Source organism: Pistacia vera, unplaced genomic scaffold, assembly GCF_008641045.1.
Source record: "Pistacia vera cultivar Batoury unplaced genomic scaffold, PisVer_v2 Contig475, whole genome shotgun sequence".
NCBI classification, from domain to species: domain Eukaryota; kingdom Viridiplantae; phylum Streptophyta; class Magnoliopsida; order Sapindales; family Anacardiaceae; genus Pistacia; species Pistacia vera.
This window is the reverse complement of record NW_022196307.1, coordinates 28957-168152: the sequence shown is the minus strand read 5'-3', so window position 1 is coordinate 168152 and position 139196 is coordinate 28957. Positions and strand designations below refer to the sequence as shown.

Sequence of the window (139196 nt, the reverse complement as noted above, 5' to 3'; positions counted from 1 at the left end):
AGCCGTTTAACGGAAGAGCAGAGGTTTAACAAAGGTTTTAGACGACCTCTTTTTTCCCTCTTTTGTGCGACAATACATTGTCAAATTAGGCCACTTCGACATGGACTACAGGTGGGCCAGTTGAAACTGGTAAGCCTGTTATTTACTGATGTATGGCAACCGCCTTAGAAATGTCATGATCATGTAATTAAATTTACAGCATTAATTAAGAGCATAACCGTAAAATATTTCACAGTTACAGTAATACAGCAAGTTTAACTTATTGTAAAAAATTATTTTACAAGATCTTAGCAGCTTTATATCCTCACTTCATCTTCCATAAATTCTGTCATACAATGAAGAATCTGCAAACTGAATCAGGAAAAAGCTTCACTTACATACTCCAGGAATTTAATCACAACAAAGTAAAATCTTTATTATACTGAATTTGAACCTACACGCAGGTATAATCTCTAAGGTTTTCACAAATAACAGAACTCATCCAAGTTCCAACCTTTTACAGAGCACAACTACATGAATTCCTATATAAGAATTTCTTTCCTCCCTATTAAGTATGTACAATCAAAGCGTAACAAAATTTTATATACAAAGTTTTCCTACAGAGAACATGAGCATGACTGTGTGGCCTCAACTCAACTCTCTCATGAGTAAATAAGTTCATCAAAGAGTTCATCGCATATCAAATCTTCTAGCTCAAGAACCACACATTCTGTTTCAAATTGTTGAGTCAACCAACCATCACCCTTTGCCAAATCTTGAGCCACAATGTCATCCAAGGACTGGTCCAGGTTTGTCCTAAAGCTGAGGTACCGGCAAATTCTTGACCAGACCTCATCAAGAACACGGTTCCCCTTTGGCATTGGACGAATGTGGCTATTGAAGGAGAAGGCTCGTGGGAAGTAGGTGAATGATCTCTCATATAGCTCAAGTAGTACCTCGTTAATTAAATGAAACAGAAGCTGGTGCTCACAGTTTCCTCCAATCTCCTCAGGAGAGTATTGTAATTCATGGTGCAAGTATTCTTCCAATTCCTTGAACACTGAAGGATTCAATGGCTGGTCTAGTGAGTACCAAGTTCCTAGGCATTCGTTTCCGATGAATCCTGACAGATGAAGAACTTCTCTCACATAATTGAAGGAAGCGTCGTTGTTACCCAATTCGAAATGCAGAAAGTGATTGTCCTCATCAGTGTTCACTCTGTCGCACAAGCCTAATAAAGAATCTGCATTGGACCTATTTTCAAGGTTGAAAGAAGAATCTGCCTCATGGATATGAATGTGCACGGGATTCAACTCTGAACCTGTTAGAATTTAACCAAATTAATAGATTGCCTCGCTCAACTAAATGGAAAACAAAGATATTCAGGCCTCAAACATTTTTTAACTAAAGCTTTTGATGCTATTCCATCTCATCAAGTCATAAGAAATATTTACCGCTAATCTATTTATTAAAGGACATTGCATTTCAGCAAGAAAAAATGAAAAAACAAAGAAAAGAAAAAGAAATGCAGTTTTCATAATTTAGTTGTGGTACCTTCTGAAATTGGAACTTCTGCAGGGTCTAGTATATTGTCTGGAAAACAAGTTTCAGTCACCGGATCTGGACTTGGTTGATCAAGGCATACACTAGGATTCATTGTGGAATCAATCTCCTGATCTTGCGGAGGGATGCTACCAACATTTAAAGCATCGATGGTATTCTCACCAAATTCACCTGTCATAGAAATTTCTTCACCAATTTTATCCACCATTAAGCCACCTGAATGTTCAATACCCACATTGCTGTCACTTCCTTGTTCAGTACTCTTTTGAAATTGAGTCTCTACAATAGCATCTAATGGTTCCAGCTTATCTGTAGCAACAGGAAGGCCACTTGACTTCGTTTCATCACGATTATCACTTTCAGTGTTTGTATTGCAATCCACTTCAGTGCTAACTGGCATCTCTGATTCATTAGCCAACTCATTCAATAAGGATGAAAATGACTCAAGATCAGACAGGGAGGAAATCCTTTTGAAAAATTTTGGAGTGTGCTCGCTCGAAGAAGTCTTATCTTCATTTCTCAACTTTAAGCTGTTAGAGTGAGGTAACTTCGCTCCTCTGCTGGAACTAGACTCGAACAACCGAGCATATTTTTCCAGGGACTCATTTAGAGAGGTTGTTCTTCTCATGTGTCTTCTTCTGCTTTTACTAAGATCATGATCAGAACCATCCCTCTCATGATACATTCTGGAGCTGTCTGTACCATCATCGCCCACACTTATGTTTTCCGAACCTGTAGGCATCTGTTTTCCATCAGTCTTTGAGTGGTCATTCTCCTTTTGTTTCTCTTTAATAGCATGCCTTAGTCTCCGCTTTATACCTCTGAAGTGACCTTTAACCAACTTATTCCAAGGCTGATGAATAGATACCTGGGATGAACCCTGAGAACAATTATTAGCTTTTTGTTTAATGGCACTTCCCACATTATCATCCCCTAATGAGGGCACTGTCTTTGAATTATAACCTTCTTGAGACCTCGCTGAATCAGGATTAGGTACTTCAGTACTGCGTACCGGCATTTCTCCTTTTGGGAAGGCCCAAGTTTCATTCTGCTTGTGTTCAAGTGTACTGGGTCTAAGATATCTAATACGAGATGAATCAGCTACCGGAAATGATCCTGATTTGGTTAATTTTACGTTTCTATTGGAAATCTGCTGGCCAGGGAAATTCTCTGAGACACCAATATCAGGTTCCTTCAGGAGTTTGAGGAATTCCTCCTTGTTTACCTTGAATATCTCAAGAACATCCACATATTCCTTAATCTGGTGATGCAGAATTTCTCGACTGAGCTGCTTAGTACCTATCTGCTTCTGAATTTTTGAGTTTTCCATTACTTTGTCCTGCTTTCCAGAAAGCTGGTATTGTCCCAAGCTGTCCTCAACATTCACACTATCACCCACATCACGCTTTTTATTTCTTGCAATTATTTTCCTCGTTCTCTTTTTCAGAGATGAAACCCGAGATCTAGTGGACGAAGTCTTTTCATCTTTATGAAGGACGATAATTGGATTTGTCCAGTCATCGCTTATTTTACCAGGGCGAAAGTCTGAAGGATCTAAATGATGGATTGAATATGTTCGCTGCAACTTTGATTGTGCAGGGAAGCCCAAAATCAACTGCTTCTGGTTCTCCTCCTTGGACATCTCTTCACTGATTAATGCTTTAATGCTGGCTATGCCTGAATGTTTTTCAATTGAATTTGTGGTAGTATCCTGTTCGACCTGATAATGTCAAATTTACTTTCAGATGATGTATTGTTGTATGCAGAAGAAACAACTCAAATCCCATGATAAAATTAAAGGTGAATTAAATGCGTAATATAAACTCACTATAAAGTTATCAGCATCCAGAAAATTTTGCGCTTCACCACTTTCACGTTCCAGGGATATTGTCTTTGGATTTCCGAAGCCTACAATGAGTAATAAGAAATTAAGCATAACATACAAATATTGAGATCAACTGCCAAGCAGAAATTCTATCCTCCTCCTGCATAAGGTTCCCTCTGCCTTGCCTAGATGTAGAACAATTCCTTTTATCTAGGGGAAATGAATGGCATCTGGCAGTCAACTTGGTCTTACATAATCTCCAGAAAACCAGGAGATCTGAAAGAGTCTCTGCAAAAGCAATAATTTACTTTGTGCTGCAGTTGCAGTTATTATGCAAGCAAAACAATCTCCAAAGCAGACCATAAATTGACCTTGATGGAAAGGTCACTGTGCAGAAACAGATTTCAATCATTGATGGAAAGGTCACTGTGCAGAAACAGATTTCAATCATTGATGGAAAGGTCATATTAATTGGACTATATAATATGACGTCCAACACAAACATAAAAACATTTTCCTTTCCAATAATACTATTACAAAAATTCACTGTGCAGAAACAGATTTCAATAATTAGACAACAGTCATTAACAAGAGACCTGGAGACCTTCGACTATAGTATTCAGAAATTTCATCTAAACGTTGAGTATATCCTGTTAGTTCTAGGTAAATGTAAATTTAGATGCGAAGAGAACATTATTATAATCCAGATATCATTATTTAAGGAACAAATGGAAACAGGCTGAAGCAAATAGAGTTGCTTACATATGGCTTTTCTTCCTCTAAGGTGCTTCTTATTTGGAATTATCCTTTTGACATTTCTCCATTGATGATTATCAAGAATATGCAGTATGCTCCATAGGCAGCCTGGATGGTAGCTCTCAAATTGAAGGCCAGAGTGCTCACGATGCAACTGCCTTCCCATATTTGACAGACAAAAATTTACCCAACAACAATTGATTTCAACCTCTAGGGCCAATATCTTCTCAATCCTGAACAGAACAAAAGTAAAACAGGGTAAACAACACGGGAAGCTAGGTGAAATATCAAATATCTCAATCGCCAAACAGATTATGAATTCAGTTACTGTTTTCCAAATTACACGAAAAAGGGAGAGCTGACTTTGAAATCTCTATCTTTATTTAGAACAAGCATCAAACACCATGCATAGAAGATGGAAAAAGCAAGGTGAGCATGTCAAGTTATGGAAATTCCAGCATCCCAAGAAACAAAAACTACCATATACTTGGAGATGATTTTTTACCATGATAGGAGACAAGAGGCTAAACAGTTTCTATCAACAAGGTAAAATAAACATCTGCATGTAGTTTCCTTTTATTAAGATTGAAATTCCTCTCAACTTCATTAATTTACCAACAGAGGTCAGGTTCTTTAACAAAAGAGTCCTACTTAAAAACATGTACAAACAGCAATCAAAGAACCAGTATTCATATAGGTGAATCAGGCAAAGATGACATGAAGAAGATCAATATCAGAAATTCAATACATCCAATCTCGTCAGCAAACAATTAAATATATTTATCGTTTTAAAACATCAACAATTCATTTCACGTTTCACCCTTTTCAACTTACCATGTTATATAGCATAAAACTAAAAGCAGCTTCTTTTGCGTTTCTTTTAGCAATGAAATTAATAAACAACAAAGCAGCAGAAAACGTTCTCAAGCCTTATGTTCAGAAACTAGACAAAGGTTACAAAACAAACCTGGTGAGAAAGAAAAAGCTTACCTCTATATGCATGAGAGAGCATCAGAGTGGGGAAAAATCATTTCATATTTCATATGTATGAACACAGAAACTTGTAATAACCATGTAACGTACAAGAAGAAAGTTGAAGTCAGTTTTGTTATATAGCAAGATGACCAGGGAAAAGAAGAGGGCTAACGACCAAAGTATTTCGGCGGCCTTGCTTTACCTGCCACACCTGGTCCACTCTCTCTCTGTTTGCTAGCTTTTCTCTAGGACTGGTCCAATTTAAGCTACAAGACAAGTCTAAGTCTATGAAGTAAACTATATGGCAAGTTTAGATGACCAAACCATTCTAGCAGTTAAAACTCACACTTGGTGCAGCTCACCAACCCCATTTCTAGCTCCACACACAACACAACAAGCTTATTATACCAAGATAAAAGGAGTTATCAATATGAAGTCTTCACCAAAATAAATATTTTTTATAGCCAACAAAGATTAGACAAAGAGAAGGAGATTGAAGGTGGTTAGGTCGTGTTGTGAGATGATGTGATGTGGGGACATGGACCGGCTAAACTTGAGGGACCAAAGGAGGCAGTTAAAGGGTTGTGTATACTGTATACTATGTAGTTGCGTATTAATAATTTAACTTGAGCAAGTCGAACTAAAAATACATATGTTTATTGTATGGTTGAATAATACTATATTCAAAGAAAGCGATATTTCAACATTATATTTGTCTTGTACTTTTGTTGTTATGGTGGCGTTATCTATATTTATATATCATCCGGTAAATACGTATTATTTAGATTACATCGTTGAATAATTCCTTTTCATTTTAATCCTAAATCTTAAGCAATATATAATAATATTCTTATGATACATCGTGACTGGTCCACTTAGGGATGCCAATGTTATGCGAATTTGACCACGAAAATGACTCAGATTTTCAACTCTCTCTATGCCTTACCAATTGAATGTGAAATTGACTGTAATATTGTATTTGTTCATTCAATTGGCCCACAATCAGAATCAACCAATCAGCTTACTGATTCTCAGATACCTTGAAAAGTTGACAAAATCTCCATAGTCTTAAGTTTCTAGATTAATGGAACTTATCAAGGTATTAACGTGTTTCATCAATGAATTTGTACGTTGAAAGTTCAAACAAATAAAACATCATAAAATCTGCATACTTCACGTCCAACGGTTGGGCCAATGTCAAACCACAAGTACCAGGTTCCGAATTGAGCCTGAAAGCCCACCTATGGGTTCATGGACCTTCCAACACTGCATCCTCTTTTAACATTTCTAGAAAGCTGAGAGGCCCATAAGATGGTGGCGGAGGGTGAGGGTGAGGGTGACTCCAACAAAGAGTTTGGCATTATATGTCTCTCAACAGAACCACACAGCAGTAATGCATGTTGTTAAAAAATGCTTCTGTTGTTTGGGTTTGAGGAATATTATTATGAAAAATAATATAGTTACAAAATCATAGGCATCGAATTTATGCATCGAATGATGTGACGCCATCCTGATCGTTGATTAATTATGAATTTCTTTTTTTAAGAAAATATGATGACGTCACGTTATTCGGTGTGCATTCTTCGGTAACTATAGCATTGCTATTATTATTATTATACAGGAAGCACTTTTTTTTTAATTATCCTGAAAAGTGTTCAGACAAATTTATATACACCTCAACTAATTTCTTGAGACTCTAAAACTGTTGATCGGATAAGAGTTTCAGTGACCATCCTATTAGTGTGGTAGAGACTCAAATTTTGAAGCTTATGGAACCTCTTTTTGCTATGGATGGTTCAAGAATCACTTTTACTTAAACATAGTATGAAAAGCATTTTTAGTTTGACTAATAATACAATAAAATTACTTTCAAGACTTTTCAAACACAATTTTATACTGTTGATTGATAGATATAAAAGTTTTTTTGAAAATTGTAAAAGTATTTTAGAATGCTTTTAAAAATATAAATTAAAGTGTATGCTAAGAGTTTTCTTTTAAGAAAGAAGGAATAGTTTACTTATAAAACTAACTATATTCTAAATATATCTTTACTAAATCTATATTAATTCTTATATAAATTAAGATGAGATTTTTTCTCCAACTTCATCATACTGAATTAATCTAACCACTTATTTTATTTGGATTCTATTAAAGTTGTTAATTTAATTTAATTTCGATTTAAAAAAATTTCTCAGAACCATAAAAAAAAGCCCAATTATTGGTACCTGTGTGTCGCGTAAGTGCTCTTCTTTATGGTGACACTGCAAAGGTTAGAAAATAAAGATTAGAAAAATGACAGCCCATGCAGATGCGTGACACGTAGGCAGATAAAAACAGATTAACAGTGCGTCATCACTGATCACGAAGCTTTACGACCGTACATAAGCTTCATCTTTCTTATTATTTTAAAGTAGGAAGGCAAGGCAATAAAGGCGCTCCGCTGTTAGACGGTGGATTTTGTCAGTACTCAGTAGTCACCGGCCCGCTACTTAAAAACACGGATGTAAAAATATCGTACCACGTATAATATTACGGTAATACCCCTCTCCTATTTTCATCTTCATTAATTGAAGGAGCCAACTTCCCTCATTAACGCTTATTGCCTAAGTAGTAAGTACCCACTAGATTTTTAATGCCTCGAATCAGATTTTATTTTTTGTATTTATGATTAATGGTTTTTAATAAGAGAATTATTTTAATCATATGTCATTAATTAGTAATTAAACAGCAACCCTAATCAAAGAGGTCTTGTCTTATCTATGTCGTTTAAATTGATGATATTTTGTCGAAAATTTTCAACGCTTCGAAATTTCTGATACCAAACTCTAGCTATATCAGACTGATCTTTATACCGTTGATAATTACCATTGTCCAATAATCTAACGAAGTTAAACAAGCAACACGAAATACCATTTATATTATCGATAAATAAAATATGGTTGAACACGAAGTATTTAACACAATATCAAATAGTGATGAGAATATTAAGTTTGTTTCATTATTTTTACCATAATTTATCCCTATTTTACTAAAATACATATTTGTTTTCCTATTACAATTCTATTTTATTTAATTATTTTAAACTATCTAGATTTATTAATTTAACTAAACACCCTCAAAAGAAAAAAGTTTAGAAATTAACAAACACCCCCATCCACCTACATTTATCAGATTCCAACTATCATTATCGGAAAGTGACTGAAATATGACGTAATAGCATACTATCGGCTGGATCTTACCAGTAGTGCGTTAATATAGCCGAAAAATGCTAGATCTACGGTCAGATCTTTGGCTGTAACTAGTCGTCAACAACGGCCATATCTTTGGCCAACGTTGACGATTAAACGTGCTCAAATCTAGTCGTCAACAGTCAAATCTGACTGTAGATTTGACCTTTTCTGATTAGATCCCAAATGGATCTAGCCGAAAAATGTCATATCAATGCACGACTGGCCAGATCTAGCAGGTCGTGTACTATTACGATGATTACCGATCATCTTCCGACAGTGGTGATCGGCTGTCAGTATTTAATGGGTGTGTAGGGATGTTTTTATTAATTTTTAATGTTTTATTGTAAGAGTGTTTAGTAAATTAATAAATTTATGAAAATATTTTTATTAATTTTCAAATTCTACCTCGTAATAACGCAACAAACTTTTTAAAAAATCACATCCCAAATAATAAAACAAACACACACGAACATCATTCTCTTCCCCATGCGAGGTGTATGCTGTAAATTAATACAACACATGTTCATAATTTGATTCCATTTTTAGAAAAATTTCTTAAATTTAATAATCTATTTATATCTACTATCTAACACACTTATACAACAGAGTTACAGAACACGAGACTCTGGCTTTTTGCTAAGACAAAAATATATGTAGTAGTTAGTGGATGCACGCAAAGTAACAGCGAGTGAAGTCACTCGCCCTCCAACGCAAGTGGACAAAGAATTTTAATAATAATAGTAATAAACAAATTTAATGCATCAACATCACCATCACCATAATCATTTTGACCCTCCATCATCACGCTCTCTTACTCAATCCCTTCACACACTCTGCTACAAACACCACTCACTCACTCTCTGCAATTAGAGAGAGAGACACACACACTCCACAGCATCCATGGCTTTCAATCTTTACATTTCCCATTTTACCCCTACTATTATAACCTATTTACTCCTCTTCACAACTCCCTCTATTTCAGCTCTAAACATTACAGAACTACTCTCTCCTTATCCAAATCTATCCGCATTTTCCGCACTTCTCTCCAACTCCGCCGTAGCCTCTGACCTTTCCCACCGCTCCTCCCTCACTCTCCTCACCGTACCTAACTCCTACTTAACTTCCCCGTCCTCGGTGGACCTCACGCGCCGCCTCTCCCTTTCCGCACTCGCCGACCTCCTCCGTTACCACATACTCCTCCAATTCTTCTCCTGGTCCGACCTCCAGCAGATCTCTCCGTCCGGAATTCTCGTCACTACGCTTTTTCAAACGACGGGTCGGGCATCCTCCAATTTCGGGTCAGTAAACATAAGCCGTAACCCCACAACCAAGACAATAACACTTCACTCACCGGCCCCTTACTCGCCCTCGAACGCCACCGTTTTATTCCTCGTCAAAACCCTACCTTATAACATCACAATCTTATCCGTCAACTCTCTCATCATCCCCTACGGATTCGATCTCATGGCGTCCGAGACTCTTCCTCCGCTAGGATTAAACATCACCAAGGCCTTAATTGACGGCCACAATTTTAATGTCGCGGCGTCGATGCTGTCGGCGTCCGGGGTAGTCGAAGAATTCGAGGCCGACGAAGGCGGTGCTGGAATAACTCTATTTGTTCCAACTGATATCGCATTTGCAGATCTACCTAATAATGAGAAGCTTCAATCTCTTCCAGCTGATAAAAAAGCTGTAGTCTTGAAATTTCACGTCTTGCATTCGTATTATCCGTTAGGTTCACTGGAGTCGATTGTGAACCCAGTTCAGCCGACATTAGCCACGGAGGACATGGGAGCAGGTAGATTTACTTTAAATATTTCGAGAGTGAACGGTTCGGTTGCTATTGACACTGGGCTTGTTCAAGCGTCCGTGACGCAAACAGTTATTGATCAGAAGCCACTGGCGATTTTTGGAGTATCAAAAGTGTTATTGCCAAGGGAGTTTTTTGGTAAAGAATCTGCGGTTCCAGGGAAGCCTGGTAATGAAGTGATAGGGAGTGCTCAGTCGCCGGATGTTTCACCATCGCCTGATAATTCGCCGGGATTCGGTGGCCCCTCTTCTCATTTGTCTTCGCCACCTGGCTTTCGCGAGGATGATAGATCAGGAGTTGATGTGTTGGGACAAAGGAGTAGCTGCATTGTTGCTGCTCTGTGTTGTATAGGATTGTTGTATGTATTGGTATGAAATTTTAATTATTTTGTTTTTGCTGAATTTTTTTTTTTTTATTAGGACCACGTATAATATTACGGTAATACCCCTCTCCTATTTTCATCCTCATTAATTGAAGGAACCAACTTCCCTCATTAACACTTGTTGCCTAAAGTACCCACTAGATTTTTAATGCATCGAATCAGATTTTAGTTTTTTGTATTTATGATTAATGGTTTTTAATAAGAGAATTATTTTAATCATATGTCATTAATTAGTAATTAAACAGCAACCCTAATAAAAGAGATCTTGTCTTATCTATGTCGTTTAAAAGATTCAACTATACTGTATTATTAATATTACATTAAATTGATGATGTTTTGTCGAAAATTTTCAACGCTTTGAAATAATAAATAATTAAATTTCTGATACTAAACTCTGGCTATATCAGACTAATCTTTCCACCGTTGATAATTACCATTATCCAATAATCTAACGAAGTTAAACAAGCAACACGAAGTACCATTTATATTATCGATAAATAAAATATGGTTGAACACGATATCAAATAGTGACGAGAATATTCAGTTTTATTCATTATTTCTATCTTATCTTATAAATATTCTATCAAAATATATATTTGTTTTCTTATTCTAAAAATTCAATTCTATTTTATTTAATTATTTTAAACTCTTTAGTTTTGTTAATTAAACTAAACACCCTCAAAAGAAAAAAGTTTAAAAATTAACAAACACCCTCATCCACCTATATTTTCCATATTTCAATCATCACCATTGGAAGGTGGTTGAAATCTGACATAATGGTATACTATCGACTGGATTTAGCCAATAATGTATCGATATAACATTTTTTTGTCAGATCCATCGTGGATCTAGTCGAAAAAGGCTAAATCTTCTATTAGATCTTTGATCGTCGCTAGTCGTTAACAACGGTCATATCTTTGGCCACCGTTGACAATCAAACGTGACTAGATCTAATCGTCAACAGTTAGATCTGACTGTAGATCTAACCTTTTATGATCAGATCCACGATGGATCAAGCCAAAAAATATCATATCAATGCACGATCAACTAGATCCAGTAGGTTATGCGCTATTATGACGATGATCGACCACCATCCGACAGTGGTGATGACTGTCGATATTTAATGGATATGTAGGATTGCTTTTGTTCATTTTTAATGTTTTACTGTATGGGTGTTTAGTAAATTAACATACCTATCAGAATGTTTTTATTAATTTTCAAATTCTACCTCATAAGAAACACCAACTTTCTGAAAAATCTTATCCCAACTAATAAAACAAACACACACTTAACATTCTTCTCTTCCCCATGCGAGGTGTATGCTGTAAATTAATACAACACACGTTCATAATTTGATTCCATTTTTAGAAAATTTTCTTAAATTTAATAATCTATTTATATCTAGTATCTAACACACTTATACAACAAGACACGAGACTGTGTCTTTGCTAAGACAAAAATATATATAGTAGTTAGTAGATGCACGCAAAGTAACAGCGAGTGAAGTCACTCGCCCTCCAACGCAAGTGGACAAAGAATTTTAATAATAATAATAATAAACAAATTTAATGCATCAACATCACCATCACTAGAATCATTTTGACCCTCCATCATCACGCTCTCTTACTCAATCCCTTCACACACTCTGCTACAAACACCACTCACTTACTCACTCTCTGCAATTAGAGAGAGAGACACACACTCCACAGCATCCATGGCTTTCAATCTTTACATTTCCCATTTTACCCCTACTATTATAACCTATTTACTCCTCTTCACCACTCCCTCTATTTCAGCTCTAAACATTACAGAACTACTCTCTCCTTATCCAAATCTATCCGCATTTTCCGCACTTCTCTCCAACTCCGCCGTAGCCTCTGACCTTTCCCACCGCTCCTCCCTCACTCTCCTCACCGTACCTAACTCCTACTTAACTTCCCCGTCCTCGGTGGACCTCACGCGCCGCCTCTCCCTTTCCGCACTCGCCGACCTCCTCCGTTACCACATACTCCTCCAATTCTTCTCCTGGTCCGACCTCCAGCAGATCTCTCCGTCCGGAATTCTCGTCACTACGCTTTTTCAAACGACGGGTCGGGCATCCTCCAATTTCGGGTCAGTAAACATAAGCCGTAACCCCACAACCAAGACAATAACACTTCACTCACCGGCCCCTTACTCGCCCTCGAACGCCACCGTTTTATTCCTCGTCAAAACCCTACCTTATAACATCACAATCTTATCCGTCAACTCTCTCATCATCCCCTACGGATTCGATCTCATGGCGTCCGAGACTCTTCCTCCGCTAGGATTAAACATCACCAAGGCCTTAATTGACGGCCACAATTTTAATGTCGCGGCGTCGATGCTGTCGGCGTCCGGGGTAGTCGAAGAATTCGAGGCCGACGAAGGCGGTGCTGGAATAACTCTATTTGTTCCAACTGATATCGCATTTGCAGATCTACCTAATAATGAGAAGCTTCAATCTCTTCCAGCTGATAAAAAAGCTGTAGTCTTGAAATTTCACGTCTTGCATTCGTATTATCCGTTAGGTTCACTGGAGTCGATTGTGAACCCAGTTCAGCCGACATTAGCCACGGAGGACATGGGAGCAGGTAGATTTACTTTAAATATTTCGAGAGTGAACGGTTCGGTTGCTATTGACACTGGGCTTGTTCAAGCGTCCGTGACGCAAACAGTTATTGATCAGAAGCCACTGGCGATTTTTGGAGTATCAAAAGTGTTATTGCCAAGGGAGTTTTTTGGTAAAGAATCTGCGGTTCCAGGGAAGCCTGGTAATGAAGTGATAGGGAGTGCTCAGTCGCCGGATGTTTCACCATCGCCTGATAATTCGCCGGGATTCGGTGGCCCCTCTTCTCATTTGTCTTCGCCACCTGGCTTTCGCGAGGATGATAGATCAGGAGTTGATGTGTTGGGACAAAGGAGTAGCTGCATTGTTGCTGCTCTGTGTTGTATAGGATTGTTGTATGTATTGGTATGAAATTTTAATTATTTTGTTTTTGCTGAATTTTTTTTTTTTTTTTTTTTCTGAAGTTTTTTTTTTTTTTTTTTTTTGTTTGTTTTTTTTTTTTTATAACACCGTGATTGAATTTGGCTACAAAAGCAGCCGAAATTATTATTTTTAGGTACTGGGAATTTAGAGGATGGTATGTGTCGATGATTCAATAATTTTATATTGAAAAGCACCATTTTTGCTTTGATGGATCTGTATTTTGTTGTGTTGTAAAGAAGGTTTGAATATTTGAAATGCAGTCTTATTATGTTGTACGAATTTTAGTAAACCGAATTGTATTTATTCACTCTCAAATTTGATCCAATTGTGAATTGTTTTCTCTATGCATTTTCTTCTTCTCTTTTGGTGTATTCTCTTTCTGTAACAGACAACTTTTCTGCAGTAACTGATAAAAGTTTATAAAGAAGAATCAAAGCCCCATTTCACGGGTTTGAATCTAAACGAAGCAGAAAATCTGCAGATTTCTTGGAATTGGAATTGAAGAAGACCAGAAATAAATAATTATATGGGATTCTATTTTATTTATCTATAGCTAATTCAAGAATCAAGAAAATAAAGCTATCATTCTTTTCCCTTAAAACAACCTGTTTTCTGAGCTTTCCAGAACCACAAATTCTTCTGGCACTTGGCTTTTCGTTTAAATAAATGAACGGTGTTTGTGTAGAGGATAGGAAAATAACATAATTTTAAATTATTATTAATATGAACATTATTATATTGCAACAAGGAAGAAGTATTCTGGAAAATCTTGAGGTACAAACGTACACTGATGATGCACACGTTCACACCTCAAAGTCATATTTGCATAAGACTCTGGGCATTTGAGTAAAAGAAGAAACGAAAATGGTGAGAGGACAGAGGAATTGGGGTTAATCAGACTCACAGAGAATCTATCCTGTTTGTGAAATGGCATTTTGCTAGATTTTAAATGATATTGGGCCAACGCCAAGTCATTCAAAGAAAGTGGATGCCAGAAGGCAAAAGCAAAGCTCTGTGTTTGACCCCACAAACTGTTTTTTGACGGTCCCTGATCTTAGACTTTGAGATGCAATTCAACGGCTGATGTGTATCACGGTTTTCTATGCCGTCTGATGGTGATTAGACTGGTGCTTGGCTCAGTGTACGGCCAGATCTTGTGTATGGGCATTCAGACAGAAAATTGTTCGTGTGAGTATTGCCATGTGGTATCTTATACGTGGAAACTGTCTGATGATTACTGCTGACAAGACTCCTGCTTTGTTCAGATAATAACGGATTATTATGGGTCCCGTTTCAAGAATTACAGTACTGTTTTTGGTACCAAAAGTTTTAAAAAGTTGTAATAAGTAAAGCCTGATTATGCGATCATCTAACCCTTGTCACATTTACTACTTTAGAACGCTATTCCGTAGCCCACCAAATATAATTTTGACAGCCAGTAATAGGGTTACTACCACGTTTATAATTTAATCTCGTAAACTTTTTTCATAATTTTATAATTCGAAATTAATTCATTTATAAATATGCCTCATCTATCCAATTACAAATTATTATATTAAAATTATGAGGTAATTTTTATTGATTAATATTACTTATACAAATTATTTTTTTACAAATTGATGTAATAATCCTCTTTATATATAATACATCACCTATTCTAACTTATTTATATTATCTCTAATTTAAAATCACCAAATATCATTAAAATACATTAGTTTATATGAATAAATTTGTGCCAGGAGTTTGTACATATAATATTATTATTTTTAAAGCATATTAGTGCCAGATTATTTGAATCACTTTTATTAAAGTATAGCTTTTATAAAAAATTGTTAGCCGTTTTCATAAGAATTTACTAAAAAATGTTTTAATATATAAAAATAATATTAAATTCGAATTTATAAAATAGAATAAGGATATTTTTGAAATTTCAACAATTTAAATAAATTTATAAAGAGCTTATATAAAAAGCTCCTAAAAGCCATAAAATAGCCAACTGAAAATCTAATAAGCACTTTTCAAATGTAACCATACAATCTAAAATAAAATTTAAAAGTGTTTATGCCTTTAAATAAGATCTTTCCACAAATAGATAAGTACAATAAAACCTCTTTACAGTGATACTCTATATAAACATAACTTTTATGTAGTCATAAAAAATTATGATTGTAACTTGGGCTAGTTATAAATAAAAATAAATTTCACATTGTAATAAATTTATAATTTTTCTAAGTACCGTCTTAACTCTTAAAGAATTTATCTTCACATAGTAATAATTATTTGTATTAGATTATGACCTCTGGCTCGAGGCGGAGCTGATTCATCATGGGTCCACTAATTGGCCCAAATCATTTGAAAAGGATGCCCATTACTTCAGCCCATGAGCTCAAAACATAGTCCAATTAGATTTGAAAAATGTTGAATTGTCACAATCTAATAAAGTTATTCAAACCAATGATTTTTATTTGAATTTGAAAAAATTGTTTCATGTAGATACTTGATTTTGACACTAACTATTTACATATGAGAAATGCTAAGCAGACTTAAAAGTCACACACGATATGAGAATATTTAGTTAAATAAAGGGTGAGAGACAATGTTTAAAGTGGTTCGGATGCTCAAAAGCGAATCCTATGTCTACTGATATTGTATTAATGAGAGTAAGGTCATGTCGCGTTTAGCGAACTGAGTTATAACTTAGAGAATACAAGAGAGAGAGAGAGTAAGCTATTCTATAGTGAAATTAGCCAATCCTGCAAATGAGAGAAAAGTCATCTATTTATAGTGGGATGAATCAAGGTAATGATTACTAAATCTGTAACTGGGTGGGTACCGTGCAAATCTTTCTCTTCGTCTCATTGCTCACATGTCAAAGTAATTTCCTTGACTTGTGCAAAGATTAGACACATGGACGATTTCCAACCATCCGCTAACCTGATGTTCACCCACTGTACTGACAAGGGCATGTCACTTACGTCATTATGTAACGTGGCTGCCTCTGAACGATCACAGAACCTTCCTAAATTCTGACTATCCTATACTAACAAGACTTCATCGTCAATCCTACTTTTTCAGACATAACAGTTCATAATAATATAAAAAAACAAAAAAAATGAGAAAATTCATTTGCATAAACAAAGGTCAAAAAAGGGCAAAAGTAAAATATTGACTAGCCTCTGCCTTATGTTTTTTCTTCCTGGGCCTGTGGAAATTGCATCAAAAGTACTATTGTCACAGCACTTTGAATATCGTGATCAGAAATTTATATGGGAATGGATTAAATTGGATTATTCTTTTTACAAAAGCATGGTCAAACTCGAGACAATTAGTAAAACAATTCTGTGATGCTTTGATTTTAAAACTATATATCAGTCAAAGTCAAAGATACTGTTTCGAAATTTGATTACTAATTACATAAAAGTCTGTTGAATTTGAAGATGGGGTGCCGTGATTGAATTGTTATTGAATCATGCTAGTAAACAGTAGTTTTTGCCGAACATTTTTGAAGAAACTTTGTTCTATTGTTTGGGAAATTGAACAACATATGTACCATATTGACTATCCAATTTGTACACGATTACGATAATATTGACAAGTTCAAAGTTGACATTGGTATTTTATAAGTCTCGATCAACTCTAATTGAGTTAGAATGGAATTTATCCCGACCGTCAACTACGATTGAACGAGGAAACGAGTGTGAGTTTGAGGAGAGAGTTTTAGTACTTGTAAAACGGGCAAACAAGCATTAACAAGGGAGGCCAATAAAGTGTTTTCTGGCATGTACTCTCTAACGCTCAAGTTAGCAGTATATCTCACTAAAGTATTTGGATTTTAGAGAGTAAATGCACTTGACAGACTTACTAAAATTAGGGTTATCTTTGATTGTATGTATTATTTCTATTTATATCGAAAGAGCGTATTATTTGTCGTGTGACTTATTATGTACCACAGTTTTATCCTTTCCAACCCACATAAAGAAGGGAAGGGAAGATAGATAAAGAAGAGTGAAAGGTGTAATTTAGGATTGGGTTAGTGGGAATTGGTGGTGGTGGTGGAGGGTGCTGATGCCTTGTGACAAGGACAATGCTGCCTATAATTTCAAATGAGCTGGATTGTGTTCGCACAATGGCTGGCATTCTCTCTATTCTTTAAAATATCTTTCCACATTATGATTCCATTTATATTCTTGCAGATTAAGTTTCCTAATTCCTACCCTTGACTTATGAAACATCAACATTCTTTTTGTACTCTGAATAAACTTGTTTAAATAATCTGGGAATTTGCTTCTGTTTCTACAAATATGTCAAATCAGATTTGGTTTTTAAAGTAAAAAAAGACATTTTTTTTTTATCCCTTTTATAATTCATATTTTCTCCATCATTAATTGTAGACAGTAAGCCAAATTTCAGCCCTCAAATTGACATTCAGTTTTGTGATATCCCAAAAGCCAGAAACACAAAGGATGGAGATGGTTTAGATGAGGCACCAAAGGGTTGGTTTAGCTGAAGTGGAAAGCATTATCAATGAACAAAACACTGCATGGTGACAGCAAAACCAAAAGTCCAACTGCTAATAAAAACAATACCCACTAAACTGTACAATACCCTCCCAATTGTGAATACCCACAATGGATGGAGAGAAGAAATGTTAAATTATCATTTCAAAGTCAAGATTTAAGGATTAAATTAATGAGTCAATGCATTAAGCCATCATCTCATCTTTTTCTTCTGTAGGTGTTTAATTTATTTAATTAAAAAAAAAAAAAAGCTATGGCAATTGAGCTTCAAGAGATCAAGTAAAGTCATTATTCAAATACACACCACAATTTCTTCTTTGATTTGCTTCATTAAATAATGATTACAAAAGCACTAACAAAGTAATAAAGTATAAACCGGTACTAAATGGTCCGATAGTAAAAGAGTTCTATAAATTCTTGAGTTCGAATGCCCCCAGACATTAATAGGAATGGTCATTGAAACTCTTATCCGATTGACTGTTCTAAAACCCCGATGGATTAGTAAACCCAGAAAAAGTGAAAGTGAAAAAAATTAATAATGGGTTGGCTGAATTTTACCATGAGTTTTAAAATAGTAAATAATATATTTAATTATAAAAGTTAAATATGAAGATAGAGATTGGGTGGGTGAAGCAAATTGTGGAGATGGTGGACAAGAAGGTTTCTCCACTCGTAATATTGAATGATGATGGGTTTGAATTCTTGAGTGGGATTATTATTAACAAAGTGGAAACTAAGTGTATTAAATTAATATAATAACCCTCTCAATATATTTAATATTTGTGCACATCAAATGGGTTAGTCCCCATCCATCCTTTGTTTTACTTTGGTGTTGTTGGAAGCAATCATGTACCTAAAACCCAATTACATTTGTCTCATAATAATGTGCCACATTGATTTCCATAATTGCTATGTGTCATTTCCCTATTTTGCCATGTATCATTCTTCTAAATATTAATGCTTTATGCCCATTTTTATTTTAAACTTTTTTTTATCTTTTTTATGGCCGGAGTATCTAAGCTAGCTTACGCACACTTTAACTATTTTCTTAGGATCCTGAAAATATCTATAGGATAAGAGCTTCAGTTAGTAATCCTATTAGCATCCAAATAAATTTTTTGAATAATATATCTAAGAGTCTTTATCAAATTACTTGACCATCCAGAGATATGAGGTGTTTGTATAAGCTTATGAAAATTAGCTTATAAGCATTTGAAATTTTAAGCAATTACGTGTTTGGTTAAAGTACTTATAAGTGATTGATAAATAATTGACGTGTTTGGTAAAGTGTGGCTTATAAGAGTATTTTATTATAAAATGACTAAATATGATACTATTAAACAAGGATATACTATGAAATTTTAAAATTAAATAAGGATAATGTGGTAATATACTTGATCAAACTAACTTATAAACAGAGCGCTTAAAAAAAAAAAAATACGTTCTCCCAACTTATTATTATTATTATTTTTTTTTATAAACTCAACTTATAAACTTAAAAAAATTATAAACAATCAGACCAGTTTAATTTTAAAACTAGTTTTCAGACTTGTTAACTAAGCTTTGCCTTTACTTAGTCTTACTATTAAACAGCCGTAAAAATTGTCAACAACAATTGTCAACCATTACAAAATACGGTGTCGTTTACGTTTTAATTGGTGTAAAACTGGTTTAGTTAGTGATGAGTATTCTCTGTTAAAGGTCAACGAAATCCAGTCAACAAAATAAACCAGACATGACAAATGAAAGAAGTTGCGTTGCCTGAAAATCTTCATTAAAAAAAATGAAGCATAATCAGTAAATATCCAACCACCCCCACCTCACTATATTAAATAAAAATTCCAATTAAAAACAATAAAACAAGTGAGAGATTTGCATTAAAAGAAATACTCACAAAAGTCAAGGTTGTGAAGAGATGAGATGAGTAAGCGGGAATCCTCAAGTTGACAAACGAATGAACCCACACAATAATACTCGCCAGGTGTCAGTCAACACTNTAAACCAGACATGACAAATGAAAGAAGTTGCGTTGCCTGAAAATCTTCATTAAAAAAAATGAAGCATAATCAGTAAATATCCAACCACCCCCACCTCACTATATTAAATAAAAAATAAAATAAAAATTCCAATTAAAAACAATAAAACAAGAGAGAGATTTGCATTAAAAGAAATACTCACAAAAGTCAAGGTTGTGAAGAGATGAGATGAGTAAGCGGGAATCCTCAAGTTGACAAACGAATGAACCCACACAATAATACTCGCCAGGTGTCAGTCAACCCTTGATTTTGTCGATCCTATTACGCCCGATCCAACGGTGATATAGGCACGCTTTTCCATGCTTATTTAAGGGACAGCGAGGATGGTTTCGCTATTTTGACTTTTTTATCCATTCCATAAAATTTATCACCTCCTCACGCTCTCTATTGTTGCGTGTACTACCAACTAATCTTAAATGTCAACAAATCCATTATCTCATTCTGCATGATTTTGATTCCCGAATATTAACTCAAATATACTTCATGATATTCTAAAAGAACATAACCAATTAGGCACTTGTAAATTATTTTTAAATTTATTTATTTTTTAAATTATAAGAAAAAAATTATCTGATTTAATTACATTTACTAAATAATTATTTTTATTACTATCACGATTAATGAAGAGGAGAGAGCGTGCATCCACTCTCCTTAACCAAGGACAAGAACTCTAATCCAAAACCACTCAAACCCACGAGTTTATTGAAACCCGCCACCTTTGTCAACGCCTCACTGTATCTTTTCCCTCTCATAAAAAAAAAAAATAAAAAAAAAATATTTTCCCTTTTTAAATAAAATTCAAACAAAAGAAAAAGCATTTCTCCTCTACTGCCAAAGTCAACGCTTCTCTCTCTATCTGTAATTAACCTCTTCTTCTTCTTCTTCTTCTTCCTCTCACTTTCTTCTCTCTTTCACTCTTCACACGTCCGCCATGACGACGCGTCGTTTAATACTTTAAACTTCTATCAACACAAGCTCTTCTTTCGGTTCCCTTTCTCTTTGTTTTTTCCTTTTTAATTTGTTTTGGTATTCCATCTAAATTCTGTGTCTGTTGAAGTATGGGAAACGGTTTTGGTAAACTCACCGTGTGCTTCACGGGAGGCGAACATGCTCGCCGACGAAACGATGTATCAGTTTTAATATCTGACCCGCTTGATGAAGGTCTGGGACACTCTTTCTGCTATGTTCGACCCGACCCGACTCGGTTATCATCCTCCAAGGTTCACTCTGAAGAAACGACGACCTTTCGCACTATTTCCGGTGCTTCCGTCAGCGCGAATACGTCCACGCCGCTCTCCACGGCCTTCCTTGATCCGTACACTTACAGTAGTTTTGACCGTGCGGCGGCTTTTGATTGCTCTAATAACTTCTCTTCGATTCCTCTGCAGCCGATCCCGAAAAATCTGATCAACTCGGGTCCGATATTCCCGGGTAACTATAATTCGGGTCCTTTGGAGCGAGGTTTCTTGTCGGGTCCGATTGAGAGAGGGTTCTTGTCTGGACCACTCGATCGCACCGGGTTGTTTTCGGGTCCGATTGAGAAGGGTAGCTCCGACGAACAATTTCAACGGAGTTTTTCCCATTCGGGTTATAATTTCCGACCCAGATCACGAAAACGGTCATTGATTCGGGTCCTTCAGAGAGCGATATCGAAAAGGATTTCTCGCGGCCAGAACTTGAATTCAATTGTAACTCCGATTAAAGGAATGGCTTCGGTTAAAGAACCCGAGTGGATTATCGGGTCGGATAAGAACCAAAACGATAATAATTTAACGGTGAGTAGCGACGGTAGTTTATTAGAAGACGATGATTCTCAAGAGTCTCAAAATCTTCAATGGGCTCAAGGCAAGGCTGGGGAAGATCGTGTTCACGTGGTGGTTTCGGAGGAACATGGTTGGGTTTTTGTTGGGATTTATGATGGATTCAACGGCCCTGATGCTCCTGATTATCTTTCATCTAATTTGTATTCATTCGTTCACAAAGAACTTAAAGGTTTATTGTGGGACGACAAGTTTGAACCGATTCCAAGCACAGCAGCTACACAAGATGATTCTGGAAAGAGTTACGTGACTGAAGCTGATTCTTTGAAGAATTGTAGTGGAGATTCTTGTTCACAGTGTGTAGATTTTGATTTTGATTGGAATTCGAAGCGAGGTAGACACAAGAAGTTCAGGAGTAGTTACAGAGGGGCGGCCAAGAAATGGGAAGAGAATCAAAGGAGGTGGAAATGTGAGTGGGACAGAGAAAGACTAGAACTTGATCGGAAATTAAAAGAACAGTTGAATAAAAACAATAAAGATAAAGCACACGATATAATTCACGCGGATGTGTTGAAAGCTTTATCGCAAGCATTGAAGAAAGCAGAGGAGGCTTATTTGGATATAGCAGATAAGATGGTGATGGAAAATCCGGAATTGGCGTTGATGGGTTCTTGTGTGCTTGTAATGTTGATGAAAGGAGAGGATGTTTATGTGATGAATGTGGGTGATAGTAGAGCGGTTCTGGCTCAAAAAGCTGAACCTGATTATTGGCTTGGTAAGATTAGGCAAGATTTAGAGAGGATTAATGAAGAAACTTTGCATGATCTTGAAGGGTTTGATTTAGATCAACCGAGTACAGTTTCTAATCTAACTGCTTTTCAGCTTAGTGTGGATCACAGCACGAGTGTGGAAGAGGTAAAATCATTGTTGTTGTTTCCCTTTTTACTCTGTACGGATTTTTATTTTTTTTAAAATTGATTGAATTGCATATTGTTGCGTTACAGGAAGTTCAAAGAATTAAAAATGAACACCCTGAAGATGCCTGTGCTTTGATGAATGACCGTGTTAAAGGTTCATTGAAGGTCACCCGGGCTTTTGGTGCTGGCTTTCTCAAACAGGTGTGTTTTCATTATAGACCTTTTACTTTCTTTTAGATGATAAACAGATATGCAATTCTTTTTAGCCGTTTTGGATATGCTATTGTGCCTCTTTGCAGCATAAAGAACATAGATGTTACATTGAGAACTCTGTTCATGATTACCTGAAAACTCCCGTCATGATTTTTTCAAGCTTGTTTCCTCTCCTTAAGATTATGCTATTATATAAACAAAAGATCACATTATTATGAACACTAGCAGTAGATTGTTGACACCTAGATTACCTTTTCTTGTTGATTAGCATAATGGAGTAAAGGTTATAGTTGCTCAGGCATCACAGCTCAGTGTTTCATATTTTCTTTAAGGTTGCCAAGTGAGAGTTTCTGATGCAATGTTATCCATAGAAACAGATAGATTCTTTACTTTCCATTATTTTGAATAAATTGATGGAGATTGGTATTATTCCGCACATGGATAGACATTCAATTCTTCAATTGCATCAGGAAATTTATATTTATCTTATATACTTTCCATTGTAAAAGTCTACCTTTTTCTTTCTAAGCACATAGCTGTTCCTCTCCCTTTGCTTAGATCTGATCTAAGAGGTGATACGTGTATTTGGACGTCCAGGGCATATAACGAAAGAGTTCTAGTTGTCGGTCATATATATATATTTTTTTGAAAAAAAAAAAAAAGGGAACAGTTTGATTCCAATGGCGCCAAAGCAAAAAGAGAAGAAATAGGATTTCAGAGCATTTTGCTGATAGCAATATCAGATTGGTTCTGAAAGTGTCCAAAATTTTCCTATAGGTGCACTTGGGAAAGTATTGCTTTTGAGTTATGATAGATAGGGTAGATTCGTTGGAAGTGCTGGTCGTGTATTTGTTTTACGTTTGGAAAATCTTTGTGATTAGATTTAAATGTTATGAATATGATTAAGAGTGTCATTGCAACTGATTTTGTTTCTTAAATCTGCAGCCAAAGTGGAATAATGCACTTTTGGAGATGTTCAGAATTGACTACAAGGGCACAGCTCCTTACATCACTTGTTTACCCTCTCTATACCACCACAAATTAGGGCCAAAAGACAGGTTTTTGATATTATCCTCGGATGGGCTCTATCAATACTTCACAAACGAAGAAGCTGTTTATGAGGTTGAACTTTTCATCAAACTGCAACCAGAAGGAGATCCAGCACAGCATCTGGTTGAGGAAGTACTGTTCCGGGCTGCAAAGAAAGCTGGTACAAATCAAATATAACTCTGGTGGAGATCATTTTCCAAAATTAATCTTTTTCAATTACAAGAAGCTAATCATAGCGAATTTGTTTAATTGCAGGCATGGACTTTCACGAGTTACTTGAAATACCACAGGGGGATCGAAGGCGATACCATGATGATGTTTCCATCATAGTAATATCCTTAGAGGGAAGAATATGGAGATCTTTTGTGTAAGTAGAGAAATTCCGAAGACAACAGATAAAAGATATAGAGACATCCACTAAAAAAGTCGGGCATATCCCTTTTTGGCAGTTCTTTTCCTGGTCGCCTTTGTAACATAACAATTAAGCTTCATGAAAGTGTTTTGAGGAACTTAGTTGTGCAAGTTCTGGGTGATAAAGGAGTGTAAAGGTGTAAAAGTTGGTTCTTGTTGATTATAAATGTCATATAAAATTGTAATTTTCCACTAATAAATGACATTCCTTTTAAAAAGGATTTTGTTTCTCCAAGGTCTCCGCCATCACTTTCTGTAGTTCCTTTTTTCCCAGACCACATGGGGTTGGCAACACTATCTCAGCATCTGCGTCTTTGTGAACAATTCGAACTATCGCTGAATGAGAATATTTGATCAGTTTTTTCTCCTTTAAGATTTTATAAAGGATGACTGGTCACTTAAAAGATTAACTTAATTTTAGCCGTATACTGTCAATTGCAGTTATTCCTATTCGTACAGATATAGAATCGAACCAGGATTCTGATTTCAAAAATGCCACTTTCATTCACCTCATCTGCAAAACCTAAATGAAGATGTAAACTACAAATGATTGACGATGACACAAAGGGTGGCAGGCTAAACACTTATAAAGTTTTTTCATAAATATCATCATCGTAATCTAAACAGAACAATCAATCAATCCTGAGCTTTAAAACCAGCATACAATGAAGGTGTTTTTGAAGAAGTCTATTCTGTAAAATCCCTTCTGTCATCCCATTTAATTTTGTTGTTTCTGATCTTTCTGTATCTCTCAAGTGGGGTTTTGGTGAATTGGTGAAGTCATAAATAAAGCCATTAAAGGAGAAACCCTTATGAGCTGCGTTTGCTACATGTAATTCAGTCATGGCGACGTGGCAAAACAAGAGCCCTGAGATGAAGTATAGCATACCCACTTCTTAGCTGACAAGATCATAATTCTTCGTAACGACTAACCACTTTAGAATCCATAGTTAATGCACTGTAGTCGGGGAGAGAGGTGGGTATCAGACTCATCAGTAATTAAAACCTTTCATTTATTCCATATCAAAGTCTGAGTCTTGCTCCTCAGAGTTTAGCCTATCCCAACCATTTGCTTCTTTCCCAAGAATGTAACTGCAAAATTGGGCCCTCCATTTTGTATTATCGTTCAGAGTAAACAGCGAAATGAGAAGTTCACACGTCTGGTTTCATAAATTTTAAATTCCCATCCTTAAATTTACATTGTATCCTTAATTTTATCTTTTTACTCTAAAGAGGCTCATGTTAGCATGCTAACGTGCACCGATACTCATTTGGTTCATGTTAGAAAAAAGCGGTTCACGTTAGCATCGCCCAAGCCGCAGGTTTTTGGCTTTTTTCGATCGATCTTGAACTCCAAAATAATTTTTGAGACCACCGTTTGACTCCCCACGACGTCCTCTACAAGACACTATACCCTCACTTGCCGTCACTCATATTTCCGGCCACTCCCACACTTGCCACCTTGCTATTTTGGGTATCTTCTCAGTCGTTTTCTATTCGATCGTAGAGCAACTAACGTCATCAGACTACACCAACAGACTCCCCTTGTGTTATATTTTGTGTGGGTATGTTTTTTGGCCGTTTCTGACTTCCCGTTCGCCAGAAATTGAAGCCCGAAGTCGCGCCTGCCACCTGCTCGATAAAAGGCCCACGTCGGTTTTCCAGATTCTCACCCTTAGTTGAACAGTCATTGACTGTGTTTAGTTAAGGGTGCGAATCTGAAATAAATGAAACGAGGGGTAGGAACAGGTCGTTTACTCTATCGTTTAAAACATGGGACGAGTTCTGATTCTGGTGAAATCAAAGCAAAAGCTCGTGGGCGGGTAAACGGCAACTTGGATTAATCCACAGAAATTGGGCTCTTTGTAGAGCTTAAACTTGGGCTTTAATCATATTGATGCTGGGCTGATCCATGATATTTTGCGTTCGGCTTTGGGTATTGGATTGACCATCGGCCCACCCAAATTGCATGCCCAACATTACGAGTCAATCGAATATCAGGCAACCTCAGTAGTCAGTTCCCTCGCTGCAATCTTTCACAAATTTTCACATTAACAAGACAAATTCAACCATTAAGTGCGTTAACCCAATGCTATAAACTGACTCTTTGAAAGAAAGATGATCCGATTTCTTCTGCTTAAATGGAAAAAGCAAAGACAAAATTAGAGTAATGAAACTGTTCATAATCTTATGAATAATTATATTGTCCCTTAAAGATGTCTAGAAATGATAATTTACTTAAGGCAATATTACGCTTACAATCAAATCTCATAAATTTTTATTTACAATCTCGACGTAATAGTTCACAAATAAGTCTGATCTGCTGAATTACGAGTTGTTACGCCAGGATTATGAGAGAAAGTTTATAAGATTGATTGTGAGCCAATCTTTATTATCCTAATTAAAGGTTTAAATAATAAAATTTGCTTTCAAAATATTAACCCCCTTAAAAAATAAAAACCAGTCAAGTTTAAATGCATATCTCGAATCTGAAAAACTTTAAGCCCAAAATCTTCTTAATGTGTAGGACACCGAAAGATGCATTGGTCTGTTATGATACCAGGATTAGGAACTAGCCATGGAAAAACTACTCTCTAGGCATAGCAATATTTCTCGAAATTCCGGGGACCCGTCCCACCCCTCCCCATATGGGGTGGGGGAGCTCTAGTTTTTTCGGGGATAGGGGTGGGTGTGGGGGTGTTTTAATCCCCGTCCCTAAGGATGGGGCGAGGGTGGGTGATGCCTTTCCCCCTCCCCGACCCGCCCTGTATATAATATATAAAATTAAAAATTATATATATATATACTTTTCATTAATACCCCTATATTTCACCTAATTACACAATTATCTTGCCTATATAAACTCATATTTTTCCAGTTTCCCTCACCCTAAATAATTGAACAAGAACAATCTCTAACCCATATTTATGTAAAATTAACTATGTTTAAATGATTAATTTAAATGTTTGTCATGTGGATGAGAATTAACTATTGTGTTTGGTAATGCTCAAATTAATTTAAGTTTATGTAAAATTAACGGCGTAGGGATGGGCCTCTAACATTTCCCTATGGGGCGAGAAAGGAGAATTTTTTTCATCCCCGTGACAGGGATGAGACGAGGGTGGAGAGTGATTTTGAAGACGGAGATGAATACAGTGAATGAAATCCCTACCCTACCCCATTGCCATGCCTACTACTCTCTTTATAAGTTCAAGACCACTCTTATACGCTTTCCACGTGGGATTCTTAAGCATCAAGTTTCTTAGCATGGTTTTTGTCATAAATGATATTAAATTACTAATACATCACCCATTTCTAAAAGTTGAAAATAGAATTAATATTTTTTTCTGAAAGATTCGATAGCTAACCTCATCGGTGCCGGCAAGCCAAATAAAAAGAACTGGCTTGGTCCAAGTGTCACCACCACGATGATGGAAGTGAAGATTTCAATGTTGTGTGTCGACATTTTCAATTTTCAACTTCAGTCATGTTTAGAATATTAGCTCCCATGTCCCTATCTATCGGACATTTTGTGTGATAAACGAATTACAGGTTTAAGTAAAGCTATCTCCATAAATATAAGTTTTGGATCAACGATACTTTCCTTCAAATCAGATCGCGAAGTTTACGTTTGATCTCTGAATTGTATAAATTCATGAATGAATGATTTGAATGAGTCGGTGCTGCCCACAAGATTTTTCTGGCTTGGAACCAGTGAATTATATTTATACACATGGACAAAGACGTAATCAAGATTCTGAGTAAGAAGGTTCAAAACATCAAAATTGATAAATTTATAGTACGAAATTATTAATTATATAATTGTCTTTAACGTTTATTTATTTATTTTAAAAACGTTGTATAATCTCTGAATCTTTACAATTTAGAGTTTCATTAATTATTTAAACTATTCAAAGTTAACTTAATAATTAACCAAAATTTATCAAACCCAATTTAAAACAACAACTAATTAAATCATATCTCAACATAAATAAGATTAAATCAAAACCCACATCAAAATTTCAGTAATTTAATCTTCCAATTTCAAATCATTTATTAAACTCAACAAAAACTTATAACTCATGATCTTTCGTCAATTAAGAAAGTTAAAAGAAAATAATTTCAAGTAAAAAAGATAAAAATAAAATGAGCATCATCTTACCTTGTAAGCTAAAGGAGTGGAGTATCTAACCAAATGAGAAAATGAGAGGAAATAAAGAAGAGAGAAAAGTTACAAAAAAACAAAAAAAAAATGTTAATTAGTAATTCATGAGTTCAATATGTATATGAAATTAAGTGGGGTTAAAATTATAAAATATTAATATTTTTTTGTAATTTTTAAAAAGTTGAGTGGGTTCAATTGAATCCACAACTCTTTATGTAGCTATGTGCCTGCCCATGGAGACGATTACGTCTTTATCAAATGTAGTATAAATATTTCATCATTTTTCTTTTCATTTAATAAAAAAATAGATGTCATTGGTTTGAATTTATGTATAAGATTTATTTACGTATAAATGAGTAAACAATTTTTTCCCACCTAAGGTTTGCCTTAATGACACTTTCTCACTCAAAAAGTTTCCAAATACCACTTTTTCATCCAAAATTTATATTCCTTTACTACCCAAAGCCGATTCTAGTGGCGAAAATTCTCTCCGTCACCATCATTTAGGCTTTGTTTGGCTCACATTTGGAAATACTATTATTAGTATTTCCAATAAAGTTAAATAGTAAAATTGCAAAAAATCACAATGTTATTCAACTTTTTTTAAATCCCCTAAATTTGTTAATTTAATTAAAAACCCCTAAATATTTTTTTAAAAATTGCAAAAAAAACCCCAGCAACCTATATTTACCAGATTCCGGCCACCACCGGTAGAAAATGGTCGGAATCTGGTATAATGGCGCACTACTGGCTGAATCTGGCCAGTAGTACACCGATCTAGCCTTTTTCGGCCAGATCCACGATGGATCTGACCGGAAAAGGCCAGATCTAAGGCCAAAGATCTGGCCGTCGTCCATGACGGCAAACACATGGTCGTCATTGACAATTAACGATGGCTGTATCTTTGGCCGTCGTTGACGAGCAAATACGGCCACATCTGACCGTCAATGGCCAGATCTAGCCTTTTCCGGCCAGATCCACAGTGGATCTGGCCGGAAAAGGACATATTGGCGCATGATCGGCAATATCGAGTCGATCATACGCCGATACTGCAGCTTCGGCCACTCTCCGGCGGTGGTGGCTGGTTGTCTTTATTTATGAGTGGATTGGTGGTGTTTTGTTAATTTTGAATATTATATTTTGGGGCTGTTTAGTAAATAAATAAATATAAGGGGTATTTATGTTAATTTTTAAAATTCTACATCGTAATTCCCACCCAATTTAACTTTTTTCAAAAGATTATTCTAAAAACTACCTAATAATGAACCAAATGGAGCCTTAAACCTCTGCTCTCCTTTATACAAAACTCATCTTACTCCAACATCTAATTTCTCGTCGATTGTCGGATAACGCAAAGCTAAGATTTCTTGTTCTTAGCTGATTTTCGACTAATTTCAGCAACGAATATTCAATCGGATATCACCATTTAATCCATTGGCCTCCACTCTACAAGACCCTTCTCACCCTGACTCTTGGTAACTCGCTGAACGCCAACTAAGAAAGTGAAGTGTATTTTGGGTATTAAATGAATACATACTTTGAGTGAAAAAGTGGTATTTTGAAATTGTTTGGGTGGGAAAGTGTCATTAAGGCAAAGCCTGGGTGGAAAAAAGTCGTTTACTCACATATAATAACTATTCAATATGTTTTATCATATTTTTCTGTTCATTTGATAAAAAATATAGATGTCATACTCATACGTCTGAATCTATGTATAAGATTTTTAGTTGAATTTTAAGGATAGCATGCGAATACTTATGAAACAATTTTATTGTCAAATAAAAGCTTACCCCACTAATAATTGACTATTAAAACATAACCATGTCAATCCATTTCTTCTGATTGTATGTTTTTGTGTAAGAACTCACCTAACCAGACACTAGAGTCTGAACAATCAGAACATAAATCTAAAATGGTTTATCAAAAACCAGGGGTGTGATTGATAAATCTGTCTACAAATTTTTTCTCTGGCAAAGTGAAATGGTAAATGGATTTACTCCTTCCTCGTTCCAGGCGGCTACCTTATAGAAGGAGTCAGTCACATTTGATAGGGACCCAACTTCTGTTCTTGGAAGCATCACAATTTCAAATTCAAACCAAAGGTCCCTACTACTGTAGAGATGTTGACTTTAGCATCGCATTTTATAAACAATTATTTCCACAACGTCTCATGAAATGTTTATATAATTTTCTTTTATTTCAATTGTTTTCATCACCTTTGAAAACTACTCCTCTGTTAATTCTCACCAGCGAACCTGTATTTTAATGCGGTTTAATTAAATAACATATGTAAAGCATGAGTTTTGATAGATATTAGGTGGTGATTGTTTTTCTTGGCTTAAGCGGATTAGTTGAGTCTTATGCTTACACCAGTTAAAATTTTCTGGTTCTTTCTTTATTTTCTGATTTTCTCCCATCTAGACCATGTCTATCTTAAACAAAAACATTAACAGCAACATGGGTTCTTCTTCTTTTCATGAATTCAAGAAGCAAGCTTCTTTCTTTTTCAAGGAAAAGATCAAAACTGCTCGGTTAGCTTTGACTGACGTTACACCTGCAGAACTGTAAGTTTGTTGTTTCTATATCACATGTCTTATTGGTATTGGAAAAGCTTTTGTATTGATTTTTGTTTTGAGTATTTTTATCCTTTTAAAGGTTGGCTGAAGAAGCTACAAATGAGAATCCATGGTCGCCTGATGCACGAACCCTGGGATCAATATCAAGGGCTGCTTTTGAGGTTGATGATTATTGGAGAATCGTGGGGATACTGCACAAGAGGTTTGTTGATTATATACTTCTGCAATTGTGCTACTTGTCTGTTGGTTCATTTTTAATATTGGGTGTGTGTTGTTGTACCCAGATTTTCAAAATTTGAAAGAAAGAACTGGAGGGTCTCCTACAATTCTTTGGTTGTTCTTGAACGCTTGTTGACTCATGGACCTGAGAGTGTGGCAGAAGAGTTTCAGAGTGATAAAGAGGTTATTGAAGAGATGGGAAGCTTTCAGCACATTGATGAGAGAGGGTCTGTATGAATATCATATATATATATATAATTTTTTTTCTTGCGCTATCTCTTGATTCATGATCTAAATAAAAATATTTATGAGTTGCAGATTCAATTGGGGTTTAGCTGTTAGGAAGAAAGCAGAGAGAATATTGAAGTTGCTTGGAAAAGGAACTCTTCTTAAGGAGGAGAGAGATCGTACTCGAAAGTTGACTAGAGGGATTCAAGGGTTTGGAAGCTTTTGCCAGAGATCTTCAGCAAATGGCATACTGAAGCAATCATCAAGTGGAAAAATTGAAAGATGCAACTCCCAGTTCAACAACTATGAAAATGAAGAAAATCAGATACCGCCTGCAAATGGAGGAGATTCGATCCAAAAAGTTGAAAAAATACAGCAGAAAAATGAGAATTCAATCCCTGAGACCAGCAAGAATTCAAAGAACTCAAGTTCTCGGCGCAGTTTCAGTGATGGGAAGATGCTTAAGAATCCAGAAACTCAAACAAGTTTCAAAGAAAATATGGCTCCTAATGATGAAGAGTTATATAGATGGAATTTGTCCGGGGAGTCCAATCCACTTATAGATAGCAGGAATGAAGAAGCCAGAGTTGGAATTTTAGTTGACGATGATCACCCCTTTAATGGAATGGAGAATCAAGCTACTGCTTCATTGCTTTCTGCAAGAGATGGCATCTTGCAAGGATGTTGAATAAATTCCATACATTTTCAGCATTGAAGCACAAAATAAGTCTACAAGGCTGTTAGATTTAGCAACCAGTTAACGAGCTCAGCTTTTGTTTGTTCCCCAAATACGTGTATTATGTAGTTCAACAGTTGTGCTTGGTAAGACTTAAAAGAGTACGCAAAAAGTATTGTCTGAAGCACTTCTCGAGGCTGTTACACTGATAGATAAATAAAAAAACCTTGGTTTCCCTACGCTTTGCCACAAAAGCCATATTATCGTGATATAATTTTTCCATTTTCGGTTTTCCATCAATAACTATAGTAAAGGCATGCTACAGACTAACTTATTGATTGATATAAATCAGAAAAAAACCAATCCCAACTTTTACATAATTTACAGTGCCACAGCAAAGATTCATATACTAACAATACACACAAATAACACAGAGACCATATACATACATGAATGAAAGGGAATTCAAGATCTGCAAAGCCAGTCTTGAATCGCAAGCCGCAAAGCATGGTTGGGAGTAAGCTGCAAATGACTCAATTTCAAATTGGTCATGGGTGAAGTTTCACGGCCATTCTCCAACCAGTCACGCAAGGCCTTTCCTTCATATGTGAATCCATCTGCTGCTACCTGAGGATCATGCATTATTTCCTGAAATGAAATCATTTCAAACATAAGCCAGATTGGTAAGAAATTAAACGCAAGATCACTGCAGATTAACTATACTTAATTCTAAATTTGAGCAGAGCTCGAATAGTACCCCCATGCTTCTGCAGTCCTTTTTGAGCTTGTTTAATGTACCTCTCATGAAGTTTAAACTCTCACATGCACAAATATGACTAATCAACAAATACTTGGAAGTCCAAATTCCTAATTTGTGAAAGAATCTAAGATTTTTCCTCACATAATTTTTGGGTGGCTTAATACTACAGTGACAAACTGTGTACAAACTTTATATACAAAGTCATGAGGCAGACAAAGAATGATAATGTGAAAGTAAAAATGTTAATGCAATTACTGAGGATAATTGGTGCTGCAATAAGAGACTGATATAACTTCCGTTTGTAAACATAGTTTGTATGTCTAGCATTAGTTTTTCTGCTGTCACAATAGTTATGTCCATCAGACTTGTCATCAGTACTTATACTTCAATTCATCAAGCTGAGCTCCCAGTGTTGCAAGAGCTCAGCAATTCAAACCGTGGAAATATAGTTTCATGCAACTTTCTTAGTCTAGTTCAACAATAAATTACTAAAAGCAAGCTCCTCATTTCTTGCTATTTGCTTAGTGGTTCATCAGCTACATCACGTGAAAAGATCATCAACGATAATGAAAGAAGTGCTATTTTTACCCTAGTTATAAAGAAGAGGGCACACACCTGAAGTATGGGGCAAAGAAAGAATGATGGTACTGGCCGTTCCTCAGTGACATGCAGCTGCTCCAATTCCCTCACAAGTGTTGGTGTGAGGTCAGGTCTATCCCTACCATACAATTCACAACATTGCAACCCCAGGTCCAATAAACGCCTTGCAACAAATGTAGGCCAATCTCCAGCAGATGAATCCAAAATTGATGTCCAATTTCCACAGGACACAGCTTTTCGCACTTCAGCCACTAACCCAAGTGGTAGCCTTCCAGTGAGTAGCTGAAGAATTATCACTCCAAAGGAGTAAATGTCAGTCTTAGGAGTTAGGACTCCATTCCTGTGGAACTCTGGATCTGCATATGGGAAAGCACCCTTTGGCACAGAACCCCTATTAAAACTTGGGTAACAAAGGCTCTCTTCGGTAAGCAGCCTGCATATGCCAAAATCGCATATCTTGCAGCTAAGTTCAGAATCAAGAAGAATGTTTTGAAGTTTCAAATCACCATGGACAATCTTTTCGGGTTTGGATGAGTGCAAGAAGCAAAGGGCACTAGCAATTTCAGCTGCTATCCGTGCTCGGTCCTTCCATGTCAAAGGAGAAATGTTACTTTTTCGAAAAACACAATCTTGAAGACTTCCCTTGGGCAGATACTCGTATACAAGGGCCCAGGCTTCTGGGCATGCTCCAAGCAAAGTCACTAGATGAGGATGTTGCAGTTTGCTAAGAACACGAACCTGCAGCCACAAATATGAAAAACATATTGGAGTTAAATAAGTTCTAAGCAACCCTATGACAAAGGAAAGATAAATGAGAACATCTTCTATGACTCACAACTCTTACTACATGGTTTTTTTTTTTTTTTTTCCTGGTCGGAATCACACATCAAACTCGGAATTTTGTTATGCGTGATTCATAAAACCAGCAAATAGAGCACAACATATCAATCAGTGACACAATCCCTCTGCTTCTCTTAGTCACCCCAATCAGGGTAGTAACGATCCCAGGTCTAAAGTACAATTGCACAGAGACTTTAGCGACAGGCTAGTTCACACATCCAATCCAATACAACTATACAGTTAGGCATACACTAAAAGATTACTCCCGATGTTTCAGAATTGACTGAAGCGCACCATACATTTAGCAGCCTAAATGTCATTGGAAAAAGATAGTGTTAATAGTTATGGAAACTTCAACCAAAGGGGTCGCACAAGTCACTTCAATCTTCTAGGGACACCTAAGCATGATAGCCAATTAATTAAAAAGGTGTTTAAGTTCTAAATATTATGAACAAGCAAAAACAAAATTGTACAAACTAGTGGGCTCTGAGTTATTTTCTATTGGGAGATACAAAAGTTCATGCCAGCATCATGAAGCCAAGTGATTGGCCTTTAGAAAAACAGAGAATTTATTCTTCTACTGTTTTTAACTGTGTAAGTATTTTCGTTCACAGGATGGAGTGGAGTGGGGTGGGCTGGAAATGAGAGGGAAAAAGATCAGCTGACCTCTTGTTGAAACTCAGATTGCCCTTGCATGTTATGAGGATGAAGCGTCTTTATGGCTACAGTTCTACCCAACATTTCCCCCTTGTAGACACAGCCAAATCCTCCCTCCCCAAGTTTGAAGCTCTCAGAAAAATCACATGTTGCAGTTTGTAAATCTGCCAATGAAAATTCTGCTGACTCAGGCAAATCTTCCACAAACCCAATGAACCCATTACAGTTTGTAGCTCCAGCTTGCCCACGACTTCTCCACCGCTCTAGCCAACGCACAGCTTCCATTTTCTGTTGTCGTAGTCTTTGCTTTTCTTGCTGCAAAGTTGCAATGGATGTCTGAATGAATTTTAACTCTCCAGCTGCTTGATCACGCCTACGGTTTGCTTCTTGTGCACGACTATCTAAAAGAGCAACATTCCTCATTGTCTTATGGAGCTCTCCAGTAACTTTTTCTTTCTCCTCCAAGAGCACTTCTTGTTCCTGTATCATAGTTCCAAGTGCATCCTCAGCTTCCTTCCTAAGTTTCACTTCACGAGCATGGGCAGACTCAAAAACTTTCACCTGAAAAAATAGAAATCAGTTTGTCTAACATTAGAAGAATACTGAAAAGATCCACAAATTAATCATGGTCTATAATGAGCTTTTGCATTATCATTACATACGTTGATGGAACTCTCAAATAATTCAAACCGAAACCTCCTCAGTGTATTTCCTATAAGTCTCTAAGCAAGAAATTGTGGGTTAAGAAAACTCTAGATGACACCAATATTTGATTTGCCTGCAAAACCAATGTTGTGAATTGTATAAAATTACTAGAACTAATTTGATAATTTTTTAAACGTAGAAAACAAACAAGCAAAAAAGCACACATGAAGTTAGGATATAAATTAGATGTACCAACGTTTCTAGTTTCTTTCTTGACTTCTCACTTTGATTTTTGGTTTCCTTTTCCTTTAAAGTAGTTATTAGCAAAGGAAAAAATGTCAAGCAACTGCAGCAAAGAAACATCGCAAAAATTCAGGTGAAACTCAATCTTTCTAAGATCGTTCACTGCATATGATGGCACAGACTCAAGGAATATTTGCAATATTTAAAACTAACAAAACAGAATTCAGGTGAACCAAAAACAAAGCAAGACCTTAAGTGTGTATATAAAGATTCAGTAAAAAGTTGATGTGAAAGTGCAAATACTCTGTATTTGTGTATATCAAGATCATGGTTACCTTGCTAATAGCTTCCATAGCTTCCAATTCCAAGTTTTTGCACTTCAATAGCTCTACATATGCTTGGTTCCTTAATTCCTCGGCTTCTAAACTTGCTTCTCTAAGTCGACCCCAAAGGCTATCTTCCTCAAACTTTGAATCAGAATCTGTAGATATCCTTTCAGCAGAAGTATATCCTGAACTGGTGCTACTTCTTGTCCTTAATAAACTCTGATCATAATGGGGAAAACATCCACTTACTGAACCAGACAAAGTTGGTGACATAGGCGATATATAAATTGGTTCAGTCTGAATCCAGTCAGTAATTGGAGCACTTTTTATACTTGTAGTAGACCTGGAACGAAAATTTTCAGAGGGAAATGATGAAGCTGTATTATGATATTGCAAGGATCTAGACCTTAAAGTTTCTGCAGTCAAAGTCTCTGCTTGATTACATGATGGCAATGAACTTGGGCCTTCAGAAGCTTCTCTCATCCACACAAGTTTCCCTTTATTCACAAACCATAATTCGCAGGACAAGGGAGCATTTTTGGAAGCATAATATGCTTTGCTAGAGCTCTTTTTGACCTTCATGCAACTATAATGAACCAAATGTTACAGCCAGGAGAAGAAAGTATGAAAAGAACTGAAAAAGAGAGAGAGAAAGAACACAAGCAAGGGAACATGGTATAGGATTTGAGATATCAACCACAATAAGAGATGAACAAAGGTTACACAGAGAAGACAGAACCCACTTACACAATTATAATAACTGTACCTCATACCAACAATTTTAACAGGTGAAACAAGGCTGCACAGAGAAAACAGAAGTCCACTAATATGATTCTAATAACATTTTGAGGTGACTGTCAAAAGCTTTTCAATATTAGTTTCGATACAAAGATAAAAAGCCAAGTTCAGTGTCCATGTCATGAGAACAAGTATGATACATATTTAAATTATAAATCATTTTTGTGTTTGCTTGCAACAAAAAATTTAGTAACAGTTTTATATTTGCACTTCATTACTGTGTGGTGTATAGAACCAAAAAGGTAGAAAAGATTAGGTGTTACGCCACAGCAGGAGATAACCAAAGCAGTCTGACAGAGGCACCAAACAAGCCATGCCAAACTATTACTTTTGAATACTTTAGCATATGAGATCAGCTGTTCAGTTAGGAAAGGAGGAAGTGGTGAAAACATCAATGGATTACTTACTTCTCTGGTACAGCCCCAATAACAAGTTTCCTGATACCATGTATGTTTGCTAGTTCTATAATTGCTTTCTGCACTTGGTCAGCCTCAGTTGTTATGATGCTTGCATTCACCTGCAACATAACTATTTTCCTAAGATGACTAAACAAAATGAAGCAGGTCTTTGCATAAAAGTAAATGAATAATCATGGATTCACATTTAACCAAAACAAGTTCACATCTTAATCTTTGAATCATAGAGCCATGCATGACGCAGTCAAACCCAAATGAACGCATGTTGAACTGAATCGTACAAGTGTTTTCTCAGGGTTATCACTCATTTTTGTACTCACCGTTTCATTTTTCAGATGTACTTCAAAATATATAACAGCGGACATGAGATAATAATGCAAAATTATTAGAGAAACTAAAGCTGATATTCATTTCTTTTACAATAGCAAAGAAGTTTCACAGGCTAAGCATTTGCCGACTATCTAAAAGATTAACTTGTTAGATAATGTTGTCAATCCACCTTTTTAATACCAATTGCTAACCAATTTCTGTCCGATGTAAGATTGCAAATTCTCCCTCACCTGATCCTGTAATACCATCATCACATCCAACACTATCCATTGTTAGTCCTGCCCTACCTAGACCCTTTTTAAGGCACTTGACATGTAAAAGAGGAACTCACATAGTGGATAAGAACTTTGCTCATTCTGACCATTTATCTCGCATTAGAGACTTATCAACTACCTAAAAGATTAGCCCTATTAGGTGATGTTGCTTAACTAGCCTTATAACCCAAGACTTAACCCATTGTTATTTGATTTGTATTGCAACAGAAGGTACGCAACTATTAAGCACCACCACACGTATAAAGCGACAATCAATAACACCAACATTCAATTATTAACAACACATCGATACTCCTGATGTTTGTCTCATGAAGCATAAAGTATATAAATTGAATGAAAAACGTGAGTGAATAATCAAGATCATCAGAGAAGCTAATAGATAGAGAAACCAAACCTGCAATAATTTCATAATAAGTATCTCAAACAAGGTGGGCGATTATTAAGTAAGACCACCATTACAAAGAAGCAATCATTTACACTTAACATATAACTATTAAGGATACAATAATAATCTTGATTTTTGCCTCATGAAACAAAAAAGCTTATATTTATAATATAATAAAAAGAAACACTCGCTATAGACATAGAGATGAGAAGCTGAATTGAAGATCACCTTAACTTCAGAGCAAACGCTCAAGTAATAGTCCAAAAGATGCTTCATTTCATCTCTCTCTTTCATTCTAAATGCAGAAACCACTTCAGGACTAGCCTGACTCGCAGGTAATTTCCCCACTGCAAAATCAATATAATTCAGAAGATCATTTCCAAAACATATCTCAAACTTACCACTCTGTGACAAAAAAAAAAATGAAAGAGAATTCTTTATACTAAAAAGAGAAAGAGAATTACATAGAGTTGGAATGAGAGGAGAGGGCTGGTGAACATGAAGAATACAAAATTCTCTACCACTTCCAAATCGCTTAAAACTCCAATGAAGCAAACTCACACCTCNCACCTTAACTTCAGAGCAAACGCTCAAGTAATAGTCCAAAAGATGCTTCATTTCATCTCTCTCTTTCATTCTAAATGCAGAAACCACTTCAGGACTAGCCTGACTCGCAGGTAATTTCCCCACTGCAAAATCAATATAATTCAGAAGATCATTTCCAAAACATGTCTCAAACTTACCACTCTGTGACAAAAAAAATTAAAGAGAATTCTTTATACTAAAAAGAGAAAGAGAATTACATAGAGTTGGAATGAGAGGAGAGGGCTGGTGAACATGAAGAATACAAAATTCTCTACCACTTCCAAATCGCTTAAAACTCCAATGAAGCAAACTCACACTTTTCTCCACACCCTTTCCAACAGCAACATACACTTTCTCATTACTATCTTCTTCGACAATCTCCGGCAACTGGCAACTACTCACCTTCCTAGAAAACAAAATTCCAGACAGCTGGTGGTGGGGCCTCTGTGCCTCTCTTAAGACCTCCATTTCTCCGTTCTTCTCTGTGAAACTAAACAACCTCACCGAACTACGGTAATAGGTTGGTTTTCATGAGGTCATGTTAACTGATGATGATTTAAGCTGTGAACCATATTGTAGGAGGATGTAAGATTTTGTAGTATTTTCTTTTTCCTTTTTCTTTCTTTGGTAGTACTCTCTCGTCTCGTGCTCTATTTCCACGAAATGGAGCTTGAGTGATTGACTTTTGTGCTGACTTGTTGCATGAATTTTCTAAATGAGAAATTACCTATTTATTATTTCTAAATTAATATACATTGCTTTGTACCATACTATTTCTTAATCTAGAGAACTCATTCGATGATAATTTAAATTTCTAAATTAATTGTTATACCCTTTTCTGTTCCAGTTTTGACAAATCTGCTAATAGGATATCAAAAAATAAAAACTGGTAGATAGCAAAATCAAGGGGCCCATAGTGATTATATTAATTTTGTCGCAAGGTATTTAGTATTTAGGAATAACAATTACGTAACACTACAGTGATTGATTGATTAAATAAGATCAGAGCTGGAGCGTGAATGGCGGCAGTAAATACTAAATAGTAAATACAAAATTATTATCTACAAAATTATTATCTAAAATTAATTTGAGTATTATAAAAATACTCAAATCCTAAACCCTAAACCTTAAATCCAAAACCCACTATTATTTTTTATTGCCCATCAAGTACCATCTAAATCAAGTAATAATATAATGTACCTCTCTTTTAAAAATTTATTAAGCCAACTGGCAATTGGCGACTAATATTTGGTCTAACTAACTAGTAGGCATGCATTATTAATTGTATAGATATAGAACACCGACATCATCTTTCTAATGGTCCAAATCCCAAACTGGCAATAATGTAGTCAATCCAAAGTCTAACCAACTAGTCTTAATCAAGTCGAGTTAAGTATCTGATAAATCGAACTCGACTTGATCTCTAAAATATCGAGTTTGAACACTATTTCGAGCTCAAAATTTGCAAATTTTATAACTTTTAAATTACATATAACTCCTATTACTTTAAAAACTATCAACTTAACCATCGAGCTTGAAAAATACTCATGAACATATCGAGTCAAGACTGTGATCGAAGTTGACTCGATTAACAATTCAAACTACTCGAACTCAAACTCAACTCGACTAATTTCGAGTCGAGTTCAAGCCAACATCGATTTTCACCCTAGTCTTCACTCTTTTAAGTCAAGCGGCCTTTGCTTACACCGACTGAGCCTTAAATACATTTTAACTTTCCTACAGTAAACTGCCTCTATCCAGAACTACTGTAGTTGACAAATCATGCCTTCAAGAGAAAACTAAATGGATTACAAGTAAAGCAAATCACGTTTTCCATGTGTAGAACCAAAAAAAAAACCCATATTGTGCCTCGTCTCAGGGAAACCTCTTAGCTAGAGGCCCAACAGAAAACCAACTAATTAAACAAATCTTATTAACTAATAATAAATCAGATTTAGGAATAAGAATTGACTAATTGAGGTAATCTAAGATGACCGTGAATGAGTGAAACGTTTAATAGTTTATCTAAGAAGTATAAAAAAGAATATGAAAAAGGAAAACCTCGTTTTTCCATCTATGTAGAAGCAATTGAAGTCCAGATTAATAATAAATGCAGACAAATTCGGAATTAGCATTGAACAAGAACGGTTCAACAACTGCTAATTAAAAATAATAATAAAAGAATTTAAAACTCTGCAATAGGCCCTACTTCTCTCTTAGTCATATCCTTTCAACAATATAAAACATGAAATTCAAGAGAAACAAAGGTACAGTAATAACATGCAAGAAAACGGAACATCTCTCTTCCATCTCATTGATCCCACAGAATTAGAAGCATTTCCTGTGCACAATAGATGGACCAGATTCATCGTACTCTGCCTTTGCAATCCACATCTGCATTTCAAACATAGACAATTACTTCCCTATTTGAACTGCAAAAAAATTACTACAACAAAATCCTAATGTAGTAGAGCATGTTATATTTTCTCAGGAGAATGAAAACTTAAGCATAACATATCCGATAATGTTACATGCAGGTATGTACACAACTAAACCATGACCTGCAAAGTAGCTTCTTTAAAACAAATGAAGCTATTTTCTAAGGTTTTCATTTTTAACAAGGAAATACCATAAATAAGATTAAAATGATAATATTCCTTGAATATACAACTGATTGCACCTGTGCATACTAAACACTAATAAAACATGAATTATCATCACCATCATAATTATACATACCTGCTGGAAAGTGCTGAGAGATGCTAAGATGGAGCCTCCAATCCAGACACTGTACTTTCTCTCAGGCGGAGCCACCACCTTAATTTTCATGCTGCTTGGGGCCAAAGCAGTGATTTCTTTGCTCATCCTATCAGCAATGCCAGGGAACATGGTTGAACCACCACTGAGAACAATGTTTCCATACAAATCCTTCCTAATATCGACATCACACTTCATAATGGAGTTGTACGTGGTTTCATGAATGCCTGCAGATTCCATTCCAATCATGGATGGCTGGAAAAGGACTTCAGGACACCGGAAACGCTCAGCACCAATGGTGATCACTTGCCCATCAGGCAATTCATAGCTCTTCTCAACTGCAGAGCTGGTCTTGGCAGTCTCCAGCTCTTGTTCATAGTCAAGGGCAATGTATGCCAGCTTCTCCTTCATATCCCTAACAATTTCACGCTCAGCTGTGGTGGTAAAGGAATAACCACGCTCAGTCAAGATTTTCATGAGGGCGTCAGTAAGGTCACGACCTGCCAGGTCAAGACGGAGGATGGCATGAGGAAGGGCATAGCCCTCATAAATGGGGACAGTGTGGCTGACACCATCTCCAGAATCCAGAACAATACCTGCATAATTATTTGGGACAAAAGTAATAATTAGTGAATGAAAGCATCCAAGTACATGCTAGACCAACTAGGTTAGAAGAATACTAAGATCAAAACCCCCATTGTGCCATCAACAGTAAGTTAAAATTAATGTATCATATAGTCATGACATCTTTCCTTAAGCTTCTTCTAACTTAAAGTTCCAAGTAACAAAGATTGAGAATTATTGATATGAATGCTTCCAAAGGCCTATTCTGGAAATGGTAGCTTTTAATAAGACTATAACAGGTGACTTATATTTGTAACTCATTCAAGATAGTGCTACTAATATATAACAATTCACTTCTTCCTTACCCATTGCAAAATGCAGGTGGCACCTGCCACATCCACAGACCGATTATTATCATTCTCTAAACAATTTGCAAGCCAAATTCCTCCATACATTAAAAAAAATCTTCAAACAGATGGATAAACAACTTTTGAAATCAGTTAAAGTCTATTTAAACGAGTGCAAACAAGGTTATATGCATAAGATGGTGAAATAGTCAAACTGCTTACCAGTTGTACGACCACTGGCATAGAGGGAGAGAACAGCCTGGATGGCCACATACATAGCCGGAGTATTGAAGGTCTCAAACATGATTTGGGTCATCTTCTCACGATTAGCCTTTGGATTGAGAGGTGCTTCTGTGAGGAGAACTGGGTGTTCTTCCGGGGCCACACGGAGTTCATTGTAGAAGGTGTGATGCCAGATCTTCTCCATATCATCCCAGTTGTTTACAATACCATGCTCAATCGGGTATTTCAGAGTTAAAATACCACGCTTGGACTGAGCCTCATCCCCAACATAGGCATCTTTTTGGCCCATGCCAACCATTACCCCAGTGTGACGTGGGCGACCCACAATGCTTGGAAACACTGCCCTTGGAGCATCATCACCAGCAAATCCAGCCTGAAAAAAATAGACAATGCATCAGGAGAACCATGAATAAACTATCAGAAATTCCAGAGATATCATAAAAAGAAACCCTGAATTTATACCTTAACCATTCCTGTCCCATTATCACAGACGAGTGGCTGAATATCCTCAGCATCTGCCATCTTCTATAACTAGCTGAACAAGTCATCAGCACAAAATTAAAAGAGGTGTTAATAAAATCAAACCAAGCAGAATATAAAAAGCAATAACTTAGATGTCCACAAACAAGATTTTGCATGTGGCCTAACAGACGAAATTATGGGAGAAGTTCCAATGTAACAACATAATATCAAATCCAAACAATTTATTAGTAATGTGATTGATCTAGAAACCCACACTTCCCAGCATTGCCCATGCCCGGTTAAAGCTAACATAATTTCATAAAAGAACAGATCTTTTTGTTCTTCAAATTTAACATTTTAAAATCATAAAGCAACCAGAACATTACAACATAAAAGAACCAAATATTCAAAAAAATCTAAACAAAACGATTCTCTCTTCAATTCTTCAGACATTGTAAAGAAATGATTAAACGCAACCAAAATCAATTCCATCCCAATACACAAACTACACAACAAATAACAAATACAAAACATCAAAAAGCCTGAGCATGAATCTTCCAGATGAAATCCTAGCACATAAATATTACAAATATACGTAAACAAGATTAAATCAATGAAGCTAAACCTAAATCAGATAAATTCAATAAATTTGTTCACCATTTAACAATGTAATCGACATCGGATTAATAAAAACACAAAATCCAGATCAAACAAAAGAATATCACACCAATAATCAAACAAAGATAAACAAATCAAGATCCGTACAAACAAATGAACAAATTTCCTGAGTCTTTAATTTTCTTTTGATTTCTCACGTTTTCTTTAGAGCCGAACACATAATAAGCATAAACGAGAACAATGTGGAAGATCGTTATACCTTAAAAACGAAGATTACAGAAAGAGGAGGGTCCGATCTCAGCAGCGCGCCCTTAGGTTCAAAAATGATGTAATGAAATTGAAACCACGCTCAAATGAAACTCTAACGCAACTGAAATGAAATTCGCTTTATAACAACTCGGATTTCCATAATATAATCGTGGCCGTTGGAAGTTTTTTATGTTCTAGATTCAAGTATATGACGACGCGTGTACTTGTGATCTGGTGTTCCCGTGAATACAGCTGGTTTTGAAGCTTTTGTCAAATGAAAACTGAAAGTACGAGTTTGCCCCTTTACTTTGTCCTTACATTTTTTGTTATATATAATATCGTTAAAAACTTAAAATAGTTATACATTCTTTGTTTATATCAAGAGACAGCTATATAAAATAAAGCTAGTTCAATTAATCAAATCCAATTGAAAATGAGATTAAGTTGGATTTCAATCTTATAAATTAAATTTGATTGGATTCTAACTCAAGATTATGTAAAATAGTATGGAATAGGAAGCTTCTTAAATCTCGCATATACTTTATAAATTAATGTTCAAGTTGAGTTTACACCATTATAAAAACACAAACTTTTTTTTTTTTTTTTTTCCATATAATCGGAGTGTTCAGCCTAATTTACGTGTATTTCAACTAATCCTCGAGATCTATTGAATATGCTACAAGCTCAATGTGTCAAGTAAATCACAAAATGTGATAGATAACCTACTTTATAGGACTCGAATACAAAACTTTTGGATAACCTAAAATCTTACCACCCGACCACAACTTAAGTGGTTCAAAGCAGGGATGGGCATAAAACCTCAACTCGCGGGACCTGCCCTGACCCGGACCGAACAGAACAGGCTGGGGTTTCCCTGAATCATTCTGAATTTGGGCTAAGATCGGGCCCAAAATTAGTCCCGAATTTTGGGGACCGGTCGGGGTAGGTCTTGCCCGGCCCACATATATATATTAAAAAGTCAATCATATATATTATATATACCTATATGAATTTTAATATTTGAAAATCAATCATATATTATACAATGATAAATTATAATTGTGTAAGTATTTTCTGAAACTATATACAAATAGGTAATAAATAAAATTAGATTAAATATAATAAATCATTAACATATTATATATATATATAAAATATGTTAATGCTATGAAACAAAAGTTATACATTATACATTATATATGATATATAAGTATAATGTATATAACATATATATGTTATACATTATACATAATATGTTATTATCTATAATCATATGTTAATACATAATATATGTGTGTAATATGTATATATTATAATATATTATCAATTTAGTATGATGATCTTTATGTTTAATATGTACATTATAGATTTAATTTCTTTTTGGATGGTATATTATAATTTGGAGAAAATGGTAATAAGGACACAAAAGTAGAAAACCTTTAAATGGCCTTTATTCGGGGATTCTCTGAACGGGCTATGGGCTGGGATCGGGGAATCCCCTTGGGCCTTCAAGCCAGGGCCAGAGATATGGGTCCCCGACCCTGCCCCAGCCCGTGCCTATCCCTAGTTCAAGCCACAAACTTGCCTAAAAATTTAAGATGGAAGAAAGAAAAGCCCAGAATTACTGGAGCCTATCAAATATAAATGAATTTGCAATGGGCTTTGACAATTTCTAATTGAAGTTTGGTGAATGAAGTGAGGCAGCAAGTAGCCATACTTGCTTAATTAAGAAAATTGATTTTACACAATTCAAGTGGCCCATTTGGCCCAGATCACTCTTTCCCAGGTGGCCCATCTGGCCCAGAAGTTGTGGTGATTGAACTTCAAACAATCGAGATTTGGAAGATGACGATAGTTTAAGTAATAGACTTTTTCTCATAAATGCGACGTGACAGCTCACAATAGGTTTTGTTTGTCCAACAATAAGTCCCGTTTAACCAATTACAAGTGGGTACATCGTATTAGTGAGAAGAGTTTATCAACCCATCTTTATTGTTAAATAATTAGATATTACCAAAATTATGAATACTAATGTGAACATTAGAAGGTGATGGGGTAAATAATAACGCATATAATGATACAAGATCTCTTACAATCGCATGGTATGAAAAATTAGAGATCTGACAGTACTATAAAGATATTAATTACTATTATTAAATAGTGAAATTAGAGGGGCATGTTATTTGCTTCTTCAATAAGTGCTTTTTGAAATAAAACAAGTACTTGTAGTAAGTATTATTCATGACTGGGTGTACCTCTCAAAGGAAAGTAGTTATGCTTTTCTGCAGAAAGAATCACCAAAATGAATGCCTTTAGTTACGCTTTTTGCAGAAACAGTTAATAATAAATGCTTCTCCTACCAAAAAACACTTTTAAACACATGTTATCAATAGTTTGATGCTATAGAATAATACTTACTGTACACTCAAAGCTTAACTCCTTCTGCTCTTTCCCAAATGCAGTGTGTATATGTATGTATGAAGAAAAAGGAGGTGAGATTCATTAGCAGAAAATGACAAAGTAAAGTGGCGGGAAAGGTGTATGTTATGTAAAGTAGAAGGGAGGACTGAGGGAGGGAGTTGGAATTGAGGGAGAGGAGATGATTGTAAGAGATGGATTGGGGACATGATGATATTAAATGGGAAGCAAAATCATTAAGCATGCATGAGCATTAGCATTAGAATGAGATAGCAATTATGTGGCATGAGAGTGTGTGTGTGTTCTGTTCACTTTTTCATTTATTTATTTATTTATTTATTCTCCCACCTTATCATCACCCCTTATTAATCACTCTTTATTTCATAATTAAACCACTATATATTTCGCTATTCGTACAACATTCTTTTTTTTTTATAATCGGGTCAGTTTACGTGTGTCTCAACAAATCTCCAGGGACTTAGAGTTAACGACTAGATAAACTCTGAAATGACCATCTTTATTAGAACCTGTGGAGACTCGAACTCAGGAGCTCATAAAACCTCATTTTGCTTTTTTACCACCAAGCCACCCAATAGTAGTTAAACCATTATATATTTCACTATTCGTACAACATCCTTTTTTTTTTATGATCGGGTCTCAGTTAATCTCCGGGGTCTTGAAGTGACTACCCCTATTAGGACTTATGAGGACTCGAACTCATGAAACCTGTTTTCACTCTTTTACCACTAGGTCATCCAATGGTGGTTATATTTTTACTATTCATACTACATATCCTTTCAATTGATTTAATTATTGACATAAATTATATAAATACTAAACAATTATACATATAAATTAAAGTGTCTTTATGGGGGTTTTTTTTCTGAATAAAGAATAAAGAAGTGGCATGTAAAAGAGATAAAAAAATTTGGGGCAGGGTGAAATTTGTATAGATATATTGAGTGAAGAAAAAAAAAAAGGAGCATAGTGGGATCCTTTCTTAATTTGCACACCCTTATCATGTCGAAAATATAATGTGATGAAATCCAAGCAATCCAATTGGGTCCCCCACTTTCCGCTACAGAAGACATGCATTAATTCATATCCTCACACTTTACATTATCATAACATTAACACATTCCATTTCACCATAAATAATGCCCACTAATTTTTTTTTTTTGGTAATTAATTTACCTTTTTCAACTAAAATAAAATACCTAAATTAATTCTTTGATTCTGATAAAAATAAAATAAGTTATAAATCAAAGGGGAGGGAATCCTAAGGCAGAAATTGAAATTGGCCTGCAACTGGGACTGGGACACCCCACCCACAACATGAAAATGGCCGGCCGAAGCTGCCACACATGTGAAAAAATATGGTTAAATGCAGCCAAAAGTATGCAAAATGTACATTCTTATTATAATATAATGGAATCTTCATTATTAGGATAATGCCTAACTTAATCATAGTACTAAAATATTTGTTTTATTTCTAATCAACTTGACAATCTTCAATTCTTCATGGTAGTTTTTTTTTCCTGAAGATATGCAATTGATACGTCCAAAGTTCATATTCTGATTTCACCCATAAAATAACCTAATTTTATTTTCATTAAAATCAAGTAAAAATGGGAATGATTCTGCTGAAAAACTTTGGTTGGGTGGTTAATTAATTATCATTAACATAATTAATGATCCTCTTGACTTCAGTAAGCACCAAAACATGGAGGTAATTAACAATGGCCCACGTAAGGCATGCACCAGACAGTGTGGTTTCTTGCGGCCAGCTTAAGCCAAGACATTTTCTGATAAAAGCCACGTAGAAATGATATTTCACCAGTAAACATCTTCAATGGTGTTTCTTTTATACAAATAAAGATAATCTTCATATATATATATATATAAAGAATAAAATTTTTATTCAAATCTATTAGATTTTTTAAATTTGATAAAGATATTTTTTATTTTCAAGAAAAATATTTAATAAGAGAGAGAATTAATAAATAAAATAAAAATTTATAATTTATTAATTAAATTTAAGATAGAAAGACAAACACACTATTTAATTTATATTTAAAAGATTAAAAATTTATTAAACTCTTATTTTTTTAATAAATTTTTTATAATAAAGAATTTGAATCATATAAAAAGTGATCTGGATTGACTATAAGGAAAGAAAAAACCTACCTAGAAAATATATATTTTTTTTTTCTTGCATAACAAACAAAATTATAGGAAAGAGAAACCAAACCATGCGAATACCAATGGCGATGCCATTGTCAAAATATCGCGACAACTACACTATACGCTAGCTAGCTGTATGGTTAGTATTAGTATTATATAGAACATGCATGTTAAGATCAGATGGTTTCCCTGTAGTAAACCACGTGCATAGATGCATCAAAGCTCGTAGAAATCAGGGAAAAAAAAAAAAAGAAAAAAAAAGGCGATTGCTTAAGGGAGATTTAGCGAATGAGACCTCACTTTCTCTCTTACTCTGATAAAGTGAGAAAGAAAAGAAAGAGAGAGAGACGGTGTGTGTGTATGTGTATATATGTTGCATTGGATCCTTCGCCCAAGTGGGTTTCAAAAGCCTCTCTCTTCTCCAACCTTCTCTCACTCTCATTCATCTCAATTCGAGTAGTGGCTTGAGAGCTATAGTCCAAAGAAGTTTTGAGTTTGAGAGAGAGATGAAATGACATAGACCAGTACTTACTTACACTAAACAAACAAAAAAGAAGATGATGTGGTGATTCTATACATCTTAGGAAGCCATTTTCTTTTCTATTTTCTCTTAGACTTTCTCAGTCTATATATATTATTCTTGTTGTCGTTTTGTTTTGGTTGCATCTTTGGTCCAATTCTTGTCTTTTTAATCGTTTTTTTCTCTTCATGTACTCAAAATTCAAATCTTTTTCAATTATGGGTGTGTCCAATTCCGAGATGTTTCTCTCTGCTGAGAAAGATCTAAATTCCTTGGAATTAAATTTCTTGGCAAAACCAAGACCAAGAGTGCCAACGTTAGAATTTCATCAAGATCACGACTGTCATAACAATATTGCAACTTCCCAAGATTCGGAGCTTTGTGAAGAGAAACGAGTGGTTGATTTACATGGAAAAGATGAAGCAAAAGAAGAGAAAGATCAAGAAAATAAATGCAAGGGTTCTGCTTCTTCTTTGAAGATACAACTGCCTTCTTTAGGAGAATTCAAGGTTGAAGAAGAACAAGAAGAAGACGGCGATGGGTTCAAGACTCCAAAATCTTTGGATCAGAAAATCCCGGTGATGCTTCAATGTCCACCTGCACCAAGAAAACCAAAAACACGTCCATTGCCAAAGAGAAAATTGCCTCAACAACGAAGAATTCTTCATGATCTGTCAAATGAGATTGAAGCTTTGTTTCCTCCAGCTCTTCGAGCAGATCTCGGTAACAAGATTAAGAAAGTTAGACAAGAAACTCATGCTAACTGATGTTCATCATCGAACGATCGTTCATGTATGTTCATCTGTGAAGAAAGTTATTTCTTTTCCTTAATTACTTATCTTTCTGTCTAATTTCCACGTAGAACGGCAGTTGGAAGTGGTATATCAATGCTAAATGTTCGAACATTTCCATATTTAATTTGGTTCAGAGTTTTTCCTTTTTCGTTTACTGTTTAAGAATTTTGTAGTATTAGGGCAATGTCTGGGCTATGGATCACATCAGATCTGAATCTGTAACTTCAGTGCAAAAGATCAAAACTGAAGTACACACGACATAATACAAGTAAACATAGGATCCTAGCTAATTATACTGCTACTTATCTAAGAGCTCTTTTGTTTCTTAGAGATTCTCTTTGGTGTCTTATCAACATTGATTAACAATGGAGGTCTCTTTCTTTCTTTCTTTCTGGACTCATGATCAAGTTAAAAACTTGATTGCACACATTGACTTTAAACTGTTAAAAAAAAAAAAAAAAAAAAAAAAAAGGAAATGGGGTTGCATTGACTTTACCAAGAGAAGCAAACATCCTCTCTCTCTCTCTCTTCCCTGGTTTTAGCCGTGTCTTGAGGGATATTCCTTACCGTTACTAATTCATATGACAGAAATTATCACAACAGTAATTAAATTAATTGATGATGTCTCTAACTTCAAGATAGCTTTTCCCTACAGCTGGTACTGGGTATAGTTAAGATTAAAAGTACTGTTGATGTTTGCAGTCTACACTTACAAAAAAGCCAAGTTGCTTTTCTCTTTTATCGCAAAAGATGACATCTAAATTATTGGAGCTCGCAAAAAAGGATGTTGTCCCAACTATCACTTCTATCGAACTAACTTTTTCTGCTATATATCAATCAAAACCTTCATCTTGAAGGGTAGGTAGGCTAGGCTAGCTGATGGGTATGCATATTTCAATATCTTTAAATCTTTTGTTCAGTAAAATCGTTTAAGAGAAGAGCAGCTTGTATCATCTGGAGGATCTGGTTCAAACTCAAGAAAATGAGGTGGTAGATTCTTTTGCTGTTAAGAATTTTGATAAGCTGATATGGAATAAGAAGAAAATTTAGGATTGGAAAGGGACAAGTAGTGATAGCCATTCAGGAAAATTTAACTTGTAAGCAAATATTAGCTTTGTTGGTTTCTGGATTACAGTAATTCGTGTTTAGACTCTCTAATAAGTAAAGAACAATGAAGAGGGTTTTTTTGTTTTTGGTAACCGGGGTGTTCGAACCAGTTTATCCGTATCTCTATTAATTTTGAAATCCATTAAATACCTTACAAGCTCAAAGGATTATGTAAATCACAATGTGATAGATGATCCTACGGATCGAGCTTAGAAACTCAATAAAGAGAACAAACCTCCTTAATCGTCAGACTTCCAGGTCTCCTAGGTGAAAGCCATACCTCCTGACCGACCGAATTCCCTACTTCCCAATCTTAGAGATCAAAACATAGAGATAAATTACAAGTAAATTAAATTAATATGAAATTTAAAAATTTTGTTGGTCAAGGCCACTCCTAACCACAATGCGATTGCAGTAATTTCTTGGTTGAAATCAAGAGTCTTAAACCACTCAACTCAAATCACGGGTTGCTTGATTGAATATTCAATGACATTAATATCGGGGATGTTTAGTGTCAAATTCACCAATGATTGAGTTATAGCCATTGATCTTGGAACCAAACAGTACTTCCACCAAGGGCAAACAGGTTTCGGTTCTAATTCAGGATCCAAGCACCTCAGTATGAGAAGTAATTTTCATTGGACTAGAGTTGGTCCTGAAACGTTGGACCAAAATTGATCCAAATCTAGTCCCTCTTGCGGGCTATGCTTTGACAAAGAGGAGAAAAGTGATCAATCCAGCCAGTTTCATGGGCGGGAACAAAGTGGATCGAGAAGTTGCGGTCCAGGAATGAAAAATAATGGATTTGTAACCAGGAAACGACAGCCTGGATTTAGAATCCTTCGGGCTATCAAGTTGGTAGCTGGATCCGAGCGTATTTGCTGTCAGCCCTTAGCCCAAGTTTGTCTAGGCCTGGTTCGTTCATTGGCTCCCTTATCAAAACGTTTCTGTTTTGTTGACAATTAAAGCAAAACTTTTGTCAAATATGCTGGAAAAAGTAAGGATTCATATACTGTTCATCATAATTTTCTTCCGTTTGAACCATTAGATTGATATAATGTGGTAAGAAGACCGGCTCCTTTGACCGATCATTATGATTAGATCTCAATTTTCTTTTGTGAAGACCCACAGAACACAAATAATCATTAAACAAATAGAAAAAAAAAATGATAAATCTCAGATATCACTCAATTAAGACTGATAATATTGCTTGAATCAGTCAACTCTACTCTTTTATGACTTTGGGCTTCTTTTATTTGTCTACTTCAAAAGCTATGAAACTGGATGTATATCAAGGTATAATCCACACCTCAATTTTTTTTTCCCTGCTGCACATTTTTAGTAAAATTAAACAATTTTTGTTGTTTTCCAGTGTAAATTGAATCTAGATATCTAAGTATTATAGAATCACACCACACGTTTGGATTAATCCAAAATGGTTCGTCTTCAGAGAAAATAAATAACACTTTTTGAAGATTGATGATTGATAATTGATGTTGTTGGTGGTGGGTAGTTATCTTTCTAGCTGGAACATGTAATTTAATAGTGAAAGGAGGAGTTCAATGGGGTTTCTCTTCTCAGGCCCGTTAACTGCGTAACACATGGGTCCTGGAAGCAAAAGCTTGTTCTCAGTCAGCACAAGCTGGAGTAGCTTGTGGACTCAAGAAAAAGTTCACACTTGATTAGGGTTAAGACTTACTTTCACATAGCTTGGAATTGCAAGCCTCTAAAGCAGAGAAGTGTTTTTCTATTTTATTTCATTACTTGCTTTCTTGGATCCTCTTTTTCCACTTCATTATGAAAAGCCATTAAATTTTTTCTAAGTTAATCCCTACATGATCGTTTTCCTGTTATGCCCTTGTTCTCTCTGCAACTATTATGGATGTAATTGTTTATGCATTGATTTTCAAGTCTTGAAGAAGTTGTGTCGTGAGTAGGGTAAATAAGTCATATTATGGGAGACAGTTTCTGATCCTCTCCTGGACCCTTGCCTCGATTTTCTTCATCTTTTTTCTGGGTACAGAATGATTCTGTTTTTTTTCTCTCTTGTCAACAAAACCAAGGAAAGGGGAAAAACTAATCACACATATGATAAGACCTCTTACTAAACTTGTGTTTTCATTGACCCACCTCTGTTTGTTTTTACTCTTTTCTCTCTCATGTAAGCATAGTACTACAGTACAAGTGAACCATATTTATATGGACTTATCTTAAGCTCAGTTCATCATCAATAATCCATCAAAGATTGCCGCTTTCATGTTGACAGTGTGGAAAAACAAAACGCCGAAGCAAATGATAGCCATTTACTCACTTCATTTCTAGTACCTGAGGTCACTTCATTGGACTTTTTATATAACTAAGATCAATCAACACAACCTTACAAGTGAACTACTTGGCAAATAAATGGCTCAACAGGTATTAGTTTGTCTTCTCTCTCGTTTTTATTTAGATTTTTCCATCTGGAGTCTTCGATCTTTTCCTATAATTTCTCTGCTACTGGGTCTACCTTTTCTTTGTCATGTTGTTTTTTTTTTCTTTTCATAGTACATTTCTTTTATCTTGATATTTTTTTTACTGATTTGATTGTAGGAAGAGGGCTGGCCCCTGGGTTTGCAGCCTCTTAATGCGAGAGTTAGGTTAACTAGAAATGGTGATTTTTCTGGTTCAGTATCATTCAACACTTTGATTACCGGTTCTCCAACTTCCTCTGATTCCTCTTCAGATTTAGACACAGAGGTCAGTTTTAAGAACTGAAATCTATGGTTCTTTTATTTCTTTTGTTTTTGGGACAGTACGTGGTCTGAGAATTCACTGATTCAATTTCAGTAGTCTTGTCTCTGGAGCCTGCTGTCTTATCATTTCAGTTTTCAGAGAAGCGATTTTGACATGCTTATAATGTAGCACTGTATTTGTTCTCTTTTATGCCAGTATATTCTCTGTAATTTAGGCTGGAATTCTTCATTTTCCCCAATGCTAGTTAACAATTGGCGAGGCCATGTAACTTGGCGCCTCTCAACCAATATTCAAAGTTCAGTTTGTACTAGCTAGCACTTCATAGTTTTGGTACTATTGCTTGATTGACTGAACATGCCACAGATTATCTGAAGATGCCACAAATCTTTGGATCAGTCGTCAGTTGAAGGACCTTATACTTGATATAATTCTGCTTATAGTTCAATCTTTTTGTTAAACTATATCTGCAGCAGGTTTGCTGCATGCAGTAATTATCCTCTTGTTCTTGTACTTGATATGGTTGATTTTTAGTCACTGTACTAGTCACTACAAAAAGTACGCTATTATGTTAAACTGTTCAAATTTACTGTACCCGAATAATTTCGAATAGTTTATTAGAATAGGACAGTGTACTTGGCGAAGAAAGTAAAGAAAATAGTTCCATTACAGTAAGGTGTATACAGAGTTTCTCCGTAATGTGAATTCAATTAAACAACTTGAATAATATGCTCCAGAGAATTCTGAAATTTCACATTATGAGTTGAAATTAACCTGGTTTAGGAGAATTAACTTGTATCTTGTCTCCTGACTTGCAATTTCAATGCTGGAATGAATCTAGAATTCTGCAGCCCTAGATTATGTGTGTCTAACTCTAGTATAATTGGTTTCAGTCTACAGGGTCATTCTTCCATGACAGAAGCATAACACTTGGAAGCCTTATAGGCGTTTCCAGTATCTTTGAGCTCTCTAAAAGATCAATAAGAGGAAGAAAATCAGAAGCAGTAGTAAAGGAGAAAAAGAGCAACAACAAATCAAGAACTTGGTTGTTCTCTTTATGCTCAAGGGATAGCACTGATGCTGCGAATGTCAACAACAATAACCCTCCATCACTTGGCCACTTTCTTGCAGTGGAAAGAAGAGCTGCAAATGGTAATGGATGTAGAAGGAATCCGCTGAGCCCTAACGATATTTATGGTCCTGATGAGCTTGCCATGGCTCAGCCTAACTTAGAATCAAATTCACTTTTTGTTAACGGTCGTATCGCTCCTCCTCAATCAAGTCCATGGCATGGTTCAGAGATTGATATGAGAAACAATGGAGGATTAGAACATGTTAATGGCTGTGGAATTCCTGAGCTGTTTTCATGCATGTGTGGACAAGGACAACCCTCCCATTAAAGTATGGCTAGCTCAAATTCATTTATTAATATCCCTTATTTGTGATTGAATTTTATGTTCTAGGAACAAATAAACTTTGTTTTCAAATGTAGGTTCCATATTCCAATAGACAGAAAACCAGTTTCTATGTTACACCGGCCCCTAGCGTTTCCTTATCATAGATTTATATTTTATTTCTGCAGTTTGTTCAGTTTGCTGACATGGATTGTTGAAGTACTGTTGCAGTCTTCTTGCACAGTTGCACTATACAAAAAAATATGGTTTCCTGATTAGATTTCTTCTTACGCAAAGATAGGCGTTGAAACTAAGCACATCAAATTGATTTGTATTAAGCTTTTAATTCCTGAATTTGCGTATTAGAATGATTCAAACCTCTTGAAAAAAGGTTGTCAGCTTGTGAGTGGCGGCTTTGTTTGGTTGTTGTGATTAGGCCACGTATTTTCCCGTTTAATGTGAATTCTCAGCTGTCCTGGTCTGGATTCATACTGGGAAATTTCAACATGAGTCTAAAGCTTCCTTGTCTAATTTAAGATCCCATGACCATGAAAGTGACTCTTTCTCAAGATATTTCTCCCATTAATTACTATAATAAGTAATTAGCCAGTCAAGCCACATTAAGTTAAGTTTACAGTGATGACCATTGATTGATTAAAGTAAAGAAGAAGATTAATCAACCAAACAGTAAGAATAACCTCAAGAGGTTGACATGGTAGTCATCGAGGTTTGTTTTATTTTTTAATTTTTTATTTGAATTTTAAGTTCATTTACCATTTTGTAACTTATCTAATTCTTTCGGTTTGTAGATTTGACAAATTAAACGAAGATATATTATTTTATAAAAATTCCACAACGCACCCAAAGAAGATAAACACGAATTCTGACATTGTTATAAGTTAGTTACAAGGTCTTAATCAACCTGCCTGACTCCCATCATCAACCAATGGAAATTTCTAATAGTGCAATGTAGACCGTCCAATGGACTGGACCCACTTGGAAAAAATTATGAGAATAGGACCCAGAAAACTAGTGAATATGAGAGATGGGCATTGGCCATGACAGAACCCATGCATGATTCATCGTAAAGAGCTCTTCTACATGCTAAACAACAATAACAGCGCAGGTATATGTTAAGAGTAATGCTACTATAATAATTAATTTTAATTTAATATTAATCAACGGTCAAGATTTTATCATATTATTTAATACATAAATTTAGTGTATAATTACTAGTCTTTTCCGAAATGTTATTGTTTGCATATTCACACAAAATAATTTCACCAAAAACATAAAAGCCCCAATATGCCCCTGCCCCAGCCCCAGTCAAGTTAGGTATGCCTGTGCTCTCTCAGCCCTTCATTTCACAATTCATACACTCCACGTGTCAACATCTTGTCGTATCATCTTCATTTGGATTTTGGCCCCATGATCACATGCCCACCAACAGTCAAACAGTGACTCTTTTCTTTATATTATTTTATTTTTCAATTTATTGAAATTTATACAAGAAAAACAAAATAATATTATCAAATGACGTATTACATTTAAACAAGAGAAAAAGATTTAAAGCTTGGTGGGGTCAAAATCTCAACCCCAAACAAAAACAATTCATATCCTTGACTTAAAGTAGGTTTTAATAATACAAGTATTTGAAGCAGCCATTGAAGAATGTTGAATTTCACTTTGAAGTAGATAAAGAATTCTTTTTTTTTTTTTCTCTTTTTTTTTTGTTTTAAACCAACTTAGGCAGCTAACATACTCTCAAAATGACCAAAGGCTCCTTCAATCTCAAGTTCATAAAGATTACAACAATATGACCCAAGCATCCATTACCAAACTTACCAACCCGAACCTGCAACTCATTTTCCTTTGCTTATTTCCCAAATCTACATAGCAAATGGACCACTATCTATATTTACCAACTGGGGCCAGTAGGCAATAGCAAAAGGGGTTTCCTTTCCTTGATTTTTGTCATTTCCCTTTTTCCTTATTAGAAATAAGGGGGATTCTTGATCACCAAATGGAATCTTTGATTATCAAATGCTTTGAAGTATCAAGGCTTATCAACCCACTCATTATCAGCAGCAATTCTACCAGAGCCCCGGCCACCCATCTTACCAAACGAACCCACTGCAGTTAACCCTTTGAAGCTACTGCTTCCCTCGCTGAAGTTGCAGGACTTCCTAGACTTTCTCAGTTTTGGTGAGCCAATGTCACCACTGTCAAGATCACCATAATCCTGATCCTTGATTTTTGCAACCACCAGACGAGCAATGGAGCTTCGGCAAAAGGGGCAAACTGGAGGCGTTAAGCAAGCAGTCGTAGGGTTAGGCTTGTTGTGGCAGCAGAGGGCTAGAGTACATTGCGCACACATCTGGTGGCCACAATCTTCAACTTCAATATTACATACTTGCTCAAAGCATATGCAGCATAGCTCTGTATCACTGGCCTGCATTATATGTGAATATATCAATCCGTCATTTCCCATAAATTTGTAAAAGTTCATATATACACTTAACAGAATTGTAAAAGATATGGCTCCAAGTACATTGACAGAAAATGACCCTATCAGCTAACTACTGAATAATTTGAAAGAAGCTTAAAAAACATCACCGCGGAGAATTTCCCAAATTCAGAACTTTCGGACTGAGTTCAAAGAATTTTGTAACTGGTTCAGTACTTGAGCTAATATCAGTCCATAAAGCAACAAAGTTAAGATAGCCTATCAAGCTACTCAAAATTGCAACAAATGTGTAATTATGGCTAATTTTCCACAAACTCTCAGTGGAACACTTGTGGTCCACGGTTCAAGATATGAATTTCTTGGGGGGTTGGCATCTTGTGGGTCATTTGTTTTGTTAGCAATTGGAGTAATCGCTATGAGTTTGAACAAATGAGGAAAAGTTTTCAAAGTTTAAAATTTTTTAAAATTAATGAATTTAGTTTAAATATTCAACCAAGTTCACCAGTTTCAAACTTAAATATTCCACTGGGTCTCTATAATTCAAATTTTGGCACTTTGCTAAATTAAGATTGATATATTGCAATTAATTTTTTTTTCCTTCAAAAGAAATTACCTCAGAAGTATTGTCATCTGTCCCAACATCAGAATACGAAGGGGAAGGAAGCGAGTATGCAGTATGCTTGAGGATATTCTTCTCTCTCACCCTGTTTGCCTCCAATAGGGCCTGTTCTAACAGAGCCTTTGCATCCCTATCAAGCTCACTGATGAATTTTAGAGGTGCTGGCCATACAAGAGGCTCTGCTGATGCAGGATCCAACAAGGCAGCAGAAGCTCCATGTTTATGCTTCAATGCAACTACATATGGTATCCTCCTACACAAAGAAGACCATGTAACAACATCACCATACCATTAGTTGCAAATCTTTGGAAAAATCAGTCAGAGAAAAGACAACCAGTGCAGATGTTTTGTATTGATGAATAAATTCATGAAAAAGAATATTCACAAATAATGAGCATCGAAGAGAAAAGTTTGTCCACCATAAGCTTGTTTCATGAAAATTGATGGCAAGAAACAGGACTCAAAAGATACAAGAAAAATTAACAGGTGGTAAATGATTATTAAAGGGTTTCTAAAGTACTGCAGTTTCAAATTTCAATACCATGTTGATGGCCTCAATTTAGTGCAACGACCTTGTTTACAATTGCGAATTTGAAAACTGAATATATTATGCAATTCAATTTTCACAATACATCCAAACTTGCCCTGGCTGTTATGCAATTGGAGTTCAAGCTCTTAATTTAAAACAGCAACAAAGAAACTAATATAGATTGCGTGAAGAGGATAAAAGAAACAAAATCAAATTCACTTGGATGGACTTTTAATATAAATTAACATATGTCACAAATCAAGAAAGGAATTCATTTTTACCCAGATGCATCTCTTTGAACACGATCCGCACCCCACGCCAGCAGTGCACGCACGCAATCAATCGATCCCCCTCTAGCTGCCAAATGAAGAGGAGTGCTTCCTGGGCAACTGCAATCAGTAATCTATCAATCTCCAGAACAAATTTAACACCAAAAATTAACAAAAACCAAAAGAACTTAACAAAAATTATTACCCATATCCACCAGTTGAAGCACAGACAAGAGCACCACGGTTTAGCAAAATATGCACGCACTCAGGCCGTTTTTGGCGAGATGCCAAGTGCAACGGTGTGGCTCCCCTACCATCTCTAATGTTCACAAACCTTGCGTATCCCCTAAAAACCAATTCCAAGTAACAAATAAAATTAGTATAAGCCAAATAAATCTAAATATCATAGTAGCCATATACAGATGATAACCTACCAAGATACAGCCACAGGGCTAGATTCAGCAGCAGCGAGAATGGCTTGAAGGCAATCAGCATGGCCATAATAAGCAGCATAGTGCAAGCAGGTTCTTCCAAAGATGGAATCGAACTTCAATATCTGAAAATTTTCATAGATTAGCCACATAATGTTTAATTCCATGGTCATAAAAGAATAATAAATTACAAAAATAACCAAAATTTGGGACTTTGTTATACATTTGCTCCAGCTCGAAGAAGCCTTTTCACACAGCAGATCTTCCCATGCATTGCAGCCAACATAAGCGGAGTCTAAACAAAAACAAAATCAGAGAGATCAATCTATTTGAAATAACAATAGAGATGCGACATTCACATAGAAATATAAAAAAACAAAAAATGGTTACCTGCTTGTAACGATTCAATACGTCTGGCTTCACAGATCGATTCAAGGCAAAATCTAAAATCTGCAAATCAAACAAAACAACAAGAACCCAGAAAAACCCATCAATAAAAAAATAATTAAAAATCCAAAGAATGACATCAAACTTTGACCAAACAAACCATAAAAAATCAACAAAAAGAAACAAACTTCAGTTTAAAGAAAAAAAAAAACTGAAATGAAATGAAAAAATCAACCTCGATCTGGCCATTAGCAGCAGCAACATGAAGAACTGAGTGGCGATCATAAAGGGTAGTATGATGTACGAGATTGGGGTCTTTCTCTAACAAATCATTAACCATATCAATATCACCATACTGAACAGCAGTGAAGAGTTCATGTTCTTTACTCGTCGTACAACTCAGTCCTTGACCCATCTTCTCTCTCTCTCTCTTTTTTTCTTTTCCTCTCTTATTACTCTCTCTTTGTTTATACTTCAGAGGGTGTGCACTTCACCACCATATAGGTTCTTGGTGAAGCGCCACCTTCAACCAGAGGTGGTGGTGGAGCTTTCCCTCTCTCTCTCTAAATAAGCTATTGAAGCATAAAAGTCTTACATTTAAGTAGTCGTTCTTGGCTCTTACTAAAGTCTTAATAAGAGCGAGTGATCAAAGTCTTTGTATTGGTATTGGAGTTTGTAACTGCCCGAAGAGCGACGTACCTGACCGTGTCAGTGTGGGCAGTTACCCTCACTCAGTTTGGGGCAACTGTCAGATATTTTTTCGGGCAAGATATAGATTCCCTTCAAATAGTAAACTGACTTCAAACAGCGTTAAAATCACCAGTCAAATTAAACCTTCTATTACTCCCCTTTATATTTTATTATAATGTTTACTAGTCCAACGCTTTGATTTTTCAATTATATTTTTGTTTATTTAAATTATATTATTACAACTTTATAAATAAATTCATATAAAATATATTTAATATATCCGATAACATTAGATATTAAGACATAAAATCTTTCTAAAACTTTATAATTAAAAAAAAAATCTGTTTCGTTTTTTGTTTTTTTAATAGAAAGCGCGTTATAAAAAAAAAAAAACGCTCCCAACTACCTCTATTGATCTTGGCCGTTGAAACTCGCGGTTTCTTTTTTTGACCGTTGAATTTTCAGAGGGTAGATTTGGAACGGTGAATGGAATTGTTGTTAACAGGCTGACCGGAGCTGTCTAACTTTAATCCCTTTGAATTAGTGAGGCCGTAATAAATTTTGCTCGATAATAAGAATGAATAATCAGTTTGACTTTAGGATTCCCGTCTTTACCCCTAACTTTGTCTCACTATTTACAAGTCAACCCGTGCCAGTTTTAATCTTCAAACCATGACAGTGACACTGGCAAAAACAGTGTATTTAATATAATTGGAAAATTATATTTGGAGTAAGAAAGAATGGTGGACCGGAAGGGAATGGATCATGTGCATATATATAGTGTAAATATTATTATATGATTGAGTTTTTTTTTTTTTTTTAAACAGGGTGTTTAGGTTAGATTGTACGTATATCGATTAATCCCTATAAGAACTAGTATAATATGTATCATACTGTCATGATTACCTGTTTAAATCTTGAAAGTCATACGATTTTGAATAAATTCGATAAATATATGATTTTGAAGGTGATCACAGCGTATAATTTGCTTCTTATAATGGTTTCACTTTGAGTGAAAACGAATAATGCAAAGACATAAATGCTCATGTAGAAGATGGGCCATTCGACAAAGATGTCCTCCAATCTTGCTAATATATAGACTTTTTGGATAAGCGATCGCATCTCTCATAATTCAATTACCAATAATTTATGAATAAAAATTAATGTTTAGTGTAGGTCAAAACTAGCTTTAAATTCATTAATCTTTCTAGGATCATATAAAGAATATAATATTATAACATAACATAAAGTAATTAAATAAGTATATATCAACATGATGAGTATGTCACAAGATGCATGCTTATTATATATGTTGAATGCTATATAGTATTATTTGTTGATAAAATTGAAACAAATTTAACCCATACGATTAAAGGACTTAATCATATATGCACCGTAAAAGATGTCCCTCATAATTAGAATTTAGGTGTTATGTATATATTTTAATGATCAAAGTGTTCTGGTAAATTTGTGCATACTTTAACTAGTTTTTTGGAACCCTAAAATTATCGACTGGATAAGAGTTTTAAGAACCATCCCTATTAGGGGTCGTGAGACTCAAACTCTATTAATAATCATGAGAACTCGAACTTGAAAGACTGTATTAAATCTTTATCTTATTCTTTTATCAAAAAAAAAAAAAAAAACTCGAACTTGAAAGATCATTTTAAATCCTCTTTTGTTGTTTTACCATCAAGCCACACTATGCCGGTCTTATTTTCCAACAAAAAGAAAAAGTAATAAGGAGAATGCTCAAACAAAGAGAAAACCCACTTTGGTTTTCGAATGTAAGAGCGGTAAAAAGGAAGAGCAAGCTTACATCTTTCAAAGTTAAAAAGTGATCCACTTGATAAGAGGGCAAATCTGATTCCTTATATCAGGATTAGGGAATGAGTTTTCCTTAAACTCTTTTTGTAACTTTTCCTCTCAGAATTTTAATTTGAGTTGTAATGTCTAAGCCAAAGCAAAGAATGGAGTGATTGATTTGTTAAAGTATTTTGTTAATATTTTATATGATGAGCAAGGTATAGAGTAAAAACTTGTTTTACAATTAAGCGTTTGCTTCTTAATTAAACATGGTTTGGTGATTTAATTAGACAGTCTTTAATATAATTTACATTAAGTACCCATGATTGTACTTGTCTATATATAATAATATATCTAAGCCATGTGTTATGAAAAGATTGCTGGAGATCTCTGCTCACTCCAGAGATTATTACTGTCTTTATGTAGCTTGTCAGCTAGTTAGATCTTTGGATGATCTGCCTTTTTGTGTTTCTTACTTTCGGCACTGTTTCCTGTGAAACGTAGAAATAAAAAGGTGATAAACTTCGTGATTTAAGCAAAAATATTTAGAGTTTTCCCACACTCCTAATCGTTTAATGATAGTTTCTTATCTAAAGAATTTTTAAATATCACTTTATCATCGAAATTTATATTATATTTTTAATTTTGATATTATTACGATCTTATACCATCATTATTCTCTTCTTTTTTTTATCATCACTTACTAAAACTCATAAAATCTTATTCCTATCGACTCCGTCAATCATAGATAATTGAGTGATTAGGGTTTGCGTAACTGCCATTCTCAAGTTATATTTCGATCAATCTCAACCACTAAAATCTAATATTTCATCATCAAAACACTTATCAATCTCTCCTCTTAAAAAACCTAAGTAGCGTAAACCGAATTTGTTTTTTGTTTGTTATTGAAATATAAATTAATTTGAGTAATTAAATAATATTTTAAAATTTTATAATAAACTATTATTGGGATGGAAAAAAGTTCGTTAACTCAAATATTTAGGTGTAAAGCACGTACCCATTTGAATTCCTTGTGTACATAGAAATTCAAAGTCTTAGATTAAGGTGATAATTAGACGAGAATTCTCAAATACTCTCAATTTCCTAGAGATAGTTTTGTCTCTGGCTTCTGCAGTACGAATGGTTTCATGAAACATGGTAAAGCAAGCTTCTGCGCATGCACATGTTTTTCATATAGCAATAAAATGAGAAATTCGAGGCATTCATGCACAACACCAATAGGAGAAATCAACGTGTATGAATTGAGAATTAAGAATTCTAAGTAAGACAAAACCTTGAAGCTCATGAAACTCAAAACTAAGCTTGGGAAACATGAAAAAACTTTGACCCAAAAGGCATCAAATCATGTATTTCTACATTTCCTTATTAACAAGTAACGATATATATCCATATGCATTAACCAGATGCTACTCCAATAATCTTCTAAATGGCCCCTCCACTGTTGACCATTCATGTAAACATAATGTATAAGCTTTTATGCCTTTTTTTCCCTTCTCTCTACATATATATCCAATGGCCTGACCAGGCTTTAAATTCAAGTGACTTGTGGTAAGATCGTAAGAGAATCATGAAAACGCTCAGGAACTTGATTGATATCCTAGAATCCTTTATGCAATTGAATTATATATAATATAATGTAAAGACATTGGATTATGTTTATGTGTTATATGTATGATTCTTGTTTATTTAGATCTAAATGGATCTTATCTTTGTAGTAATGTAATTAAAATCGACAAAATGTCGGTGACAGTAATAGTTTATGGTATTTACATAGAATAAGATATAGTACTGAAAATGAAATGGATTTCAGAGAGTTCAGTTTTGGGGGCACACCTATTTAACAGAGTCACATGTTCTCTGAAGCAAGATAATCAGGGTAGCATATGCATGAATTATTGGCGAAGGATGTGCTCTAGGAATTGGTCTGGATCAGTCATCACAAAGTTCTTCAATAATTCAACCCAAATCAAACACATCTTTTCTCCACATGTGACTGCTTGCTTATGTTAGATCATTAGAAGAACAAGACATAAGATTCGTATAGTAATATATGTCCTTCATGATATTCATCCTGGAATAATAATTTTTGCAGAAAGGATTGAAGAAATGCCTCGTTGATCACTTATTCTCCCTCTTGGAATAATCCTATCGTGTCCTAATTATTCACCAAAATCAATGATCTTTATCATAGAATTTCAGGGTTACACTTTATCCTAATATAGCTAAAGCATTAAACTGTATTTTTTTTCAGCATCTTCTAGGAGATCATGGTAATGGAATATAAACCAGCGGTTCACAGACAATATTTGCTTATTATAACAAAAAGATGTCTGCTACATTCTCTTGCAAATCTTTATCTACAAATACAAGTATTTTGAATCAAAGAATATTGTTGATGCTCGATTTTGACACTAACGACTCGCACGTGTAAAGTGTTATGAGAGTCTTAGAAATTACACGTGATGGACCCATGAGATTTGAATATGGTGCTGATATTATATATGTTACAGAAACATAAATAATAGACTGACAAGAGAAGTCTTTATAGTGGTTCGGATACTTAAAGCAAATCCTACATCCACTGTTATTTTATTACTCTCTGATTATTTTTCATGATATTGCCCATAAGGCATACAAAGATGAAGAAATACTTTGCTTTACAGAGAGAAATAATGACGCTCAAATCTCTGTCTAGCTCTTATATGCCCAACCTCCCTTGTCGTGAAGAGAGGTGCTCATTTATACACTTTTTAAGTCAATATAATGAATGCTTTTATAAGTTGTCCTGACACGTAGGGATCACTCTTTAATTCTTTTCTTTTTATTTTGATAAAGTTTGGACAAGTGTGCGGTCCTCATCCACTCATAGACAAAACTTGAATTTGTTAGGGTGGTGACAGCCGTATCCCTTCTGTCTTAGGGCAACGTGATAGCTCTCAGACGGTACAAAGTCTTCCTAAACTCTGATTGGTTAGTATTGATATCAATGCGATTTTTTAGGCACAACAAGTATAAAGACTACAGCTTTAGAAAATGAGTATAACTTCTTGTCAATATATCGATCTTCAGTCAAAAATACTTGTATAATTAACTAGTACTTCGAATTATAGATTTTTATAATCTCGTTTGATCATCGCTCTTTAATACTTACGAAGTTAATGTGTTCTCGTGCTCTTGAGGGATCATGACATTATGCTTACGTACTGTCTTCCTGGACTGGATAATATAAACTTTTTAATATGATCCATATAATATATCAAACAAGCTTAGAGAACTTCACTCTGTAAATTATCCAGTAATGAAACCCTTTTACTCTTATTCTGATGACTAGTAAAAACGTATGCAAGAACTTCTATTTTTTTCTTAAATATCTGATAAAGAAATATAAAAATAACACTCCACCCCACTTCCCACCCCACCTTTCAGATTGTTATGATAAGTCAATTTCATTAATTTAAAGCTTCAGGTTTGAGTTTTATACTCAAGGGTGATGTCAAACAGTCTAAAAATCTGAGCACAAGTTGGTCATTTGTGGGATTTTTCTATAGGATTAATTCAAGTGAGCTGATCCATTGTCCTTGCTTCAACTAATATTCCAACAAAATTGAACTCTCATTGGCTTTACGTTTTACGAAATACACTAATATTATTATATCCCATTTGTTCACCAATCTAATCTTAAATCTAACAACCAAATACATATATTTTTATTCTTTTCAAGTTTAAGTTATGATAATTGAGACTAAATTTAATGCCCGGTTTTTGGTTTGCATGTAGTGTCCAGAAACTTGATGCATCATCAAGCTGACTTTCTGGTTTGCATTTAGTGTCAAAATCATGAATCTATATTATTATTTCTGGTTAGATAGTAAGTTGTAACGTAATGAGATGCTTCCAAAATTAGCTAACTATCTGGACCTGCTCTTGTCACAAGAGCTTCCTGATTCCGCAAGTCTGGTAAATCTAAATCAAATAAAAGAAGCTTTTGATTAAGTTTATAACCTTCCACCTTTCTACGTGTACCAACCATTTTGACTGGAAGTGGACAATCTCGTTTATCTTTTTCAAATAATATCTTCTTCTCATTTACACCGTCGGTTAAAAATGATGAGCGACTAAATGAAGGAGATAATAAAGAATAATTGCTATTGTCACATAGAAGTCACGTTTCACTATTTATAGTAATAGAGCTTTAAAAAATGGCACATCTTGAATTTAAAAGATACTCCATGTGTCTTTCAACTTTATTTTTTATTTTTTATTTTTTTTTTATCACGGTGTTCGGGTCAGTTTACATGCATCTCAACTAATTTTAGTATCAATTAAACACTCTACAAGCCCTAATGTTTCAAGATAAGACACAAATATGGTAGATGGTTCCAAGATGCTTCGAACCCAAAAAGTTAATAAAGAGAGTAAACTTTCTTGATCGTCAGACCAATCATTTGGGGTTATGTTTCTTTCACTTGTAGAACATGATCATGTGTTCTTATACCCTTTACTAATCAGTCACATATATATCCACTTTGATTAACTACTAAATGAAGTAGAGAATAAAGAATAATTACTATTATCTAACTCTCAAGCAAAGTTTCACTATAGTATTAGGGTTTTGAAAAAATGGTACATCCGAATTTTAAAAGTTATTTCAAGTGTTTTTATTCATATTAGGGCACGATCATGTGGCCTTATACCTACATTGATCACATAGCATTGTAGTCGACGTTATAACCAATAACATAACCTCACATATTGTTGAGATATTGTGGCGCGCTTTCTTATTTTTTCTCAGGTAAAATTGTATGTAATTAAGAAAATTATTTCATAAATAATACAATTGTAAATAAGAATATAATTTAAGAATTTTATTAGGAATTGAAATATGAATCCTATTAGAAATAGAATATCACATATCCTACTATAAATATAAGGTAAGAAGCAATTCAATGTTCTGAGAAAATGTGAGAATACAAGGTATAAAAACACAATGTATTTGATGTAAGAGTTATTAAACACTATGGGTAGAATGTCTTAGAAACTGAGGTTCTTTCCGCTCTAAGTAAAACTGTAAAACTGGGATTATTTTGCACTCTAAGTAAAACTGAGATTGTTTCTACTCTAGGAATTGGATTGAGCATGGTTCGAAACTAAGATTGTTTTCGCTCTGTTAATTATGTATCGGGTTTATAGTATTTTGTACTCTCATAATCATGTTCATGAAACTATAGTGGATTTTTCTAATCCGTATATATAAACGGGTTATGTCGAACCACGTAAATATTATGTCTTTTCACGTAATATGATTTTATTACTATATTATTTATCTTGAATGTATTTTTTTTACTGCGTGATCTCCTACTACATATCTCTTGATAGAAGAAAGTAATCGGTCATCCCTTCCCCGTAACACCTCTTTAGAATTGATTTCAAATTCTACGAAATAAAAGTCACGATGAAACCTGTACATCAATTTGGACCAAATTAGTTAAGAGAAAACGACCTCGATCGTTTATTGTCATTAGTCCATACGATTTCTTCAAGCAACAGTTTTTTCAAATTAATTCGCGAAAGAGAATGGATGAAAGTGATGATAATTAATTATGTTTAATCATTTAATTAGAGCAACATTAATACTTTAACGTTAAAACAAATCAATTATGATTGCGTGGGACATGAAAGAAAATCTGGTGGTAACTTGTACGCGTATTTATACCAAGTTGCAAAGATTTAGAATTTATTAATGAAAATCTATAAGAACTCAAGCATTGTACGCAAGTGTCAATCAATTAGATAAGTTTTTGTAAACCAAGTTCATTGAATCTTGATCATCCAGTAATTCTCTGACACAATCGCAAATTGGTTTTCAAGGAGTTTTTTTTCCAAAGACAAAAATTTAACCTCAATTACTTGCAATTGAATTAAGAGTAATATAACCTTAAAAGTTAGCCGGTCGAAGAAAGTTCACTCTTTTTATTGACTTAAAAGTTAGCCGGTCGAAGAAAGTTCACTCTTTTTATTGATTTATTGGGAGATGAGTCATCTTAGGGTTACTATATTTGTAATTTACCCTATAACATTAAGTTTGTACGGTGTTTAATAAGTCTTAGAGATTAGTTGAGATACGTGTAGACTGACTCGAATACATCGATCATATGAAAAAAGAAAAAAAAAATTAAGAGTAATATTTTTCTTTCAATATATCATTATCTTCAAACTAATGGGATTATGTCTTTTGGACTCGAAACTTCCAACTCTTGGCCCATCGCTTGTTGAGTTTCTATTACTTTTTAGCTTCCCATTAACTCTTTAGCCTCCATCTTTAATTATAAATGTGAATATAATTGTTATAAAAGAGATTATTCTTATTCCTTTCTACTTACACTTTAAAGTTCTATTTTTAACAGTTCTAAAAAAAATTAAAGTAATTTAAATCAATCGAAATTAACAATAAAGTACGAGACAAATCAATTAATGTGGTTATTATAGAAAAATGGATTAATTTGTTTATGAAATCACATCCCAAAACTCTTACGATCGAGTTATTAATTCTAAATTCTACCTTGATAGAAGAAAAATCAGGTTTCATACTTATTAAAACAAAACACTCGGTATCATAAACTTGTAATCATACAAATATGGTTTAATTTGTTTATAGAATTACAACCTCGAAACTCTAACGATCAATTAATCACTTCTAAATCCCATATTGATAAAAGAAAAACATGGTGCTCTTACAATCAAATAATCACTTCTAAATCCTATATTGACCAAAGAAAGAAAAACATAGTTTCATACCTAGTATCACAAATGCCCTTTGAATTTTTTTTTTTTTTTTGTGTTTTATTTTTAATTATGATTTATTTAATTTACTTTTAATTTTTGAGAATTGTAAATATAAAAATTTGAAGTGAAAAAATGAAGGAAGTTGTAGTACAATTATAATCTCACATAATATTGGATTGTGGGCTAAAAATTACTTCATTTCTTGAGTCAAGACATGGCCCAATACTACCGTTCACTCAAACCCCGTATTTACAGCCGTCAATTAGTTTCCCTCATACCTGGATTTTTCACGGCTGATCTATACTGGGATTTACCCTTTTTAGGCTATCCTTTATCTATGCCAAATGTAGCATCACAGATCGCCATTGGTCCACTAAAGTTAAGGTTACTCCGGGAGGGCTTCCCCTAGCATTTGAAAGGGGAGAACCTAGGAACCAATGGTATTAAGATCATGAATAAGATTGCAATTGTCAGACATGTCCTTGAAACTCTAAACAATAAATTCTTGGACCCTTTGATTCCTTATAAGCAGAATAAACGGTGCTGATTTCTTGATGACATGCAAACGAGAAGTTGAGCAACCAAAAAACAAGTGGGACCTACGCGCCGGTGATGACGTAAGGCCTATGCTTCTTGTACGGCGCTGCTCAGCGGCGCCTGCCTCTTTTTTAACAATTTATTATTCGGAGCAGGGCGGGCGGGGCCGATTTGGCGTGCTTGGCGTGTTTTAGGGTACGTGATAAATATGGTCCATGTTTGGGGGGGTTAAAGAAACTGTACGGTTTATTGTTGTTATATGGGCCTATCAGCTGAAGTAAGGCCCATGAAAAATAAAATTTCTGAACCACATTCCAAGTTTCAATCCATCTAACAACATATAATTTAGTGCGCAGATTCAATATTCCACATGAGACCAATCTATTCCGAGGCAATCTTTATCTATTGGGATCAATAATTGATCTGAATGACTCTGCGCAGTGTTTATACAACTCTGTTTTATGTTTGTAAGGTTGAACTTGGATGCACATAACTGTCATTGGCTGGCCTCATGATAAAAAAACAAAAGAGAAAATCATATGATCCCTCATGTTCAAATCTCTTTGATGGTAAAAAAATAAAAAAAAAGATTTATATGATCTCCCAATAGGAGGATCTAACATAGTTTCCTAAATTAAAATTCTCTTGAGGGTAAAAAAGCAAGAGAATGATTTAATATGATTTCTCAAGTTCGAGTCTCAATGGTTACTAATAGGAGTAATTACCAGAGCTCATTTCTGATCAATAGTTTCAGAGTTCTAACAGATTAATTGAGATGCACATAAACTAGCTTGAATACCCTCAATCATTAAAAAAAAAAAAATCAATCTTGATGCGCACTCAATTTGACTTGAAGAATTTTCATTTGCTCTATGTAAGAAATAAATTTCCTATATCATTTCGCTTTTTCTTTTTTTCTTTAAAGATGAAACAGGAGGGAAAATGTAGACATTGGAAATCTTTCAAATCATTGATGCCTTTGAAGATGGTAGAAGGTTATAGAAGACAAGACCATACCTGTACACATTAAAAAACATTATCTGTTAATTAAAGAGTTGTAATAAAGACAGAAGAGAAGGCCCACGAAGGAACCAGAAATTTCATTAAAGTTGCTAGAATCCTCCTCCTAATCCTATATATAGGCTGCCCATTCCACTTCCTTTTCATCCTGAAACTGATCAAAAGCATTCAAAACAACATATCTTCAGTCGTTCTTCAACATTTAACAAGCTTCAAACTTACCAAACATGTCACTCATTCCTAGCATTTTTGGTGAGCGAAGAACCAACGTGTTTGATCCATTTTCTCTAGACATATGGGACCCTCTTGATGGGTTCTTCACCTCAGCCGTGGCCAATGTGCCCTCTTCAGCTCGTGAAACATCTGCATTTGCAAATGCAAGAATCGACTGGAAGGAAACCCCAGAAGCTCACATTTTCAAAGCTGATCTTCCGGGGCTGAAGAAGGAAGAGGTGAAAGTTGAAGTTGAAGAGGGTAGAGTTCTTCAGATAAGTGGAGAAAGGAGCAAAGAGCAAGAAGAGAAGAATGACAAGTGGCACCGCGTGGAGAGGAGCAGTGGGAAGTTCCTGAGGAGGTTCAGGTTGCCTGAGAATGCAAAGATGGAGCAAGTGAAAGCTAGCATGGAGAATGGAGTGCTCACTGTGACTGTTCCTAAGGAGGAGGAGAAGAAGCCTGAAGTTAAGGCCATTGAGATTTCTGGCTAATTAAATCAAAATGCTTGTTCCGAGATTGTGTTTATTTCGTTGGTTTTCCAGTTAATTGTCTGAAAAAAAAAAAAAAAAAAAAAAAAGCATGAGTTTGTTTGTTTGTTTTCTAATGATGTCTGTGCGAGTGATTGTAAGAAGTTTCTGAAATAATTAATTTGTGTGATTTTCAATAACCTAAAAATCTTTTATGTTCGTTTCTAAATTTGTCTAATGCGATATGGATGGGCGAATCTCTTCAAATCTCAAGTGGGTTGCAGATGGTAACAATTTTGTAATTAATGGTACAAGAAGAGCAGGCTCTTAATCCAGAATTCCAGGTTTATTTCAGATCTTAAGATGGAGAATTTGCATACATAAACTATTGTCCCTCTCAAGCCAAGACCGCAGCACCCAGTTTTTGTTTTTGTTTTTATTTTTTCTGTCTAAATTCAAAGTAAATAGGCTACTAAACGGAGAGATAATCTCACGTTGTCTGTCAGAAGAACTCTCTACAACATTCGAAGTCATTTGCAAAACCCCTTGAAGATAGATAATGAAAAAGGTGGGCAAGGCCCCGGCCCAGACGGGCCCCGGGCCTAGGCCTTCAAGATCTGGCCCTAATTTAAAAATAGGGACCGGTTCTTGAGGAATCAAGCCAAAATCCTCAAGGACCGGTCTTGGGTCCATAAGTTTTCTTAAGGCCTAAACTTGTCCTAAGACCAGTTCTATGAGCCTAAAAATTTTTAGCTTATTTTATTTTAATTTTTTATAAAATTATTTTGAACCCCTAAATTTATTATATATTTCATATATTATAAGAATGTTTTGAATATTTGTCAGAGAGTATATAATTGGATGGGGGTTTTAAAAATTAATGGGCCCGAGCATGAGACTGATCCCAAACCCGGGCCAAGGAGTGATCGGCCTGGGCCCATCCCTCCTCCCTTGGGCCTGGTCCGGACTGGTTGGGGACGGGGTTTTGGGCCCGGGCATTTTTCCTATCTCTTTATGATAATGAAGAAACGTTCCATACGTAAGATATATGACAAAAAATTATTAGGAGAATCATATCCATATGTGCTCCACTGCTCCTTACATGCAGTTTATCGTTGGTGATCATCCTGAAGTATATTTTCATCAAAGTCACATCAGATTATCAATGGCCAAGAAAAGAGGATAAATATAAAATATCACATGCCGAAAAAAATAAACTGAGACTAAATTATCCAATAACTCGATTAGCACTACAAATTAGTCATCAGGCTATTCCATTCTATTGACATTTTGATTGTGCCCTAATCCAAAGAAACGTATTTACATAGAGGTAACTTCATATGAGCCAAGGCTATCATTTAAATTCTCATAAGGCTCATTTTGTGCATCAAAATACTGCCTTCGACAAACATAAATTGCCAGCACAAGGAAGACAGACAGCCATTACCGCATGTTAGTGGAATATATGCATTGATACTGTTATCATCTTAATGCTAAAAGTTCCTTCACATTTTGTAGAACACCCTTATCATATGGATTTCTAAACTCCACCCTAGTAAAGCTTTCTCCTGGGTACGAAAATTAAAAAAAAAAAAAAATTGATTTTAATACTAACTATGAGTAAATTGTTACTGATATCCATAAGCAAGAATTATTCTGTAATCATATTCACCTGGTTCAGACTGAACAAGTTGAAACTCTGGATATTTCTTCCAGTTTATCTGAGAAAACATTATCAAGGCTATCAATTCTAAAAGCTGATCAAAGCAATATCATGTGATTCAGACATGGTCAGCAACAAGTCTCTCTCCTTCTCTCTCTCATATTTTTTTTAATTGTGGTTAGGGACTTACCCACTCATCGGTTTTGATGTTGAAGCATACACAATATAAATGCCAAGTCAGAAACACACCCTACACGGAATACATCATTTTAGATAATCTCTTGAAAACAAAATTTACATTAAGAGGGGAAAGACCAATACAAACCTGCCATAGTATTTGGAGAACAGAGAACAGCATCGTGCTAATAGCCAAATTTCCAACCAGATTAATCTACATCAAACAAAACAAATAATTGCAGGGTGCTGATGGCTGTTTCTACAATATTTACTACCAAAATTTACAAGCAAGCAACACTTCCGCAGCAAGGAAAGGGAAAGCATGACCTACCTCTAACCAATTTCTATCAAATTTTTGAGATTTTCTGACAACTGAAAAAGGGATAAGAATACAAAAATGAATAATATAACATCGAAAGCACTAATAAAAACATAATATAGAGTTGATAACAGTACAACCAAGCATAGGTTTGGTTACCCATATTTTTTAAATATATCCTTCAGTGATCGATCATCATTTTACCAATACTTTTAATCACCTAGCATAATCCCTTTTTTTTTTTGGTTCAAGTGAAAGGCAGGAAAACTGAAAACATCCTTATCATGCAATATAAGATCAGTGTCAAGTGGATAAGACAAACATTTCAAGTGTCACCAAGGCTAAGCTTACACTGAACTGAGCACACAAGGTAAGAGGCTTCGGCTGTTAAAAATCCAAGCAAAAGAGCAATGAAGAGAACATAGTTGTTCTGGCCTACACGATAACATGATCAACATTATTCTCTATTAAGGCACATAGTTTTAAGTGTACAAGTTAAGAAGTCAAAGATCAAGTATAAACTGAAATGGTTTCGAAAAGTTTTAAGGATTTAAAAGGAAATAATGCCTAATACGATATCATTACCTATACAGTTCCCAAAAGCAGGACAATGATGGTCAAACCCCTTTATGTGTGCCTTGCACGATTTACAATATCTTACCCTCCTGAGTGAAGGGGAATTCTGAAAGCAAGAAGTATAAGAACTTTAAAAACAATTAATTAATTAAATGACAATGAGACAATAAGGCCTAAAACTCATTTGGAACACATTCAATTTATCTGCATTGAGGAAGACACGATTTCACAAAGTCACTGATGTTGTCAGAAAAAAAAAATTATAAAAAGAAATGACAAATATACTTGAGGTGATAGTAGCCAACTGCTTGAGGCATTGATCAGATCCAGCCCGGAAATAATTTAGAGGCAATAAAAAAAATAGTTGAAAACACATAATTCATGTGCTTATGTTGAATAATACTGTTTTAAAAAGTAAGCCTCAATGTGAAATGCAAAATTCAAAACATCTGACCTTGTTCATTGTATAGTTGTGCATGAATGTGTGATCATGTAAGTTTTTCTAGAGATCGAAACATGAAACAATCAAAAGCTATCCTCCAGAGTCAAGAGCAACAAAAGTTAAGAAATGCAATTTTACTCAATAAGATGACAGAAATTTTATTTGCTCTGAGACCCTAAAATGAGAAAATAAAAGCAAATTCAGCTCAGTAATCATAACATTCGCTACTTATAATGCATACTACATTAAAAAATTGGCTAGTTTGGCTCTACTTTTAAACCTTATTGCCAGGTTCAACTCCAAAACCTGAACTTTCAACAAGTCTGTCCGAACAAAGAGATTCATGTGTTACCCGACCCGGATCACTTGAAAGGATCCTGCAGTTAACAACAATCATATCAGCGTAAGAAATAGTCAAATAACACAATAAGACATCAACTACGACGAGACAGATGCAAGGTTTAAAAAAACAAAAAAACAACCTACACAAACCAATTACGATAACGGCAATCTGTCCATTGAATAAAGCATCCATTAAATTTGAAACAGCTGCAAAAAGCAGGTAAACTTTAGAAAGCATTAAACTAGCAAGAAACTACCTACAATTAATTTTAAAATTTTAGCCTCCATATGAATTAAAATAGCAGAATTATCAATACTAATAGAATATTCAAGAACATAAAAGCACCTCGTCGAATAACAGCCACATAAGAACCCCAAATAAACAGTATATTGAGAAAAACGAAAGCCGGAGCTGACGCATAGACTCTAAGAATCCGCCTACTCCATCCACCAACACCTACCACTACCAGCAGCACCAAAGCTGCAAAAGCAAAGAGTTCCAAAATAAAACAACTTTAAATTTGATATATATAAATAAACAAACGTACCTGAGAGCGTGAGTTGGATAAAAAATGGTGAGCCGGAGAAGAAGCAAGGAACTAAAGAGATGGCAAATTGAGTTAGCACCACGAAGATAAATGAGACTATACAGCGACCGATTAACTGCAATGAAGCTGAGAGCTTCATGTGATCGTTTAATTGTACCATTTCTTGCGCCAAAATTTGTTCGAGTTGGGAATAATGTGCAACGACAATTAGGGAATGCTGTGATGCCGTGCTTGGGTGTGAGTGCATCGGTCTCTTTAGATCAGAGCCTTGGGCTAAACGGTCAACGTTTTTTCCATGTGACTGCAAACTGAAGGCCCATATTATTGGGCTACAGTTTGCAGATTAACTTCTCAGTTTTCAGTTAAAGCCCAATTTGACCCCAAAAATATTGATTCTATTTGAACCCCGGCTATTTACTAATTATCCCGCTCTACATTTTAATTTGTACTTTTTTCAGATTACAAATTGCCCTCCCACTAACTACACGTGGGTCAGAAATGGGATCAATTGGATCCACTCAACAAAAGGTTTCTTATAATTAATTTAATTGAATAATATAAGCCTTTTTTTTTTATAATTTACTTGACACTTTCATCATTTTGACCATATGATATTTTTTCATAAATCTCATATAGAGGTATAAAAAATTATTTAAATAGTAAAATAAAAATAAGAAATTTGTCACTAGGAAACTAAAAATAAAAAACACTTGGCAGATTTGATTGAAGTGAGGGTGAATGGAAGCAGACAATTGGGATAGAGATAAGAACGGGCTTACGTGTATCGCAGCTTTGTCCAGTTGAAGGGAAAGAAAGACAAGGCAGTAACGGTAACAGTAGGAAGCTCACCATGTTGTGACGCGATCACTTACTCCCAAATTAAGGAAAGCCCGTTGCACTAAACACCAAATATCGTTACGGCAGATCACATGCATCTGCATCATCCCTGCCATTTTCCTTGGTCCCACTTAGAGCCGACGGTGGATATAATAGGTCCCCGGGTATACTTGTGTCTCTCATTTCAAATTCTAAATTGTTTAGTACAATAGATTTCTACTACCATGATCTTCGACGGGTCGGCTTCATCTTGATAGAATTTTCTTAGTGATCATGCTTTAAGTCTATGCTTCATCTTCGACTGGGTAGTGATCAGACGGCTAAAATAATATTTTCTTAGTTATTTGAAAAGAAAAGAAAAAATAAAATATTGTAATAGACCTTGTTGTTCTTAAACAATATTATTAATTGCAATTAACTAACATCATGTACATTTATTCATGGGGTACGTTTTGATGGTCATCATAATCACCACTTTGTTAGCTTTTTTACTAAGAATTTTAGTATTCCCGTAGGCTGCACAGTATCATGGGATCCTAAATGGGCGGTTCTTATTCGTCCTCAACTCCAAGACCGGATCGTGCCACGGTGGATAAGACACCACGATCATCATCATTGTTAACATGTCGACCATGTGTCACAGTTTTCGCCCTCACGGGACCCACTGCAGCACATAATGTAAGAAAGCAGCGGGACCCACTTGAGTGATGTGGACTTCTTTCTAATTCTTAATTGGCTAATTTAATTGTTTGGACAAACAGCATGGAACATGGTGGATAGAGCTGGAGGGTCGTTGAAAACGGCTTAAAAAAGCCGAGCCGATTGAAATGAAGCCCAGTGGGATTAAGACACAAGTCGCTATCAGGTAGAGCGAAGTGACGATCTAATCTTCCCAAACCCACCACCACCCACTCCGTGCATGTGGGCCACGTGTATCTCTGATCCTGATAGACGACTGGGTAGTGATCAGACGGCTATAACTACCGGTGGGTCCCCGCTTGTACGCTTTCAATTTTCAAATGTGAATTCATATTAAATTTTCTGACTTTTCCTCTTTTGATTTTATAACTTGATCGAACGGCAGCAGAGGTTCCTATGGCCCACCCAGTAGGCCGTCTGGTATTGGCTGTCCTGTCACGCAAGTTGCTTAGCTGTGATCAAATCATACAGAGGATTTTTATTTTCAATGAATCATCATCAACAGTATTCCTTGTTTTCAAAGATATTTATGTAATATTTTTTAGCTTATATAGTATTTGCCTTTGCCCGCATTATCGTTCTTGTCCTGCTTTTAATAAATGAAAAATACAAAAAAAAAAAAAAAAAAAAAAAAAACATTTTCTTTTAAGTTTTTACTTCTTTTTTACTTTCTGTTTGATCCAATCCAACCTCAAAAATACTACAGTATTTTATTGTATTTTACAACTTCATAGAACACTTTAATTAATAATATGAACTTTAATTCTTACAAAACCGTCACAATTTGAAACGTAGAAAGACGCAGCCTTTAATTTAATCCACAATTCTTGGTATCATTCAAAGCATCATAAATTTATAGCTGTATAAGCTTATTTATAATACTTTATAATATTTCCTTAATTAGAGACGTGATAGTGGAAACACTGATAATAATTGGGGAACGCAAGTTGATTCATTTGATTAGGATCTATAACAACCCATCCAAGTGAATTCCAAATGTAGAAATGTTAAAAGGAAAATGCAAATTGTCCACCAATATAATCATTTAATTTACGCGTATTCGCATGCAACCCAACTTGTAGGACGTCTAATGTTAGGTGGGTTGGTGTCCCAAGTGGCCAAGTCCCACTCCCACATCGCATGATGATTACTCTGTTGGACCATAATCGGATAGAAAGAGCCCTAGCCCGGTAGCCCCTCTCCTCAAACTTGCATTTGCAATTGCATGCATGGCTACCCAATCACGTCGCATGATGATTACTCTACCGCAGGGTGACCTGGTGTGTATGTTGTTTCATCATTGAAAAATGGTAAAGTTACTGAAAATTATACACCGAATATATATACAGAATAACGTGATAAAATCCTGACCGTTGATTAATATTAATTTATAATAAATCAACGGCCAAGATTTCATCACGTCATTCACTGTAAATCTTTCGATAACTGTAGCATTATTCTTTATTATTTATCTGTGCTACTCAAAAGATTTAAAGCTTTTATTGCCTAAATATTCTTCTTATTCACGGATACTACTACTACTCCCGCTGGTCAAACACGACATCCAGTTGAGTGCATCCTCTGTTTTTGCATTATTTTGTCTTTCGTCCTAGATTAAAAAAAGAGGTCACCATTTATTCAAAATTAGGGGATTTAGTTAATTTTTTTACTTTTTTAATATTTAATTAGTGTTTTTTTTTGTTTAAATACTGTCTACTGTCGTAACGAATTAACTGCTAAATGACTTAGCAGCGCAAATTCACCGGCATTAGTTTAACTGAATCAACCAACCCTAGCTCGCTCAGCTACAAAACTCAACCCTTAGCCAAAGCCCAGCTGAAGACAGAGTGTCAGCTTTCCTACTCTTAGCTAAGCTAACATTTACAAACCCATGTTAACTCTCAACTCAAGTCCAAAGTCCAAACCCAACCCGTAACCTGGATTTAGCTCGCTCAGCCGCGCCACCAAAAGAGAGTCAAGAGGCACTCTCTTCTCTCTCTATCTCTATCTCTAAAAGTCTCCTCTTTCATGGAGACCGGACGAGTATAGCCACCACTAAATCAAGCACAAAACATTGCCAAGTTTAACACAAATCTGCAGATATCAGAGAAAGTATTTGCTAACCAGCACTCACAATACGGGGCGTACAGTGAGATCTGATTGTAGTTTAATTAGTTTAGTTTTAGTTTAGGTGGGTTTTCAGTTAAGCTCTCGCCGTAATGGAGGAAGACAAAGTAATGCTTGTACAGAGTCTGATCGATACAGTTAACGAAATAGCGTCAATCTCAGATTACAGGGGCACGGTCAAGAAACAGTACTGTAATTTAGGTAGAAGATTGAAGTTGTTGACGCCAATGTTTGAGGAAATTAAAGAAAGTAAAGAAGCGATTCCTGAAGAAACTCCTAAGGCTTTAGTTTCGTTGAAGGAGGCTTTAGCTTCAGCTCACGAGTTGCTCAGATTTGGCAGCGAAGGCAGCAAGATTTACCTGGTGTGTAAGTTATAATTTGCTTTGTATTTCTGAGTTGTATGACTATTTTTAACTTTTTGATTGTTCGATCTGTTTGGTGGTTGAGAAAATGAGGGAAAGTGAATTGCAATGGACGGTGATTATCGGTAATTAGAGCTAATAGTTATTTCTATAGCTAAATGGAAGCGTTTGATTGGTTATGCACACGTTTAAGAATTGGAAGCAGCTAAAACATCTCTGGCAATTGTATTTTCATAATGAACCTGTGAATTTTATGTTTTAATTCCATTGTTTCCACATAATACGAATGAACGGATTTGAAGTTTACTTCTACTTTTCACTTGGCTGAAGAGTTCGGTTTGGGTTCGATTAGAGCATTAAAAGTTCTGATATCTTCTCTGTTGCTAATTTTCGAGCGATGAATTGCCGATCAATTAAGTAATGGAATTGAAGTTGCTTCTTGTTCTCCCCTCCACTTTTTTTATTCCCGGAACTGATTATAATTTATATTAAGGACAATTGTAATGATCATCTCATGCTTGTGAATTTATTTTTTGATGCAAATTAGCTTCTTTGTGATTCATCATTAACCAAAAAAAACCCTAATGCTTTTCAAGTCTTTTATATGAACTTATATTTTCTGGGGTCTTCACCTGTCGTGTCATTTGTAAGTTAACGTGATGAAATAGATTTGGCATCGTAAATCCCAGAATGGATTCATTTTCCTTATATTGCTGGAAATATTTGTTTTGAGTTTAGTGAAAGTTGCTTTCTTGTATGGATTGTGAAATCCATACCGGTTATTTGATATGTTATTTTAACACTTTGTGGTTTCCTTTGTCTCCACTGGTTCTGCCTGTTTCGAATGTTCTCAGAATCTTATAACTTGGATTATTACTTTGTCTCTTGCTTTCCTCCAGACACTTGCTTGTGCCTTTTGGTGGCCATATGTTTGAAGATGGGCATGCACTTGGAGTTTCCATCATGTTTGGCAGTTTGCAAGGATATGATCGATTTTATAGTTTGCAAGGGGAATCAATATTTTATCTATAATTTTGATGGTAGCTTTTGAAAAATTATAACAATTGAAAGAAAAAATAAATATATCAGATTGTTTAAAACTAGAATATCTATGGTTAGTCAACGCTTCTCTAAGTTACTGTCAAAAAGTGTTGCTTATAAGTTCTAATTGTGGAAGCACTATTGAAGGCATATTAATATAGACGCTGGGTAATTCTTGATCTTGGACATGTTTTTGGTGATTCAGAACTTAAGGAGTGGCTTTGTGTTGATGGTGGGAGATAATGTAAGGTAACGCAAGGTATGTATCATTCTATATGTGTGCATATCTGTAAATCATTGCACGAGCAAATCTTTATGGGTATTGCCTTTTGGGACTAGGTATGAGGTCTCTGTATGCAGCAAATCTTAGGCAACATTTCACCACGGCTCTGTCATTTTCACTGAGGAGAAAGAGCCACTCTCAAAAGGGCTATGAACCATAGGCAAGCCTGGTTGCTAGTATTGGGTATATCAAGGGAAGGGTTGTTCTAGCAAAGGGAAAGAAGGGCAAGGGTTTAGTTGATCTTGATTGTGATGGCACTATTTTCTTGCACTTCAGTATGACAAATAGTTATTATTGGAGATTTCAGGGTAGAATCTAGTTCCGGAAGTTCCAAAAGTGAAGAGCTCTGGGTCTTGTTAGAAATGGTGTTGACATAATACTATCTGGATAAAGAGGGAAGCTAGAAAGATAACATTAATTCTTGATTTATAATTGTTCAGCTCTGATTCTAGTAAAAATGTTTGGATTTAGAGAATTAAAAGAATATTGTTGGTGAATTGGATAGAAATATTATTAACATTACTCAATCTTTTCAGTAACCCAGTTCACTGATACTGGATACACTCTTCTTCCCTGCCTTCTAATTATGCAAATTTCTCTTTCTTGCAATCAAAAGGTTGAAGCAACATTCTATTGCATGCAAAATATTCAGCTGACGGTTGTTCAAAATTTTGGGATGACTCTAATTAAGGGAATCTTGGATTCATTGAGGCAACTCTTGTTTAAACTATTGAACCTTTTAAAATTTCAATATTACGTGCTGATGGGTTTTTCAATCACAGTTCTACATGTAGATACTTAAAAATCTAGATCAACATACTTGTATTGCAGGAAAATTTGATGTGCTAAAGTATTTTAAGATCACTGGTCAAGCGCTGCTTGGTTACTCAGAGAATCTATGCAAACTTTAGTCATAGCATTACTTGGCTGTATTTGTGTTAGTCATACATGTTTTTGAAGTGCTGTTTGCTAGCATTAAAAGTATGTTCTCTTGGATTTATGATTATTGAAAAAAACATTTCTGGCAATTTTTTGTTTCAGTAGGAATTATTTAGTCATAGCATTACTTGGCTGTATTTTTGTTAGTCATACATGTTTTTGAAGTGCTGTTTGCTAGCATTAAAATTATGTTCTCTTGGATTTATGATTATTGAAAAAAACATTTCTGGCGATTTTTTGTTTCAGTAGGAATTAAAGGCTACCACATGAATGTACTAACCATATCTGCCGTACTGACAGGTCCTAGAGAGGGATGAAATTATGCAAAAATTCTATGAAGTGACGGCCCAGTTGGAACAAGCTTTAAGTGCAATTTCCTTTGAGAAGCTTGACATATCAGATGAAGTCAAGGAACAGGTAAAGATTTATCATTAAACAAATTGTGCTCTCATTTCTTATCCAGTCTCTGATTTGTTGCCTTAGAAGATGTGGGATTTTATGAATGCAGATACAATGATTTGACCTAGTGGTCTCCTAGGCGGAGCTCCTCAAGTCAATTATTCTCTGAGTCTTGTATTTTCTATATTCTTTTTTAACTCTTATGGTATACAGGTTGAGCTTGTTCTTGCTCAGTTCAGACGAGCCAAAGGAAGGGTTGATGCACCCGATGTTGAGCTGTATGAGGACCTTTTGTCCCTTTACAACAAGAACAATGATGCTGCAATAGATCCAGCTGTCCTAAGGAGATTGGCTGAAAGGCTGCAATTGATGGGAATAGCTGACTTGACACAAGAATCACTAGCTTTACATGAAATGGTTGCTACCACTGGTGGAGATCCTGGAGAGAGCATTGAAAAGATGTCAATGCTATTGAAGAAAATTAAAGATTTTGTGCAAACAGAGAACCCTAACTTGGATGCTCCTTCGAAAGAAAAGAATCTTTGTCCAAGTCATGGTGGGGAAGCATCTAGTGATAGGAACCACAAGGCCCCAGTGATACCAGATGACTTCCGTTGTCCAATATCCCTGGAGTTGATGAAGGATCCTGTCATTGTTTCAACAGGACAGGTATATGCATCCTGGGTTTTTTGCTTTATGATGACCAAACTAAGTGGGATCACATTTAGTCTTCATTTCGTTATCCTTGTTATAATCACATGACCCTGGAGTAACATGACCTTTTCACCTTGTTCACTTGATTCAAATGTAGAATGGACCATGCACTTGAAGAAAGTTGCTTGCATATCGATTTTTGTTTTATCACCTTGCATCCAGTTGTTGGGGCATGTCACTGATAAGTACCCCATGTGAGATCCTAGCCAATATTTAGTCTGGAAATAATCCTTGTCTTTGAGTAATTGTTCCGATTTCTTTACTAAAAATTGGGATATCTAACTTAAATGTGTTATGAAAACATAATTATGACTCGTTAGAAGCCCAGGACATGTAGTCAATGGAAGCAGACTGGAATTTACTTTTTATTTTCTCCCTCTATTCTGAACAGGTCTCTTGTTTTCTTCTCTGCTGCAGACCTATGAGCGTTCCTGTATTGAGAAGTGGCTGGAAGCAGGACACGGTACATGTCCAAAGACACAGCAGACTCTCTCTAGTACTGCACTCACACCCAATTATGTCCTCCGTAGTCTCATAGCTCAATGGTGTGAGGCAAATGGCATTGAACCACCGAAACGACCCAGCAGTTCACGACCCAGTAAAACCTCATCTGCCTGTTCACCTGCTGAACGTACCAAGATTGAGATTCTCCTTCGCAAGCTCACATCTGGCAACCCTGAGGATCAGCGATCTGCTGCTGGTGAAGTCCGTCTTCTTGCCAAGCGCAATGCAGATAATCGTGTTGCCATTGCTGAAGCTGGTGCAATCCCTCTCCTTGTAGGCCTACTTTCCACACCTGACTCTCGCACCCAGGAACATGCTGTCACGGCTCTTCTTAACCTTTCCATATGTGAAGATAACAAAGGGAGTATTGTCTCATCTGGGGCAGTTCCTGGTATAGTTCACGTACTAAAAAAAGGGAGCATGGAAGCACGAGAAAATGCTGCAGCCACCCTTTTTAGCCTTTCAGTCATTGATGAAAACAAAGTTACTATCGGTGGTTCTGGAGCTATCCCTCCACTAGTCACTCTACTAAGCGAAGGTACCCAAAGGGGGAAGAAGGATGCTGCAACCGCTCTCTTCAATTTGTGCATTTACCAAGGGAACAAGGGAAAGGCCGTGAGGGCTGGAGTTGTTCCTACCCTAATGCATTTGCTGACAGAACCTGGAGGTGGAATGTTGGATGAAGCACTGGCCATACTAGCCATACTTGCTAGCCATCCTGAAGGGAAAGCAGCTATTGGGGCTGCTGAAGCAGTGCCAGTTTTGGTGGAGGTTGTTGGGAATGGATCTCCGAGGAACAAAGAGAATGCCGCTGCAGTTTTGGTGCACCTTTGTGGTGGAGACCAACAATATGCGGCAGAGGCTAGGGAACTTGGTGTGATGAATTATTTGGTGGATTTGGCCCAAAATGGCACAGACAGGGGCAAGCGAAAGGCTGCGCAGTTGCTTGAACGAATGAGTAGATTTATTGAGCAACAAAAGCAGGCTCAGATGCAAACAGAAAATCAGTCTCAGTCTCAGACACAACCACCACAGCCATCATCAATGGCAAACGTTGTCGACAGCTGAGGTTTTTTGTTTTGTTAATTTGTTCATTGATCCTTTTGTTTTTAACATGTTGAATTGAAAGAGGCAGCTTGGCTGTGAGAGGGGAGGTGGAAGATCACCTGCCCAATGTGTTAAGTTATTCATTTGTTTGCGTGGATTGAGGACAATACTCGGAAGAGATTAAATGATACAGCGATAAAAAAGGCAGAAAACGAAGAACAGGGACGGAGATCCAATTGACAAACATGTAATGTTATTTGTATCCAATATGAATGACTCTGATCATCCTCAAATTTTAGTGAAGAGATGTTTCCTGTGATCAAGTGAAAGCTTATATATAATTCCCACTGTTTACGTCCTCAGTCTATTAATCTACAGTTTTTTCCTTGTAATTGTATTCAGGTTGACTTCTGTCAGAGGCCTCCCAACTCCTATGTTAACTTGTACCATTTTTCATTTTCATTGCTCTCTACAAGTGCTAATAGCATCACTTTGTATACATATAATTTATATTTTTAATATATAATATGTAACAAGAAAAAATGAAGATATGTTAAAGGGTGAGAGTGAGAAATTATAGAACATGAGGACTAGATTGATATTTACCAGGTAAGCTTTCGTTAGTAAACGACATGTTTCCTTTATTTTAACAGTAGAAGGTTAAAATAGTCTTTACTCTTTTTTGAAATTAAAAGGACAAAATAACTCCAAATAACCTCAAATCTCAAATCTCTCTCCACCTGAATCTCTTCATCTTCTGCTTTGCCAGTGTCAACGTCGTCGACCGTTTTCTGATTTTTTTCGATGATGAAGCCTAGATCTAGCCGTGATTATCCATCTCTCTCTTGTATTTCTCCATTTTGTCCTTCTTCACCTCGGGTGGAAATATGTCATTTACTAAACTAAATATATATTATATCAAATATAAATCACATTTATCAATTAGGCTGCCAAATTGGTGGGAAAAGTAACGCCATCTCCTTAAATAACAATACATTGAATTTGAAATTAACTTTTGGGTGGAAGAATAATATTGACCATGGATGATGTGATGGAATCTCTGTTTCTAGGGTTTCAACAAATGGGACCCATGTTACAGCCATGAAAGCTGAATGGACCACCTTGTTATATATATATATATGAATGTGCATGGGATTGGGATTGGGTCAAATTGATAAGGCTTTCTTTATTCGTAGATTTTCCATCTTGGAAACAACGATCTACATACACGACAGTGAAACTGAAAATGATAAATAAAAAATTGCATAAGCAAATTCATGAGGACAAAACTACAGAGTATCCCCGTATACTATGCTAAATCATTGACACCTCAAAAGGTAACATTGGAGATATGAACAAATAATAATCTATCATAGGGAACGGAATCTAGCGACCCTTTATTTTGGTAGATCAGGGAAAACATAAAAAAGAGCCTTTCTTTCACTTCAGTTTTTGTTCTTAAAAGGAAAAATCCATTCAGCTTATTCTTCAAGCAAGCTACAAAGCTTAACATTGATGATGTAATGTTTATCTCCACCTGACATTTTTTAAAGACTTTGCTTTTTTCTTGACCGACTGATTGTACAACCTCTCTTTCATCAGGTAAAATCTTTCTTAATGGGAGGGAAAGACTACAGAATTTGTTTTTTTTTGTTTTTTTAAGATTTTTGGCTTCCCTAATTCATTTTGTCTTCCCTAATAGTATTAAATTGAGCTAGTGAGATTCATTAATCTCGATTATTATAACTTGGACAAGAGAATACAAATATCAATTTAATTTCTTTATCTCCCTTTTGAAAGAATTAAAGAATGTTTGGAATCAAAGAAAATAAACCATCACACAAGTAACGTAACAAGTAAAAGAAAGAAACACGAGTGATTTAATTATCACCTCTCTCGTTTTACGAATGTATTTGTTATGATTTTTCTATATCACTTATAAGAGAGAATAATGTGTTTATATACTAGGTTTTATGAGAGAAACCTAAAACTATTAGGATTCGTATTCCTAAGCCAAACCCTATTAAGAGTCTTATTCCTTAGAGAATCTTACGATGGTCCTATTCCTTAGAGAATCCTACAACGGGACTTGTGTGCGTCGCCCTTTATAAGTGAATCCCTTAAAGTGGTAGCCAATTCCAGTACCTTTTCAGTCATCAATTGTTATTTATTGAATCTCATTCATAATATGTAAAATTATATATATAATTTGTTTCCATTTTAAGTCATCCAATTTAGAGATTGTAAATTAAGTAAAGACAAAGAGAGTGGCAATATGATGTGGTGGGTTAGTGCATTTATTTTCTAATATTGTTTTTGCTTATGTTTGACTATTTGTTGACCATCTAGGGATAGAATCTTCTTTTTAAATGTGAGTGGGGGCAATAGCCCCACACGGATATATATATATATTTCAAAAAATAATTGAGATGCTTTTTATGAATATAAAAGTTTGTGCAAAGTTTCTGAAGGTGCCCCTCTAAAAGGAGTTGCGTCTACAATGTTTGTGAGAGAAATTTAATTAACATTAATTTTTTTTTTCCTATATAACAATATCAAATTTATAATTACATGTATACATAATATATAATATTTGTAAAACAAATATGTTTTACATTGCAGAAAATCATGTAATCTCAAACGTCCCATCATCTTTTATTAGTTAATATGAAAATTTAAGGTAAACGCCTGCCTATAAGGCAATACTTGGAAGAATTTAAAAGTAAATGAAGATACCGTCTAAAGAAACACGAATATATATATATATATATATATATATAAGAGAAAATCATAGTTAAGAATTTGGAAGAAGAATCTAAAATATTTAGCAAAGAAGATCAATTGTTATTTATTATTTTTTTTTAAAAGAAAAATATGGCATACGACTATTAAGTACTAACCCTAAGTTTTTTTTCATGGTGTATGGAATATGGTGATAAAAGTAAGGGTAAAATACACTGACCTGCGCTCAGTTTAAGGTAAATATATTTAAATCCCTTATCTTATAAAACTATCATCATATCTTTTTTTTTTTTTCCGATAATTGAGATATCTAGACCCATGATAGAGTCTGCCTAATCCTTAGAGCAAATGTGTTAGGTATCGTTAAATCTTCCCGGAGTCTATTTAACATTCGATAGAGTTAACCCTTATTAATTAAAAAAATTGTGGTTATTTAAAGGTATTGATAAACATTTTAATCACCTTTAGTTATGTTAAATAAAAATATAGAAGGATTAATGATAATTGTTAATACCTTAGAGATGTAAGCGTATTTTACTCTGAACTTCAAGTTCAAGGATCAGTGTATGTTAAAGACAATAACAGTCTTCTACGATAAATAGTAATAAGAAAAAGAGAAGGAATAAAGGGATTTGATGTGTCGGGTCTTTTCACGCTAAAAAATAAATTAATTAATTTGGGTCCAACCTTTTAATGTTAAACAAGTTACTTCTTAATTTTGTATTTAAGTTGCACATTACCACCACCTCAAATTAATAATAAATTGTGGTGGTGGTTATACAAAGAACCCGACTTCTCGTAGACCATTACAGTATTCACGCTACTTATTTTAATGGATGACTCATTATTTGGACTTTGTTTATGCAACATAAACGAGAATATATATAGCCCTAGTTAGTTCCTCTGGCTTGAGTTTGAAGATAATAACATGGATGCCCTATATTATATATGTTTATTTCATGGATATTCCATATGCAAAATAGAAGCTGAATTGATTGGTTTTATCAAGGATGTGTTGAACTGCAGTTTGTTGCCGACGCAATAAGAAAACTACTTCATGATCTCAGCTTCTATATATGAGTCATACATGACGGAAAAAAGCAGATTCATGAATAGCGAGGGAGAAACAAAGGTCTAAAGAGGTCTTAAAAGCGAAAGCTGTGTCTGGGTGGAAAGTGATGAAAATAAAAACTAATAACAGAGAGAACATTAATTATATAATTTGAGCATGGATTTCCGAGCCCTCCGTTGATTGCTTTGCTCTTCTGAAGAGCCTCTTGTTTATACTACCATAACACCTTCCCCACCACCACACCAACAGTAATAAGTCAGTAACCACTCTCTATTTCTCTTTGTGTGAGAATGGCTTTTTCTACTCTTGTTTCTTTTCTCTTTATTATCCACATGCATCTTCATTTTTGGTATCACAGTTGACTGTTTTAATTTACTGGCTACGTCCCAGGACCAGAACTGAGAGAAAGAAGAGAGAGAGTGCTTTTTGGCTTGATTGCTTTATTCGTTCTTGCAAGGCAGCCTTGTTCCTTGCAAAAGCAAACCCCTTGATTCCTTTTCTTTTTGTAAGAAGACTAATAGCTACCCACACTTGGATTATAATAACATTAACATATACATACACCACTTCTATGTAATTATTATTAGGATTGAAATTTTTTAACAGAGATTTCTTTTTTTAATAATTTGATATATCGTTTTCTAAGATCACAATTGAAGGCTGAGACTGAGAGAGAGAGAGAGAGAGAGAGTGGCAGAGTAATCTAAAGAAAACGTTCAGAAGTTTTTCTCACTTCTCTTTTGCCACATATTTATGACCTAACATTATTCTTCTAACGAAATTCTAGAACAATTCAGACTTGGGTTTGGTTGAAAACGGAATATATATTGCATGGTTTTGAGTGGGATTTTTGGCGTTTTCTGATCCTAATAGTCTTTCTCTTTCGCTTCTTGGATTACTCTCTCTCTTTCTTTCTTTCTCTCGCCAAACAAAGAAGTACGTCCCACCTCATGATGATTCTAACTTATAATTACAAAATCATTACTAAAACTGTTGCAAATATGACTACCCCTTTCCCTCTCCATGATTATATACTCAAAACTCGAAAGACCTGGAAATTTGATTTTCTCGGGGAGTTGAACAATACTGAAAAGAGATAACCTTTCAGATAAACATCCTAAAAATGAGAGACAAGTAGCTTTGTGGGAATTCAAACTTTGCCTACACCACAGATAAAGGAATAGGGAAAATTTAAAACCTCACAAGTTTAGATCATCAACGTCGATTTAAGAAAAGTGATGTTGCTATAGATCGAACCATTTAGGATATTACTATGAGACAGAGAAAGATTACTTACGGCCGATATCATTCACTCAAGAAGTGTATATATATATATATATATATATATATATATGAAGGTGACCGGGGAATTGATATTATATATATGTGTGTGTAATTTGACTACGGTCTTGGACGAGTTGTTGATGCTAAATTATTCATGCTCGTCTTTAACTTTAAAGATGACTAGCAGAAATTCATAGAACTTCAACTTTTCCAATAGAAGTTCATGAACATAAAATTTAAACACAAAAGAAAGCACCGACCACCCCATAAATTAACCTCATGAATTTCATGCGCAATTTCACACTTGAACAACATAACAGTGGCAATAATTTTATGGAAACCAATGAGACCTCTTTGTACGATCACGCTAGTGCATGAAGAATTATGAAATATAATTAAGTTTCCATAAAGGATACGCTACAGAAATTGATCAGTTCATACATAACTTTGAACACACACAACACTACGACAAATTTGTAAACAAGCCCATGCAATACAAGACACCAAAGATATAGATTAATTAAGCGAGAACATACTGAAAAGACAAGAACGAGACAAGAACGAAAACTAAGTTCTAACAGTCTTTAATGCTCCGTAGATCATGAAGAGAAAGGTTTTGCATCACTATCCACACCTTTGGGGATGAACTTGCAAGTCAAGGTGGCTCTCAGGAACATGCAACTTCGTGTCATCTATCTTAGAGGTTAAGCTGTAATGATTGGATATATATGAGCTCAAAACTTCAAGCAAAGCTAGCTTCCAAGTTCAATGATAAAGAACAATACAGATTATGAGAGATTATTAGTGGCGGAAGAAGAGTTTAGACCTGATAGATCTGTCCAGTTACTTCCACTCCAGTATTGATTATTCTCGGAAAAACCCAGAAACTGTCTCGATAAATTTAGCCCTTGGTTATTTCCTTCCATTTTCATTGGAGTCTGTTCAGAAACCCTAGAGTTTGTAGTCATGGATCGAAGTTGGTTGTCACCCACTAAAGAAGATGGTGTTTCAACACCTTCACTTTGAAAAGGAAATAAACCGGTGGGTGGCTCGAAGAAAGGAAATTGCTGAACTCCTCCGGCGGATAATATGGCACTAGTCATGCTTGAATTGTTTCCAATTTGAAACCCAATTTCATTCTGGCCACTACCGACAGTTGATGCCCCAATCTGTGCTTGAATTCCACCAAAATTTAACCCAATATTCCCCATATTATACTGAGAAATATTATGTAAAGAGGTCAACAAGGGTAATTGAGGTGTTTGTTGAGGCAAATGACCAATAACATCAGAGGGAACTGCACTAGTGGAACTTGAACCCAATTGCTTTTCAGTGGTAACTTGGGATTTGGAGTTACTGCTTTTGTTTTTCTTGTTTCTCCTGCAGCCTCCACCAACTGGGACATTTCTTAAGGCACCCCCTCTAGTCCAGTAGCGGCGACAAGTCTTACAGAAGTGGCGCGGCTGCGAGAGGCTGTAATTGTTGAAGTAACAAAATTTAGTGTTGGTGGATTCACATCTAGGGCACTTGAGGGCTACCTCCGGCTGTGGCAGCTTGGCTAGCCGGGCTCGATCAGCCATGGAGCCAGGCCTGATGGAGCCAGCACCACCATCTCCAACACCAACACCAACGCCAATATGAGAGGCAGGAGGAAAAGGAGGAAGCTGATGATTTTCAGTTCCAGTATTTGCTTGTTGATGATTTTGTTGCTGCAAAATAGAATTTAGACAAACAAAAACATTAAAATTGAATTATAAAGAAACAAACATTTGGTATATTCAAGAAGAGATAACAAAGGAATAGGAATATTTATCTTTTAAATTATCTGCTTTTCTTTTCTTTTCTTCTTTTTTGGGTTGAAGGAAAATTGAAGAAAACCTTACCTGATGCCAGTTGGGAGGATCTAAATAGACTGGAACCGATGAGAAAACCATGCTTATTTATTTTTTCTCTTTTTTCTTTTTATAAAGGTTGATGGGTCTTTAGGAATGGAGAATCACACTAAGGGAATACCAGAGCCAAGAAAGAAAGAGAAAAGGGAACTAAAGAGAAGAAGAGGGAAAGCTAGGCAAAGGCTTTTGTTTATTTTGCTCTTATTCTGCCATCATCTCCATAACTTTTTGTTTTATTATATTTTAGGGTTTGAGTGGAAGAATTTTCTTCGCCTATAAGCTTTCTTTGAAACGCTATTAAACTGTGGTATTTTGGTGCTCAAAAGGAGAGTTTTGTGACCCCCTCCTTCATGGACATTGGACAGAAAAAGATGACAACAATTAATACAATAAAACAATTATATCACTTGCTCCTTTGTGGTGGGATCGTTCTGCCTTTCATTTCTTAATCACAAATTAATTTGAGATCGTCAGCTGTAAAGATCACCAGATTTTATGGTGTATTAACTCTATGCCTAACAATTTGAACTTTTTTAATTAATTAAGCGTATTACTAACTTACGTGCTAATTAATCAATTACTCTTTTCTTATATTTGTATTAATATAAAGGTTATTATTAATAGTGATCGCACGTGCCTGCCACAATTTTCATAAAGTTCCTTGGAAGAATTATGTTTAAGTTATAGTTACAGGGACCAATCACAAAATAGGATTCAATATTGTTAAAAAAATTTAATTCTAAGTTGCATGAGACTGAATACATGCATAATTACTGTTCTTCATTTAAAGCAATTATCAAATTGTCTTGTATAACGATCAAATACATTATTTCACTGATAAAATAAACAAAGTTAATTTAAATTAAAGCTAATTAAATATTAAATTATTTGATCCTTCATGGGTTTAAATATACCATGTGTGGAAAATTTATTTGATTGTGATTTTAATGTATCCTAATAAAGTTCAGGTATATATATTTAAGAAGTATAAATATAATCTTTTGAAAATATCAAAATTTTAAATTGGCAGCTAGATGATTAATACACTCATATTGTCTGCCAGATCTTTAATTGGGTATAAATTCTCTGAGCTCAAAACCTAAGGTTATTAATAGAAGTGAACAAAACAAATAAATGAATAAATCCCAGACATCCTTGGACATTAATGTCTACATACCATAATTAAATGCTTGTTTTTAATTCATAATAAAACATTCAAAAATCAATTCAATCTTAGAAATTTATGGAGAGACACCAAAAAAACCCTTATCAACCCAAGAGTTAAAATGTCAGGCATTAAATTATCCTTGAGGATTTATGGAGAGACATAAGAAAATGGAGATGTACCATTTTCTTTATATTTTTGGTGATTTCTAATTCCAATGAGGTAAAATAATTTTTTTGCTTTATCTTTTAAACTTGAAGCATCAAATCGTAGGTTATGAATTTCATGTAACTTGGTAACTTTTACCCGACATCAACACGTTATTTACCTTTGCCAATTGCCCCCAGAAAATAATAAATATATATATAATATATCTATCAATCACTGGAGGTTTAAATTAAGAAAGTTTTTGAGATGAAATAATTAATGGATTACTGCTAATGTAGATACATACAGCACCTGTTTATCACGGAACTTGCTCAATTATACAACGATGGATGAAGTACTTTCTAGCTAAGTCATCTAGAAATTAAAGGCGCATGAATTTAACCATCTTTATCAACTCTTAATCATCCAGTTGTCTTTAAACTTTAAAGCATAAATCATGTACTCATTTGTAATTTGTCTCTCTTTTCTTTCTTTTTCCTTCTTTTTTTACCTGTTTTTCTCTGTTGAATCCCCTTTATTTTTTTGGATTGAGACCGCAAATTGAGTTATAGAGGATCATGGAAGTCGCTTTGTTGTGGGAGGGCGGGAATTTAGAAAGGAATTACTTAGAAGCCATGCATGCATACTTTCTACCATAAGAAATCCCACTTCCCCACCAATCGAAAAAACAGTAGCTCTGAATATTTTTCTACGTATAAGTTATGTTTCATCTTCTTCTAATGTATCTAATTTTGTTCACAGAAATTTGGGTACAAAATTGTTAGCTTGAGAGAGTGATGTTGATGTGTTGTTATTCATTTATTAGAAGAAGATAAGATGAGATAATAATAAACTTAAAGAATCAATGTAGAAGAGTGTATGACATTCTTTTTTTTGAGAAGTTATCCACGTTTATATATTTATGGCAAATCAAATGCATCAGCTGCTTTTTATTTATTTTGTGTGAAAAAACTTAATAATTGGTACTTAACACTTTTACTTTATATGGTTTAATGACATTTTTCCATCCACAAACTTTTAAAATACATTTTTACCAATTTTTATTCCACGGCGAACAGAGAGTAAATCGTCCAGGCGTATGCTTTTGAAGAATGGAGCTGGCTGATTAGTCTTTTGGTGGTAGAAAGTTGAATTTTAGTGGTGGATTAATCAAATTTAACTTGAGAGGCGGCTATGAACCTAATTGCTCAATTGTCGAAGATTGTAGAGCGGTCATAAGAGTAGGGTTGCAGATTTTGGTATAGGGTGTAATGATACCGAAATCAAAACAGAATATAATTTGAGTAATAAAATGATATTTTAAATTTCTATTTGAGAAGTGCGTTAAGGCATTAACATTTTAGGTGGAAAAAGTGGTTTCTCTATATGGATTATGGAATTTTGATTCTCCACTTCTCATTAGATATTGTTGGAGCACATCATTTTTTGACTATTTCAACATTTCATCCCATGATTGACTCACCGCTTCCGACGTGGCAAAATTTGGGTCCACTCAGCAAGAACCAATGGAAATCAATCGTAGGAAACCCTTCTCACTCTAATTAACTTACCAATAATAAAAAGAAGAGTAACGATATCTTCCCACCCAAGGTTTGGCGAATTAGTTCCACCCCTAGTTTCATAAATTATAATTTTACCCTTAAATTAACACCATTATTTTCTCACAAATTAACCCCTACTCAAATTTCTCTCTAATAACCCTAGAGGATCCTGCCAAGTAAAAAATCCGCTGATTCTGGCACCATTGGACCTCCCCGACACAACCATCAATATCCCCTTATCTCCTCAAAAAACTCCTAATTTTTCCACTCATTACACCTCAACGAGGTGCCAAAATTTTGTTGGAAAGGCACAAAAAACACAAAAACCTAAGGGAGAGGCGGCGGATGGCGGGCAATTACACCTGCGATGTTGGGGCTTTTGATGGGGAAAGCTATGATGTATGGTGGTTTGGGGTAGTTTCCGTGTTGGGACCTGCAAAATTTGGATGAAAAACTGCTAAAACTAAGAGCAGCGGCCGCGATTGGGGGTTCAATCAGCAAGGAGGTTAGGGTTTTGATGTAGGGGTTGAGGATTGTAATGGTGGTGCGAGAAGGTGATAGTCGAGAATAGGCTAATAGCCTGAAATTGCCGGTGGGATAATTTGAGAAGTCAAGGGTTATTTTAAAATTTTATCTTTAAATACTATTTTACCTTTTATATTTAATTAAATATTTTCATAATTTAAGGGTGGCATTGAATTTATGAAAGGGGTGAGACTAGATTCCCAAACCTTGGTGGGAAAATCGCTTCTCTAAAAGAAAAACCCACAACAAAAACCTGAAGAGAAACCTCGAGGAAAGAGGATGGGCTGCGTGTTGGTGGCCCATTAAAACCGCGTGATGTGTGACAAAGAGGATCAACGTCAATCTTAGTCATCAGATGCTGATGGTCGGGATTATAGTGCCACATCAGCAAAAGTAGGTCCATTAATAAATAAAATCCTACGGAATATATGGGGGAGTGATCTGGACGGTTGAAAAAGCATGATACCAGCACCACTACTACTATTACATCATCATCGATCCTTCGTTATCTTTGTATATTGTACATGCATGCATGATGCATCATCTATCTGCACTTACTTTTCCACGACAAAGCAATTTTCTATACAACTCCCACCATTTGTTATGAATATTAGAATTCTAGGGATCCAATCACTTTTTTTCCATGCTGTGGATGCATGCATATAATATAATGAGAGGTGTTATAAAAACTTCAAATTTTAGACTTTCGACGAAGTTTCTCTTAATTTTTTCAAACTTGTGGTGGTTAATGAATTTATAAATTTCAAGGGAGCTAAGTGAAATATACCTTATGAAAATAAAGAACAGTATAATTTACAACTATGGAAAATTATACATCATCTATATTTCATTATCTTATTAAAAATAATTTCAATGTGATACTTTTCGTAAAATTTGTATTAAATAGCCCCCATTTTTCTACTAAATTTGAAAGTAAAATCTTTTTAAAAGTCTTGTAAACTATAGCCTCTTCTCATTTTATAGACAAATTTTCCTTAAATATATTCTCTAAAAATTAGTAGAACTAGGCAAAAACTCTTGGTACAAAATGTCCATATTTGCATACAGTGTTGAGTAAACTTCATGAATATTTTTTGCCAAAATGAGAATAGATTAATTCTTTTACATTTTACATCCATGGAAGTTAGATTATTATATTCAATTACCACTATGGCCGAGTGGTTCATAGAGACTCTTGAGTATATTACTCAAGAGTTTTGAGTTTGACTCCCTCCTTGATTGATAATAGATAATCACTGGAATCTTATCCGTTGTAGTTTCAGGATCCTGAATATTAGTTGAGGTGCGTAAGCTAGCCTGGATACCCCCAATCATAAAAAAAATAAAAAAAAGTTAGATTATTGTATTATTGAGATTCTCTGATTAATCACTGCATTTAAATACTAAAGTGCTTAGGATAATCATCCGACTATCAAATAAAGTAAAGACGAGTGGGAAAGATTCCAACTATGTTGCGCAAATTCTTAATTATTTATTTCTAAGTGCCAAAATTAAATATATCAGATATGCAAGAAGAATATATGAGATTAGTTTAACTATACATTTCACCTGCATAGTTATTATTATTTAATCTTCTCTTTTTTTTTTTTTTCTGGTATTGCTGCTATTGCTGCATGAAGCATCGTGCACCTTCGCACAGCTTGGTGATATATATATATATATATATATTATTACCGAAACGTGTAACATTTGATTTGTTTAAACGTGAAAGATTCTAAGAATGAAGAGTACTGGGTGGTGTTGGATCTAATTCTTATCAATTGAATTTTGACAGTGTACGTAGGGCTTTTTTTTTTTTTTTTGTTTTTTGGCAAAAGCCATTCTTTCATTTTGCAGATTTATTTGAAAGGAAGAGAAATGGCAGCCTTAACACATTCATTTGTCCCCTTCCAGTACAGAGATGGCGCAACTTTTGCAACTGATTAGTAATTTTTAAACAACATAAAATAATATAAATAATAGATTGATAGAATTGTAGGTCCCAAAACGTTGCAGGATCAGGAAAGAGACGACTCTTTTCGTTACGACAGCCTTGTGGGGATCTTAAAATTGATGTAAAGGGGGACGACATCAAGAGGTCAAGTGGATGACTGGAAACATGGTTCCCACAAGGACAGGAGGAGAGAGAGAGTTGAGACTGAGTGTGGTACCATTTTTCTTCGGTGTTCGGCTGTAATACCAGTGGTTGGCTGCGGCCTTAATTTTTCTACATCAAAAGAAGTACTATGACGAACTTTACTCATAATTGCACATGTTTCTGACATAAATTAGATGCTTACTGCTCATTTTCTGTAGTTTACAAGACATGGCCTTATTAGCGCACCTTTAATTGAAGGCTTAAAGAACAAGCATGCAGTTGTTTCTCCCATTTTCACATCAGTCACAAAAATAATCGAGCTCTGATATCCCATGAAAAAGATATTACATGCGCAGTACTTCCATTACTATTGGACCAAGAGTTGTATATTCCAAGAGATTAAAAATTTATCAGTCCTTTTCTCTTCAGATTCATATCACAAAAAAGTTAAATGTAATACACGAGCAAAATCTGAGGTGATGCCTCATTGCTAACCTTTCGGTCCTCCCCACCAGCCCTAAGTCTGTTTGAAATTACAGCCGTGACCGAATCATTGCTACTCTATGTTTAAAGCTATGGACTACCAATACCATGGGTTCCTCCAGCTAATTAATGTGCTGCCCCCATAATATCGAGGCTGAGTTGACTGCTTGATCTTCATGATCTGTATAATTTATCGTGTTTAAAACCCGACCCGATCAACCTATTCATTGAAACCCGAGGCCTTCATTGACCAAGTTATCAATTTTACTGTTTATTAGACACCCTAGATTGGACCACGTGAGTCAGAATAATCTTTGAGACTGCCATGGTTTATATATATAATAACCCAGTTCATCAGTCAGAAAATCGATGTTTCTATAGCTGTTTGGCTCGGCTTTTCAGAATCTTTGAACTGCCATGTTTATAGCATATAGGGAGTACCACCTGGTTTATAGCTTAATCATCCTCGGGCCTGAACTTCAGAGTTGCCTTATTATAATTTGTGAAATATCTGGTAAATCATTAAGCAACCACCAAAAGTTTCTAATTTCTGCAAAAGATCATTCAGTACGATAAAGCCAATCCAAATCACACATACACAATTGATCAAAATCAAATATGAACTTAAATTGAATATGCAAGTAGATCAAATGGTACTGTCTCTAATGGAGACATGAAATGCAATCCCATAAACCAGCTTCCAGTGGTAAAGAAAAAAAAACACTGAGATACATGACCATGATTAGATTTCTTGAAGACAAGATGAGGACACAAGAACCTACACTTCGCGAGCTTAGTTCGAAGGTGCACAGCTCTGTCTATGATTTTATAAAAATGCAAATTACATTTTTAAGTAACATTTCAGATCATGATTCTTCACTGCATCCTAACTACGCCACGAAACTCTGATCACATATTATTGAAATCCACAAGTTCATATGTATTGATTTAAACTACAAAAGTTGCAATGCCTCAAAGTTTTCTAACAGTTGTACATGAAAATACAAAGAAAAACAACAATTAGATCGCTTTCTCACAGCTAAATATTTCAACTGATGAACTTGAAAGATGATGTGCAGGTTTAAACATGCTTCTTCCCTAAATCGAACTACTTCCTTCCCTTGCTAAGCCTCTGCAGGTGGTAATTAATGCTTCCAAAAGGCTTCTTCTTTTTATTTGTCTGCAACAAAGGAACCAAAAACTTTAGGACCTCTATATGCATTAGATAGCCAAAGAAACTACTAAATATCTTAAATAGAAAATATTCTAAAGTATATAAATTATTAAAGAGATAGGATACAGAATTTTTATGATAAATCAAAGTTACACACCTGTGCATCCATACAGGTACTCAAAAGTTCCTTTTGCCGAACGCACTTCTCATCATTCATCTGTTAACAGACAAGCAATTAGAAATGTTATCATTTCCTTCTGCAAGTTTGCGACATTCCCAAATTTCTTCGAGTTTATATACAGCGCCCAGCTTTTCGGCCCATTACTGTATTGGTTCAGGCTGCAGATATCAAAGCATAGTACTTCATCACTCTTTCAAGAAATCTGAACCCAGTGGAATGAACCCAAAAAGATAAAGGGTTAAAAAGCGAAAAGGATAGGAGTACAAGACAAGTAATGCTATTTAAAGAGTTTTGTTAAGTTCATTCCTGTACATTCATCTGCACAGATACTTTCCATTTGAAGAACAAAAGTTCAACCATGTTATTGTAAGATCAACTGGCTACCCTGAAAAATAAATTTTCCATTAATAATCACCTTCACATATGCAATTTACATTTTCCAATCTGAAACTCAACAACAACTGAAAATAACTTCTGGTGTAAGGATTATACCTTTAGAAAGGCCAGATAAAATATCTGATCATTTGCACACCCTTTTAGCTACCAAAATCATAGATAACAAGGAGCCACTTTTCCTTGGCAGCCAGGCTCAATCCAAGGATTCCACTTATTCAGGTCAGCCACCCAGCCACGTAAAGTACACAAATGTACTAGATTTTAGTTCCATTAGCCTCTCTACAATACTATAATCCAAGACACAAAACCCAATGATATTGTTACTGGGGTTTAAGCACTACTAAGTCCAGAAGTTAACAAGCACAAGAAGAACTACTTGAAGTGCAAGAAAGCTTGTGTCAAAACCACAATATACAGATTCAGAATCTTTCACTCACAAGAATTCAATCTATCCCCCATCAACTCACTCCAAAAGTAGATAGCATTTCCTAATTGGTATCACTTAAATTAAATCAATTTGGTAAGGGAAAATCAAGCCACCTTTGACAAATTTCTCAACTCTCTAAAGTTTTGAACTAATTGAATTTATTTCAGTTTTTCTTTCACATTGCACCATAACGGGACTTGGAACAATCAACCAATTAGAGTTCCTCACCTACTTGAGAAGTAAAAATTGAAAGCACCCGAGTCCCGATATCCGAAGGCAGCCATGTTATTATGTTAGGCCAAGAAATTCACGGAGCCCTTCCAGGTATAACTGTATGGTTCCCAGATCCATAAACTAAAAATCTAACAAATCTAAAATAAGAAATCTTATAAGAGATTATTGTTGAAAAGTCAATTGAATACCATATCACAATCAAATAAATATCCTCCAAATATTATCAAATGAATACATAAACCTCTTTTTAAAAGATAAAAATTTGAAAAAAAAAAAAAAAAACCTGTTGAACTTGTACGTCGGTTTCTCGAGCAGCTGGACGAAATAAACGGCCGAAAGATTCGCCGGCGTCGGGTCTGTAGTTCACAGCCTACCGGAGTCCTGGTCCACCTCGCGTCGTGTGAGCGGCGGAGGAGAGCGCTCTCTGATGTGTTGATACAGATTTTATCTGCTATTCTGACGTAGTCGACTTAGGTATTGTTCTGCTTTTTATTTTTATTTTTATTTTTTATTTTTTTTCCTTTTTAATTTAACATAATTAAATTTTAATTAATTATACCCCGATCTCGATTCTCGACTCTCGAGTATTCTCGATTAGTTTCCGGGTCAATCCATAATCCAGATCCATATACCGCCTCAGAAGGCCCAGGCACCTCCGGTCTGGGCCGGAATTTTTCAAACCGCAAATAGCTCACTCCGATAAACTCCACTGTATGATTTTACTTGGGCTTGAGCCTGATTGAACCAACTTCAATTGAAACTATCAATAATGAATATCATTTCTATCTATTTTCCTAATTTTATAATTTTCTTAATACAAAAGTCACATTTCCTCAACTATTTCAGCGCTGTGGAAACATAATTATAATACATCACTAATGGGTGACTGAAGTTAAAATATCAAAGGAAAATCTTCCCCCAAATTTAAGTCCCTTTAAGGGTGAAAGAGCAAGAGAATGATTTAACATGATCTTTAAAGTTCAAGTCCCTTTAATGGTCAAAAAGTAAGAGAATTATCTAAAATGGTCTCCCAAGTTCAAGTCCTCTTAATGGTAAAAGAGCAAGAGAATAATGTAACATGGTCTCGCAAGTTTGAGTTCCCACGATTGCTAATTGAGTGGCCATTTGAGATCTTACCCAATTGATAGTTTGTTAGAACTTAAGCCCAATTGAGAATCCAACGACTGATAGTTTGTTAGAACCCAAGTTCAAGGGAGAATCCAACCAAAAGATTTATCTGATAGGTGGGAGAGCCTCTAGGCTTAAGTACCACATTTGGTGGGTATGAGATCTCAATATGAGATCCTAACATAATTCCAAGGTCTTTGAGGGACTAGTTGAGGTGCGTATGAGTTGGCTTAAACACCCCTTATTGATTTTACTTGGGTTTATATGAGTGTATGACCCTGATTGTACCAAACTGCAATTGAAACAATCAATTATAACCATTATCATAGACAAAATCATGAATATCATTTCTATCTATTTTCCTAATTTTATAATTTTCGTAATACAAAAATACATTCCTTACCCATTTAAGCGTTATGGAAACATAATTGTAATAAACCACTACTGTGTGACTTGAAGATAAAAGAGTAAAGGAGAATCTAACATGGTCTCCCAAGTTTAAGTCCCCTTGATGGTAAAAGAGCAAGAGAATGATTTAACATGTTTTCTCGAGTTTAATTTCCCATGATTTCTATCTATTTGCCTAATTTTATAATTTTCTTAATATAAAAATCACATTCCTTACCAATTTCAGTGTTATGGAAACATAATTGTGATAAACCAATGAGCCTAAAGGTAAAAGAGCAAAAGAGAATCTAACATGATCTCTCAAGTTCGTCACCTTGATGGTAAAAGAGCAAGAGAATGATCTAACATAGTCTCTTAAATTCAAATTCCCAGAGTTGCTAATTGAATGGCCACTAGAACTCTTATTTGACTGATAGTTGGTTAGAACTCAAGCCTAAGGAAGAGTCTAACCCAAAAGACCAGCCTGATAGGTTGGAGAGCTTCTAAGCTTAAGTATTACACTTAGTAAGTGTGAGATCCCGATGTGAAATCCTAACATAATTCAAGGGCCTCTGAAGGTTAGCTAAGATACATATAAACTGACATGAACATCTCTAGTCATAAAATTTAAAAAAAAAAAAAAAAAGCATAATTGTATCATCATGTATAACTATTTATAATATTCCGAATCTTGCGTTACATTTTTGTAATTAGATTTCGTGTACTCTTCAACTGACCCATTTTACTTGTCTTTCTTATCTAGTAGCAATGATTTTAACCTATCATCATCGATCCTTCGTTCTTTGTATTATTGTACATGCATGACATGATGCATCATCTATCTGCACTTACTTTTCCACGACAAAGCGATTTTCTATATTCCACCCCATTTGTTATGAATATTAGAATTTTCTAGGGATCCAATCACTTTTTTTCCCATGCTGTGGATGCATGCATAATATAATAGGAGAGGTGTATAAAAACTTCAAATTTTAGACTTTCGACGAAGTTTCTCTTAATTTTTTCAAACTTGTGGTGGTTAAATGAATAATTTATAAATTTCAAGGGAGCTAAGTAATATCCTTATGAAAATAAGAACAGTATAATTTACAACTATGGAAAATTATAAATCATCATATATATTCATTATCTTATTAAAAATAATTTCAATGTGATATACTTTTCGTAAAATTTGTATTAAATAGCCCCCATTTTTCTACTAATTTGAAAGTAAATCTTTTTAAAAGTCTTGTAAACTATAGCCCTCTTCTCATTTTATAGACAAATTTTCCTTATATATTCTCTAAAAATTGTAAACGTAAAAAAAACTCTTATACAAAATATCCATATTTGCATACAGTATTGAGTAAACTTTTCATGAATATTTTTGCCACAAATGAGAATAGTTAATTCTTTACATTTTTACATCCATGGAAGTTAGATTATTATATTCAATTACCACTGATGGCCGAGTGGTTCGTAGAGATTCTTGATTATTACTCAAGAGTTTTGAGTTTAACTCTCTCCTTGATTAATAATAGGTAATTACTGGAAATCTTACGGTTGGTAGTTTCAGGATCCTGAAATTATTTGAGGTGCAGTAAGCTAGCCTGGATACCCCCAGTCATAAAAAAAAAAGTTAGATTATTGTATTATGAGATTCTCTGATTAATCACGCATTTAAATACTAAAGTGCTTAAGGATAATCATCCAGCTATCAAAATAAAGACGAGTGGGAAAGATTCCAACTATGTTGCGCAAATTCTTAATTTTTATATTCTAAGTGCAACAAATTAAAATATCAGATATGCAAGAAGAATATATGAGATGTAGTTTAACTATACATTTCACCTGCATGGAGTTATTATTATATATCTTCTCTTTTGTTATTTTTTCTGGTATTGCTGCTATTGCATGCATGAAGCATCGTGCAACCTTCGCACAGCTTGGTGATATATATATATATTATCCGAAACGTGTAACTTTGATTTGTTTAAACTGAAAGATTCTAAGAATGAAGAGTACTGGGTGGTGTTGGAATCTAATTCCTTATCAATAATTTTGACAGTGTACGTAGGGCTTTTTTTTTTTTTTTGCAAATTTTCATGGCAAAAGCCATTCTTTCATTTTTGCAGATTTAGTTGGAAAGAAGAGAAATGGCAGCCTTAACACATTCATTTGTCCCCTTCCAGTACAGAGATGCGCAACTTTTGCAACTGATTAGTAATTTTTAAACAACAAAAATAATGATAAATAATGAGATTGATAGAATTAGTAGGTCCCAAAACGTTGCAGGATCAGGAAAGAGACGACTACTTTTCGTTACGACAGCCTTGTGGGGATCTTAAAATTGATGTAAATGGGGACGACATCAAGAGGTCAAGTGGATGACTGGAAACATGGTTCCACACGGACAAGGAGAAGAGAGTTGAACTGAGTGTGGTACCATTTTTCTGTCTGTGTTCGGCTGTAATACCAGTGGTTGGCTGCGCCTTAATTTTTCTACATCAAAAGAGATACTATTACGAAACTTTACTTCATAATTGCACATGTTTCTGACATAAATTAGATGCTTACTGCTCATTTTCTGTAGTTTACAAGACATGGCCTTATGTAGCGACCTTTAATTGAAGGCTTAAAAGAACAAGCATGCAGTTGTTTCTCCCATTTTCACATCAGTCAACAAAAATTAATCGAGCTCTGATATCCCATGAAAAAAGATATTACATGCGCAGTACTTCCATTCTATTGGGACCAAGAGTTGTTATATTCCAAGAGATTAAATTTGATCAGTCTCTTTTCTCTTCAGATTCATATCACAAAAAAGTTAAATGTAATACACGAGCAAAATCTGAGGTGATGGGCCTCATTGCTTAACCTTTCGGTTCCTCCCCCACACTCCTAAGTCTGTTTGAAATTACAGCCTGGACCGATCATTGCTACTCTATGTTAAAGCTATGGACGTACCAATACCATGGGATTCCTCCAGCTAATTAAAATGTCTGGCCCAATAATATCGAGGCTGAGTTGACTACTTGATCTTCATGATCTGTATAATTTACGGTGTTTTAAAACCCGACCCGATTCACCGATTCAATTGAAACCCGAGGCCTTCATTGACCAAGTTATCAATTTTACTGTTTATTAGACCCCTAGAAATGGACCACTGAGTCAGAATAATCTTTGAGACTGCCATGGTTTATGTATATAAATAACCCAGTTCATCAGTCGGAAAATCGATGTTTCTATAGGCAGTTTGGCTCGGCTTTTCAGAATAATCTTTGAGACTGCCATAGTTTATAGCAATAGGAAGGTATCCACCGGTTTATAGCTTAATTCACCTCGGGCCTGAACTCAGAGTTGCCTATGTATAATTTTGAAATATCTGGTAAAATCATTAAGCAACCACCAAAGTTTCTACTTTCTGCAAAGATCATTCAGTACGACACAGCCAATCCAAATCACACATACACAATTGATCAAAATCAAATAATGAAACTAAATTGAATATGCAAGCTAGATCAAATGGACTGTCTAATGGAGACATGAAATGCAATCCCATAAACCAGCTTCCAGTGGTAAAGAAAAAAAAACACTGAGATACATGACCATGATTAGATTTCTTGAAGACAAGATGATGGACACAAGAACCTACACTTCGCAGAGCTTAGTTCGAAGTGCACAGCTCTGTGCTATGATTTTTAAAATATGCAAATTACATGTTTAAGTAACATTTCAGATCATGATTCTTCACTGCATCCAAACTACCCATGAAACCTCTGATCACGTATTATTGAAAATCCCAAGTTCATATGTATTGATTTAAACTACAAAAGTTGCGATAAAATCCTCAAAATTTTCTAACAGTTGTACATGAAAATCAAAATAGAAAAACAACAATTAGATCGCTTTCTCACAGCTAAATATTTCAACTGATGAACTTGAAAGATGATGTGCAGGTTAAACATGCTTCTTCCCTAAATCTGAACTACTTCCTCCCTTGCTAAGCCTCTGCAGGTGTAATTAATGCTTCCAAAAGGCTTATTCTTTTTATTTGTCTGCAACAAAGGCAACCAAACACTTTAGACCTCTATATGCATTGATAGCCAAAGAACTACTAAATATCTTAAAATAGGAAAATATTCTAAAGTTATAATATTTTAAAGAGATAGGTACGAATTTTTATGATAAATCAAAGTTACATCACCTGTCATCCATACAGGTACTCAAAAGTTCCTTTTGCCGAACGCACTTCTCATCATTCATCTGGTTAACAGACAAGCAATTAAGAAATGTTATCATTTCCTTCATGCAAGGTTTGGCGACATTCCCAATTTCTTCGAGTTTTATATACAGCGACACAGCTTTTCGGCCCATTACTGTATGGTTCAGGCTGCAGATATCAAAGCATAGTACTCAATCACTCTTTCAAGAAAAATCTGAACCACAGTGGAATGAACCCAAAAGATAAAGGGTTAAAAAGCGAAAAGGATAAGAGTAACAAGACGTAATGCTACTTAAAGAGATCTTGTTAAGTTCATTCCTGTACTCATCTGCACGATACATTTCCATTTGAAGAACAAAAGTTCACCATGTTGATTGTAGATCAACTGGCTACCCTGAAAAAATAATTTTCACATTAATAATCACCTTCACATATCAATTTACATTTTCCAATCTGAAACTCAACAACAACTGGAAAATAACTTCTGGTGTAAGGATATATATATACACCTTTAGAAAGGCCAGATAAAATATCTGACATATTTGCACACCTTTTAGCTACCAAATCATAGATAAATCGAGCCACTTTTCCTTGGCAGCCAGGCTCAATCCAAGGATTCCACTTATTCAGGTCAGCCAACCAGGCCACTTAAAGTACAACAAAGTACTGATTTTAGTTCCATTAGCCTCTCTTACAATACATATATATCCAAGACACAACAACCCAATGATATTGTTACTGAGGTTTAGACCACTACTAAGTTCAGAAGTTAAGAAGCACAAGAAAGAACTGACTTGAAGATTGCAGAAAGCTTGTGTCAAAACCACAAATAAACAGATTCAGAATCTTTCACTCAACAAAGAATTCAACTATCCCCTTAGCTCGTCTATCCCCTCAACTCCCAAAAGTAGATAGCATTTCCTAATTGGTATCACTTAATTAAATCAATTTGGTAAGGGAAAATCAAGCCACCTTTGTACAAATTTCTCAACTCTCTAAGTTTTAAACTAATTGAATTTATTTCAGTTTTTCTTTCACATTGCACCATAACAGGACTGGAACAATCAACCAATTAGAGTTCCCACTACTTGAGAAGTAAAAATTGAAAGCACCCGAGTCCCATATCCGAGCAGCCATGTTATTATGTTAGGCCTAGAAAATTCAGGAGCCCTTCCAGGTATAACTGTATGGTTCCCAGATCCATAAACATAAAAATCTAAAAAAAAATAAGAAATCTTATAAGAGATTATTGTTGAAAAGTCAATTGAATACCATATGCATCAATCAAATAAATATCCTACCAATATTATCAAATGAATACATAAACCTTTTTTTAAGATAAAAAATTTGAAAAAAAAAAAAAAAAAAAACACTTGAAACTTGTACGTCGGTTTCTGGAGCAGCTGGACGAAATAAACGGCCGAAAGATTCGCCGGCGTCGTGTCTGTAGTTCGACACCTACCGGAGTCCTTGGTCCACCTCGGCTTGGGTGGTGAGCGACGAAGGAGAGCGACTCTCTGATGTGTTGATACGATTTTTATCTGCTATTCTGTCGTAGTCGACTTAGGTTTTGTTCTGCCTTAATTAATGGATTACTGCTAATGTATGTAGATACATACAGCACCTGTTTATCACGGAACTTGCTCAATTATACAACAATGGATGAAGTACTTTCTAGCTAAGTCATCTATGAAATTAAAGGGCGCATGAATTTAACCATCTTTATCAACTCTTTAAATCATCCAGTTGTCTTTAAACTTTAAAGCATAAATCATGTACTCAAATTTGTAATTTGTCTCTCTTTTCTGTCTTTTTCCTTCTTTTTTTACCTGTTTTTCTCTGTTGAATCCCCTTTATTTTTTTGGATTGAGACCGCAAATTGAGTTATAGAGGATCATGGAAGTCGCTTTGTTTGTGGGAGGGCGGGAATTTATGAAAAGGAATTACATTAGAAGCCATGCATGCGTATCTTCTACCATAAGAAATCCCACTTTCCCACCAATCATGAAAAAACAGTAGCTCTGATATATTTTCTACGTATAAGTTATGTTTACATCTTCTTCTGAATGTATCTAATTTTGTTCACAAGAAATTTGGGTACAAAATTGTTAGCTTGAGAAGAGTGATGTTGATGTGTTGTTTATTCATTTATTAGAAAGAAGATAAGATGAGATGATAATAATACTTAAAGAATATTCAATGCTAGAAGAGTGATATGACATTCTTTGTTTGATGAAGTTATCCACGTTTATATATTTATGGCAAATCAAATGCATCAGCTGCTTTTTATTTATTTTGTGTGAACAAAACTTAATAATTGGTACTTAACACTTTTACTTTATATGGTTTAATGACATTTTTCCATCCACAAACTTTTAAAATACCATTTTATTACCCAAATTTATATTTCAACGGCGAACAGAGAGCAAATCGCTCCAGGCTATTGAGGCTTTTGAAGAATGGAGCTGATTGTTGAGTCTTTTATCGGTAGAAAGTTGAATTTTAGTGGTTAGGATTAATTAAAATTTAACTTCGGAGGGGCGGCTATGTAAACCCTAATTGCTCAATTGTCAAAGATTGGTAGAGGTCAATAAGAGCAGGGTTTGCAGGGTTTTGATGTAGGGTTGTAATGATACCGAAATTGAAAATAGAATATAAATTTGAGGAATAAAGTGGTATTTTAAAAGTTTGTAGGTGAGATTATTTATGTGGGAAAAAGTGGTTTACTCTATATGGATTATGGAATTTTCATTCTCCACTTCTCATTAGATATTGTTGGAGAATTTTCATTCTCCACTTCTCATTAGATATTGTTGGAGCACATAATTTTTGACTATTTCAACATTTCATCCGCTAAGATTGACTCACCGCTTCCGACGTGGCAAAATTTGGGTCCACTCAGCAAGAACCAATGGAAATCAATCGTAGGAAACCCTTCTCACTCTAATTAACTTACCAATAATAAAAAGAAGAGTAAACGATATCTTTCCACCCAAGGTTTGGCGAATCTCCAGTTCCCACCCCTAGTTTCATAAATTATAATTATTACCCTTAAATTAACACCATTACTTTTCTCACAAAGTAACCTCCACATCTCAAATTTCTCTCTAATAACCCCTAGAGGATCCTGGCCAAGTAAAAAATCCGGCCTGATTCTGACACCATTGGACCTCCCCGACACCACCATCAATATCCCCTTATCCTCCTCATGAAAACTTCTAACTTTTCCACTCGATTACACCTCAACGAGGTGCCGGAATTTTGTTGGAAAGGCACAACAAAACACAAAAACCTAAGGGAGAGGCGGTGGCGATTGGCGGGCAATTACAATCTGCGATGTTGGGGGCTTTTGATAGGAGAAAGCCGATGATGCTATTGTGGTGTTGAGGGTAGTTTCCAGTGTTGGGACCTGCCAAAATTTGGATGAAAAACCGTCTAAAACTAAGAGCAACGGCCGATGATTAGGGGGTTCAATCAGGCAAGGAGGTTAGGGGTTTTGATGTAGGGGTTGAGAAGATTGTAATGGTGGTCTTGAGAGAGGTCGACTGCATCAAGAACAGGCTGGAATAGCCTGAAATCGCCGGTGGGGTAAATTTGAGAAGTCAAAGGTTATTTTAAAATTTTTCGGTGAGGTGAATTTGAGAAGTGAAGGGTTATTTTAAAATTTTTATCTTTGAAATGACCATTTTACCTTTTTAACTATTAAATTAAACAATTTTCTATAAATTTAAGGGTGGAAATTGTAATTTATGAAATTAGGGATGGGACTATAGTTTCGCCAAACCTTGGGTGGGAAAACAGCGTTTACTCTAAAAAGAAAAACCCACAACAAAGAAAACCTGAAGAGAAACCTCGAGGAAAGAGGACTGGGCTGCGTGTTGGTGGCCCATTAAAACCGCGTGATGTAGTGACAAAGAGGAAGTCAACGTCAATCTTAGTCATCAGATGCTGATGGTCGGGATTATAGTGCCACATCAGCAAAAGTAGGTCCATTAAATAAAAATCAAATCCTACGGAATATATGGAGGAGTGATCTGGACGGTTGAAAAAGCATGATACCAGCACCACTACTACTATTACCATCATCATCGATCCTTCGTTATCTTTGTATTATTGTACATGCATGACATGATGCATCATCTATCTGCACTTACTTTTCCACGACAAAGCAATTTTCTATATACAACTCCCACCATTTGTTATGAATATTAGAATTTTCTAGGGATCCAATCACCTTTTTTTACCATGCTGTGGATGCATGCATATAATATAATAGGAGAGGTGTATAAAAAACTTCAAATTTTAGACTTTCGACGAAGTTTCTCTTAATTTTTTCAAACTTGTGGTGGTTAAATGAACAATTTATAAATTTCAAGGGAGCTAAGTGAAATATACCTTTATGAAAATAAAGAACAGTATAATTTACAACTATTGGAAAATTATACATCATCATATATATTCATTATCTTATTAAAAATAATTTCAATGTGATATACTTTTCGTAAAATTTGTATTAAATAGCCCCCATTTTTCTACTAAATTTGAAAGTAAAATCTTTTTAAAAGTCTTGTAAACTATAGCCGTCTTCTCATTTTATAGACAAATTTTCCTTAAATATATTCTCTAAAAATTAGTAGAACGTAAGCAAAAACTCTTAGTACAAAATATCCATATTTGCATACAGTATTGAGTAAACTTTTCATGAATATTTTTTGCCACAAATGAGAATAGATTAATTCTTTTACATTTTTACATCCATGGAAGTTAGATTATTATATTCAATTACCACTGGATGGCCGAGTGGTTCAATAGAGACTCTTGAGTATATTACTCAAGACGTTTTGAGTTTGACTCCCTCCTTGATTGATAATAGGGATAATCACTGGAACTCTTATCCGGTTGGTAGTTTCAGGATCCTGAAGTATTAGTTGAGGTGCACGTAAGCTAGCCTGGATACCCCCAATCATAAAATAAAAAATAAAAAAAAAGTTAGATTATTGTATTATTGAGATTCTCTGATTAATCACTGCATTTAAATTACTAAAGTGCTTAAGGATAATCATCCGAGCTATCAAATAAAGTAAAGACGAGTGGGAAAGATTCCAACTATGTTGCGCAAATTCTTAATTATTTATATTCTAAGTGCTACAAAATTAATATATCAGATATGCAAGAAGAATATATGAGATGTAGTTTAACTATACATTTCACCTGCATGGAGTTATTATTATATATTAATCTTCTCTTTTGTTTATTTTTTCTGGTATTGCTGCTATTGCATGCATGAAGCATCGTGCAACCTTCGCACAGCTTGGTGATATATATATATATTATCCGAAACGTGTAACATTTGATTTGTTTAAACGTGAAAGATTCTAAGAATGAAGAGTACTGGGTGGTGTTGGAATCTAATTCCTTATCAATTAAATTTTGACAGTGTACGTAGGGCTTTTTTTTTTTTTTTGCAAATTTTCATGGCAAAAGCCATTCTTTCATTTTTGCAGATTTAGTTGGAAAGGAAGAGAAATGGCAGCCTTAACACATTCATTTGTCCCCTTCCAGTACAGAGATGGCGCAACTTTTGCAACTGATTAGTAATTTTTAAACAACATAAAATAATGATAAATAATGAGATTGATAGAATTAGTAGGTCCCAAAACGTTGCAGGATCAGGAAAGAGACGACTACTTTTCGTTACGACAGCCTTGTGGGGATCTTAAAATTGATGTAAATGGGGACGACATCAAGAGGTCAAGTGGATGACTGGAAACATGGTTCCCACACGGACAAGGAGAGAGAGAGTTGAGACTGAGTGTGGTACCATTTTTCTATCTGTGTTCGGCTGTAATACCAGTGGTTGGCTGCGGCCTTAATTTTTCTACATCAAAAGAGATACTATTACGAAACTTTACTTCATAATTGCACATGTTTCTGACATAAATTAGATGCTTACTGCTCATTTTCTGTAGTTTACAAGACATGGCCTTATATAGCGCACCTTTAATTGAAGGCTTTAAAAGAACAAGCATGCAGTTGTTTCTCCCATTTTCACATCAGTCAACAAAAATTAATCGAGCTCTGATATCCCATGAAAAAAGATATTACATGCGCAGTACTTCCATTACTATTGGGACCAAGAGTTGTTATATTCCAAGAGATTAAAAATTTCATCAGTCTCTTTTCTCTTCAGATTCATATCACAAAAAAGTTAAATGTAATACACGAGCAAAATCTGAGGTGATGGGCCTCATTGCTCAACCTTTCGGTCCTCCACCACCAGCTCCTAAGTCTGTTTGAAATTACAGCCTTGGACCGCATCATTGCTACATCTATGTTATAAAGCTATGGACGTACCAATACCATGGGGTTCCTCCAGCTAACTTAAAATGTGCTGGCCCCAATAATATCGAGGCTGAGTTGACTGCTTGATCTTCATGATCTGTATAATTTATCGGTGTTTTAAAACCCGACCCGATTCAACCTATTCAATTGAAACCCGAGGCCTTCATTGGACCAAGTTATCAATTTTACTGTTTATTAGACACCCTAGGAATTGGACCACGTGAGTCAGAATAATCTTTGAGACTGCCATGGTTTATAGTATATAAATAACCCAGTTCATCAGTCAGAAAAATCGATGTTTCTATAGGCATGTTTGGCTCGGCTTTTCAGAATAATCTTTGAGACTGCCATAGTTTATAGCATATAGGAAGGTATCCACCTGGTTTATAGCTTAATTCATCCTCGGGCCTGAACTTCAGAGTTGCCATTTAAATCATGTACGTATAATTTTGAAATATCTGGTAAAATCATTAAGCAACACCAAAAGTTTCTAATTTCTGCAAAAGATCATTCAGTACGATAAAGCCAATCCAAATCACACATACACAATTGATCAAAATCAAATAATGAAACTTAAATTGAATATGCAAGGTAGATCAAATGGTACTGTCTCTAATGGAGACATGAAATGCAATCCCATAAACCAGCTTCCAGTGGTAAAGAAAAAAAAACACTGAGATACATGACCATGATTAGATTTCTTGAAGACAAGATGATGGACACAAGAACCTACACTTCGCAGAGCTTAGTTCGAAGGTGCACAGCTCTGTGCTATGATTTTAATAAAATATGCAAATTACATGTTTAAGTAACATTTCAGATCATGATTCTTCACTGCATCCTAACTACGCCACGAAAACTCTGATCACATATTATTGAAAATCCACAAGTTCATATGTATTGATTTAAACTACAAAAGTTGCGAAGTAAAAATGCCTCAAAATTTTCTAACAGTTGTACATGAAAATCAAAATAGAAAAACAACAATTAGATCGCTTTCTCACAGCTAAATATTTCAACTGATGAACTTGAAAGATGATGTGCAGGTTTAAAACATGCTTCTTCCCTAAATCTGAACTACTTCCTTCCCTTGCTAAGCCTCTGCAGGTGGTAATTAATGCTTCCAAAAGGCTTATTCTTTTTATTTGTCTGCAACAAAAGCAACCAAAAACTTTAGGACCTCTATATGCATTAGATAGCCAAAGAAACTACTAAATATCTTAAAATAAGGAAAATATTCTAAAGTATATAAATTATTTAAAGAGATAGGATACAGAATTTTTATGATAAATCAAAGTTACATCACCTGTGCATCCATACAGGTACTCAAAAGTTCCTTTTGCCGAACGCACTTCTCATCATTCATCTGGTTAACAGACAAGCAATTAAGAAATGTTATCATTTCCTTCATGCAAGGTTTGGCGACATTCCCAAATTTCTTCGAGTTTATATACAGCGAACCAGCTTTTCGGCCCATTACTGTATTGGTTCAGGCTGCAGATATCAAAGCATAGTACTATCAATCACTCTTTCAAGAAAAATCTGAACCACAGTGGAATGAACCCAAAAAGATACAAGGGTTAAAAAGCGAAAAGGATAAGGAGTAACAAGACAAGTAATGCTATTTTAAAGAGATTTTGTTAAGTTCATTCCTGTACATTCATCTGCACAGATACATTTCCATTTGAAGAACAAAAGTTCAACCATGTTGATTGTAAGATCAACTGGCTACCCTGAAAAATAAAATTTTCGCATTAATAATCACCTTCACATATGCAATTTACATTTTCCAATCTGAAACTCAACAACAACTGGAAAATAACTTCTGGTGTAAGGATATATATACCTTTAGAAAGGCCAGATAAAATATCTGACATATTTGCACACCTTTTAGCTACCAAAATCATAGATAAATAAGGAGCCACTTTTCCTTGGCAGCCAGGCTCAATCCAAGGATTCCACTTATTCAGGTCAGCCAACCAGGCCACTTAAAGTACAACAAATGTACTAGATTTTAGTTCCATTAGCCTCTCTTACAATACATATATATCCAAGACACAAGAACCCAATGATATTGTTACTGGGGTTTAAAGCACTACTAAGTCCAGAAGTTAACAAGCACAAGAAAGAACTGACTTGAAGATTGCAAGAAAGCTTGTGTCAAAACCACAAATATACAGATTCAGAATCTTTCACTCAACAAAGAAATTCAATCTATCCCCCTCAACTCCCAAAAGTAGATAGCATTTCCTAATTGGTATCACTTAAATTAAATCAATTTGGTAAGGGAAAATCAAGCCACCTTTGTACAAATTTCTCAACTCTCTAAAGTTTTGAACTAATTGAATTTATTTCAGTTTTTCTTTCACATTGCACCATAACGGGACTTGGAACAATCAACCAATTAGAGTTCCTAACACTACTTGAGAAGTAAAAATTGAAAGCACCCGAGTCCCGATATCCGAAGGCAGCCATGTTATTATGTTAGGCCAAGAAAATTCACGGAGCCCTTCCAGGTATAACTGTATGGTTCCCAGATCCATAAAACATAAAAATCTAACAAATCTAAAAATAAGAAAATCTTATAAGAGATTATTGTTGAAAAGTCAATTGAATACCTATATGCATCAATCAAATAAATATCCTGCCAAATATTATCAAATGAATACATAAACCTCTTTTTAAGATAAAAAATTTGAAAAAAAAAAAAAAAAAACCTGTTGAAACTTGTACGTCGGTTTCTCGAGCAGCTGGACGAAATAAACGGCCGAAAGATTCGCCGGCGTCGTGTCTGTAGTTCGACAGCCTACCGGAGTCCTTGGTCCACCTCGGCTTCGTGGTGAGCGGCGGAGGAGAGCGACTCTCTGATGTGTTGATACAGATTTTATCTGCTATTCAGACGTAGTCGACTTAGGTATTGTTCTGCTTTTTATTTTTTATTTTTTTTCCTTTTTAATTTAACATAATTAAATTTTAATTAATTATACCCCGATCTCGATTCTCGACTCTCGAGTATTCTCGATTAGTTTCCGGGTCAATCCATAATCCAGATCCATATACCGCCTCAGAAGGCCCAGGCACCTCCGGTCTGGGCCGGAATTTTTCAAACCACAAATAGCTCACTCCGATAAACTCCAAATGATCCGAAGTGGGCACACTATATGATTTTACTTGGGCTTATGTGAGCCTGATTGGACCAACTTCAATTGAAACTATCGATAACCATTATGAATATCATTCCTATCTATTTTCCTAATTTTATAATTTTCTTAATACAAAAGTCACATTCCTCACCAATTTCAGCGTTATGGAAACATAATTGTAATACACCACTAATGGGTGACTAAAGGTCAAAAAGCAAAGAAAAATCTAATATGATCTTCCAAGTTTAAGTCTCTTTAATGGTGAAAGAGCAAGAAAATTATCTAACATGATCTTCAAAGTTCGAGTCTCTTTAATGGTCAAAGAGTAAGAGAAGAATCTAAAATGGTCTCCCAAGTTCGAGTCCTCTTAACGGTAAAAAAGTAAGAGAAGAATCTAACATGGTCTCGTAAGTTTAAGTTCCCACGATTGCTAATTGAGTGGTCATTTGAGATCTTACCCAACTGATAGTTTGTTAGAACTCAAGCCCAAGAGAGAATCCAACGACTGATAGTTTGTTAGAACTCAAGCTCAAGAGAGAATCCAACCCAAAAGATTTGTCTGATAGGTGGGAGAGCCTCTAGGCTTAAGTACCACACTTGGTAGGTGTGAGATTCCAATATGAGATCCTAACATAATTTCAAGGTCTTGGGAGATTAATTGAGGTACGCACAAATTGACCCGGACACCCCTGATTGATTTTACTTGGGCATATATGAGTATATGACCCTGATTGGACCAAACTGCAATTGAAACAATCAATTATAACCATTATCATAGACAAAATCATGAATATCATTTCTATTTATTTTCCTAATTTTATAATTCTTGTAATACCAAAATCACATTCCTTACCCATTTAAGCGATATGGAAACATAATTGTATTAAACCACCATTGGGTGGCTTGAAGGTAAAAGAGCAAAGGAGGATCTAACATGGTCTCCCAAGTTCAAGTCTCCTCGATAGTAAAAGAACAAGAGAATGATTTAACATGGTCTCTTGAGTTTAAGTTCCCACGGTTTCTATCTATTTGCCTAATTTTATAATTTTCTTAATATAAAAATAACATTCCTTACCCATTTCAGTTTTATGGAAACATAATTGTAATAAACCAATGAGCCTAAAAGTAAAAGAGCAAAAGAGAATCTAATATAATCTCTCAAGTTCGTCCCCTTGATAATAAAAGAGCAAGAAAATGATCTAACAGATTCTCTTAAGTTCGAATTCTCAGAGTTGTCAATTGAATGGCCACTAGAGCTCTTACTTGGCTAATAGTTTGTTAGAATTTAAGCCTAAGGAAGAATCTAACCCAAAAGATCAGTCTGATAGGTTGAAGAGCTTCTAGGCTTAAGTATTACACTTAGTAGGTATGAGATCCCGATGTGGAATCCTAACATAATTCAAGGCCCTCTGAAGGTTAGCTAAGATACATATACTATGAACATCTCTATTCATAAAATTAAAAAAAAAAAAAAAAAGCATAATTGTATCATCATGTATAACTATTTATAATATCCGAATCTTGCGTTACATTTTTGTAATTAGATTTCGTGTACCTTCAACTGACCCATTTTACTTGTCTTTCTTATCTAGTAGCAATGATTTTAACCGTGCTAACATTCTCAAATCAACATCTCCTTGTGCAAATTGTTATTACTTATCCAGCAAGGTAAAGGGCAATATACCTACTTCCAGCTGGCAAACAAAACGGAGCATTTCATTTTTTTTGTTTGGTTTAAAAATTAATCCAATCTTAATGACTTGTCTTCTTGTCTTGGTCTTTCTGTACAATCGATTTGTTTTAGGCTATGTTGCCTGAATTTGTAGATATTATTAGTGAATATCTCCAAGCTTCCTCGAAGCTTCGTCGTATTAAACACTATAACAAAAGAATGTAACCATTTTTGTACTTCTTTCCTGCATCAGAAATTTACTGAAGAATGTAACCCATTTCCTATAAACATTTTCAGGTTACCCATTTAATACAAGTATTTTTGGCAACACTATTGTATCTTTTTTTTTTCAGTGACCAAGAGTGTTCGGGTCAGTTTGTGCACATATCAACTAATCTTTCAGAACCCTGAAGTGAACGACCGGGTAAATCTCCTCAGTTGTCATCCCTAATACTATGATGAAATTAATTCAGAGATGAAAAATGATATTGAATTCATTGAATTAGAAAACAAAGTTACAACAGTGTATGTTTATATAGAGCAGTCCTATAATAGACTTAACAAACATTAACTAACTCAAAGAACTGATTAACTAACTTCATAACAAACTAACGACTACTTGAAACTAACTTCATAACAAACTAACGACTACTTGAAAGCAGTTCATTCTTCAATAATTAGTGTTTGAAAAGACTTAAACTTAGGTAGCCATATTGAACCTTTTTACTCTGCTACAATAGGGCACCTAATGGTGATTAACATTAGGTATCTTTAAAGTCCACCAGCTTAGGTTAATAAGTTTAGTGGAGAAGTCAAGTCTTAACTACGCTCCTCTTCTACAAACTTCTAACAAATAGAGAGTGGTTGAGGTAGAAATTAGGTCAATGGTTAGTTCAAATTGGACTGGACTGGTCCCCATCTTTGCATTTTCTGGAGGAAACTCTGGGATGATATTTTTCGAGGATCATATATTTGAAATCTGAAATTTTGCAAGATTTTGCAGCGGCTAAGTTGGGATGAACCGAAAGGAAAAGAACAAAAACGGCAATATGGCATCAACAAAACAAGAAGTCGTTCTGGTTCAAATGAAAATGGGCCCAATGGACCACTTCTTCTCACATGGAGTCATCCTCGTCCAAACAACACGTCTAATCCTCCACATCTTAAATATGGACAACATTGAAAACGAATGGTAAACTGGGTCTTAGAAAAACTTGAACCTTTCAAATTATGCTCACTGAAATTCTTCTATACGTTGGAATAGCACTATTTTTGGACCGTTCTTATTCTGAAAGATTCAAATTTTAAAAAATTGTATGAACAAGGGATATGATACTTGAAGGTGGGGGCAACTTTTTTAGGGGAATCGCGTGATAACAGCGACATTTCTTGTTGTTTTAGGTAAAAGTTCATAGACTAATTCACAACACCGCACTTCTTTCTACTTTGTCATCTTTTGTTGATTATGACTTTCTTCAAAAGCAAATATTAAATGCCCCTTTCTTTCTATAACAAATCCAAGACAATGTTCCATTTTTCTTTTCTTATGACTGGGTTGTTACTTGACTAATATCGATCGAATAAAAGTTCTAGTAGCTACTCTGATTAATAACTGAAAAGGAACTCAAACTTAAAGCTTTTTGAGTAATATATCTAGGAGTTCATATCGAACCCTTCGATCATCCAGAGATAGTTTACTTCAAAAAATTTATCCATTACAAATCCATTTGTTCAGGTAGATGCAAATTTTATAAATGGGTTCCCGTATAAACTGGGTTTAACAACCATTTTTATCATAGTTGGGTTGGAGACTCTTTCGATCACGCGTGTTGACAAATAAAAGGTAAAAAAGGGAAGGCATAAATTTCCAACAACTTTAATCAGCCAAAGAAAGAGGAAAAGGGTAAGCTTTACCAGGCTACCATACCAGCAGCAGAAGCAAAAGGATTCCTAATGTTTTGATTAGCTGTAAAACATTTTGAGCTTCAGCGCGTAATAAGGGCCACAAAAGATTTGTTTAGTTATAATATAAAATATAATCTACCATTATCTTTGCCGCATGTAAAGTTGTCTAAACTTGATTGATCTGAAGTCTAAACTAATCCAAAATATATATATATTAATTAAGAAGCCTTCTGTTGTTGTGTACAGATACCATACAAATATATTAAGAATACCCAGAAATGAGAAGAGATACAGATACTAAGAAGAAAGAGGAAGGCATTGGGAAAGTGGTCGAAGCAGCATGTTAAAGAAACAATAATTACATGCCCTTCTCCAATGGGAAGTAAATGATAATAAACAATCAAGCACATGAAGAATTACAGTTTAAGTTAACTAAAGAGACATGGAATGTGAACCAAAATATAAACATATTAACCCCACTCACCTCCACTTTAGTCTTTAATTAATTAAGCATGTTTGCAGGAATTGTCTCTCTGCCCAACAGTGTTTAGTAATGGAGATTGGTCATTAACTATTTTAACCTAACAAAAAAGTAAGAAGAAGAAGAAGAAGAAGAAGAAAGGGCAGTAAATTTTTAGAGAAGCAGCTCAGATTAATACACAAGTATCTTGAAAAACTAATTGACCAAATCAAAAAGAATAAACAGAAACCATTTCATGTTAATTATGTAAGGGAATCAACCTAATTATGAAGAACGGGCTTCTTGTCTAGTGGTCTGAATGTTGTTGGTGAAGTCGCCAATGGAAGTACCTGAGAAGTGCTTGAAGGAAACTGCGGTAAATGTTGACCAACAATGAACTTAAGAAAAGACCCTTCTACTGTGTCTTCTGTTGAAATGTTAAGAGCTTTAACACCAGAATCTTGAAGCACTGAATTCTCTTGCTTAGGAATCCTTTTCTCAGCATCTTCCATCAATAATCTTTTCCACAATTTCTCCTCAGCATCTCTCAGAAACTTGAACTTTGGAGGAGGGGAAGACCTCAATCCATTCAAGCCAGCTGCTCCTGATGATTCAAAAAGAGGGTTGAATCCACGGTGGTGATAAGAATCCAAAGGATTCAAAGGAGACTTGAGTGGTGAAGAAGCCAAAGGAGTTAAAAATGGGGAGTCGACTGTAACTAAAAGATCACTCAAGCTTTTTGCTCTGGAACCTTTTCTGCTTCTATCACCTCCTCGAGATTTCCCATCATCAGACTCCATATCTTCCTTTGTTTCCTCTTTGATTGTGAAGAGAAATCTTGGAGGCCCAGCTAGATTGTGAAGTCTCATGAGCTCTGCAACTTCACTTTCATCTCCTAAAGCTTTTATTAACAAATCTTTGCTTGTCCCTAACTCAGGGTCTGGTTCATGCGCATTAGCAACTGGGTGGCCTGGCACTCTATCTTGATGAGTATTGGTACTATGGTCTGGCTCTCTATCTTGATGAGTATTGGTACTATGTAAAGAAGAGGGTTTTTTCCAGCAGAAAAGTTTAATTAACTCCTTTGCATGGTTGCTGTAGTCAGCTTCTATATCTTGTCTGTGTGTGATTCTCTTCTTCCACCATAACACATAATATAACTCTGCAACAAGAGCTAAGAGAAGGCAACCAAAAACTAGGCTCAAACCAATACCCAAACCACTGAAAGATTTCATTTTTGCCTTCAAATTCACATCCCAGTAACGAATACTCTTGGTTTTTGAAAATTGCTCAAATAGATTTACTCCAAATTCCAAAAACAAACTCACTTCAAAAATCACACTTTTTGAGGAAAATGAAGAACCCAGAAGGGAGTAAGTAGTAACTACAATATACAATTAATTACTTTGTTAGAGAAAAACAAAGAAAACAAAACTCTCACCAGAAACTGAAACAACCGGAAATAACCTACTATTACTGCAATTTCACATCCTCATTTGACAAACTATGGTAAGGCATTGAGGACCATATATATATATTGCCTTTAACACACGCTACAAGGAATCTGGACTTTTATGGAAATTCATTATATACAAAGATATAAAAAATAAAAAAAATTACGAAATCCGAAAGTCAGAAACGTTGAATATCCAATGAAAATCAAAACTTTAGCTAATAAATAATAGATTTTGAAAAATTGGGTATAAAAACCAAAGAGCTGAAAAAGAGACACTCATATGATTGGGAAATGGGAAAAATCTTGTACACAATGTAGAGATGTGGGTATTAACGGTTGGACAGCAGTTCACATGGGCTAGCAAGAGCGTATGTGTCTGTGTCATTTAAATATTTAATCATAAAATATAAAAATAAAAATGTTAAAAAATAGAAAATAAAATAAAGGGTAGTGATTGCATCACCCAGTCGGTGCATCAATGGTTAGTCTAATAGGCAAATTGGGGTTTAGAGAAAAGGGACAAAAGAACACACATCAAGATCTTAGCTGGCGTTTACTTGATAGATAGAATATGACCAGCTAGGGTGTGATCAAGCTTTTTTTAAAGCTTGTTCTTAATCTTGGGTAACAAAAATGTCAATCAACGTATTTGTGTGAAACATCTAAAAGGTCCAAAATAAGGGGCGGTGTAATATGAACATTTGTTAATGCTCTTAGATGCTTTTTCTTATATAATAAGAAGTTGCTTGGACCTTCTCATGAGAACAAAGCTTAGTTGGTAAGTTGTATTGGTTCATACTTCCCACAAACTATTGGGGTGTCCAGATTAGTTTAAGTGTACCTCAACTAATTCACTGAGACCTTAGAACTATTGGTCGAATAAGAGTTTCAATGGCTACTTCTATCAGTATCCGAGGGGGGACTCAAATTTAAGATATTTTAAATAATACACCTAAGAGTCTCTATTAAACCACTTAGTCACACAGAGGTAGTTATTATTACAGATTCTTAGGTGGTTAAAATTAGAGAACAAAGTTTATATTATCAATAGAGTCATTTATGCAATAAAAATGACTTTTGACTTTGGATATAACGTGTATTTAATCCTAGATTAGTGGACATATAGTTGATTGAAATCATTATGTAAATAGACTTGATTTTTTATTCGGTTGTTTAAAATTATGAGATGGGTTTTTAACTTTTGGAAACAAAATAATTAAATGACCTTGACTTGAAAAAAAAAAGATTAATTTCATTCGTCCCCTAAGAGATAGTTAAGTACAACTGCTCCAACGATTTTCCGAAAGCATCTATATCTCCCTGAAATAAAAAAAATAAAAATAAAACCCTATAAAATTATAAAATGCCCCTTATAAATATCAAAAAACCCCTATGATCAGGGGTGTTTTTTAAAGTTTCCGAAAATTGCAGTGGAGCTTTAAATAATCCCAAAAAAACACGACTATACTTTTACTTGGGTTGGGCTAAACAGATTCGGGTCCACTACATGCAAAAAAATAGTACAAGGCCGTAAATTAAGCAGAGGTAAAATCATAAGCGTGGCCCATGTTGGTTATAAGGGAGGTCCAGTGGAGCCATTAAAGTGATAGATCAATGATCAATGAGGCGTTATGATTTGATTTAGGTGATCGTTCAATAATGCATGCCTGTCTATCCTATTGTATTTGCTGTAGTTGGGCAATACGGCAAAAGTCTCGAGTCAGACTCGGACCCGCATCCGCATGTGCACGTCTCTGCTGCCTGACGCGCACCCTGCCACCATCGGGTGTATGGAATGGGCTTGGACAATCAAGTAACACTCGTAGGCCCAGCTTTTAACTAAGTCCGTACTGTATTAATTTGTGTCATCTCCTGAATCCACGTTTAGGCTTGAATCAGTTTTTAGCAATGACAGTGGTTTTCTATTTTCATCTAATGAAATTTTACGTTTATTTTTTATTTCTATCTTCCTCTTTAAGGTGTAATCATACTTTTTTATTTTTTTATTTTTTTATGACTAGGGTATTAGATCCAATTTACATACATTTTAACTAATTTCTTAAAACTTTAAAATTATCGATTAGATAAGAGTTTTTGTAACTACTTTTATTAGTAACTGATGAGAAACTTAAATTCAGTATCTTTTGAGTAATATATCAAATAATCATTATCGAACTAGTTAATCACCGAGAAGTAGTTACGTGTAATCATACTAGACTTAACCAAATAATTCACAATGGTCTATTATATTCTCTTAAAAAAAAAAAAAAATAGGATAATTATGGGATTGAAACTAATTTAATAACACAATCACCCCATAGAATTTGGATTTTAGTGAATTATTGGTGTTTAACACGATCAATAGAGTCTGAAGAGTTGGGCCGACCCCGAATCAAGGCTTATCTAACAAAATTAAGTAATTGAAACAGGGAGAACGACATGTTCCCACCCAAGGTTTGGCGAAACAACACTTTTTCATCTATTAAGTTTTAAAACAACACTTTTTCACCCACTGTTATGTTCCGTTAGAAAAATCCATCACTATTTGGCCGCAAAGACGAAAATATCCTTCATTATTTGGGTTAATATTTTTTTATTATTTTTTATCATATCACAAGATTCAATTACCAATATATCCACTCTTTAACTATGAAATTATTTATATGCCATCAACTATGTATAGGGATCTATCCCTCCAATTTTTTTATTAAAAATAATGTTTTACTGGAATTTCAAAAAATTATATACAATTTTTTTTTTTTTTTCACAAACTCAAAAAACAAAGATCAACGGTACCAACTTCCACCATAGGATCTAAGTGGTACACCAAAAGGAACATAATCAACATAAAACTTAATATAACTTAATCGCAGAACTTGAACAGTGCAACCTAGCTAGACAATTCTAAAATAAATGTTTCTTTTTCATCAAATACAACCAACAAACCACTCTTCAAGCTTGAAGCACCGCTTGTTGGAGCAACAGCCGGACCCTCAAACTCCACTAGAGAAGGTGCCAGAAAAATGAGCCTATGCCTTGAAAAAGAAGCCATGGATGATGGAACTAAGAGAGAAGAAGCTTGAATTGGTGGATGTACGAGTGTGAAGATTTGGGGAGAAAGTGAGGGTGAGATCATAAAAATTAACTTTTAATAAGCAAAGACTGACATTTCGCTATCGAGCAACATCTAATAACCACTCTATAATTCATGCAACTCACACAGTTCCCTTTTCCATGATTTTTGGGATAACTTCATATAAATATCTATAGCCACGAACAAGGTCACGCGACCAGCAAAGCAAGCACTTCGTATCTTCTCCATGCCCAATCCAATAATTTCTTAGCCTTTGTTTGAAAAAGTTTTTTTCCCAAAAACACATGCCAAAGAGCTGTAGATGGAACAAAAGGAAAAGAAAAGAGAAAGGTAAAACCTACCCGACCGAGATTTCAATTTTAAAATTTGGATTTATGAGGCTTTTAAGTAAATTCACCGTCTTGTCCTTCTTAAGAACGGATATTTCTAACAGAATATGACGGTGGGTGGGAAAGTGTCGTTTTGACACCTGATGGGCGTGAATAGTCATTTTTCCAAACCTTGGGTGGGAAAATGTTATTCTCCCATTGAAATATTAGAAATGAAGGTAAGTACGAATGCTGCAGGACAGACGTCATTATATCCAACCAGGGATGAAAATAGACAAAATGCAAAACCGTAACTTTAACATTTTTTTCTCTTTTTTGTTTTTTTTGAATGACCGAGATGTCTGATTAATTTATGTGCATCTCAATTAATCTTTTAAGATTCTAAAATTACGTATCTGATTAAAACTTCAGTGATTACTCTTAATAATAGTTAAGAGTTGGCTAAGAGATCTGATGGCTACCCGAACTAATTTTCTAAGACCTTAAAACTATCATTATTAACAATCAAGAGTTTAGTAAGAGCTTCAATGGACATACCTATTAACAATCGAAGAAAAACTTAACTTATAATTACTTAAATAATATACTCCAAAGTCTTTTCGACGAATGAGATTGGTTACCATAACTTAACATTGTCTCTAGTTATTGATTTTTTGCAGAAACCGGAAAAATATCCTTAAATTAAATTTGCGAGGAAATACAATAACATCCATTGATCCAGTATTAGGCCCAGTTAAACAATTGAAGAAGTAGGACTTACTGGTTTATTCATCTGTTAAGAAAAATCCGTAGAAATTTTCTTCATCTGCACCCGATTTTCATATCTATAAATCTAATGTTTGTCCAAAATTTCCCAAACAGATGCAGCCAAATTCTCTGGGTTAGAGGCGCCATATTGCCGTATGGGAACAAATATAGAGGAGAAAAAAGAGAAGCCTAGACCTGGCTAGAAAGATAGATGATATATAGATGGATGGTATATATCAATCTGTATCGAACAAAGCAGAGATTAGGGCGGGGGTGGTGCCGTGGTGGTGTTGTGGTTCACGAGGCGGCGCTCTAAGGTGGCGGCACCGGACCTCATCACAATTCGCAACAAACACATTAATTTACCAGTTAATTAGATAAATTATAAAGAGTAAAGAATTTGTAATATTAATGAGGAAAATATATAACTACTCCAATTATGGCACAACGTGAGAGTCAGCACATGAGCTGCACCGTCCTATAATCGGCTCTTTTGCTCCCTATTTTATTGACCGTGTGACTGCGGGCTTTAATGGCGCGTTGACATGCATGCAACCTCCCCCCGTCATTTTTCCCATTGTGTTAATTTTGTAGAGCACTCAACCTTTCGTCTGTAATGTTATTTTCTTTAAGAGTTTCATATGATAGAATTCTCATATTGAATTGTTTTATCCTTTCGATCAGTCTGTGTACAAGTTAATATATTAAAACTTGAAAAAAGTAAGGAAAAATAATAATTAAAAGCAGAGTATTCATCAATCATGATCGACCTAAAAAGCAAGCAAGAAAACAAAGAATAAGATGTATTTATTATTAATCAACCAATTATGCAATTAACAAATCAAAGTAAAGAGAGAAAAAAATTTATGGATTAGAGTGAAGGATTTATCGGTTGATCACAAGTCAGAGAGACCATAAAATCCCCAACCCCCACCACCTATAAACACGGTAACCTAAGCCTGGCTTTGGCTAGACGATTCAACTTCATCTGTATTCATCTGCTACGACTTCAATTCCCAAAGCCTAGCCCTTACCTACACCTTACAAACCCAACCGGCTGTCTTTTTCTATCCAATGACAATTATACCCTTCCTTTCCTTCAATGGCGTATCCTACGTTTTCAGTCAGCGTCTGTCTGTCATTCCCGAGACATAAACATTAAGCTACAAATCAACCATTACAGAACAAACCAAAAAAGCAACATGGGTAAATTCGACTTTGTATGGTCTCTTCGTTTTTTAACGCAGAAGACGAAACCAAAGCCCCCCACCCTTTAGCCGCTACCCGCCATGTTTTCAGAGATGTTCAGCACCAAAAACAATACGCATGTCAATACACACTCTCTCTCTCTCACTCACTCTCTTTTTCTCCTTTTTGTTTGACTCTTTGTCTTTCTCTATAAAAGAGTAATAAACACCATGCAAAAAGTAAGTCACTTCCACTCTCATTTCTTTCTCTAAATCTTTATATATAAATTCTTCCTCTCTCATAAACCCTAAGCTTTTGTGATCCAAAAAACCCTATTCAGAAAAATACATGGAGAGTGACAGTATGGACATGGGTGGTTCCGGTGGGACTCTGGCCAGTTCAAGATGGAACCCAACAAAGGAGCAAATAAATATGCTTGAGAATTTGTACAAGCAAGGTGTTAGGACGCCGAGTGCAGAACAAATACAGCAAATAACTAATAGGCTTAGGACTTTCGGTCACATTGAAGGGAAAAATGTTTTCTACTGGTTTCAGAATCATAAGGCTAGGCAAAGGCAGAAGCAGAAGCAAGAGAGAATGGCGTTTTTCAATCGATATATTCATAAAGCTCAACCTGTGTTCCCTCCTTGCGCTAACGGTTTGTTTCGAATACAGCTTCGGACCATATTTTTATTTGATTCACGGAATTTATGAACAATATCCTTTCTTTCTTAATGGTTTAAGAGGACTTTTTGTTTTCCAATCTCCTTTCGATTATTTCGTAGTTCGTGTTTTTATTATTTTAATCCATTTTCAGTTTTCGTTCCAAGCTGTCTTTACATGCAAATGGGCTCGATTTCTGTGTTGAAGACTAAACCTGATGTGCGTCCTTTGTTTAGTGGTTTTTTTGGAGGATTCTTACGAACTTTTTTGTTTGTTCTTTTTTTCATTAATTTCTTTTTAAATTCAACCCTTTTATTTTGGATTTAAGATTAAAATTATCCCTGTAATCTGTGTGTAGCTTTCTGGCATTGTTCATTTCATGAATATTTGCTTGATGCACTTCTTTAAGATTCATTTTTTAGTTTTTGTTCACTTACTTACTGGTATGAATTGTCACTTTTCAACTACTATTTCGTTGAATTTTCCTTCTCTTTTGCCCATTTATGCGGAGTAAACGTGTTTAACAGGGAAGTCTCTTTTTTCAGTCCAATACTTATTCTCACTGCATGCAAATTTCTTTTTGTTCATCAATTGTCGTATTATGTAACATGGTGTGTTTTTTCTTCAGTTTGTGGTCCATATTACTTACCGCGGAGCGAAATAGGGTTCTATCCACAATGTCCAAAGGTGCTACTTCCCGTTCCCGGTGGCGCTAAGAGGAGACCAAAAGTTGAGGAACAAAAAGAGAATACAAGAGTTCTTGGAGGTTCACTGTATGATCCTGAGCAATATGACTACTGTGTCATGATGCAAATGAAAAATATTAACGAAGGCGGCATTGACAATAATCAAGAAACGTTGCCTCTCTTCCCCTTGCACCCAACTGGAATTTTACAAGGAAGAACAAGTACAACCCCTTCTATCGGTTCGACTTCTAGCTCCTCTGAAACTAACACTGCCATCGAAGACGGTTCCTGTGATCAACCCTTCTTTGATTTTTTCTCAGGTCGAGGATGTGAAAATGACTGAAAGGTATAAGGGACTGCACTAACATGCATACACTACTGCTAAATAACTACTGGTTTTCTCTAAGCTCTTCTAGTTTGGGATTGTGAGCGGTAACAAGTGATGGATTTTTTTCTTTTTTTTCCTGCTTTTTCACTCTTGCTAATGTGTATTACTTTAAGAAAAATCCGTAGAAATTTTCTTCATCTGCACCCGATTTTCATATCTATAAATCTAATGTTTGTCCAAAATTTCCCAAACAGATGCAGCCAAATTCTCTGGGTTAGAGGTACCATATTGTCGTATGGGAACAAATATAGAGGAGAAAAAAGAGAAGCCTAGACCTGGCTAGAAAGATAGATGATATATAGATGGATGATATATAGCAATCTGTATCGAACAAAGCAGAGAATAGGGCGGGGGTGGTGCCGTGGTGGTGTTGTGGTTCACGAGGCGGCGCTCTAAGGTGGCGGCACCGGACCTCATCACAATTCGCAACAAACACATTAATTTACCAGTTAATTAGATAAATTATAAAGAGTAAAGAATTTGTAATATTAATGAGGAAAATATATAACTACTCCAATTATGGCACAACGTGAGAGTCAGCACATGAGCTGCACCGTCCTATAATCGGCTCTTTTGCTCCCTATTTTATTGACCGTGTGACTGCGGGCTTTAATGGCGCGTTGACATGCATGCAACCTCCCCCCGTCATTTTTCCCATTGTGTTAATTTTGTAGAGCACTCAACCTTTCGTCTGTAATGTTATTTCCTTTAAGAGTTTCATATGATATAATTCTCATATTGAATTGTTTTATCCTTTCGATCAGTCTCTAAAAAAGTTAATATATTAAAACTTGAAAAAAGTAAGGAAAAATAATAATTAAAAGCAAAGTATTCATCAATCATGATCGACCTAAAAAGCAAGCAAGAAAACAAAGAATAAGATGTATTTATTATTAATCAACCAATTATGCAATTAACAAATCAAAGTAAAGAGAGAAAAAAATTTATGGATTAGAGTGAAGGATTTATCGGTTGATCACAAGTCAGAGAGACCATAAAATCCCCAACCCCCACCACCTATAAACACGGTAACCTAAGCCTGGCTTTGGCTAGACGATTCAACTTCATCTGTATTCATCTGCTACGACTTCAATTCCCAAAGCCTAGCCCTTACCTACACCTTACAAACCCAACCGGCTGTCTTTTTCTATCCAATGACAATTATACCCTTCCTTTCCTTCAATGGCGTATCCTACGTTTTCAGTCAGCGTCTGTCTGTCATTCCCGAGACATAAACATTAAGCTACAAATCAACCATTACAGAACAAACCAAAAAAGCAACATGGGTAAATTCGACTTTGTATGGTCTCTTCGTTTTTTAACGCAGAAGACGAAACCAAAGCCCCCCACCCTTTAGCCGCTACCCGCCATGTTTTCAGAGATGTTCAGCACCAAAAACAATACGCATGTCAATACACACTCTCTCTCTCTCACTCACTCTCTTTTTCTCCTTTTTGTTTGACTCTTTGTCTTTCTCTATAAAAGAGTAATAAACACCATGCAAAAAGTAAGTCACTTCCACTCTCATTTCTTTCTCTAAATCTTTATATATAAATTCTTCCTCTCTCATAAACCCTAAGCTTTTGTGATCCAAAAAACCCTATTCAGAAAAATACATGGAGAGTGACAGTATGGACATGGGTGGTTCCGGTGGGACTCTGGCCAGTTCAAGATGGAACCCAACAAAGGAGCAAATAAATATGCTTGAGAATTTGTACAAGCAAGGTGTTAGGACGCCGAGTGCAGAACAAATACAGCAAATAACTAATAGGCTTAGGACTTTCGGTCACATTGAAGGGAAAAATGTTTTCTACTGGTTTCAGAATCATAAGGCTAGGCAAAGGCAGAAGCAGAAGCAAGAGAGAATGGCGTTTTTCAATCGATATATTCATAAAGCTCAACCTGTGTTCCCTCCTTGCGCTAACGGTTTGTTTCGAATACAGCTTCGGACCATATTTTTATTTGATTCACGGAATTTATGAACAATATCCTTTCTTTCTTAATGGTTTAAGAGGACTTTTTGTTTTCCAATCTCCTTTCGATTATTTCGTAGTTCGTGTTTTTATTATTTTAATCCATTTTCAGTTTTCGTTCCAAGCTGTCTTTACATGCAAATGGGCTCGATTTCTGTGTTGAAGACTAAACCTGATGTGCGTCCTTTGTTTAGTGGTTTTTTTGGAGGATTCTTACGAACTTTTTTGTTTGTTCTTTTTTTCATTAATTTCTTTTTAAATTCAACCCTTTTATTTTGGATTTAAGATTAAAATTATCCCTGTAATCTGTGTGTAGCTTTCTGGCATTGTTCATTTCATGAATATTTGCTTGATGCACTTCTTTAAGATTCATTTTTTAGTTTTTGTTCACTTACTTACTGGTATGAATTGTCACTTTTCAACTACTATTTCGTTGAATTTTCCTTCTCTTTTGCCCATTTATGCGGAGTAAACGTGTTTAACAGGGAAGTCTCTTTTTTCAGTCCAATACTTATTCTCACTGCATGCAAATTTCTTTTTGTTCATCAATTGTCGTATTATGTAACATGGTGTGTTTTTTCTTCAGTTTGTGGTCCATATTACTTACCGCGGAGCGAAATAGGGTTCTATCCACAATGTCCAAAGGTGCTACTTCCCGTTCCCGGTGGCGCTAAGAGGAGACCAAAAGTTGAGGAACAAAAAGAGAATACAAGAGTTCTTGGAGGTTCACTGTATGATCCTGAGCAATATGACTACTGTGTCATGATGCAAATGAAAAATATTAACGAAGGCGGCATTGACAATAATCAAGAAACGTTGCCTCTCTTCCCCTTGCACCCAACTGGAATTTTACAAGGAAGAACAAGTACAACCCCTTCTATCGGTTCGACTTCTAGCTCCTCTGAAACTAACACTGCCATCGAAGACGGTTCCTGTGATCAACCCTTCTTTGATTTTTTCTCCGGTCGAGGATGTGAAACTGACTGAAAGGTATAAGGGACTGCACTAACATGCATACACTACTGCTAAATAACTACTGGTTTTCTCTAAGCTCTTCTAGTTTGGGATTGTGAGCGGTAACAAGTGATGGATTTTTTTCTTTTTTTTCCTGCTTTTTCACTCTTGCTAATGTGTATTATGAGAAAGGCAACCGCTATGTGGAAATGCGGATGGGTGATCTAGCTGTGTTTTGTGGTTTTCTTTTTCGGTATTTCTTGTTATTGTGATGTATTTGTCTCTTTTTTCTTTTTCTCTGTTTGGATTAGGGGATCAATAATATATTGTGGAAAAAATTGGATGATCTGAATTCATTTTTGAGTATTAAATTTGCAGAATAAAAGGCAAAGGTCGAATATTTAATTATTTCACGACTTGAGGTACCTATAGCAATATCATTCGGTGATACGAGCACTAAACCTGCTTGGTGGCTGCATGGCTCTATTAGTATATTATACGCATACAATAATAATAATAATAATAATGTGATTTACTAAAGAGTAATGTTACAGTTATCGATGGGTGTGTACCGAATTTGTGCATCGAATGACGTGACAAAATCCTAACCGTTGATTTATTATTAGTTAATATTAATCAACGGTCAGGATTTTGTCACGTCATTCGGTGCACAAATTCGGTGTAAACTTTTCGATAACTCTATCATTTTCTTTTACTAAAATATATCTTGCTCTAATATTGGGATGAATTAAATGGTTGATTCTGTTTATCTTCTCCATCCTCCAATTCAGCAACTGATTTTAAAATTTCGAGATAGCAACATTAATTGATATAGGAGTGATCACTGGAGTTTGTACCCGATAATTTTAGTATCTTGAAAAATTAGTGAGGTATGCGTAAATTGGTCTGGACACTTTCGGTCATTAAAAAAACATTAATTGATATATAAATTCACTTGTTATTTTCAATAACTAAACAAAGTGCATGGCATGCAAAGAAGAAAATTCCCTGAATGATTTAGTTAACTGAGCACATTTTAATTTAGTTTATAATGTTTGAACAAAATGTAAGAACAAACACGTTTTCCAGAATGTAAAGCGTGAGGAAAAAAAAACGTTTTTATCGCAAAACACTTCCTCTCGAAACTCCCAAATGCTCCGTTTGCCAATTGCTATTGGGCTGGGCTTCCAAGGCCCTTCTAGATATAATGAAAGACCCACCACCTAGAAACTATCTCAATCAAACCCTTTAACGCCTCCTGCCGTCACCGTTACTCCTCTGGTCCCTGCCGAAATTAAAAACTGTTACGGTGACTGCCAGATAACGTCAATATACGGAGTCAGCGTTCATCACCGAGTTAAACAATCTTTCTAACAGAAACCGTTAACTTTCTTTTCCTCGTCAAATTCTCTCTCTAGTTTTTGCTTATTGGAGAGATGAGGATTTGGTAGAGAAAAAGATCTCTGTTTCTTTGTGGATTCTAATCCAAACCTCAAAAGGTAATCTCTCAAGATCATCTTTCATGTTTAACTTCTTCTTCTCTTTCGATTCATACTTTTTTTTGTTTGTTTTTGAATCTTGTATAGAGGTAACCCTTGTTTTTGTTCAGACTTTTATTTTGTTTTGGTATTTCACTAGTTAGACAAAAAGAAAGAAAGAATTAATCTTGATTACAGTATTCATCAATATAATACATGGTTTATCAAACGTTAAGTGAACGATGTTAATTTGAGGGGTTTACTGTTTTTTTGTTAAAAAACAAAGTTGATTTATATGGGTGCTTGGATTGACTTTGGTGGGATTGGAAATTGATTTTTACACCTGAAACAAAAGTAACTATATAGTGGATACAGTTTAAAAATGGGGGAAGATTTGCTTACGGGGTTGTCTATGGAGAATCACCACCCATCGACACTGTTATCAATGGATTCGAGTGCAATAGCACATGAAGAATTGGGCAGAGAGATGAATCGTTCAATGATTCTCTCTAGACCACCTGATATTAATCTCCCGTTATCAGCGGAACGTAGTCCTCCACCACAATTGTGGAATTCGGATCCTTTTGATATACTGGAGGTTGGCCTTGGACCTCAAATTAACGAGTCTGATACTTTGCTCAACGCATCGAAGACCGGGCGTAAATGTGCCAAGAGATTAGATAGTGTATGGGGTGCTTGGTTTTTCTTTACTTATTATTTTAAGCCTGTGTTGAATGAGAAATCTAAGGGAAAAGTGATTAGGGATAGTAATGGGGTTTTGGGTTTTGATAAGTCAGATCTTGAGCTTGAGGTGTTCTTGGTTCAGCATGATATGGAGAATATGTATATGTGGGTTTTTAAGGAAAGGCCTGAGAATGCATTAGGTAAGATGCAGTTGAGAAGTTATATGAATGGGCATTCACGCCAGGGAGAGCGTCCGTTTCCATTCAGTGTTGATAAGGGGTTTGTTCGGTCTCACAGAATGCAGCGGAAGCATTATAGGGGCCTTTCAAATCCACAGTGTGTGCATGGGATTGAGGTTGTTTCATTGCCAAATCTCAAGGGTCTTGATGAGGAAGAACAAAAGAGGTGGATGGAACTTACAGGTAGGGATTTGAACTTCTCAGTCCCACCTGAGGCTAGTGAATTTTCTTCATGGAGGAACCTTCCCAACACAGAATTTGAGCTTGAGAGACCTCTTCCTACATTAAAGACTCAGCAGCAACCTCATCCAAAAAAATTGCTTAATGGTTCTGGTTTAAATTTGTCAACTCGGCCTATGAGCCATGCAAATGGTGGTGGAATAGATCTCTCACATGTATGCAACAAGAGGAAGAAGGATTTATTTCTACAGGGGAACGATGAAGATTGTTGTTTGGTCATTAATAATCAACATAATGATAGAGTTCAGGATGCAGAGATGCACCCCATTGAACCGTCATGGTTAAATGAGTTTAGTGGGGTTATGAAGAATGTTTATGGGCCAGTTACGGCTGCAAAAACCATATATGAGGATGAGCAAGGATACCTAATAATTATCAGTTTACCATTTGCTGATCTTAAAAGGGTGAAAGTCACTTGGTGGAATAATCTCACCCATGGTGTTGTAAAGATATCATCTGTGAGCACAGCCTGCATGCCATTTATCAAGAGAAATGATAGGACATTCAAGCTTACAGATCCATCCCCTGAGCATTGTCCTCCTGGGGAGTTCATTAGAGAAATCCCTCTACCAACGAGGATTCCTGATGATGCCAAGCTAGAAGCATACGGTGATGAAACAGGAACTGGTCTAGAAATCATGGTGCCTAAGCATCGTGTAGGACCAGAGGAACATGAAGTTCGTGTTTGCCTTCGCCCTCATCTTAGTGCAAATGAGCTCCTGTTATCTTGACAGAGGCCTGTACTGGAAAATGTAAGAGTAGTTATCATCAGTTTTCCATTATTTTGTATCAAAGAAAGGAAAAAGTTTAAATCATGCAATATAAATGACTTCTTTTTTTTTTCTTCAAATTTTTGATCTCGTTTTTAATTCCAATGATCTCTTAAACTGATAGTTTGGTGTTTGTTTTTATGCATATGAATAGCTTTGGTTTGGGATTGCTCCTGAGCTTTCCAGGTAGAAGTTGTTGGTAAAGTGTTTTAAGGACAATGCCACCTCATCATGTAGTGGATTTCTACTAGAGTTTAGAATGAAGTTGTTAAGAGAGTATATTTTATCCCTTTGGAGACCTCGAGCGAGTGTTTTCTGGCTTATGGCTTATTGCTGTGTTCTAATGCTGTATGAGAAAATATGGGATAGAAGTATCGATATCGTTAGGAAAATTGTACCATGTTCTCAAGTCAGTTGCTTGCCAGCATAGTTACTGTATATATGTTTTAGATTATCAATGTTTAACATCTTGTCATGTTCCTTTTGTTTTATTGGTGCCCAGCAATTTGATCCCTTGAATTGGTCCGAAGTTGACAAATGTATATTGTTGGAGCATCTATTTCAAAGATGGACATAGGTAATGTTGTAGATTCCATATTCTGAGTCTGGGTCTAGCCATGCAGCAGTTAGAGGAATTCTTCTCCCTTGGCGAACGCTGTTAACTATCACAACCAGAGCGTCATGGCTGAGGACTGAGGTACACATTTGCTTTGCATTGGAAAACTGTGAAAAACTGTAGGAATTGAAATACAAATATACTTAAAATCACTTCTCTACTGGTCCTACTAGTTTCCTAAAGTATTTTTATCTCCAGGCTTTAAGCATAAGAAATTCAACACTGACATGCCCATGCTGATCTATCTCCAATTCCAGGTCTCAGACTTTCTCTGAGTTTATAACATAACTGAGACTGTAATTTATAAGTCTGCCAATTTGTCACATCTTGAAGGAACTGCATGAATTTCCAAGGACAGAGTCTTAGGAAAGTGAAGGGCAAATTACGCAGAACAATATCTTAGCAGAATAAAACAGCTACCACACAATAAAGGATTGAAAGGGGAAAAAAATTACATTACTATAAAGAAAAAGATTAAAAACAGGGCCACATCATATAGTTCGAACACCAACCAACTGAAATTCATATAAAAAAAAAAAAGCGAAGACACCATATTCATCAGCCCAAACCATCAAATCCTATTACTTAATCCACTTCCTCAATCTTGGGGCCAGCACCACTTCCGGCACCAGTAGAAGGACCATCCTCCTCCATGCCTCCGCCCATATCACCACCAGCTCCCTGATACATCTTCGCAATTATTGGGTTGCAGATGCTCTCCAGTTCTTTCATCTTGTCTTCGAACTCATCTGCCTCTGCAAGCTGGTTTCCATCAAGCCAATGAATAGCCTCATCAATGGAATCTTCAATCTTCTTCTTGTCGGCAGCAGGAAGCTTAGCACTGATCTTCTCATCCTTAATAGTGTTCCTCATGTTGTAGGCATAGTTCTCAAGCGCATTCTTTGCCTCCACCTTCCTCTTGTGCTCCTCGTCCTCTGCCTTGTATTTCTCTGCCTCTTGCACCATCTTCTCAATTTCTTCCTTGGAGAGTCTACCCTTGTCGTTTGTAATAGTGATCTTGTTCTTCTGTCCAGTGGTTTTATCCTCGGCAGAGACATTCAAAATACCATTAGCATCAATGTCAAAGCAGACATTGATTTGTGGAACTCCCCTCGGAGCAGGAGGAATGCCAGAGAGCTCAAACTTGCCCAGCAAGTTGTTATCACGAGTTCTTGAACGCTCACCCTCATAGACCTGAATTAACACACCGGGCTGGTTATCAGAGTAGGTGGAGAACACCTGTTCCTTCTTTGTGGGGATGGTTGTGTTCCTCGGAATCAGTACAGTCATAACTCCACCAGCAGTCTCCAAACCAAGAGATAGAGGTGTGACATCGAGCAACAAGAGATCCTGCACCTTCTCGTTACCCTCACCACTTAAGATAGCAGCCTGAACAGCCGCACCATAAGCAACAGCCTCGTCGGGGTTGATGCTCTTGCAAAGCTCCTTCCCGTTGAAAAAGTCCTGTAGCAATTGCTGAACCTTGGGAATCCTGGTGGACCCACCAACAAGAACCACATCATGGACCGAGCTCTTGTCCATCTTAGCATCTCTCAAACACTTCTCTACAGGCTCCATGCACTTCCTGAACAGGTCCATGTTCAGTTCCTCAAATCTAGCTCGGGTGATAGTTGTGTAAAAGTCGACACCCTCGTACAAAGAATCAATTTCAATTGTAGTCTGTGCAGTAGACGACAATGTTCTCTTGGCCCTCTCACAGGCAGTTCTCAACCTTCTCAAGGCTCTAGGGTTACCACTAATATCCTTCTTATGTTTCCTCTTAAATTCTTGAACAAAATGGTTTACCATTCTGTTATCAAAATCTTCACCACCCAAGTGAGTATCACCAGCAGTGGATTTCACCTCAAAAATACCCTCTTCAATGGTCAAAAGAGATACATCAAATGTACCACCACCAAGATCAAAGATAAGCACATTCTTTTCACCAGAACTACCAGCTTTCTTGTCAAGCCCATAAGCGATAGCGGCGGCAGTTGGCTCATTGATAATACGCATCACATTAAGGCCAGCAATAACACCAGCGTCTTTTGTGGCTTGACGCTGCGAGTCATTGAAGTAAGCCGGCACTGTAACGACGCCATTTTTTATAGTGGTGCCTAGATACGCCTCAGCAATCTCTTTCATCTTAATGAGAACCATTGAGGAGATTTCTTCCGCGGAAAATTGCTTCTCCTCACCCTTATAATTGACAACAATCATGGGCTTGTCACCTGGGCCAGCAATGACCTTGAATGGCCATAGTTTCATGTCAGCTTGTACTGAAGCATCACTGAATCGTCTCCCAATCAAACGCTTGGCATCTGCATACCATCCAATACGACAATTCAGTCAAAACATAATTCTAAAATTCCAATAACTCAAACTAAAACTTAACACTGCTCTGTTTGGCTCATCGAAAATTAGCAGACAGTGTAAAATTATAAAGCTTACGCTAGTGTAATATGTTACAATTATCTTAATATTATGATAATATTTTTCAACTCCTACGAAAAAAAGTAGTGCTTCCTTTTTTTTTTTTTTTTTTTTATATGTCAGCCATATAATAGTTTCAACAACTTGAAAAAATTTCAATTCTTCCAAATATTAAAGAACAAAAAAGGGCACACTACCTATCCATTACGCTATTTTGATGTGCAAATATTAAATAGTATAGTCAATAATTATCAAATTCCTGAATATTGCAAAGATTTAATTTTGCTAAATTTGTATTCTTTTAAATTCATACAACAGCACCCTAACTATTCTCATCTTCTACAAAAAGAAGAGATAATACCTAAGAGCCGGAACTAAAGTAAAGAAAACACAACATAAATTCAAATTCGCGGGAAAAACTAAGAAGCAGCAGTTGAAAACGTACCAAAAACAGTGTTGGTTGGGTTCATCGCGACTTGATTTTTTGCTGCATCACCGATCAGACGCTCGGTGTCGGTGAAAGCAACATACGACGGTGTCGTTCTGTTACCCTGATCATTAGCTATAATCTCCACTCGATCGTGTTGCCAAACACCTACGCATGAGTACGTCGTCCCCAGATCAATTCCAATGGCAGGACCCTCTCCTTTACCAGCCATCGCTTACCCAGAATAACTAACCAGAACTCGAGGGAAAAAAAAAAAAAAGAAAACAAAGAATTTGATAGCTTCGCTTTGTGGTGCTTGTTGATTCACTCTCTGTGAAAAGTAAGGAGCAGGGCAGTGTTTATAAATAAAATTTGATTTCTGGAAGGTTCTGATCGTGGAGTGTGAACCGTTGGATTAAAATTACTGGTTTAAGACAGGCAAGGTCTCCCCCGCTTTCTTTTTTGGAATTCTAGTGGGTTCGAGAGATTTCTATGTTACGTGGCCGCAGATACTTAGCCGTAGCATGTTTGCATCTTTTGTCATTGGTTGATTTCTATTTGTTAATGCTGTATTGCTGTGTGATTGGATAATTTTAGTTACTGTTTAATTTTTTCGGAATTTTTTAATTGCGTAAGGAAAGTATACGCGGTCTCATCATTCGCTTTTTCTTTTTCTTTTTTATATTAAACTGTCTATAATTGAAAAAGAAAGTTACTATTAACTAAAATTGACATTCACTCACGTTTCTTCGACGAAATCACCGCTATCGCGATTATAAGCCGTACTTTTCTAGATTAAGGGTCTGTTTGATGTTTTATGGTACCAGTTATAAGGATAAATTATTATAGTGAATCATCGTAACGGTTTTGAGAAATTTTTAATAGTAGTTTTTAAAATATTCAACCTATATTTGAAAGTTTATTTTCTAATGGTTTCTGATAATTTTTTAAAATGATAAATTTATATATATGTTCATAAAAATACTCAACTTCAACTAATACTTTGGGAGTTTTTTTTTTTAATTATCAATACTTAGTATCAAAGTTCCCTTCCAAGTTTAATTTATTTATAAGTTCTTTTATTGTATATTATTTAATTTATTTGTATGTTATCAGTTAAATATGTAATTTAGTTGATGACATTCGTTATGCTGACACTATTAGCATACTTGATAATTTGACTTCCACTCAACAAATAGATTTGCTGAAAATATATGCAATAGAAACCAAATTGAGCTTCCCACATTACCAATGAGTTCGGTTTTCCATTGAATAACCCAATTCATATCCAAGAACAACAAACTCTGAAAGAGAACTGTTCAGAAAATATAATAGTGGAAAGGGGTTTCTTTGGGATAAAATATTTAAACCGGCCAAAACACCC

At 35.3% G+C, this 139196-nt stretch overlaps 21 protein-coding genes across 30 annotated transcripts in view; 11 read left to right on the top strand and 10 right to left on the bottom strand.

Moving 5' to 3' along the window:
- LOC116146258 (probable GTP-binding protein OBGM, mitochondrial) overlaps nucleotides 1-131 on the bottom strand; it is a 2745-nt gene extending 2614 nt beyond the window's left edge. Inside the window, exon 1 of the mRNA XM_031431666.1 lies at nucleotides 1-131. This exon is cut by the window's left edge and continues 69 nt beyond it. The gene's annotated coding sequence lies outside the window, so the exon portion shown is untranslated.
- Nucleotides 132-273: 142 nt separating this feature from the next.
- Nucleotides 274-5497, bottom strand: LOC116146257 (protein TRM32-like). Of its 2 annotated transcripts, none has more exons than XM_031431663.1 (5): nucleotides 5114-5497; nucleotides 4130-4356; nucleotides 3371-3450; nucleotides 1534-3262; nucleotides 274-1300 (listed from the first exon to the last, which is right to left on the bottom strand). In XM_031431663.1, exons 2-5 carry the CDS (start codon nucleotides 4287-4289, stop codon nucleotides 642-644), a joined length of 2628 nt encoding a protein of 875 aa, XP_031287523.1. In that variant the 5' UTR covers nucleotides 4290-4356; nucleotides 5114-5497; the 3' UTR covers nucleotides 274-641. The 2 variants fall into 2 exon arrangements, with proteins under 2 accessions (XP_031287523.1, XP_031287524.1); XM_031431664.1 differs by lacking the exon at nucleotides 5114-5497 and adding an exon at nucleotides 4958-5004.
- Nucleotides 5498-9139: 3642 nt separating this feature from the next.
- On the top strand, nucleotides 9140-10534 carry LOC116146270 (fasciclin-like arabinogalactan protein 4). The gene has a single exon (XM_031431683.1). It carries the CDS (start codon nucleotides 9229-9231, stop codon nucleotides 10510-10512), a length of 1284 nt encoding a protein of 427 aa, XP_031287543.1. The 5' UTR covers nucleotides 9140-9228; the 3' UTR covers nucleotides 10513-10534.
- A 1700-nt stretch (nucleotides 10535-12234) lies between these two features.
- LOC116146272 (fasciclin-like arabinogalactan protein 4) lies at nucleotides 12235-13584 on the top strand. The gene has a single exon (XM_031431684.1). It carries the CDS (start codon nucleotides 12235-12237, stop codon nucleotides 13516-13518), a length of 1284 nt encoding a protein of 427 aa, XP_031287544.1. The 3' UTR covers nucleotides 13519-13584.
- A 7385-nt stretch (nucleotides 13585-20969) lies between these two features.
- Nucleotides 20970-24669, top strand: LOC116146245 (probable protein phosphatase 2C 23). The gene is made up of 4 exons (XM_031431651.1): nucleotides 20970-22758; nucleotides 22848-22961; nucleotides 23919-24183; nucleotides 24279-24669. The coding sequence occupies exons 1-4, from the start codon at nucleotides 21142-21144 to the stop codon at nucleotides 24392-24394; spliced, it is 2112 nt and encodes a 703-aa protein (XP_031287511.1). The 5' UTR covers nucleotides 20970-21141; the 3' UTR covers nucleotides 24395-24669.
- A 6133-nt stretch (nucleotides 24670-30802) lies between these two features.
- Nucleotides 30803-32537, top strand: LOC116146242 (ENTH domain-containing protein C794.11c-like). Its single transcript, XM_031431649.1, has 4 exons — nucleotides 30803-31163; nucleotides 31255-31377; nucleotides 31460-31621; nucleotides 31713-32537. Exons 1-4 carry the CDS (start codon nucleotides 31024-31026, stop codon nucleotides 32308-32310), a joined length of 1023 nt encoding a protein of 340 aa, XP_031287509.1. The 5' UTR covers nucleotides 30803-31023; the 3' UTR covers nucleotides 32311-32537.
- Nucleotides 32538-32615: 78 nt separating this feature from the next.
- Nucleotides 32616-39818, bottom strand: LOC116146241 (U-box domain-containing protein 33-like). 2 transcript variants are annotated; one of them, XM_031431648.1, is made up of 8 exons: nucleotides 39479-39818; nucleotides 39038-39139; nucleotides 38802-38920; nucleotides 37575-37684; nucleotides 36379-36955; nucleotides 35165-35716; nucleotides 33674-34396; nucleotides 32616-32946 (listed from the first exon to the last, which is right to left on the bottom strand). In XM_031431648.1, exons 1-8 carry the CDS (start codon nucleotides 39624-39626, stop codon nucleotides 32764-32766), a joined length of 2514 nt encoding a protein of 837 aa, XP_031287508.1. In that variant the 5' UTR covers nucleotides 39627-39818; the 3' UTR covers nucleotides 32616-32763. The 2 variants fall into 2 exon arrangements, with proteins under 2 accessions (XP_031287508.1, XP_031287507.1); XM_031431647.1 differs by lacking the exons at nucleotides 38802-38920; nucleotides 39038-39139 and adding an exon at nucleotides 39144-39262 and having other exon boundaries at nucleotides 39377-39818.
- Nucleotides 39819-41334: 1516 nt separating this feature from the next.
- On the bottom strand, nucleotides 41335-44503 carry LOC116146243 (actin). The gene is made up of 5 exons (XM_031431650.1): nucleotides 44409-44503; nucleotides 43532-43604; nucleotides 43049-43442; nucleotides 41898-42511; nucleotides 41335-41552 (listed from the first exon to the last, which is right to left on the bottom strand). Exons 2-5 carry the CDS (start codon nucleotides 43589-43591, stop codon nucleotides 41487-41489), a joined length of 1134 nt encoding a protein of 377 aa, XP_031287510.1. The 5' UTR covers nucleotides 43592-43604; nucleotides 44409-44503; the 3' UTR covers nucleotides 41335-41486.
- Nucleotides 44504-49368: 4865 nt separating this feature from the next.
- On the top strand, nucleotides 49369-50405 carry LOC116146279 (cyclin-dependent protein kinase inhibitor SMR10-like). The gene has a single exon (XM_031431695.1). It carries the CDS (start codon nucleotides 49709-49711, stop codon nucleotides 50285-50287), a length of 579 nt encoding a protein of 192 aa, XP_031287555.1. The 5' UTR covers nucleotides 49369-49708; the 3' UTR covers nucleotides 50288-50405.
- A 2234-nt stretch (nucleotides 50406-52639) lies between these two features.
- LOC116146277 (uncharacterized protein At3g17950-like) lies at nucleotides 52640-56052 on the top strand. 3 transcript variants are annotated; one of them, XM_031431692.1, is made up of 4 exons: nucleotides 52640-52717; nucleotides 53688-53836; nucleotides 54011-54157; nucleotides 55045-56052. In XM_031431692.1, exons 2-4 carry the CDS (start codon nucleotides 53825-53827, stop codon nucleotides 55549-55551), a joined length of 666 nt encoding a protein of 221 aa, XP_031287552.1. In that variant the 5' UTR covers nucleotides 52640-52717; nucleotides 53688-53824; the 3' UTR covers nucleotides 55552-56052. The 3 variants fall into 3 exon arrangements, with proteins under 3 accessions (XP_031287552.1, XP_031287553.1, XP_031287551.1); XM_031431693.1 differs by lacking the exon at nucleotides 52640-52717 and adding an exon at nucleotides 53094-53108; XM_031431691.1 differs by lacking the exon at nucleotides 52640-52717 and having other exon boundaries at nucleotides 53261-53836.
- Nucleotides 56053-57110: 1058 nt separating this feature from the next.
- On the bottom strand, nucleotides 57111-60879 carry LOC116146248 (putative E3 ubiquitin-protein ligase XBAT31). Its single transcript, XM_031431655.1, has 8 exons — nucleotides 60483-60879; nucleotides 60251-60310; nucleotides 60084-60155; nucleotides 59864-59985; nucleotides 59635-59775; nucleotides 59442-59549; nucleotides 58626-58884; nucleotides 57111-57997 (listed from the first exon to the last, which is right to left on the bottom strand). Exons 1-8 carry the CDS (start codon nucleotides 60660-60662, stop codon nucleotides 57602-57604), a joined length of 1338 nt encoding a protein of 445 aa, XP_031287515.1. The 5' UTR covers nucleotides 60663-60879; the 3' UTR covers nucleotides 57111-57601.
- Nucleotides 60880-71198: 10319 nt separating this feature from the next.
- LOC116146263 (probable protein S-acyltransferase 15) lies at nucleotides 71199-76093 on the bottom strand. Of its 3 annotated transcripts, none has more exons than XM_031431674.1 (11): nucleotides 75852-76093; nucleotides 75650-75784; nucleotides 75444-75510; nucleotides 75242-75338; nucleotides 74529-74625; nucleotides 74295-74378; nucleotides 73956-73996; nucleotides 73773-73838; nucleotides 73638-73697; nucleotides 73457-73505; nucleotides 71199-71258 (listed from the first exon to the last, which is right to left on the bottom strand). In XM_031431674.1, exons 1-11 carry the CDS (start codon nucleotides 76009-76011, stop codon nucleotides 71248-71250), a joined length of 867 nt encoding a protein of 288 aa, XP_031287534.1. In that variant the 5' UTR covers nucleotides 76012-76093; the 3' UTR covers nucleotides 71199-71247. The 3 variants fall into 3 exon arrangements, with proteins under 3 accessions (XP_031287534.1, XP_031287535.1, XP_031287533.1); XM_031431675.1 differs by lacking the exon at nucleotides 71199-71258 and adding an exon at nucleotides 72845-72911; XM_031431673.1 differs by lacking the exon at nucleotides 71199-71258 and adding an exon at nucleotides 72998-73352.
- On the top strand, nucleotides 71332-71881 carry LOC116146264 (18.1 kDa class I heat shock protein-like). The gene has a single exon (XM_031431676.1). It carries the CDS (start codon nucleotides 71332-71334, stop codon nucleotides 71806-71808), a length of 477 nt encoding a protein of 158 aa, XP_031287536.1. The 3' UTR covers nucleotides 71809-71881.
- Nucleotides 76094-79298: 3205 nt separating the features above from the next.
- LOC116146246 (U-box domain-containing protein 13-like) lies at nucleotides 79299-85344 on the top strand. The gene is made up of 4 exons (XM_031431652.1): nucleotides 79299-79876; nucleotides 82440-82556; nucleotides 82752-83207; nucleotides 83670-85344. Exons 1-4 carry the CDS (start codon nucleotides 79607-79609, stop codon nucleotides 84822-84824), a joined length of 1998 nt encoding a protein of 665 aa, XP_031287512.1. The 5' UTR covers nucleotides 79299-79606; the 3' UTR covers nucleotides 84825-85344.
- A 5115-nt stretch (nucleotides 85345-90459) lies between these two features.
- On the bottom strand, nucleotides 90460-92079 carry LOC116146249 (dof zinc finger protein DOF2.2-like). Of its 2 annotated transcripts, XM_031431657.1 has the most exons (3): nucleotides 91785-92079; nucleotides 90728-91610; nucleotides 90460-90610 (listed from the first exon to the last, which is right to left on the bottom strand). In XM_031431657.1, exons 1-3 carry the CDS (start codon nucleotides 91833-91835, stop codon nucleotides 90606-90608), a joined length of 939 nt encoding a protein of 312 aa, XP_031287517.1. In that variant the 5' UTR covers nucleotides 91836-92079; the 3' UTR covers nucleotides 90460-90605. The 2 variants fall into 2 exon arrangements, with proteins under 2 accessions (XP_031287517.1, XP_031287516.1); XM_031431656.1 differs by having other exon boundaries at nucleotides 90460-91610.
- Nucleotides 92080-112956: 20877 nt separating this feature from the next.
- Nucleotides 112957-115279, bottom strand: LOC116146261. 3 transcript variants are annotated; one of them, XM_031431670.1, is made up of 4 exons: nucleotides 114985-115279; nucleotides 113920-114000; nucleotides 113574-113761; nucleotides 112957-113416 (listed from the first exon to the last, which is right to left on the bottom strand). In XM_031431670.1, the coding sequence occupies exons 3-4, from the start codon at nucleotides 113742-113744 to the stop codon at nucleotides 113345-113347; spliced, it is 243 nt and encodes an 80-aa protein (XP_031287530.1). In that variant the 5' UTR covers nucleotides 113745-113761; nucleotides 113920-114000; nucleotides 114985-115279; the 3' UTR covers nucleotides 112957-113344. The 3 variants fall into 3 exon arrangements, with proteins under 3 accessions (XP_031287530.1, XP_031287531.1, XP_031287529.1); XM_031431671.1 differs by having other exon boundaries at nucleotides 113926-114000; nucleotides 114985-115278; XM_031431669.1 differs by lacking the exon at nucleotides 113920-114000 and having other exon boundaries at nucleotides 112973-113416; nucleotides 114985-115242.
- Nucleotides 115280-119596: 4317 nt separating this feature from the next.
- LOC116146267 lies at nucleotides 119597-120948 on the bottom strand. Its single transcript, XM_031431679.1, has one exon. It carries the CDS (start codon nucleotides 120680-120682, stop codon nucleotides 119729-119731), a length of 954 nt encoding a protein of 317 aa, XP_031287539.1. The 5' UTR covers nucleotides 120683-120948; the 3' UTR covers nucleotides 119597-119728.
- A 5661-nt stretch (nucleotides 120949-126609) lies between these two features.
- LOC116146239 (WUSCHEL-related homeobox 2-like) lies at nucleotides 126610-128050 on the top strand. The gene is made up of 2 exons (XM_031431645.1): nucleotides 126610-126919; nucleotides 127553-128050. The coding sequence occupies exons 1-2, from the start codon at nucleotides 126610-126612 to the stop codon at nucleotides 127951-127953; spliced, it is 711 nt and encodes a 236-aa protein (XP_031287505.1). The 3' UTR covers nucleotides 127954-128050.
- Nucleotides 128051-129614: 1564 nt separating this feature from the next.
- On the top strand, nucleotides 129615-131060 carry LOC116146238 (WUSCHEL-related homeobox 2-like). The gene is made up of 2 exons (XM_031431644.1): nucleotides 129615-129924; nucleotides 130558-131060. Exons 1-2 carry the CDS (start codon nucleotides 129615-129617, stop codon nucleotides 130956-130958), a joined length of 711 nt encoding a protein of 236 aa, XP_031287504.1. The 3' UTR covers nucleotides 130959-131060.
- A 1264-nt stretch (nucleotides 131061-132324) lies between these two features.
- On the top strand, nucleotides 132325-135104 carry LOC116146266. Its single transcript, XM_031431678.1, has 2 exons — nucleotides 132325-134318; nucleotides 134491-135104. The coding sequence occupies exon 1, from the start codon at nucleotides 132786-132788 to the stop codon at nucleotides 134295-134297; it is 1512 nt and encodes a 503-aa protein (XP_031287538.1). The 5' UTR covers nucleotides 132325-132785; the 3' UTR covers nucleotides 134298-134318; nucleotides 134491-135104.
- A 388-nt stretch (nucleotides 135105-135492) lies between these two features.
- Nucleotides 135493-138161, bottom strand: LOC116146265 (heat shock cognate 70 kDa protein 2-like). Its single transcript, XM_031431677.1, has 2 exons — nucleotides 137831-138161; nucleotides 135493-137273 (listed from the first exon to the last, which is right to left on the bottom strand). Exons 1-2 carry the CDS (start codon nucleotides 138042-138044, stop codon nucleotides 135538-135540), a joined length of 1950 nt encoding a protein of 649 aa, XP_031287537.1. The 5' UTR covers nucleotides 138045-138161; the 3' UTR covers nucleotides 135493-135537.
- Nucleotides 138162-139196: the final 1035 nt, after the last annotated feature.

What these genes read in the sequence shown, in the direction of transcription:
- LOC116146277 (XM_031431692.1), top strand. An exon ending in CTTCAGATTTAGACACAGAG is followed by an intron (nt 54,158 to 55,044) that starts GTCAGTTTTAAG and finishes AATTGGTTTCAG; the next exon opens with TCTACAGGGTCATTCTTCCA.
- LOC116146264 (XM_031431676.1), top strand. Translation starts at nt 71,332, where the DNA reads ATGTCACTCATTCCTAGCATTTTTGGTGAGCGAAGAACCAACGTGTTT.
- LOC116146246 (XM_031431652.1), top strand. Translation starts at nt 79,607, where the DNA reads ATGGAGGAAGACAAAGTAATGCTTGTACAGAGTCTGATCGATACAGTT. An exon ending in AAGGCAGCAAGATTTACCTG is followed by an intron (nt 79,877 to 82,439) that starts GTGTGTAAGTTA and finishes CCGTACTGACAG; the next exon opens with GTCCTAGAGAGGGATGAAAT. An exon ending in CAGATGAAGTCAAGGAACAG is followed by an intron (nt 82,557 to 82,751) that starts GTAAAGATTTAT and finishes TATGGTATACAG; the next exon opens with GTTGAGCTTGTTCTTGCTCA.
- LOC116146238 (XM_031431644.1), top strand. Translation starts at nt 129,615, where the DNA reads ATGGAGAGTGACAGTATGGACATGGGTGGTTCCGGTGGGACTCTGGCC. An exon ending in GTTCCCTCCTTGCGCTAACG is followed by an intron (nt 129,925 to 130,557) that starts GTTTGTTTCGAA and finishes TTTTTTCTTCAG; the next exon opens with TTTGTGGTCCATATTACTTA.
- LOC116146241 (XM_031431647.1), bottom strand. Translation starts at nt 39,626, where the DNA reads ATGGAGGTCTTAAGAGAGGCACAGAGGCCCCACCACCAGCTGTCTGGA. An exon ending in ATTGGGGCTGTACCAGAGAA is followed by an intron (nt 36,956 to 37,574) that starts GTAAGTAATCCA and finishes GGTTCATTATAG; the next exon opens with TTGCATGAAGGTCAAAAAGA. An exon ending in CTATGGAAGCTATTAGCAAG is followed by an intron (nt 35,717 to 36,378) that starts GTAACCATGATC and finishes CTATTTTTTCAG; the next exon opens with GTGAAAGTTTTTGAGTCTGC.
- LOC116146249 (XM_031431656.1), bottom strand. Translation starts at nt 91,835, where the DNA reads ATGGTTTTCTCATCGGTTCCAGTCTATTTAGATCCTCCCAACTGGCAT. An exon ending in ATCCTCCCAACTGGCATCAG is followed by an intron (nt 91,611 to 91,784) that starts GTAAGGTTTTCT and finishes TCTATTTTGCAG; the next exon opens with CAACAAAATCATCAACAAGC.
- LOC116146245 (XM_031431651.1), top strand. Translation starts at nt 21,142, where the DNA reads ATGGGAAACGGTTTTGGTAAACTCACCGTGTGCTTCACGGGAGGCGAA. An exon ending in ACAGCACGAGTGTGGAAGAG is followed by an intron (nt 22,759 to 22,847) that starts GTAAAATCATTG and finishes GTTGCGTTACAG; the next exon opens with GAAGTTCAAAGAATTAAAAA. An exon ending in CCGGGCTGCAAAGAAAGCTG is followed by an intron (nt 24,184 to 24,278) that starts GTACAAATCAAA and finishes GTTTAATTGCAG; the next exon opens with GCATGGACTTTCACGAGTTA.
- LOC116146270 (XM_031431683.1), top strand. Translation starts at nt 9,229, where the DNA reads ATGGCTTTCAATCTTTACATTTCCCATTTTACCCCTACTATTATAACC.
- LOC116146266 (XM_031431678.1), top strand. Translation starts at nt 132,786, where the DNA reads ATGGGGGAAGATTTGCTTACGGGGTTGTCTATGGAGAATCACCACCCA.
- LOC116146261 (XM_031431670.1), bottom strand. Translation starts at nt 113,744, where the DNA reads ATGGGCCGAAAAGCTGGTTCGCTGTATATAAACTCGAAGAAATTTGGG. An exon ending in GTACCTGTATGGATGCACAG is followed by an intron (nt 113,417 to 113,573) that starts GTGATGTAACTT and finishes CTTTTGTTGCAG; the next exon opens with ACAAATAAAAAGAATAAGCC.
- LOC116146272 (XM_031431684.1), top strand. Translation starts at nt 12,235, where the DNA reads ATGGCTTTCAATCTTTACATTTCCCATTTTACCCCTACTATTATAACC.
- LOC116146257 (XM_031431663.1), bottom strand. Translation starts at nt 4,289, where the DNA reads ATGGGAAGGCAGTTGCATCGTGAGCACTCTGGCCTTCAATTTGAGAGC. An exon ending in TAGAGGAAGAAAAGCCATAT is followed by an intron (nt 3,451 to 4,129) that starts GTAAGCAACTCT and finishes TACTCATTGTAG; the next exon opens with GCTTCGGAAATCCAAAGACA. An exon ending in AGAAGTTCCAATTTCAGAAG is followed by an intron (nt 1,301 to 1,533) that starts GTACCACAACTA and finishes AAATTCTAACAG; the next exon opens with GTTCAGAGTTGAATCCCGTG.
- LOC116146267 (XM_031431679.1), bottom strand. Translation starts at nt 120,682, where the DNA reads ATGAAATCTTTCAGTGGTTTGGGTATTGGTTTGAGCCTAGTTTTTGGT.
- LOC116146248 (XM_031431655.1), bottom strand. Translation starts at nt 60,662, where the DNA reads ATGGGTCAAGGACTGAGTTGTACGACGAGTAAAGAACATGAACTCTTC. An exon ending in CTGCTAATGGCCAGATCGAG is followed by an intron (nt 60,311 to 60,482) that starts GTTGATTTTTTC and finishes TTTGATTTGCAG; the next exon opens with ATTTTAGATTTTGCCTTGAA. An exon ending in AGCCCTGTGGCTGTATCTTG is followed by an intron (nt 59,776 to 59,863) that starts GTAGGTTATCAT and finishes ATTGGTTTTTAG; the next exon opens with GGGATACGCAAGGTTTGTGA.
- LOC116146239 (XM_031431645.1), top strand. Translation starts at nt 126,610, where the DNA reads ATGGAGAGTGACAGTATGGACATGGGTGGTTCCGGTGGGACTCTGGCC. An exon ending in GTTCCCTCCTTGCGCTAACG is followed by an intron (nt 126,920 to 127,552) that starts GTTTGTTTCGAA and finishes TTTTTTCTTCAG; the next exon opens with TTTGTGGTCCATATTACTTA.
- LOC116146265 (XM_031431677.1), bottom strand. Translation starts at nt 138,044, where the DNA reads ATGGCTGGTAAAGGAGAGGGTCCTGCCATTGGAATTGATCTGGGGACG. An exon ending in CCCAACCAACACTGTTTTTG is followed by an intron (nt 137,274 to 137,830) that starts GTACGTTTTCAA and finishes GATGGTATGCAG; the next exon opens with ATGCCAAGCGTTTGATTGGG.
- LOC116146242 (XM_031431649.1), top strand. Translation starts at nt 31,024, where the DNA reads ATGTCTATCTTAAACAAAAACATTAACAGCAACATGGGTTCTTCTTCT. An exon ending in GTGGGGATACTGCACAAGAG is followed by an intron (nt 31,378 to 31,459) that starts GTTTGTTGATTA and finishes TGTTGTACCCAG; the next exon opens with ATTTTCAAAATTTGAAAGAA. An exon ending in CAGCACATTGATGAGAGAGG is followed by an intron (nt 31,622 to 31,712) that starts GTCTGTATGAAT and finishes TATGAGTTGCAG; the next exon opens with ATTCAATTGGGGTTTAGCTG.
- LOC116146243 (XM_031431650.1), bottom strand. Translation starts at nt 43,591, where the DNA reads ATGGCAGATGCTGAGGATATTCAGCCACTCGTCTGTGATAATGGGACA. An exon ending in TGCCAGTGGTCGTACAACTG is followed by an intron (nt 42,512 to 43,048) that starts GTAAGCAGTTTG and finishes ATAATTATGCAG; the next exon opens with GTATTGTTCTGGATTCTGGA. An exon ending in CTCTCAGCACTTTCCAGCAG is followed by an intron (nt 41,553 to 41,897) that starts GTATGTATAATT and finishes TTTGAAATGCAG; the next exon opens with ATGTGGATTGCAAAGGCAGA.
- LOC116146279 (XM_031431695.1), top strand. Translation starts at nt 49,709, where the DNA reads ATGTACTCAAAATTCAAATCTTTTTCAATTATGGGTGTGTCCAATTCC.
- LOC116146263 (XM_031431673.1), bottom strand. Translation starts at nt 76,011, where the DNA reads ATGGTACAATTAAACGATCACATGAAGCTCTCAGCTTCATTGCAGTTA. An exon ending in ATCGTAATTGGTTTGTGTAG is followed by an intron (nt 75,339 to 75,443) that starts GTTGTTTTTTTG and finishes TGTTAACTGCAG; the next exon opens with GATCCTTTCAAGTGATCCGG. An exon ending in CCTTGTGTGCTCAGTTCAGT is followed by an intron (nt 73,997 to 74,294) that starts GTAAGCTTAGCC and finishes TCCCTTTTTCAG; the next exon opens with TTGTCAGAAAATCTCAAAAA.